The 144,179-nt window shown below is 44.2% G+C and overlaps 3 protein-coding genes across 9 annotated transcripts; all 3 read right to left on the minus strand.

The window, feature by feature from the left end:
• Nucleotides 1-3,455: 3,455 nt before the first annotated feature.
• Nucleotides 3,456-4,465, minus strand: LOC133088841 (large ribosomal subunit protein uL18-like). The gene has a single exon (XM_061186941.1). The coding sequence runs from the start codon at nt 4,264-4,266 to the stop codon at nt 3,523-3,525; it is 744 nt and encodes a 247-aa protein (XP_061042924.1). The 5' UTR covers nt 4,267-4,465; the 3' UTR covers nt 3,456-3,522.
• A 6,293-nt stretch (nt 4,466-10,758) lies between these two features.
• On the minus strand, nt 10,759-20,879 carry PIGV (phosphatidylinositol glycan anchor biosynthesis class V). 6 transcript variants are annotated; one of them, XM_061184681.1, is made up of 5 exons: nt 20,827-20,879; nt 19,725-19,814; nt 17,516-17,650; nt 13,208-14,329; nt 10,759-11,707 (listed from the first exon to the last, which is right to left on the minus strand). In XM_061184681.1, exons 3-5 carry the CDS (start codon nt 17,591-17,593, stop codon nt 11,426-11,428), a joined length of 1,482 nt encoding a protein of 493 aa, XP_061040664.1. In that variant the 5' UTR covers nt 17,594-17,650; nt 19,725-19,814; nt 20,827-20,879; the 3' UTR covers nt 10,759-11,425. The 6 variants fall into 6 exon arrangements, with proteins under 6 accessions (XP_061040664.1, XP_061040665.1, XP_061040666.1 ...); XM_061184682.1 differs by having other exon boundaries at nt 19,725-19,809; nt 20,827-20,873; XM_061184683.1 differs by lacking the exon at nt 20,827-20,879 and adding an exon at nt 20,378-20,748 and having other exon boundaries at nt 19,725-19,809.
• Nucleotides 20,880-27,617: 6,738 nt separating this feature from the next.
• ARID1A (AT-rich interaction domain 1A) lies at nt 27,618-97,452 on the minus strand. Of its 2 annotated transcripts, none has more exons than XM_061184687.1 (20): nt 96,265-97,452; nt 71,022-71,234; nt 69,274-69,726; nt 68,163-68,279; nt 45,589-45,829; nt 45,234-45,323; nt 44,519-44,686; nt 43,475-43,787; nt 41,626-41,771; nt 41,429-41,538; nt 40,036-40,245; nt 37,174-37,381; nt 35,528-35,660; nt 35,178-35,350; nt 34,712-34,862; nt 34,478-34,624; nt 34,297-34,393; nt 32,930-33,821; nt 32,434-32,564; nt 27,618-30,677 (listed from the first exon to the last, which is right to left on the minus strand). In XM_061184687.1, exons 1-20 carry the CDS (start codon nt 97,405-97,407, stop codon nt 28,947-28,949), a joined length of 6,867 nt encoding a protein of 2,288 aa, XP_061040670.1. In that variant the 5' UTR covers nt 97,408-97,452; the 3' UTR covers nt 27,618-28,946. The 2 variants fall into 2 exon arrangements, with proteins under 2 accessions (XP_061040670.1, XP_061040669.1); XM_061184686.1 differs by having other exon boundaries at nt 35,178-35,353.
• Between the last annotated feature and the right edge of the window lie 46,727 nt (nt 97,453-144,179).

A 144,179-nucleotide genomic window follows, 5' to 3' on the forward strand; every position in this document is an offset into this window, starting at 1 on the left:
CGGGCTTAGTTGCTCCACAGCATGTGGGATCTTCCCGGACCAGGGATCGAACCTCTGTCCCCTGCATTGGCAGGCGGACTCTTAACCACTGAGCCACCAGGGAAGCCCCAGCCCCAGTGTTTTTCAGGAATTCTGGGTGTATTAGTTTTCTATTGCTGTGTAACAAATCACCACAAATTTAGTGACTTAAAACAACACACGTTATATCGCGCAGGTTCCAGGTCAGGAGCACTGGGACTGCTTAGCTGAGCCCTTTGCTTAGTCTCAGAAGGCTGCAATCAAGATGTCAGCAAGGCTGCATGCTCGTCTGGGGACTCAACTGGGGAAGAAAATACCTGCAAACCCACTCAGGCTTTGTGGGCAGAACTTATTTCCTTGTGACTGTCTGACTGAGGGCCTGGCTGTCACCTAGAGGCCTCCCTGAGTTTTCAGAGGCCATCTGCAGTTCCTTGAGGTTACCACAGTTTCTTGCCACATGGGCTTCTACAACATGGCCTCTTACTTCATCAAGCCCACAAGGAGAATCTCTAGCCCCAGTCTGCTAACACAGAGTTTTACATAACGTAACATATATGTAATGGGAGTGGCAGTCCAACACCTTCACCATATTTTATAGGTTAGAAGCAAATCACAGGTCCCACTTGAACTCAAGAGGATCACACAAAAGTGTGAATACCAGGAGGCAGGAATCACTGAGGCTCACCTTAGGGTCTGTCCACCACACTGGGGTTACTGGAAAACCTAAGGAAAAGTATAGGAAAAGAGAGAGCTGGAGACTAGGATAGGAGAGAGTAAGAAAAGAAGTCAATACACGATGCAGAGGGGTAGAAAGACAGCAACAATGACCTCAAGGTTCTGTAATTTTTACACATGACAAAGGCCACAGAACCATGCCCTTGGTGCCAAAGATTCTGGATTTGATGAGCCCCACCTTGGAATGAACCATATTGTGGACCTCCTCCCCTCTCGCTCTTTGGCTGTGGAACAAATCCACAAAACTGGACATACTGGTTCAAATACAGATTCCTGCCCCACCTCAACTGGATCTTCTTGCAACCCTAATTCTTGCTCCTTGTCACTTTATAGAAACCAAAACTATCCTGCTTGACTGTTAGCTACCCTCCTCTCGACCTCATAATTTCTATTTGTATCAATCCTTTCCTCTCATCTTAAAGATGTGGGCCTCATTCTGTCCATGGCCAACCCTCCACTCATGTCCTATCTCTCTTCCTGTTCTCTGAGACTACAAATGCATCTCAATTCTCCTCTATCAATTAAAATGCAAAACTAAACTAAAAAACCAACAACAGAAACTGCTTTCTGTGTTTGGCTACCTCCTCACTCTAGCTTCAGGTTTATCTTTTTGTCTCTCATTAGCCACTCTTATTAAAAAGTAGCTACCACTTCCCTGTCACTTAGTCATTTCTTAACTTTTTACAACTTGGCCTCTGTCTACGTCACTCCCTTAAGAATTCTATCTTAAATGTCACTAGTGACCCATTTAGTGTGGCATGCACTACCCATTCTCACCAAAACCCACAGTTCCCAGCCTCTCTTACAGAGAGGTACTGAATCCTGGCTAATGGAATGTGAGTGGAAGTGACAGACTGTCCCATAAAACTCTCAAGTGCTGATCTCCGCTCTCCTTTCCATCTGCTGGTGGAATGGAGGAGACTCTGAGAACCTAGAAAAGAGTCAAACCACATGTCTCCATTCCAAGTTTTAGGGTCCCACTTCTTCTCAATCACAGGAAAGGCTTAGTTAGACTGAATTCAACTGACGAAATTCTACAACATGCACCATATTTTTGTTGTATTTGTAGCAAATAAGGCTGGTGGCTACAAGAAATAAGAGATTCTTTTATGGCTATCATGGAAGCTCTGTGACTCTCTGACCATGTCTTGAGCCGAGAGTTTAAAGACCCAAGCTTGGGACTTCCGTGGCAGCCCAGTGGTTAAGACTTCGCCTTCCAATGCAAGGGGTGTGGGTTTGATCCCTGGTTGGGGAGCTAAGATCCCACATGCCTCGCAGCCAAAAAAACCCAAAACATGAAACAGAAGCAATATTGTAACAAATTCAATAAAGACTTTAAAAAAATCGTCCACATCAAAAAAATCTAAAGACCCAAGCTTGTCATTTTCTTTCTGCAAGGACTCTGATGCACTCAGAAGAATTCCTCCCATACAAAGTCCCTGTAGTCATCATCACTGCCATAACAGTCAAGTGCAACAACCACTTGGGCCCCCAAGGCACTTGCTTTAGTCGGCACTTCATCACAAATAACCACAGGTGATAATTTAATTAATCATGTTGCCACGGCATGCCGTGGCTTAGCAGCATCACGTTTCTCATTGACAAGCAGCTTTAGCACATTCAAACCCAATGACACAACCGAACCAGTTCCCTAATCCCATCTTTTGAGGTCTGTTTCCTGGGATCCCTCCTAGCGCCAATTTCTGTGTCAGTCAGTGTCCCGCCAATGAGACAGAAACCACACCAGTCATTGGAGAAAAGTTAACATAGAGAATGGTTAGAATGGTTAACTAGGTATAAAGTTGTTAACTAGACAACTGAAAGGGTGAAAAGAAAACTGAGATACCATGGAGGCAGCAACAGCAGGAAGCATCTATAACTCCTAGGGCTAGGAGAACAAAGGAAAGAGTTTGGAATTACTAAAACTTAGAAACTTAGAAGACGGGCCCTGGACTTCCCTGGCGGTCCAGTGGTTAAGACTCTGCTTCCACTGCAGGGGGTGCAGGTTTGATCCCTGGTTGGGGAACTAAGATCCCACATGATGTGTGGCGCGGCCAAAAAAAGAAGAAGAAGAAGAAGAGGGGTCCTACAGAGCTGAAACTCAGACCTCTAAGTCTAGTGCTGGTGTCTGGTGTCTCTGAACTTAGAGGAGGGACCAACACTTCTGAGAAAAAGGTGCTATCCAGGTGGTGCTGGTGTCTCTGACTGGGACACCATGGAGCTGGGTTTGTAATTTTTGGAAAAAACTGCAAAGTGGATTCAGCTGTTGCTATAAAGGCCCTGCTGCTGCTGGGGTGAAGGAGCATTGCTAGGGTGACCTCACACGAACAGGAAGCAGAAGGAAGAAAGGAGTCCTTTCTTCCTCCTGTGACCTCACTATCTCCCTCTAGTGGCCCCTATTGGCAGAGCCAAAAGTAGAGTCAGCTGACAGCAGAAAAGTGATTTGCAGAGTCCCAGCTCCACTATCTCATAGTAGAAAGTAGAAGGGTGGATTTGGAGCTGAGACAATAACTTAATAACTAGCACAGGTGTCTTTATAAAGTATTAGAAGAAAGAGGTGAAATTAGGTGAGAATTAGCTGATTTTCAAGCAGAGGTGGAAGGGAAATGGAGAAAGTCCAAAAATGATGGGCCTTTCAGGGTCAGAAAAGATGACTGCTTCTTTTTGTTTGTTTTTTTTTGGTTTGTTTTTTGTTTGTTTTTTACTTGTTCAATAAGTTTATTACTGTCTTTATCTGAAAAATCTTCATATAAATTGTGGTTTGGTTTATTAACTCTCAGCAGCCCGTTCCTGAGCTCTAAGGAAGCTTGCCTTCTTCTGAGCTACCCGATCTTTCTTCTGGGCAAGTGACATTTTGGGACGGTTCCACCTCTTCTTTTTAACTTCTCTCTTAGACTTCTTCTCATACACTGGATTCTCTCGTATTGCAGCATGAGCTTTCTTATACATCTCCTCCATCATGTCTGGAGTTACGTTGTTCTTTATGTATTGAGAGAATTGTTTTTTGTAAGCATCTTCCTCTTCTTCAATCAGGTAACGCATATAATCTGCAACGTTCTGCCCCATGATGTGCTTTCGGTGTACCTCAGCATTAAATTCTTTGCTTTCTGAATCATAACCAGGGAACTGTTTGGTACTGTGAGGGATAGACAAGCCTCCATCGACAGCTCCCTTCAGGGCCCCCAAAACTTTATTCCCAGTAGTAGTCCTGGCAAGCCCTGCATCCAAGTAACAGGTGAAGGCACCAGGTTGACCATCAACGCTTTCCACATTGTATTCATCTCCAGTCACCTCGACTTGGCCTTCATAAATTTTGTCCATACCAAACCTATTAAGAAGCCTGCGTGCCAGCAGCAGGCCAGTACAATAAGCTGCAGCATAATTTGTCAGGTCAACCTTCACACCATACTTCGGGAGTTCGTGAGCACAAGCTGCACAAACTATCATATCTCCTTCTATACGGGCATAAGCAATCTGAAAAATGATATCTCTGTTAGTTACACGAACTATCATTCTGTATTTGGGTGTGTTGTACTTATTTTTATCTTGAATTACCAATCGTTTCCGAGCATAGTAGTCAGTTTTGCCCTCTCACCGTCTTCTAAATTTCACTTGGTATCTCTTGAAGTAGGCCTTATTCTTGACAACTTTAACAAACCCCATCCTGTAGAACAGAAGCTCTAGCCACCACTGAACTGCAGAACCAGCACGGCTCCGGGGGGGGGGGGGGATGCAGATGACTGCTTCTTGACTACAAACTGTATAAGATCGAAAAAGGTCTTGAACAACATGAGGTGAAAGATGTGATCACCTCTAAGGCAAATAGCAGGTGAAGAGTGTGGCCTTTCCACTTACTTCATATGACTTCAATGTAGCCACCATTACATTGAGAGTGAGGCAAGGGGGTGATGAGGATATAAATATATCAGCTTGAGAATTCTATCTAGGAAAGAACTTGAGTGTGGTTAGTGTCACATGGATCTGACTAGAAGCAAATAGAGCAGAAATCTGTTGTGTTAATTATGTGTGTCAACTTGGCTAGGCCACAGTACACAGATATTTGGTCAAATAATCTAGATGTTTCTGTGAAGGTTTTTCTTCAGATGAGAGTAACATGTAAAACAGTAGACTTGAGTAAAAGCAGATTATCCTCCATAAATTGAGTGGGTCTCATCCAATCAGTTGAAGGCCTTAATAGAAAAAAGACTGACTTTCCCTGAGAAAGAGGTAATTCTGCCAGTAGACTGCCTTCAGACTCAAATTATAACGTCAGCTCTTCCATTGGGTCTCCAGCTGCTGGTCTATTCGGCAGATTGTGGACTTGCCAGCCTCCATAATCATATGAGCCAATTCATTAAAATCTCTCTCTCTCTCTCTGTACGTATATAGATACATACATACATGTAGATATAGATACACACACATGTACATCCTATTGGTTATGTTTCTCTGGAGAATTCTGACTTATATACCAAAAATATATATATATTTTTAAAGCTTGTGTCTCATTACTTCTTTTTTTTTTAATTTAATGTTTATTTATTTTTTATACATTTATTTATTTATTTATTTTTGGCTGCGTTGGGTCTCTGTTGCTGCACGTGGGCTTTCTCTAGTTGCGGGCTTTCTCTAGTTGCGGCAAGCAGGGGCTACTCTTTGTTGCAGTGTGTGGGCTTCTCATTGTGGTGCCTTCTCTTCTTGCGGAGCACGGACTCTAGGTGCGTGGGCTTCAGTAGATGTGGCGCTCAGGCTCAGTAGTTGTGGCTTGCTGGCTCTAGAGAGCAGGCTCAGTAGTTGTGGTGCACGGGCTTAGTTGCTCCGTGACATGTGGGATCTTCCTGGTCCAGGGCTTGAACCCGTATCCCCTGCACTGACAGGTGGATTCTTAACCATTGCCACCAGGGAAGTCCCTACTGTTTATTTTTTACTGAAGTAAAGTTCATTTACAATGTTGTCTCTTTTTAAAAAATATTTTTATTATTTATTTATTTATTTATTTGGTTGCGCCGGGTCTTAGTTGCAGCAGGGGGGCTCCTTAGTTGTGGCATGCAAACTCTTAGTTGTGGCATGCCTGTGGGATCTAGTGCCCTGACCAGGGATCGAACCCAGGCCCTCTGCATTGGGAGTGCGGAGCCTGAACAACTGCGCCACCAGGGAAGTCCCTCCAAAAATACTTTGAGGTAATTGTATTGCCAAAGAAATTATGAGCCCAAAATAAAAAAGAAAAAAGCTTTGACTACCTAAATTTAATATGAAATCTCAAGGGACCCTGAATAGCCAAAACAGTTTTGTACAAGAAGAATAAAATTGGAGGTCTCATACCTCCTGTTTTCAAAACTTACTACAAACCTACAGTAATCAAAACAGTGTGGCATTGGCATAAAGAAAGGCATATAGATCAATGGAATAGAATAGAGAGCCTAGAAATAAACCCTTGCATATACAGTCAAAAGATTCTGACAAGACCTCCAAGACCTTTCAATGGGGAAAGGACAGTCTTTTCAATAAATGGTGCTGGGAAAACTGGATATTCACATGTATAAGAATGTTAGACCTTTACCTTACACCACATAGAAAATTTACCCCAAATGGATAAAAGACATGAACATAAGAGCTAAAACTATAAAACTCTTGGAAGAAAACATAAGGCAAAATCTTCATGATTGGATTTGGTGATGATTTCTTGCATATGACACTGAAGGCATAGGCAACAAGAGAAAAATAGATACATTGGACTTCAAAATTAAAAACTTTTGTGCATTGAAGGGCACTGTCAACAGAGTGAAAAGGCAACACATGAAATGGGAGAAAATATCTGTAAATCATATATCTGATTAATATCCAAAATATATAAAGAACTCCAACAATTCAACAACAAACAAACAACCCAATTTAAAAATGGGCAGGGACTTCCCTGGTGGCACAGTGGTTAAGAATCCACCTGCCAATGCAGGGGACACGGGTTTGATCCCTGGTCTGGGAAGATCCCACATGCCACAGAACAACTAAGCCCGTGCACCACAACTACTGAGCCCGCGCCCTAGAGCCCGTGAGCCACAACTACTGAGCCCATGAGCCACAACTACTGACCCCGCATGCCACAACTACTGAAGCCCAAGCGCCTAGAGCCCACGCTCCGCAACAAGAGAAGCCACCGCAATGAGAAGCCTGCACACCGCAATGAAGAGTAGCCCCTGCTTACCACAACTAGAGAAAGCCTGCATGCAGCAGTGAAGACCCAAAGCAGCCAAAAAAACAAAGGGCAAAGGGGGACTTCCCTGGCAGTCCAGTGGTTAAGATTCTGCACTTCCACTGCAGGGGGCGCAGGTTCATCCCAGCCAGGGAACTAAGATCCTGCATGCCACGTGGTGCGGCCAAAAAAAATAAATAAATAAAGGGCAAAGGATCTGAATAGACATTTCTCCAAAGGTATACAAATGGCCAATAAGCACATAAAAAGATGCTCAACATCACTAATCATTAGGGAAATGCAAATCAAAACCACAGTGAGATACAACTTCACACCCACTAGGATGGCTAGTATTTAAAAAAAAGAGAAGAAGAAGGAAAAAAAAGGAAAATAAGTGTTGGTGAGGATGTGGAGAAATTTGGATCCTTGTGCATTGCTACTGGGAATACAAAATGATGCAAATGCTGTGGAAAACAATATAGCAGTTCCTAAAAAACAACAACAACATAGAATTAACATATCATCCAGCAATATATACTTCTGGGTATATACCCCAAAGAATTGAAAACAGGGACTTGAACAGGTATTTGTACACCAATGTTCATAGCAGCATTATTCGCAATAGCCAAAAGGTGGAGCTATCCAAGTATATCCCTCAACAGATGAATGGATAAACAAAATGTGGTGTATACATACAATGGAATATTATTCAGCCTTAAAAAGAAAGGCAATTAAAAATAATTTTTTTTATTGAAGTATAGTTGATTTACAATGTTGTGTACAGCAGATAATATTTGTTTCTGGTTTTTTAATGACAGTGACAATAACAATGATGATGATGATGATAAAAAATAGCTACCATTCATTAAGTTCTTACTATGTACTACGTGCTATGCTAGTGTTCTATCTAGTGCTTTATCTCATTTAATCCTCATAACTACTCTGTGTGGTAAGTGATGTCACCCCCCATTTTAGAGATGAGAAAACAGGTTTAGAGAAGTTGAGTCACTTGCCCAAGGTTTTACAGGCCCTCCTTCTCTCTCTACATTTTTTCTTTTTGACAATCCCATCCAATATCATGGCTGCTATAATTATCACGTCTGTATGGATGGCTCCCTGACCCCTCTCCTTGTCTCCTGGTCCACATTTCCTGGCATATGAATGTGCTGATGGCATTGTAAACTCAACATGTCCAAAATGCAGCTATTCTTGTGTTAGTACTGTTCTAAACATTTTTCATTTAATTCACATAACTCTGAGAGAGATAATATTATTATTCATATCTATGAGGTAGATAGTGTTATCCATGTTTTACAGATGAGTAAACAGAGGCCTAGAGATTCAGTATCTGGCTCACCTTTACACAGCTAGTACACAGTGGAGCTGGGCTTGGGGCTGATTTCAATGCTTAGACCACAATAATGACAATACCTCAGTTCCACTCAAACTGAGCTCTCCCTGTCCTGTTCTGTTTCCTGCTTCCTATATTCATTCTCTGCCCTTAACTTCAAATCCTACTGTCCTTCAAAGTCCAACTCAAAGGCCATTCCCTACAAAGTCTTTTCAAGTATTCCAAGCTGGGAGGGATCTCCATCTTGTGTGAATTTACAGAGAACTTACTCTGTACCACACTTACCTTTTCCCAAGCATACAAGTAAAATTTTAATTCATCCTCACCATAAAAAGTTCAAGTAGAGAATATTGAGCAAGAAGTTTAAGTATCTCTGCATTCCCCAGAATTTATTAGTTTTTTCCTTGACTAACGTTCCTGTGTTTCTGCTAGAAACTCTTATCAGGCAGCTATTTGAGGACAGGAGGCAGGGCGAGTCTTCTTTAGTCCCCTAAAACAGGCCTTACTAAACAATTGCTGAAAGAATCAATCAGTTGCAAATCCCATGAGCCTGCACACACCACATTTTTTGGATGAGGGTGAGAGGGTCTGTTTAAGAAAAGTGATTTTTTTTTCAGGGGGACTGGTAAAGCCATGTCAAACGCTCCCTCTCCTCCCACCTCCATTAAAGAACAAAAAAGCATCTACTTCTAGGTACATAAAGCGTCTGGTTTCTGTTTTAGCTGGGTCTCAGAAGGAAATGACTTTTCTCTGAAATTGTAGACGCCCAACCCAGCTGCAGCATTGTTAGACCTCAGGGTAAACAGGAAGCTTCCTGCCTTGGGCCCTTCATATCCCTCTCACAGGCTATTAAAGACTGTTAATAGGATAGTAAAAGGACAGCTGCTGGCCATAAAATCAGCCCATTCCTTAGATCCTTAGAGAACTAGATCCCTCCAAGGTCAGAGAGAAAACTGTGTCCATCTCCAGGTCACACCAGGTATGTCCACCTAGCTGGGGTCCTCACTTAACTCCTCTATGATCAGCTGTAACTGATCTTTGCAAAATACCAGAGTGATTTAGTTCCTTGGTATTAGTTAAGAAATGAGAGGTTCGCATTTATAGGGTTTCCGGTCCTTGAAATCATTCGTTTCTGGGGGTGACGAGGTCTAGTGTGAACGTTAAGCTGAGACTGCCAAAGCAGTGAAATCACCCCCTACCCTGCGGAGTTTGAGTCACCTCTTCCAGTAGGGAAACAATCAGTCCTGATTATCCCCCCAGAAGAGGCAAAGAGGTCAATCCATGAGAGCAAACAATCTAGTACTCCTACCTCTGCAATAAAGAGCTGAATCAGGCCCTCAACTCTTCCTGCACACAGGGTGGAAGTCCCCAGATTTGCAGCTGTGGGTGAGGAGGGAGGGAACAGTTTCTGCCAACTGGAGGGACACTAGGGCAGGGGTGATCATCTTTTGCCAAGAAGGGCACTCGGGTGTCTTGGCAGAAGGCAGAGGGCTGTCCCGATCTGTGTGTACATTTTCAGAAGCATTTGACTCTGGACCAAATTCTCTCAGCTGTGCTAAAGCTGGGGCGATGGATGGGAAATGCTTATTGGCCAGGCTGACTAGGAGCTCCAATAGAGGGTGCTGGGGCTCAGCCAGGAGCTTCCCTTCAGCTGGCAAGTTTAGCTTTCAGTCATGGTCAGAGGGAGCGTGTCAATCCATCTATTTTGAAGTTTCTGCTTGTTGGAATTTTTGGCTCAAACTGGGAAAGAGTGGTGATGATGCAGAGCCTCTTACCTGGCTCAAAGAATGAGAAAAAATAGCTCAGCAGGGGTCAAGATTTTACTACAATTATAGAGACAAGCCCATTACCAAATGGGGGCCAGGAAGATACCGTTTCATTCAACCCTGGACTTACCTACAATTTATCAATTCCTGCTGCTGTGTTGGCTCATCTGACCCTTACCTACCAATCAAGAAAGCACAGGCACTCGGGCAGGGCAGGAAAACCAGTCACTGCTCACACATTGAACATTTAGTTGCCCCTGGGCAGGCTTACTTACACAGGACAGGGAGCCTTATTTGCCAAGTGTCACTGCTTTCCCTCATTCAAAGGAAACATCACTGAAGTTACTCCTCGGAGTGCTGAAAAGAGGAGAACTGGACATTTTTTCCAGTAGGATAATGTAATTTTCCCCTAGTTTCAGGAGAGGTAACTAAGGCTCTGAAAACTCTCCCAAGGTCACACAGCTGGTAAGTGGGGCTTTACGGAGAGGACCAGAATCCAGGCCTCCTGCCTCCTCATGCAATGTTCTTCTTACCATGACATTTTTCCCCCAAGTAACTTGTATTAATGTTTTTTGCATCAATTGACCTTTAATATCCAAATGAAGTGTGGATGCAGAGTATGTGGCAGGGTCTCAGCCCTTAATTTGTATTATTTTTTTAAAAAGGTAATTTATGGGAATTCACTGGTGGTCCAGCTCGGTGCTTTCACTGCTGTGGACCAGGTTTAATCCCTGGTCAGGGAACTAAGCTCCCGCAAGCCGTGCAGCCAATAAAATAAAATAAAATAATTTTTAAAATAAAAAGGTAATTAATTGCAGATATAATCAAAAGTTGTTTAATTTGCATATCTTTGTAAGGTTTTTCATATAAATAAGTGAACAAATCATGAAAAAAATCATCAGAAACAATGTCCCATTTAGGAAAGATGGTCCCATCTTACTTAGGCTACACTGTCCAGGCCTCCACCATCACTGTGTGGACGATGACCAGCTTGTCACCTAGAGCCTTTGATGAAATTCACATTTAAATAATTTACATTTAAATTTACGTGTGGGTAGGTGGTTAAGTTTAAGACTACCTCTGCTATGGTTGATTGACAAGACAGATCCAGGTATGCTTTAGACCTGGAAGAATATTTCTTCATTTACAGAGAAAATAGTTACTACCCTAAAATCTGCCATAGCCAGGACCAGAAGGGGCTCTCTAGAGGCTCACACTTCTCCCATTCCTAACCAACCTTCAAGGAGAGAGAGGTTCTAACAGGGCAGAGTAAGGGTTCCAGGGCAGCACAGGCAGTCCCAGCATGTATTTGTACTTTCAGACCCTGGTTAAGTCTGCTTCAAGCCTGTCCCCTAAGTCTCCAGGTCATGTCCAAGGTAGGAAGTTGCAATGCAGGAGTAGTCCCAGGAGCCAGTAAGTCAGGAAGTAGCCTAGAATGCATCGTGTGACCAGAGAACAAGTTTTCCAGTTGTACAAGAGTCCCATGATAGAGTTTCTGGGGACCTTTTGTCCTGGTGGGGAGTCCCCTGAAAGAGGCTTCCAAGGCACAGTCTCTAGGGATCTCAGCAGCGGTTCTTGATCCTGAAGCAAGTGAGCTGAAAACCAGTACACAACAGGAGTGGAGGAGCATAAAAACCTGGTGAGAACCTGGAAATCATAAGAGGGGGAAAACCCACACAATTACTGGAATGTCACTGCCTCAAATGGGATGAGCCTGGGACTTCCCTGCTGCTGGGTGAGCTATAGCTCTAAGACTAGAAATGTATTACACTGGAAAAGATATTCATTCAGCAGAGCTTAGGATCTGCCTTATAAAGCTGTGCATGACACCAGCCAGGTGCTGCAATGTTACAAATAAACATGGCTACACACTAATTACCACAATAATGGGCCAATTGATACTAAAAATTCTATGGGGGGTGTGGTCAGGGGACTTCTCTGGTGGACCAGTGGTTAAGATTCCGCGCTTCCAACGCAGGGGGCGTGGATTCGATCCCTGGTTGGGGAACTAAGATCCCACGTGCCACGCGGCATGGCCAAAAGAAAAAAGAAAAAAAAGTCTGTGGGGTCCACTTTTAGCCCAGGGCCAGGACTCTTATCCCCTGCCCCCTGAAACAGTTCCCTCATCCCACGGGGATGGCAAAGCAGAGAGAAAGGGGGCAGGGGATCCTGTGGTTCAACACTGTCCCTCTAGGGAAGTTCAGAGCCAGGTCTCCAAATGGCCTCCCTCATCTATCCTTGAAACTCTAAGCTTCGCTGGCATTCACGCTAGTAGCTCATCCAGCTACAAACACAGAGTGCTCCTTTCTATTTCCCCTGTGCCTCTTAGTCACACAGCTCAGAGAACTTCACAAACAGCCAATGTGCGCCTCCAAGAGGCAGCAACTGCTGAGGAGTGGCCAGCATGGAGACAAAAAGACTTCCTCAGGGTTTATGGTGGACCTGGGGCCACAACCAGGAACCAAAAAAAATCGAATGTATGATCAAACCCTTCCCACCCCTCTCTATCCTCCCCACCAACCGAACATTGCACAAGATCGCTCCTCTGAAAATGGAGCACCTGCCAGAGCTCAGAGTATCTCAGAAAGTCGACATTCAAGCAGACATTCTGGGTATAGTTGTACGTTAGGGGAAGGTCCCAGAGGTACCCTCTGTGCTATTCCTATAACTCAGTCAGATCAGGTCCTTTCACAACTCTCGTTGTCTTCGCACATGCCCTTCCATTTGCCCAGAATGTTCTTCCTCTGCTTCTTAAATGGAATTCCTTCTTACTCTTCAGGACCCAGCCTAAATATGATGCCCTCCTCACCTCCTTCAGCCAGTTAGCCACTTATTTCTCTGTGCTTTCCCAATACTTTACCTCAAAAATATCTCCAATTCCATCCCACTATACTATAATTTAAGCTGTTAAATGTCTGTCTCTCCATTTTGACCACAAGACCTACTAGGGCAGCAATCTTAACTTATTTATGTTCTACCCTCAGTGATCTGACCCAGGAACTCACACTAAAAACACCCCCAAATAGTTGTTGAATGAATAAATTAGGTACAGGTCACTCAAATGGGAGAAGTTAAATGTCTTCCCTGTCCCTGGCTAAGGGGTTTGGCCTGTGTTCCCACCTTTTCCCAGCCAGGAGTCCACCTCACCTGAACATGCATGCACAGACTGCCAAACAGCAGCAGCACTGCAGCGTGGACCAGGTACACAAACACCCGAGGACTGAGGAATCCAGGATCAGGCTTCTCTGGGGTCTCTCTGTTCTTGCTCCTTTGCATCCCAAGTGTAAGGCAGAGCCAAGGATGGGTGGTCACATATGTCCAAGTTGCCCAGGCAACCAGTATAGCCATTGGTGCAGCCAGTAGAAAATTGGGCACCTGCTTGAGTTCATAGTATCTCAAAAAGCCAACATTCCAATAGATATCCTGGATGTAGCTGTATATTAGGGGAAGTTCCCAGGAGCACCAAGGCGGCTCATTTCCCTCTATGATTCGGTAGCCCTTGTCCACAGCTAATTGCAGCAAGGGCTCAGGAATGGGGTAGGCTGAGCCTGGCAGACAGAACTGGGTATAGGCGTAATATTGAAAGAGGGCAAAGGGAAGGCTAAGTGTGAGCACTGACAGGAACACAGAGCCCATCAGCTTCAGGAGCTGTCTCAGAGGATTCCGCACCACGAGAGAAGAGAAAAAGCCTCGGCACTGAGAATGCACGAGGAAGCCAACGTTGACCAGCCCGTTGGAGCGCACGCCCGTGGCAAGGGCAAAGAGGAGCCCACTAGTCCAGCTTCGGCCCCTTTCCAGCTGCCCCAGGGCGCTGAATGTCAGGAGGGCAAACAAAGCTTCTGAGTAGCCAGCCGCCAGGAAGACATTGGCGGGGCTGAGGCAGAAGAGCAGCGCTCCATAAAAAGCCTGGCGGGGACAGCGCAAAACCAGACAGCCCAGGTCATGAAGCGCAAGTGCGGCCAGCACGGAGAACAAGGAATTGAGCGATGCTACTGAGATTAGCAGGCAACTCCGTAGGCTCAGTAACCCCCACAGGGGTCTCAGCAATTCAGTCCCCACCAACAGGACCAGGGGGAAACCAGGGAAGAAGGCAAAGTTGTGCTCATACAGGTAGCCATGCTCAGCAATGAACAGGAAGTGTTCGGCATCCCAGTGAGATAGGCCGCCCAGGAGACTTTCCACAAGTTGGTCCACAGAGCCGGAGGGGGCGAGGCGAGGAGGAGAGAAGGCTTCTGCATGATGGTCTGGGATGATGGCATTGAAGAGAGCCTGTGGGATGAAGGAGAACTAGGATTTTGGTTGAGCCAGTGGAAGAATTACCATTTAATAAAATGAGAAGGAACAGACATGTTGAGGAAGAATCACAAGTTAAGTTTGAGATGGACATTCCAGTGCAGAGGTCAACGAGACAGTGAGATATATGAGTCTGAGGGTCAGGAGAGCAATCAGGGCTAGAGATATAAATTTGGGAGTCTTAAGTGTATGGATGATATTAAAAGGTGTGAGACTGAATGAGATCACCCAGGGAAGAAGTGCAGATAGAGAAAAGAAGAGATCCGAGGACTGGGCCTCAGACATGTCAACATTTAGAGGCTCGAAAGAGAGTGAGGATCTAGCAATAAAGGTAAAGAAGGAAGGTCAGTGAGGTAGGGAGGAAACCAGGAGAGCATGGTGTCATAGAACCAAGTAAAGCAAAGGAGTGTTCAGCTCTTAAATGTTGCTGATAGGTCAAGTAAGATGGGGACTGAAAACTGACCGCTGGCTTTGGCAATGGGAATGTCATTGGTGACTTTGACAAGAGCTACTTCAGTGGAGTGGAGGAGAGAGAAGACTGCCTGGACTGGGTTCAGCAGATAAGGGGAGAAGTGAGACAGCAGATACAGACAACCGTTTGGAGGAATCTTCCTGTAAAGGGAAGCAGAGAAATGGGGTAGTAGGTGAATGACATTGTGGGGTCAACAAGAGAAATCTTGTTGTTTTTTTTCCAAAGGTGGGAGGTAAGTACTTGCTTGCCAGTGGGAATATCCAGTGGAAAGGAAACCACTGAGTATGCAGGCGAGAAAGGGAAGAATTGCTGGAGCAGGCAAAAGGGGATGGAATCTGCTGTGGAGGTGGAACTGGCCTTAGAGAGGAGACAGACAGTTCATCCACCCTTCAGGAGTGAAGGCACAGAGGTGCAGATGTAGGTATGCTGATGGCTGTGGTGGAAGTATTCAGAAGGTTACTTCTTATTGCTTCTACTTTTCTGAATTTTCACTCAGGAAAACAAGCTGGGGAAAAGGTGCTAGAGACTTGAGAAAAGAGGAAAATGTGTAAAATAAGTCATCTATGACCCTAGTTCTCAAAATAGGCTGTGCACTGGAATCGCCCAAGGAGTTTCAAAAATACTGATGCCTGGGTTTCCCTCCTGCCACAACACTGATGACTTAACCAATATGGGGTACAGCCTGGGCGTTTAGATTGTTTTTAGCTCTCCCAGCTGATTCTGACGTGCAGAAAAATTTGAGAGAATGGGTGAGCAACTGGACCAGGGAAATACACTAAGATTGCCAGGTAGCGCTAAGGACTCACTTGGGTTAATGATATTGAATACAAAGAGACTAGTTAACACAGTTGTGTGCTTTTCTCTGGGCAGATGCACGCGTGGAGTAGACACAGAATTGAATTTAACCAAGGTTGGGCTTTTGTCTTGTGATTAAGATGTAGGGAGAAGGGAGCGAGTGAGTTGAACGTGTATGCATGGTGGACCATGGAATCTAAGCTGGGTAAGAACTGGAGCTGAAGCCATGAGGTAGGTGAGGGACAGTGAAACCGTGGTAGAATCAATGGATAAGTCCTGAGGGAGTGGAAGAATCGTTAGAACTGGGGTAGTGGAGGGAGTGAACTGGAAAGATAGGAGATAGTGGTTAGATGTATCAGCTTTATTAATACTGAAACCACCAAGAAATATACAGCAGTGCTGGAAAGAGCAACAGTGAATCAGGAGCTAAAACCTTCAAGGAATGAGGAGGAATGAGTTGTAGCTAACAGAGATGACAGCAACAACAAAGGGTAACTGGCGTATAACCTGATGGCATGAGCTTTAAAGCTGGAAGGGGGGGAGAGGAGGATAATGAAATAGCATTATTATTAAATGTCTTTTTTCCCCATTAGATTTGGTCAGCTACTTACGGGAAAAGAGATCGTGACTTTTTATACTCCCACCTAGCATAGTTCTTTGACCAGAGCAGGAACTTAATAAAATTTGGTGGTTGAGCAAACAGTATAGAGGAAACATATTTGTTTCCAAATCACCATCTGAATTAGAACCCAGCTGTCCTGGTACCCTATCCCAGATGCCGAGTCACAGTAATGCTCCCTTAGTTCTGTCAATCATTCAGCTGATGCTGGTTCAAAGCCATCATCAAGTCAGTTTTCCAGCCTAGCAACAGGAGTATAACCTCATTTTTAAGGCTCTTTCCTTTTTCGGTCAGTTTCTTTATCAGGCCACTTCAAACAGTGAAAACAAGTGGGAAAGGAGTGACAGTCACAGGTAACAGCCCTAGTCTCCAAGCTGAAGACACTTCTAACTAAACCTGGGACCCAGCAGAGGCTGTTATGCCTCATATAGTGGGGGAGGAGAGAAAAAAGGAGTTTTCCACAAAGGAACCACCGATGAGCCTCAGAGAGAATGTGCTTGTGATGAAAGGCACATATAATATGCTAATAGAACATCCCTAGGGTGTTGACATACATTCAACAATAACAGATACTGAAGACCTACTAAGCACTGGGCACTGTGCTAGGCACCATACATAGTTCATATATACCTGATTAAAATATGTATCAAGGGCAGCCTTGGAGGGGAAAGGGAGTTGCAAAATGCATTCTGGGGGTTGTGTGTGGGTGAGACAGCAAGGGGACACAGCTGGGGGAAGAGTAGGAGACACTGCTGACTAAACAAATATACACAGATGGTCTCAGGACAGTGCCACCTCTCTCCCACTCAACTGACTGATGCAACGCTCAGTCTCCTGGTCAGGGGACCCAGGGCAACGCTTTGAGCTGTCACACCCTAAACCAGAACACACCTGTTCTGGTTACAGAACATCATGGTCTGCTGGAAAGACCACTAGCCCAAGAGTAAGGAAACCTGGGGTCTGATTCTGGTCCTTCTCTAACTTGCCTTGTGACTTTAAGGAAGCCATTTATCCTTTCTGGGCCTCAGCTACTTCATGTGTAAAATAAGAGCTTAATAGATCAAAATAAATAAATAAATAAATATAAAATAAGAGATTAATAGGTCATATCTAAGAGTCCTGCCCACTTTTCAGCTATGTGGTCTAGGTCTCTATAGTTCTAACCACATGGTCGGGGGGGCGCATCTGGGAAAGGGAAAGAAGATGAGGCCTATTCTTAACGTCTAGCCCAGTCATGTGGCAATGGCATGTTCAGGACAAAAGATCAGAGACTGACCTGCAGCACCAGAGTCAGGACACGGCAGCTGACTGCAAACCCCAGGACCTCTTTCCGGGATGTGTCCAGGGGCCACATCCTCTCACCACCAGGAATTCAGGGGGGCTGCTGCCAGGGCTGAACTCCCTCAGGCTTCTAAACTCCAAAACCCAAGGAGGAAATGTCACACATGGGCAGAAAGTAAATTCTTGAAAGCATTTTTCATGAAAACATCACCCCTGCTTCAGGACTACTATGGCAAACTTAACCACCTTACTTTCCAGATGAGGGAAAAGCATCTTAAAGGCAGATGGAACCTCTTGGTGTCACTCTGAAGCACTGTATTCTTGCAGGGGAAGTTCCACACAGGTAGGCATGAAGCTGGAAAGCTAAGCTCACAGTAAACCTTTAAAAGCCTGTTGAGTGCCCCTATCCAGGAACTAAAGACCTGGGTTCAAGTCCTGACTTTGTCATTCATAAGTTCTCATTTTGTTCTTCTAAGCCTCAGTTCTCTGTGTATAAAATGAGATCGGGGGACTTTCCTGGTGGCACAGTGGTTAAGAATCCGCCTGCCAATGCAGGGGACACAGGTTCGAGCCCTGGTCCGGGAAGATCCCACATGCCGCGCAGCAACTAAGCCCACGCGCCCTAACTACTGAGCCTGCGCTCTAGAGCCCGTGAGCCACAGCTACTGAGCCCGCGTGCCACAACTGCTGAAGCCCGCGTGCCACAACTACAGAAGCCCACGCGTCTAGAGCCCGTGCTCTGCAACATGAGAAGCCACCACAATGAGAAGCCCTCGCACTGCAAAGAAGAGTAGCCCCCGCTCACAGCAACTAGATAAAGCCCGCGCGCAGCAACAGAGACCAATGCAGCCAAAGATAAATAAATAAATTTATAATAAATAAATTAATTAATTAAAAAAAAAATGAGATCGGACTATTTTGCCTGTCTCATGAAATTGTCACGGTGGTGAAATGGACTGAAGTGTGAAGAAGTACTACCAAATCTATATTGTGGTTGCTGTTATTTAGTGTGTGCCCTTTCTCTGTTGCCCAGAATAATAAACTAGGTCCCAAACCAGAGTCCCAAAAGTGGGGCATAGAACTGAACTGGAAGACCATAATGACTACACACTCTAGTTAAGCTCTCTGATGTGTGTTCAGCTGGTCTGTTAAATTAAGTGGAGAAGGAAAAGAAAACCACCACTCAGCAGGACTTCAGCCAGCTCACATTGCTAAAACAAACTTAGGGGGACGACAGAGTCGACTACTAGGGATGGGGAAAACTGTTATTTCCCATCTCTTTGTTGGAATGGCAGCAATGTATAAACAACTGCAAAGCCATTCTGAGGGAAGGAATGCACTTTAAGGCTTTTTTTTTTTTTTTTAACAATTCCTTGTGCTAAAAGAAGTAGCAATGGCTCCTACGGAACCAGTCGGAAATCAGAAGGAAGGGCAAGAGCATCAGAGGCAGCTCCACAACTTGGGGTGAAGAACTAACCCTAAAGGAAAAAATACTAGAACTGAGAAATTAACAGGGAGGCCTGGAAGACTTTTCTTTCTTCTCTTATCTGGCTAACACCTATCAACCCTTTAGATCACTTGTTTCTGGAATTCTCTGACTCTCACTAGACTATGTGATATGCTCTCATTACACTCTGCCTTGTCGTCTTTATTGCTATTGCTTATTTAGGTTGTTTATGAGGGCAGGGCCTAGCACTACAAACAGGCATTTTAAGCCTGTGTTCTAATTGAGTGGAAGTAGCAAGCACTGGATATGGCTTCACCAGTTCATTGGCTCTGGATATAAAAATCCCTGCTCCGGGTACTCCTCCCACCATATCTCATGTTGAGAGCGAAACGACAAAGTCACAGAAGCCACAGGAAAACACAGTTTCTTCAGAAAACTGGCCATAAGCAACAGTTCTCTTTCCTCTCAGCACAAGGGGGCGCCTGTTGCTTACTCCATCACCAGGAGGCCTGGAGGAAGGGAGGGGCCGCAAACGCCACACCGGTTTGCTCATCAAAATTCAGTTCAAAGGCAAGCTTTTGAAATCCCCCCAACACTGCCAACATCTGACTCGCCGAATCGAGAGGAATCGTAGAAACAAGCACAGCCAACCTTACACGGCCGCTGGTTCTCCATCCTAGGGTGAATTCACTTTTTCCCTTCCTTCATTTCCCACCCACATGCAGAAGAGTTGGAAAAAGAAAAGCACGGAACCCACCTCTGCCTCTTCACCAGGCTTCCATTCTTCCTTTCCTTTCTCCAGAGTCACGCTCTAGACCCAGCGATCACAGAAGACTTGTAGCCTACACTTAGTTTACAGGTAAACCATGTGAAAACAAAAATAAAGCCAGTGAGCTCTCCCTCTCAGCTAATTGCGGGCTTCACTTCCCAACAACCCGTTTACGAAATCACAGACCCTCTGAACTGGCAGGACACTTACAGAGCAACTAGTTTTACTCTATTTTCCCGTGAGATAAATATGCCCCAGAGAGGTGAGTAATAAAACTCTCCAGAGTTTTTACATCAGAGATCTCATTAGACCCTGTGTAATTACCATCGCCATTTTATGGATGTGGAAACTGAGGCTCACTGGGGTCAAGTGGGACTCCCAAGGCTATATTTAAGGAGAATGTCTTTTTTTTTTTTTTTTTTGTCTGAAACATCAATCTTTCCACCAGCCGTCACTCCTGCCAAAGGGGATGCGCTCTTTCAGAGCCAGAATTACAACCAGGGTCTCCCAACTCCCAGCCCAGGACTTGTCCAATGACAGCGCATGCTCTTGCTGGCTATGCTTAAGTCAGGGAGGGCCCTATCTGAGCAAATAGGAAAACCTGTTGAATCGGAGCCCAGGACTCTCTGGGTAAGACTAACATCCTCGGGGGCGGGCGGGCGGGCGGGGGGGTGGGTGGTGGTGTTCGGACCCAGGGTCCTCAGGACCAGAGGCCTTGTTGGCCGCCGCGAGGCAGGGGCCGCCTTCTGCCAGCCTAGCCGGGTCCGAAGCCCGTTCTAGCCCTTTCCTTTCGGACACAGTCCCAAGCGGGGATTGGGCATCTCCTCTCCCCAAAGGGGCCACGGCTCAGAGGTTACTCTCGAGGGGGCCAGCGAGGCCTGGCCCGGCCTAGGGCCGGAAGGCAGGGGAGGGCGGGAGGCTGTAACGGAAGAGGCGGCACTGGGAGGCCGCTATGGTGGAGGGGCGGGGCTCCTCGCTTCTCGGCGGCCTCCGCCTCATTTCCCTCGGCCTCCGTTTGACAACTTCCCTCCCCCCAGAACTCCGAGGCTCCCAAGCTGGCGCCGGATCCCCAGCGCCCGCCGGTCTCTACCTCCTAGGCGGGGCCCGAACCATAGTTCCTCCATCCGGGCCCCCGAGCGGCCGCGCCTGCGTACTGGCTCCGCTGATGGCGGCCCCGCCCCGCTCCTGCCGGGACTCGGAGCTGCCCCGCCCCCCGCCGCAGCGGCCATGTTGAGTCCTGGCGAGCGGGGTGTGGACGGCGTAACCTGGAGGCTCCGCACCCCTCCGCCTTGGCACTTTCCCGCTTTGGTGACACCAGGGGTTCCTCAGCCCCTTCCCCCCGCCTTCAGTTAGTCCGCCGGGGCTGCTGTCTCCGAGTCGGTGCTCTTGCCCCAGTTGCACCCCACAAACATCCACTGAGTTCCCGTGTGGGCCAAGGCCCTGGGAGTTGGAGGCTGCCCCGCGGCCTCTTAACGGAGGCAGAGCCGCACTTTCCCTGCTGTCAGGCAACAACAGCTCAGTACAGGGCCTGGCACACAGTAGCTGTTCTCTGAAGGGAATGAAAAGCCTGCTTGGGGCTTCTGTGGCCAGGAGCGGCCCCCTGCGTCCTGGGCGTGAAGAAAGTGGGGGTTCCCCCCGACTTTCCCCTCCTCCGGCTGCCCGGGACCTTCGCTCCCGCTGCAGCCCGCAGCCCCACCTCCCGTGGCTGACGAGGGCGATGAAGGGAACTTCAGAGAACGCCCCCGAGGACTCCTTTCTCCTTCCTTACTCAAGCAGTTTCTCTCTTGTAGAAAGTGGGCTCAAAAAAGCAGAAGAAAGAAAGAAGCTAACTCAACAGAACTGTCTGTTCGGGAGGAGCGGCCCGTTGGGACCCCTGTAACGGAAACTGTTAGAACAACTTTGCACCCTCCTTAAAGGAAATAGATAATAAATCCTTCTCCGTTGGTGGATTTCTCGTTTCTCAGGATTCCAAAGCCTTCTGTGGTTTCAGTTATCTGCCCTCCAAACGAAGCTAGGGTCTGGGTTAGCCTCTGGCCACAGCCCTGGCGGAGGGAGGGCTTTATCTTCCGCCACAGCTACTACTGTGGGTGGGAACAAAAGAGGTGGTTGCTCTCGCTCCAGGCGAAGACGGCGAGCCCACAGCAGTTCTCTGGGGGCCGGGGACTGTGCCTTTTGATTCTTTATAGCTCATTTCAGGCCCTGGGGCCTGAACTGCCCTCAGGTATTTGTTGTGTGTTAAGGTGGATAAATCACGTTTTAGTTGTGGTGTGTTGGAGGAGAAGGGGAAAAATGGAGTTTAGAACCCCAGGTTTTCCGGTGACACACCCTTGTTCTCAGCTCCGGAGGGATGTGAGTGAATCGGCAGAGCCGTGGGGCACACTCGTGCCTGGGGCCTAAGGTTGTGGCTTGAATCTCTAGGAGTCTGTGAGGCTCCAAGCAGTACTGTGCTTGCAGAGACAAAACTGAGAAATGAACTATCCTTCCTTTGTGAATTCACAAGGGAAAAAGACATGCATTCTTAAGGTTCCCTCTGTTCACACCAAATTCCCTCAAAAATCTGTTTGTAAAAAGGACAGGGGTCTCTTTTGACACATCAGAATGTTTTTTAAAAGCTCAACTGTCACCCTTTAGAGGTAGAACTTTGTCCAGCTCTTCAGCTCTACTTTCTTGCAATCTCTCCTTCCTTTCCTTCTCTACTACCCACCCCCCTTCTCTTCCGCTCTGTTTCCTGTTTCATTTTCTGGCTGCTGCTCCAACTGGAAAACAAGGAAGCTGAATCTTGTGCTCTCAAAGCTCTGGCTTGTCAGAATGGAAGAGGACTAGGTGGGATGGGAGGGGTTCTGGGCCTTCAAGGCTGTGAGTAAGTAGTGGAGGAGGCAGCTCTCTCCAGTCTGCTTTTAGAGTCTGCAGCTAAAATGGAGCCTGCATCTACACAGGGAGCCAGCTGAGCGGCCAGCACTGTGGGAGAGCCGGAGAGACAGGGACGTATCCCAGGGCTCCCAAAAGATTCTACACCGCCCAGCCACTTCCATAAAGAAGCAAATATGCCACACCACCAAGAAACGGTTTCATAATACAAATCCCAGACTAAATTAAACAATGTAAGCAGTGCATTGCTGTTTCTAGACTCCTAGAATGTAAGAGACTTACAGCATTTCTGTTTCTGAACTTGCCTGGCTCTGCTCTTGCTGTTTCCCCTGTTTGAAATGCTTCACTGCCGACGACTCTTTGGCCAATGCACTATATTCAGGTCTCAGCTGAAATGTCACCTCCTTGGAGAAGCTTTCTCTGTCTACCCAGCCACAACTGCCACCCTGTACTATCCCATCACCCTGTTCTGCTTTCTTCATAGCACTTATTATCACCTGGTTGTCCTGTCCATGAATTTGACTCATTTCATTGTCTGTTTTCCTCTTAGGGAATGTAAGCTCTATGAGAGCAGGGGCCTTGTTCACCAAAGTGTTACCAGCACCTAGAACAATGCCTTGCACATTGTGTGTACTCAATAAGGAACTAGTGAATAAATCCGTTTGTTTAACCTGATACCTGCATTTTATGGATGAGGGAACTAAGGCTCGGAAAGAAGTGACTGGCCTGAAGTTACACAGCTAGGGGCAGAGGTGGGATTTGAATTCAGGTCTTCAGCCTCCCTGGCTGTTTTGTTTTGTTTTTTACCACCCCACAGTATTTTAATCTGTCTCAGGTTTACCTCTTTCCCTCTCTTCCTTTTTTTTCCACACAACTAAGGGTCTTTACGGGCTATGCCGAGAATTCTACATAAGGCACACCAAGTCTTAACAGCTCCTACCTACTCTTTCCTCCATTAAATTACAGTTTTATCTTTTTGATTTATTCAACGAAATAGGAGTGCCTACTATGTGACGGGGATGAGGCTGTAACACTAAGCAAGACAGACACAGTCCTTGTCCTCATGGAGATGATAATATCATCCACCTTATGGATTTTATAGTGCTTGGCACAAAGTGCTTGATAAACATCAGCTGTTAGGGACTTCCCTGGTTGTCCAGTGGTTAAGAATCCGCCTTCCAATGCAGGGGACACGGGTTGAATCCCTGATTGGGGAACTAAGATCCCACATGCCGCGGGGCAACTAAGCCCGTGCGCCACAACTAGAGAGCCTGAGTGCCGCAACTACAGAGCCCACACGCTCTGAAGCACGCATGCCACAACAAGAGAGAAGCCTGTGCGCCGCAATGAAAGATCCGGTGTGCCACAACTAAGACCCGACGCAGCCAAAAATAAATAAATATTTTATTTTTAAAAAAGGTGGGCTGTTACAACTCCCTGAACAAAAAAGGGGAGCAAGTGATTTTCCCACTGAAGATGTGAAGGAAGTTTGGGAGTTCTCATGGAGCACTCACTTTCCCTGGAGCAACCTGACAACTCATTTTTTTCTGTAGCTGCCTTGCTCTGCTGCCACATCTGGAGATGGCCTTGGCCATCTCTCAGTAACTCAGTTTCCAGACACCAAACTTTCCGTGGTCCTAATCCTAGGGGAGTGACGGAGTAGCTGATCCTGATCTTGGCTTTGAGGCCAGGCCATTATGGGACAAAAGTGAGCACACTGGCCTCTGATTCTGTCACTGCCAGCTGTTAGCAGGCAGGGCTAATGCCTGTGATGACAGGCAGCTGTACCTTACCCAAACTTTATGCTACTTCTTTTCGTGGGCATTCGTTGGCAGTTTCCAAGGATGCTAGATGACACTTAAATCCATCCTGAAACTAGGGGTGGCACCAATCAGGTCTTGGACATTTACCAGAAGCATCCTTTTTGGCTCTGGCCATACATATCACTTGAGGATGCCCATCCACCCTGGGACAAGGACCCCACCCTTCCTCCCAATTTCAGGAGCCAAATGCTGATCATTTAAAGGCCATGGATACTAGGTGTTTTTCACCCTTTCTTCGGTGTTTGCCTTTTGGTAGTTAGAAAACCTTGACCCCACCGAGAGGCCCAGTGGGAAGGGCCTTAGCCACTTGGGGGTGGTAGTGGCCGCAAGGCAAAAGAGCCAATGAGGTGGAGAGTATTGTTTAGGCTGGACTTGGCTGCTCTCCAGCCTTGAAAGAAGGTTACGGTCACTTGCGGGGCTGGGGAGGGAGGAGCCTGGGAAAAGAACTACTTACTGGCCACACCCCTGGGTTCTCTACTGGCGAGGTTCTATTTACTTCTCAAAAGCAAATTACTCACAGCTCAGTGGCTAGCAGCTCTTTTGGCCTGCGGTAACTCCAGTCAGAAACTGGACACCAGGCTAGGCTCCTCCTGCATTGCAGGAGAGCAGATGAAAAGAACCCAGGAAACCAAACTCCTAGGCAATGCTCCACACACAGCCCAGAAATGCAGTTTCTAGACTAGAAATTGGAGTTTCAGAAGCCCAGAGCAAAAATAGCCAATAGCAGTATTACTCACCAAAATATAGATATGAAAAGCTTGCCATTTAGTTTTTTCCAGAAGAGTCCTAGGAAGGCATCTTAGTTGACAACGGTTAGCCAATTATCTTTACTTCCCCCTCTCTCAATGGAGAAGTATGAATTATTCATTCCTGTCCCTGACCCAAATATTAACCACCACACTTAGTTTGATGAACACTTGACTGAAATTCCTGGGACAATTTACCTCATGCTAAACACAGCAAAAACCCAATCTTGCCTGCTGTGCTCCACAGCTGGGTCCAGTTACTCCTGGTTGTCCTTCAACCCAGGAAGGAGGTGGAGTGTGGTGTATTAGGAAGAACACGGGCCTTGGAGTCAGGGGGACCTTTGTGTTTGAGCTCAAACAAGCTGCTTTCCTCAGCTGTAAAATGGGAGCCAGAATACTGACCTCACAGGCATGGGACTGTTGTGGAATTATTTGATGTACTATGTCTGGTACACAAGTAGGTACTTAATAGAAACCTTTTGTTTTGTTTTGCTTCTAAGTGTCCACAATAATAGCATTTTCTCTGTTACTGCTTCTGGTTTCTCCATTGTTTCCCTAAGGAAGGAGATGAATAGAGAAGCTGTATATTGCAACATTAGCCTTATAAATGTAACTGCATCTGGCCAACATCTACCATTTCATTCAACAGCTACTTAGTAAGTGGCTACTATGTGCCAGGCTGTTCTGTAGGACAGGGATATAGCAATGAACCAAACAAACCCCCTGCCCTCAGAGAACTTACATTAATTACAGTGGAAGACAGTAGGTAAGTACAATATACAGTAAGCCAGATGGTAACAAGTGCTATAAAGAAAAATCAAGCAGAGAAGGGAAATGAGGCAGGGGAACAGATTGCTATTTTATTATTTTTTCTGGCCGCACCACGCGGCATGCAGAGCTTCCCCAACCAGGGATCGGACCCATGCCCCATGCAGTGGAAGCGCAGAGGCTCAACCACTGGACCGCCAGGGAAGTCCCAGATTGCTATTTTAAATAAGGTGGCCAGGGAAAGATTCACTGAGCTGATATTTGAGCAAAGACCTGAAGGAGATGAGGACTTGAGCCATGCCGTTATCTGGTGAAAGAGTATTCTGGACAGAGGGAACAATAAGTGCAAGGTCTCAAGGTGGAAACAGCTCTGTATGGTGGAACAAGCAATGGGGAAGAGAGAAGACCAAAGAGGTAACAGTAAGATAGATAACTGAGGGCAATGTAGGTCATTACAAGGATCTGGACTTTTACTCAGAGTAAGGCTGAAGCACTGAACAATTCTGATCTTAGGTTTCAAAGGGAGCATTCTGGTTGCTATGTTGAAAATAGGTTCAAACACCAGGCAAAGCAGAAGCAGGGAGGCCAGTTTGGAGGATATTTTGAGTTCAAGAAAGATATGATGGTATCTTGAACTACACTGGTAGTAGCTGGACTGAGGATTATTTTTTGAAGAGAGCCAACAGACTGGATGTGGAAGTGAAAGGAGTCAAGGATGTTTTTGTCCAAGCAATGGAGTTGCCATTTCCTGAGAAGCAGGTTTCTAGGGGAAGACGGGGCATCTTAGGCATATTCAAATTAAAAACTTTCAAGCAGAGATGTCAAGAAGGCACCTGAGGGCTACCCTGGTGGCACAGTGGTTAGGAATCCGCCTGCCAATGCAGGGGACACGAATTCGAGCCCTGGTCCGGGAAGATCCCACATGCCATGGAGCAACTCGGCCCATACGCCACAACTACTGGGCCTGCACTCTAAAGCCCATGCGCCACAACTACTGAAGCCCGCGCGCCTACAGCCCATGCTGTGCAACAAGAGAAGCCACCGCAATGAGAAGCCCCCGCACCAAGATGAATAGTGGCCCCGGCCCCGCCGCAACTAGGCAACTAGTCCACACGCAGCAACAGACCCAACGCAGCCAAAAATAAATAAATAAATATTTTAAAGATTAAAAAAAAAAAAAAAAAAGGGCGGCTGAATGCTCTAATCTGGAATCAGGGAAGAGAGCTGGTCTGGAGAAATAAATGGTTAAGTTGGAGGCTGACTCCAGATAATTGTCTTTTTAAATATTTTTAAGAAAAACAGAGATCCTCCCTTTGCCAACTATTTCCGAAAGTTTTTTCCTAGAGTATCATCAATTTCTTTGGCTACTTAAACCCACTTTACTTCAAGAGGCTAACAAGCTTTTTATGCCTAGAACTTCTTCTTGCAGGTAAAATCATCTCTAGAGCTTTCTTAAAGTCAGACTTACACTGTGGAAGGTCAAGTGAATATGGTGCAGAAATGACAGGGTCCAGGATGCCACCATTTAGGGAGAGAGTATACCAAGGGGGACTCGCAAGAACAGGACTAGCTCCCCAACACCCCCAAAAGGGTCAAGATTTTAAACAGTTTAAAAATAAAAAGCTTCACAAACGTCTTACCAAGATTTAATGTACATTTATTCTTAACACGTGGAACATATAGTATAAAGATTTCATACTGAATAAATGATATTCATTAAGCCAAAAAAGGAAAAAAGGAGGAATTTACATCAAGTTTTAGCTACATTGTTTGAAATACAAATATGCAGATTTTATCACTGAAAAAATCTCAATTGTGTTTCTTCATCAGGAACTTCAACTGAACCTAGAACTTTTTCACACCTCGATTAGAAAGAAAACAAAACAAAACAAAAACCCAGAAAAAAATAAACTATAAGTTGATTGGCTGCTGAGACAGCAAGGACTTTTTACAGAGACCTGTACAGCATCGCACCAAGAGGGGCGATGTCTGGCAAGAGATTAAATAGCTGTGTCTCGCTTTGTGCAGGTCACCAACTTGTTAACTCGTCATACTATAAAGGGGTAGCTGGGAGGGGGACCAAACTGTGGGGATCCAAGGGTATGTGCAATGTACAACGTCATATATATACACACGTGGCAGCGCAGCCGCTGCAGCTAAAGGTTAAAACCAGTTCTAAGAGGTGATCTCAGGGTTATTCATACAATCAAGGAGGAGAGAAAGAGGTCAGGGTGTTGTAGGTTCACACATGATACTTTGGGGGAAAAGCCTTTTTTTTTTTTTCTCCTCAACGTTTAACTAAAAACATTTTTAAAAACTACAGCTTGCTGCTGACCCAGCGTTTTCTCTTGTTTCCATGTGAGACATTATTATTACAGTATGTTTACAGTATCAGGTGTACAGTACAGTACATGAAAGGGTCTACACTCTACTGCACAGGCCTCTCCAGTGAACAGGGTTTGTCCACAACTGCGAACTTCTCGGTTCCTGCAAGATTGTGAATGTACAACAATAAACCATACACAGTTCAGCAGTCACCATTTTTGTCCTTCAGGGGTTTTTTTGTTTTTTTTTTTCCTTTTTTTTTTGTTTTTTTTTTTTGTTTTTTTTAACCATTAAAAACATTATGAAATGTGGCATCCCCTTGATGCAAGGACTGGGAAAGCCATTTTTATTTTTATTTTTTTTCCCCAAACTCACTGTAAACGACAGTAACTTTGGTTAAAATAAAAAAAGTCTTCTATGTAGGCAGAGCTTTGTCTTTTCAAATAGGGCAGGGTCCTGAGGGGAGTAAAGTGAGGACGGGGAATAGAAAGATGGGGAGGAAGAAGGGGCGAGAAGGAAGAGGAAAGAGAAATAGGAGAGACTTTTTTTCCAAGGGAGAAGCTGGACAGCACAGGGTAAACTGGATTCTGAGGTGGTTTTGCATAAATAAAGGGCAACAGTCAGTTTCTAAGTTCTCCACACACGCACACGCACACAGGGAGGGAGGTGTCCCACGGCTGTCATGACTGGCCAATCAAAAACAGTACATCGCAAATGACTTGTGAAACCAATGAGTTCATCAACGGTGATACCGAGATGTCCAACAGCCGTGACTCGTACAGCGTGAACTCCGAGTGGTTCTCGTCCACCTTGGCCAGGGCCAGCAGCGCACGGGCAGCCCGTCGCATCATGTCCACACTAGTTGGCTCAAAGGGCGGGTTCTGCATGTGGAGCAGGCTGGCCTGGCTCTGCTGGAACTGTGTGGCAGCAAGGCTATCCTCCAGGAAGCCCAGGAGGTTGCCGATGCTGCCTTTCTGCACTGCAATGGCACGGGCTGCCAGGCTGTCACCCTGTGCCAGGTTGGCTAGCAGTACTACAGCCATCTCCCGGCACACCGGGTTCTTTCGGTCACTGAGGAAGCGCACCATGGTGCTATACAACTTCTCCAGGCGGCTGAAGGGGGGTGTGGCCAGGATCAGGTCCACATTGTTGTCCTGGATGCTGAGTTTGCTGAGGGTTTCCAAGACCAGTCTCTGGGGGGAGAGGACAGCGTTGGGGCCCAGGGTGGAGAAGGGGTCCTGGGCTTCAGCTGAAGGGCAGACTGCCCAGTGTAGGAGTCCATCCAGGACAGGCAGGCAAATGCTCTCGGGGTATGGGGAGAGGTCCAACTGCCCCGAAATGTTGGCGAGCGTGACCAAGGTATTTTCCCGAAGCATCTCCAAGCAGTCCCACCACCACTCCACTTTGTTGCAGCTCACCCCTTGGTCCTGCTCCTCCTCCTTCTCGTAAGTCAGTGGCGCCTGCTTCCGTTCTGGGTGCTTGTGGTGCAGAAGGATGAGCTTGCCCAGGATCAGCAGCAGCCCCGGGTGTTTGGACATCTCGAAGTCGTTGCCTGGCACAAATGACAGACTTCGGATGGTATTGGAGACACAGACGCAGCGTTTGGCAAGGGAATCCTGCCAGTCCAGAAGGGTACACAGTGGGGTCTCATCTTTACTGTGGGGTTCATCCTCTAGGATCTTGATGTTCCGATGGCTCTGTGCTGGGCTGATGCCAAATGGGAACTTGCTGCTTTCCTTGGTGGCCTCTACACTCTTAGCTCCCTCCTCGGTCAACGTGCTAGACCGGGTGGACAACATGTCATCCATAGTGGCTGTGATCCGTTTTTCTGGAGGGCCATCGGTCGGGGGGCCCTCCTGCTCTGTTGTCCCTGGTGTACCCGCTACTGCTGTGACATACTTCCGAGTGACTGGTGGGCAGGGTACATGAGGCCGGGAAGGCAGCAGCTCTGTTTTGCTCTCAAAGTGGGTCTGGATATGCTCAGTGGTGTCCCCCCCACCAATCCGCCAGTGCAGCAAGCCACTGTCAAACTCCTGCACGCGCCCAAGCTTATCTGAGCAGTCCACCACAAACGGGTCATTCTTTTGCACGATCTTTACTGGAAGCCTGTCAAACTTACTAATCAGTTTCTCCTCACTATTCTCTGAGGCGGCTTTGTCCTTGCCCGCAAAGGCCATCTCCTCATCATTTTCAATTACCTCCTCCTCTTCTTCCTCCTCTAGTTTAGGACCTAGAAGGTCTTCCTCCTCCTCCCCCTCCACAGGAGCTGGACTAGACGCTTTGCTGAATCTCCCAGGGTCCAGTAGTGTTCTCTGTCCTGGGTCACCCACCTCATACTCCTTTAAAATGCCAAAGATCTCAATCAGGCAACGTCGGAAATATTCCACAAGGAGCTCTAGCAACCCTGGGAGCTAGAAGAGAAAGAACAGGAAATAAATTAAGGGAGAAAAGTGGGCTAAGAAGAGAATCCTTGACTTGAGAGGCCTGCCAAGGTTTTCAATCTAATCTCCCCTCTTCGCTTCTAGGTCAGATGTCTGCATCACTGGGAGAGTCAGAGTTCTCCTTTCCCAAAGGCCCTCCACAAAGCAAGTCACTTGAACTCTCCTCTGCTTAGCACAAAGTTCTTCCTTCTGCCCAAACAATCTTCACACAAGCCTGCCTCAGCAGATGGATCGCTGACCAGCAACTCTGCACCTCACCTACCAGTGCCACCCACCTCTCAGCCTCACCTTTCTCAACCAATTTCTGCTTCTCTTCACCAGGCCCAGTTTCCTACCCGTTGGTCACTGCCATTGTCCCTCTTAGGACGCTCTCTACATTCCACTGCCAAGTGGAGCCCAAGGCTAGGCATGATGGGATAACACCTTCCAACACAATGCAGGGTGGACAGATGTTCATCTGCTCTCTTCCCCAAGCTCCCCAACTTTTCCAGGAGGCTGGACCTCTGTGCATCATGTAACATAATGAGTGGGATGAGGCTTATATTCTCTAAACACTGTTCCAAGCTGGTGCTAGACAGACCCAAATTTCAGCTTAGATCCTGTACAGGCCATTTACTACTCCTAGCAGAAAACATTAATCTCCAGTCAGATTAATCTCTTGGCTAAAGAGTATAGCAGAAAGGAAAAAACAGGGCTTTAGACTTAAAAAAAAGTTTCAGGTTTGAATTTTGGCTTTTCTAGGAACTATCTGTATGATTTAAACTCTCTGAGCTGTAGCTTTCCTATCTTTCCACTGAAAATGATGCACATTCCTAAAACTTTACAGGGTTGTTCTAACGTCTAAATGGAATATGTCAAGTGCCTGGCTTATGGAAATTGCTCAATCAATATTTGTTCCTTTTCCTTCTCATGGGAAGCAGGCTTTGGATTCAGAAAGACTGCTAACAGCTGTGTGAACCTGGGCAAAGATAAGACTCTGAGCCTATTTACTCATCTCTAAGAGGCCACATCTGCCTCAGAAGGCTGCAGTGAGGATGACACAAAAGAAAATATGAAGTACCTAGCACAAAGTGAGGGCACAGTAAATGGGAACTATTAATAACAATGCCCCCCTAGTCAACTCCTTAACAGATGGGCTGGTAGGTGCTGAGGATGATCAAAAGAAAGAGTAGGATATTGCAGCAGAAACTCTTCCCAGCTGAGAAAACTCCAGGTGCGTGTCTATGGAGAAAAGGTCTGGAAAACCACCTCTGCATTAACTGCCCCCCCCCAGCCCCCGCCCAGCAGCGTGCACTTCTTTACACTTCCCATTCTACACCTTAGGAAAAATGGGATCAAGAAAGACCTCTTCTATTCGGAGTGGATGAAGAAAGAAAGGGAAAATAAAGAAACTGCTCTATTCACTGACAGAGACCATAGGTTCTTCTTGGTAGTCTAGAAAATATGGTGTCCTTACTGACATCAACAGAATCTGCATTTCTTACCAACACCAACAAGTTTCTCCCCCTGAAGTCAATCCTGATTGACTAAATTACACAAATTATTATTGTTCTCAGTATTCTAGGCCCATGGCTGGTGGCAAAGTACTGGCATAGAAGGTATCAGACAGCAAGTGAGAGAAAGGAGACCATGTTGGCCAGGGTGGCTTAATTCCCTGGTCACTTAGCATCATCTACTTCAAGAAGATCTCAGGCCCTCCCAATCTTCCCCGAGCACCTGTACTCACCTGACTGAGGTTGAAAGTCATGATGCTGTTGTCATCATACAGCAGGATGTTAATGGTGTCTAATGCCCACGTGCTCTCTGCCAGCAGCCCAGACTTGAGGGACATCATTACCCGCCATGCCTCCGGGGTTCCTGAAATAAACCTCCACGTCGTCCATCCACCAAGCCCAGGTTGGCAGGAGGCGCCCCCCACCCCAGAGCTGGCTCATCAGTCAGGCTACTCTGAAGAGAACACATGGTGAGAGGCAGTTCCAATCTGGGAGATGACACACATCTGCCCCTCATGGCTTCTAGGCTCTCTTAGGACATCACTGTGTGGCAATTCCTTTAGTAAAGCCTGACATCAGCTGCTTTCTTCCTTACCCAAAGTTTTTTGGCTCTATTTTAGTCAACACTGGACCAGATTTTAATTCATCCAGAACATCAGGATGGAGAGAGAACAATGAACAAGAGGTAAAGAGGCAGATTAAGCAACCCAATCAAGGAGGTCTCCTTACCGATGTCTTTCATCGTGAGCCGCCTCCTCTGCTTCAACACAGGCTGTGTGGCTTCAACAGAGCCAGGTGGGAAGGTGATGTCCCGCCGAATCATAGGGGGCTGCACAGGGGCAGGTGCTATGTGTGAGGCAGGTACTGGGGGACCTGCCTTCTGCATCTTCATCCCAGAGTGCAGGAATGGAGACTTGCTAGGAGAGGTGCGGTTCTCCATTGGCCGGGGCAGGGGAGCAGGGCTGGATACCTGAGGAATGTGATTCTGCATGCTTGGTGGGGGCTGGTAGTTGGATGGAGGGGGCCTTGTCATGGGGGGCACGGGGGCAGAAGGACCATATGGGGGCTGGCGTGTGCCATGGGAAGGCCATGGGCCTTCATGGTTGGCTCTCTGATCCGTGTGCAGCATTTCCTCTGTTCGGTTCACGCCATGATAGGCAGCGCCTTGCGGGGCAGAGCCCGTGCTCTGCCTGTTGGCGTAATTGTAGGTCATGTCATTACGCCCCTGCCACATGGTGCCTTGCTGAGCAACCTCAGCCGATGCCTGTATGGGGCCGCCCATCATCTGCGGTGGCATGTTCTGTTGGGCACTGGAGCCAGGGGGTGCTGAGACACGGTCTCGGCCAAACTGGAATGGAAACTGGTTCTGGGGGCCGCCTGCTGGTCGGCGCTCAGTAGCAGCGGCGGCAGTGGCAGGATAGGCATTGCCATACTGGTTGTACACATCTTGCTGAGGGGAAGGCTGAGCAGCTTGTTGCTGGCTGGCAGGCTGGGGCTGGGCTGGGGGCAACTGCTGCTGCTGGGGCTGCCCCTGCCCCGTGCTGTATGGCACACTGTACATCTCCCCTTCGTGCCGCTTGGCAGGAGGGCCGTATGTGCCATCCATCGGCCGCTTGTAATTCTAAGACGGGGACAAGCAGAGGAAAGGTTAATACTCTGCACTCAGGGACACAAGACCCACCGCTGCCCAGATGCTACACCAGACACCTGCTGGGCTTACTTCTGCCCCTCTAGAAGAGAGGACACAGACTCCAAGGGAACAAAGGAATCACCTTTATGAGTTATCTTTTGAAGTTGTTTCTGAAAGCAAGAATCATTCTCTATTCCCTCTGGCTCTCCCTTGCTCTAAGTAGAAAAATGTGGAAAAGTTCAAAAATCAAAATAAGGCCTGTTTCTAACCCTTTTGGAGAACTAGAGACGGGACTAGACTCCAAACAGGGAAGAGACTGAGGGCCTGGCTCTTCAGACAGAACCGGCCGTCGGGGTGGGAGAAGAACACCAAAGAATCTCAAGTGGGCTTCACAGACTGCACAACTTAGCCTTCTAACTGGCTCTCGGGGGAACCTGTGTGTCAGCTCACCCGCTACCCTCCTCACCTGCTGCTGCTGCTGATACATTGTGGTCTGCTGGCTGGGGAAGGGGCTGCTGGAAGGGGTGCCTTGAGCGGAGAACTGATTGCCATAGGAATCATGTCTGGAGGAAGGAGAGAAACAGAGGATCAGGGTGGGAAGTGGGGAAGCCTGAGCCCCAGTGGCACTGAGACCAGGCTTTACTTACCGTTGCTGCTGCGGCTGCGGCTGCGGCTGCGGCTGCGCGGGGTAACGGCTAGGAGAATACATCCCCGAGTCTGGGTTGGAAGGCATGAGATTCGGCTGTGGGGCTGCAGTGCCCATGTTTCCCTCGGGTCCTATTCCGGGCTCCGTCCTAAACAAAATTGGAGAAGCAGGTTGAGTCCATGATAGCTGTGGGGTGCTGGTGCGGGATGGGGGGTGGGAGGTGGGGCGTGCTTACCTCACTCTGTCATAAGGACCTCCATAGGGATAGTGCTGTCGCGGTCCCATTGCCACATTTCCCAGCCCAGGGCCGGCAGCTCGACTGTAGGGGTCCCCCATCCCGCCGTTAGGGCCCTGACCTGAGGACATGAAGGGATCACTCCCTGGAGCTAAGAGCAAAAGGGAAGACGGTGAGCAAACTGGTTGGTCAGTAGGTCTAGCAGCCTATACCTTGCCTGCCCCAAAGACCCAGGCCCTCTTCAGAGCTCAGGTTTGTTCCAACTAACAGGTCTTTAACAGAGATCTAAAAAGGCCCCAACCAGCAAAGAAGACATACTTATAAAGGGATGACAAGGTGAGGCCAGGGAGAGGGAGACAAGAAGAGAGGGTGGCTTGACAAGAAACCTTAAATCACTCTCAAGATTACCCCCCCCACCCACAATTCCCCTGTCCTCAAGGACGTAAGGCCAACAGCAGTTGGTCACCTTTCCTCATGCTGCCATAAGGATCCTTATTTGGCTCGTAGGACATGCGCCCCATCATGTCAGAGGTATTCATACTGGGCTGGTACCCAGGGTTTGGAGTCATGGAATTCCGCTTTTGGAATGTGGGGTCACTTCCATCAGGAAAGGCATCCTGGATCCCGACCGAATTGCTCCTGCTCCAGAGTGAGGAAAGCCAATTAGACCCCAAATAAAGGAATTCCTCCGATAATGCAAGGCACGTGGGAGTCACTGGTTGGACAGGCAGAGCGGGGACCGCCCTGGGCTGCACAGGAGCTCATGCACTTCTGTCCAGGGCCCCCCAAACCACCTGTCGCTGCTCCAGGCCTTACCTCATGCCTGGCAAGGGGGGGATCTGGCTGTGTGGTGTGGATGCTGGAGTTGGTGGCTTCAGGTCTCCCCCTTCTGCCATGGAACTGCTGGTTGACTGAGGTGTCTGTGGCCCCTGCATTGACCCTGATCCCGCTGTGGACAGAGATGCAGGGTGAGCAGGAAAGTGTTTAACTCTCACAGCAACACACAAATGCCCTAGGATCTCTTTGAAGCAGATCGTTATAAGGCTAGAACTAGGGTTCTTTAAGACCTAAATAACCCTTCTCAAGAGAGGATCTGCAAGGCCAGTAATAATGAAGGAAATTTGAGAGCGCTATCGCTTTTTGCGGCTGTTCACATTTGGAGACCGGGAGTGGTGTGGCGATGCCATCAACATGCTGGTGATTCCTTGAGTCTGTCAGCTTCCCTGACTACTTTTCTTTACTTCCCCCAAGGACCCTACCTAACCTATTACACCTTGTAATGCTGGTACACAAGCTTCCAGTAAGAGGCCCTGGAATGCTGGGTGGGGAGGTTCCATCTTGCCCCAAACCTGCAGAACACTGTAGGAGCCCAGGAACTCCTATTCTCAAGCATCTAACCCAGTGTCACTGTGCAGTTTCAAATGTTCCCTTAAGCTGATGAGCACAGAACTACCCATAATTAATGTTTCCATTAGCTACCATTCCCAGCAGCAGATATCCCACTGCTTAGGCCTCCCCAGCTGATGAGTCATCTCAGGCACTCACTATACCCTCAGAGGTCACCACCAGGGCGCATGTGTTTACACCCACCTTCTAGGAGCCCTGGCCTTCTTCCCTCCCCATGCTTGTCCAGGCCCCATCCTCCTCTCAGAAAGGAGGGTGGGCAGAGGCACTCCCAGCAGAGAGCTCCATTCATGTTCCCTCCCCACCCCCTCCTTCCCATTCATTACCATCTCAGCTCCCTGGGGAATTCAGGGCTCTAGTCTGAGCTGCATTCTAAGGCGCTGACATCAGTGAGCCAAAGCTCCCAGATGGCCCTGCCTCGCTGCTATTTGTCAGATTTCCCGACTCCTTTGGTGTCCCTCCCACTCACTAGTTTACAAACATTTGGCAAGATGCCAGGTGCACAATGAAAATTAAAACTTAAGGGCTGCTGCAAACTATCTCCCAAGGGAGTCGCCACTGCCCGCTCTTTAGTCTGCCAACCTGTTAAGCTCTGTGCTGGACAGGGCAAAGCACACATCCCTGGTGGCAGGCACTGGTGAATAAGGAACCTGGACCCTTGAATGCTACCCTTTTATTTTTTTCATTTTTTTTTAAACATCTTTATTGGAGTATAATTGCTTTACAATGTTGTGTTAGTTGCTGCTGTATAACAAAGTGAATCAGCTATACATATACATATATGCCCATATCCCCTCCCTCTTGCATCTCCCTCCCACCCTCCCTCTCCCACCCTCCCTCTCCCACCCCTCTAGGTGGTCACAAAGCACCGAGCTGATCTCCCTGTGCTATGCGGCTGCTTCCCACTAGCTATCTGTTTTACATTTGGTAGTGTATATATGTCCATGCCACTCTCTCACTTTGTCCCAGCTTACCCTTCCCACTCCCCATGTCCTCAAGTCCATTGAATGCTACCCTTGAAGGGTGAGCCTTGGTGAGGCTGCTCACCCAATCCTTACCAGGAGAGGGAGGCTGGATCTTGGGCTGGGACTTCTTGGAATCAGCAGCTGCAAAGATGTCTGGGGGAGGGTCTTCTCCCCGTTCGATCTTGCACTCAAAGGCATAGAGACATTGGATGTACTGCTTTTTCAAGGAGCTGGCAGCACTGCTTGAGGTGCCGACATTGAGGTTGGTCGCAAGTTCCCGCCATTTTTTGTTCTTGTTGACCTGTACAACCAACCAGAAGAGTTGGGGTGCATCTTCCATCTGGTCTTCCTGCCCACATACCCCAAACCCCATCAGGCTACCAGGTACTCATCTTGTGATATCACAGTTCTCAGTTAACCACAAAAGTTAACCTTGCTTGGTGGAGCGTCCACAATAAACATTAAATCCATGGCTTCCCTCTACCCTCAGCAGGTTTTATCCACAGATCACTGCAACTGTCAGACAGTGCTTATTCAAAATAGGGCAAACTTTACATCACTATTAGAGAGAATGGAATTCAGAAGGTATGGGCTTTGCTTTACACAAGTGTACTGATGAGAAATGATGTGCAAATCACCATCAGATCCAAATCATATTTTAAATGCTCTGATAAAAACTAACATTTTATAAAATGGAGACGTGTGGCAATATCAACGACCACCCTGCTTGACTTTCACTTTGTCAAACTGGGGGTTTTCATATCTGATTCTTTTTCTCAGTGTGGGGCTCCTTGCAAATTTGATATTCTTGCGTCACTGCTCCCTGCATCTCAATGACATAACTACAAGCCCCTTTCCCTCAGCAGTCACTGTCTTGATTGTCCGGGAGATGCTTCAGGCCCTATGACTTCTTTGCCCCTTCCCAGCGGCCGGCCTACAGTTCTGCCTCCTCTCCTCAGCTTCAGCACACACTGAGCAAGGCCAGTCCCCCAGTCCCTACACTAGGTCTGCCTGCTTTAGCCAGGCAGGTCTCCTTCTTCACGTATTCTTTTTTTTTTTGGCAGCGCTACGTGACATGTGGGATCTTAGTTCCCCAACCAGGGATGGATCCCATGCTCCCTGCAATGGAAGCGCGGAGTCTTAACCACTGGACCGCCAGGGAAGTCCCCTTCATGTACTCTTATGTTTATTCATCCACCATGTGATAAGCCTGTCTCTCAAGGTTAGAAACACTGGCTTTCCAGTCCCAATCCACAAGGAGTTCAATATGTTTTGATACCTGCTGGTCTGGTACCTGTGACACCAGAGAAGAGTGATAAGGAAGCAAAGAAAGGAACAACCTAGATGAACACTTCCTAGAGCAGGCAATATCTGAGCAGAGTCTTGAAGGTTGGAGGTGGCACTGGTAGGGTATACTCCAGACTCTTTCCCATCAGCATGCCATCTGGGCCAGTCAACTGGAATGGCCCCCGCCTCTACCTAAACCCTACTAATCCTTCAGAAAAGCTCAGGACTCATCTTTTGCCTTCTTGGAGCCTTCAGAAACTAACTTGTAACAGCACTCTTTCTCCTCTGAACTCTGTCTTTAGAGTTCAATCACATCACTGCATCTAAAAGGTTGGCAACCTTCTGCAAACTGGAAGACAGACCCAGGCTTTGGGACTCCCTCTATACCTCATCTTAGGTCCAGTGAATCCACAAGCCCACACAATCAACAGTTTGCCAAACCTAACCCAATGCCCCCTTTCCCTACAGGTAGAAGAGCCCTGACTACAAGAGCTCAATACCAGGGAGAATGGCAGGAATGAACCCAGGGTCACCTCAGAAGCCTGCTGTGGTTCGGCTTCCCATGCTCGTTATGTGGTGGTGTGCACGTGTCTTGTTTTATTTTGTTTTCCTTTTGTGGGGGAGGGGAATAAAGCCTGAGGGAGAAGGAATTCATAACTGACTGTTGGTTGGCTTCATTCCAATCATTTTCTTTTCTGCTGGTGACAGCTGTTTTCTCTTCTGATTTAGAAGGTTTGGAATACACCCCTCCCCACGACGCCTCCCCCTGAGCTCAGCCACACACTCAGATCCAAGAGCAGGCTCCTGGTATGATAACTACAGAACATACATAGGAGGAAAGTTTGCAAGGCACAGTGGGCTGTCTGCCAGCGTTGCCTCACCTGTTTGACTCCTGGGTTGAGTGTAAAACAAAGATATAAGTTATTAGGGCAGGTGCAAGGCTCAAGGTGGTGCTCAGTTCAGAGGTTTCCAGTGGAGATTAACCCAATCATTTAAGTCTCCCATACAGAGTGACTAAACACAATTTCCCACCTACTTCTTCCTTCATAAACTATTTCTATTTAATAGCTCCTGAAATCCCATCTCCATTGGGAAGCTTTCTAGAATGAAAGGATCAGCAACTACTCTGGCTTCCCTTGTACCATCTTGTAGACCAATTTATGTGGCAGAAATCTTTGCTGAAAGCTTTGTTTGATTATCCCCAGCTTTCGACAGTCTTTTAACAGGATACACACTGTCCCTACATTACAAATAAGAAAAACGAGGGCTCAGAGTAGTTATACACCTTGATTAAGGTCACATATATCGTAAGTGGCTAAAAAAGAATTCAAAACCAGACCCATCTCTGAACCTTGCCCTTGTCTACTACTCCAAACTGCCTGCCATGGAATCAGAATGCCCACAGACTTGCCCGATTTTTGCAACCCAGGGGGACTCTGGACACATGGTAAGTTAATGCTAATGCTTTACACTACCCATGGAGGTCTCAGCCTCCTCCCTTTGCCTTATCTTCTGGAAGGCCCGAGCTCCCTGGTCTGTCAGTATGTGACTCAGAGAGCAGCAGGAGAGGGTGATGTGCCTGTGGGATGCATGGCACCAGTGATGCCACTGAGTACCTAGAGAGAGGCTTGTTGAAACCACAGGGGAAGCCAAGTGCCAGGCACTCACCTGAGTCAATCCACCAATTTCCTTCACAGACACATAGAGGCGGTACAGGTCCAGAGGTTTCCTACCCACAGCAGGCAGATTTGTCATGCCCATGGCCTTCTCCTCCGTGAAGGCCAGATAACGGTCCACCCACATCTTCCTCTCAGGCTCACCACCCAGCTCATACAACTTGGTGATCTTCTCATTGGTTGTAGTAGAAGAACTGGATTTCTGAAAGGGGCAGGTCAAGATTCTTAGGAACTGGTCAGATTCAAAGCCTATGCTAGGGGTCTTAGAAATCCCTTGATTAGGGCAGCGGTAAAGCTTCTCATTCTGGGGTGGTCACTAACATCTGCACTGCCTTCACAAAAACCAAAAGGGAGCTAGACGTTCCTGTAAAGAAAGAAAGCTAACACTGCCTATATATGTTATGTATTGAGCGCTGTGCTAGAGGCCTTTACACATTAGGTATTAAAAATTATCCTTCTCTTAAAAGGTAAGGTAGCAGGCACAAGGAGGCCATGCCTAAGATCTCATAGCTTTTAAGTAGCAGGACTGAGAGTCAAACCCTTGTCCACCTGACATCAATGTCACTACTCCCATACTACTACCCAGGAGCCTGGACACACTTTTACAGGCTGTTTCAGAGAACTCAAGAAACACAAAACATGACCTTGAGACAACTGACTAAACTGAAAATGAACTCTTCCTCCTCTCAAGAAAGGAAGGGTCCTGCTTGAATGGCTTTGGATAGCCTATCCAAGACATGAGGATGACTAAAAGAGTCTGGAAGCCAGAGGTGAACGTCCACAAGAGGTGGCAGCTATGCTTTTTATTTCCCCTACTTTATAAGCTGGGGAAAATGAGGTATGACAAAGGGCCGAAATATTTTAAATGACTTAAGTACTGAGCAGGTCCCCAGAATGCCACACAGCCCAACCAATCGCACACTCAGGACCAACCTAAGAGAGGCCAAGGACCCAAACCCCACCTGCCTCGTCTCCCACTTTACAGAACGTAGGGCACCAACCATTCCTGCTGTTCTGAGTAAGGTCCAGGAAGAGAAGAACTAGTGCCCCATGGCATACACCATCTATCAGTGCATAAGGACAGGGGTCACAGTTTCAGAGAGAGCAGTGCAGAGAATTCTACTCTGCAGGTCTGGCATTTCCTCCATATCAGACAGCTGTGAGAACATGTTATTTACGTTAGGACCCCTTAGGTTAATTCAAACCTAATTCAGTGAACTATTATCCTGGGACCCTTCATGGTAAGAAGAGGCGACAGCACCCTGTTCCAAGATTATCTAGTTGGTGTCATAAAAGGCTGGAATCTAATCATCCTCTCTTCTTTTTCCTTCCTATCACTGAAAGGATGGGACAGAAAGTTGAGGGGTCAAGATATAAATCATTACCTTGGATTTAGATTCCGTCTTGGGTGTCCCATCTGCTTTGTTGTTCATTTTGGTGGCTGGAGTTAACTTGACATCCCCAAGACCCATCATCTCTGGGCTGGCTGCCATCCCTATAAAAGAGAAAAAAGTCCAATAGGTTGGTGACATGAAGATCACTTTGGAAGAAATCCTTGGGGTGAACAATGACTAGGACTTACCTGCTGAATTGTTGGCCATGGTTCCACCCATGGGATATGGGGGTCCCTGAGGGTTGATCATGCCAGCCATACTATTAATCCCTTGTCCATAGGGAGGTCCAGTTCCCATTATGCCCCCTTGATTCATATTGGGGTAGCCTGGTGGCCTGAGGAAGAAGATGCAAAGTGTGAGAGAGAGACGAGAGTTAGAGACACTAAGCTTTCAGATTTGGACTTGAGCTAAATAGGGCTGTGTGAGCCAAGATCATCTAGTTAGGCTTACAAGGAAAAAGTTTATGGCTCCCGCAAACCACAAACATGCACAGAGATATTCTTATCTTCTACCACCCACAAACGGTTCTATGAGGGTTCAAGCTCCCAAAAGGAAATCATAGCTCAATTTTAAAGGATACACTCCTTGAAGAATGGAGTCTTATGGTGTCTCTTAAATACTGCCTCCTTTTAAGGCATCTCCAAAGTCAAGCTGTGTTCCATTTAAGGGCCCTCACTATGGCAAAAGGCCTAGATTAAATGCTCAATTTTATTACTCTGTCATGTCACTCCAACCAAACTCACAGTATGGCACCTGTAGGGGCTTTGCATTCTTTTTATTTTATTTTATTTTTAAAATTATACCTCAAAAAACCCTTATTTATTTATTTTTTGGCCGCGTTGCACGGCTTGCGGGATCTCAGTTCCCTGACCAGGGACTGAACCAGGGCCACGGCGGTGAAAGCCCAAAATCCTGAACACTAGGCCACCAGGGAACTCCCCTTTGTATTCTTTCTTGATGGGCCTACTGCAAACTTTGTGCTTCCCTCATTCTGAAGTACTACCAAATCCACCTCTTTATAGTCAATCACCCTATTCTACCGTGGTTCATCAACATCCCAGGAAGAGTCACTTTAAGAACTGTAGGCACCAACAGTGGGGTACACAGACGGAATCCTCAAAAACAGTAGAATCACAGTCACTGAAGTCAGTGGCCACGGAAGAAGAGATGAATCTTGAAGTCATTAAACCAAATCACATGAGCCTTCTGCACTTTTGCACCAGAGTCAAATACACAGGACCACACAGAAGAGTAGGAGAAATGGCAAACCACAACCTCACCATCCTCCATTTCTTACATCGTAGATCCAAATCATGTGAATCATTAAAAATCCTTTTGGAGGGCTTCCCTAGTGGCGCAGTGGTTAAGAATCCGCCTGCCAGTGCAGGGGGCACGGGTTCAAGCCCTGGTCCAGGAAGATCCCACATGCTGCGGAGCAACTAAGCCCGTGCACCACAACTACTGAGCCTGCACTCTAGAGCCCGCAAGCCACAACTACTGAGCCCACGTGCCACAACTACTGAAGCCCGCGCGCCTAGAGCCCATGCTCCGCAACAAGAGAAGCCACCACAATGAGAAGCCCGGGCACCGCAACGAAGAGTAGCCCCCATTCGTCGCAACTAGAGAAAGCCCGCGTGCAGCAACAAAGACCCAACGCAGCCAAAAATAAATAAACAAACAAAGAAATAAATAAAATTGCATTAAAAAAAAATCCTTTTGGAAACCAAGAAGCTAGACTGGCAGAAGAAATAAACTCTGAAGACTTATTTTACTAATCAAAATAATGTATACTTTATAAAGTTTTTTACATATGATATCTGGTCATGTGAAATTTGATACCAATCTAAGATGCTTACAAATCAGCATTTCTGCTGTATTTTTCACTGTAAAGAAACCTGGTTTTCTAAAGAGCTCTCAATAAAATGCATATTTACCAAGATAACATGATTTAGGTCCAGAAGTATCTCAACAACCTAAATGACTCTACAATGAGTTTCCTAGCACTGATACCCTCCCTCTTCACTTCCCAGGCCTTACCTGTTCTGGATAGAGTTGGCAGCAACGTGCATGGCGACAGCAGTTTCTTGAGTTTTCCGGTTCATGCCCCCTGGTGGGGGACACATCCCTGACCCAACCTGAGGTGGCATATTGGCCATGTTAGGGCCATAAGGCCGGTTGCCCATGGAGGCATGACTCATTCTCCCTGGAGGGAGTGTGCCATAAGGTGGGATGCCAGGCTGCCCATGCATCTGACCTCCAGCACCCATAGGGTTCATGCTTCCAGCCATGCCTGCACTGGGGTAGTTAGCATTGGGCAAGGCATTATAGTTTGGCTGCCTGGGGTAGCCTCCTGGGAGGGGAAGGAGAGAAGATGCAGAGACTTGGTTAGTGACTCAATAGCAACTCACTAATAACACTCAACTCTAAAACTCCAAAGATAACAAACAATGGGAATCGTTCAATATTTGGTCTGGAAAGAGACCGATTTCATGGTCTCTTTAAACAACAACAACAACAACAACAACAAAACTTCATGATCCATTTAAAAACAGAAAAAGTGGGGGTGTGGGGGTGTGGGGCCAGGAGTATTTAAAGGCAGGCCTCGGTCGTCCCCTCATCTTAAGGACAGCACAGCACAGACCAAGGCTGTCTGGCAGGCAAGGCTGGCTATGCTGCTATCCAGGCCCTTCAACTCCCAGAATTCTTTCCTTTCTACATACTCATCTTCCATGCTCTGTGTAAGAAATTCAGCTTTAGATCCATCTAGGGCTGATTTTGAGCAAAGATCTACTCCAGTAGGACTAATTTACTCAAAAAAGTTTAATAACCAATAATTACCATTTACTAAGTGTCTGTGCTCAGTCTTGGGCTAAATACCTTATCCCCATTTTACAGATGAAACAGAGGCTCAGAGATATTCAAGGACTTTCCCATGATGGCAGCCCTGCCCTACTTTAGGGCCTGGCCTTGGTGGATTTAAGGCAAAGGATAGTTCTACTCTAATAACCCAGATAGCAGCATATCAAACAAGGAACTCTTTTCTCGTCTCACCTCCAGGTACTCCTACGGTAGTATACTCACCCTGTGGGCCGTACTGACTCCCCTGGGGACCATAGCTCCCCATGGAGTTCTGCTGGTAGGAGCCCATGCCTGTGTGCATCTGTCCTCCAGAAGGCTGACGTGGAGATAAGGCCGACCCGGGCTGGGGGGAACTGTACTGGGGCATCTGGGGGTTCCTCTGCATGTAACCTATTTGTGGGTAGTGTCCATACAGTTAGTACCTCAATACAGTGGGCACAAATGCTCTCCCTTACCCTAGGACTTCACCATCTACGTTTTCTTCAGCAAATACTTGCACGGGGGCTCTTATTTGCTGTATAATTATGTGCTCTTTTAGGCACCCTCGAAAGTGACACAGCCATTAACCAGGGCATACCAACTGTTTCTACTAAATGGAGGTTTGAAAAAAACAAACAGCAATGACCCCACTCTCCCCCCAAAAAGAGGTAGGATTTAAAGGGTAAAGATTCAGTGCTGAGTATTTAGTATTTGCTGACCAAATTAGGCACAATGTAGGGGGGAAATCCATCAAAACACATGACCAACAAAGAATGACTGTGGGGGCACATAATTCTGGAGCCACCAAGATGGCCAAGCCCATCCTAACTTCACAACCTGCTGCTGAGATTGTCCTAAGCTTCATGGTTATACAGTTCTCCAAAAGCTGTTGCACAGATAATCAATCAAAGGTCTGCCTCGGCACTGCTCCCCCCTCCCTTGAAGCCCAGCCTCTCACCTCGATCTTGGGCAATGCTTGATTGGTTCATAGAAGGATGCATGATGCTGTCCGACTGGCCACTGGGTGGCCGAGGTGGCATCTGGTTGCCTGCTCCAGACAGAGAAAGAAGTAAGCCAATTATGGCTAAGCCTGGAAATTCTAGCCAGAAGGTCAAGTTAGAACTGGAAATGGCTTCTGAGAAGGCCAAGAACCTCCCAGCATCCCATTCACAAAAGGATCCAGCAAAGGGGCTCCCACCTCCCTTCTTCAAATGCTGAAGGGAAACTCTCTGCCAGTGGAAGGCTGGGGCTCCCTAATACTGCTGGGGGCCAGTCCTCTTTCCCTCTCCCCGAAGGTCAGCACCCAAGGGTACCTGGCACTGCAGCAGGCGAGAGTGGTCCTGAGCGAGACTGAGCAACACTGGCAGGAGAGCCGACTGGGGACGGGGAGGGGCCTCGGATGCCAGGCAGGTGAGGGGAGGTATGGGGAGAAAAAGGAGACTGAGCTGGATTACTCTGCTCCCCTTGGCTGCTTGAAATCCCTGATGTGCTCACTCCAGGGCTCAGAGCTCCTTCTGTCCCCATGGGGAGATCGTCTATTGAACCAGACAGATCCTGGAACATACAGACAAGGACATGGATTAGCAGTATTAGGCAGAAAGATTCTTTTTTCAACAATCCTACTACATGATCAACATTTTTCTTAAACAACCCAAAGTAAATATACTGCACACATTTATGCAGTCGTGATACTATAGCTTACATACAGCAAACTCTCTATTAAGGGCCAGAGAGAAAATACTTTAGACTCTAAAGGCCACACAGTCTTTGTCACAACTATTCGACTCTGCCACCAGAGTGCAGAAGCAGTCACAGACAACACATAAACAAATGGATGTGACTGTGTTCTAACAAAACATTATTTATAAAAACAAGTAACTAGGGACTTGCCTGGTGGCGCAGTGGTTAAGAATCCACCCGCCAATGCAAGGGACACGGGTTCGAGCCCTGGTCCGGGAAGATCCCACATGCTGCGAAGCAACTGAGCCCACGTGCCACAACTACTGAGCCCACGTGCCACAACTACTGAAGCCCGCATGCCTAGAGCCCGTGCTCCGCAACGAGAAGCCACCGCAATGAGAAGCCTGCGCACCGCAACGAAGAGTAGCCCCCACTCACCGCAACTAGAGAAAGCCCACGCGCAGCAACGAAGACCCACGCAGCCATTAATCAATTAATTAATTAATTTTAAAAAGTAACTAGCCCACAAGCTATCGTTTGCTGACCCCTGGTCTATCTACCAGAAGCACATCTAGTACTTTCATGTTCTTTCCCAGCCCCAACTTCTACAGTCATAAGAGAGCAGCTCTTTCAGTGAGCCTTTAGTTCTTTCCCAACGGGGAAACTTAACAAAACACTGCCAGGACAGCATCAGGAGCTATAAGAAAATGTTAACAAGTTTGGGCAACGTTCACAGATCCCCTCTCCATCAAATTATTATAACCTACATTTACCAAGAACTCACTCCAAGTTACCATACTTTAAAACATAAGGGGTAGGAGGTAAGAAAGGGATATATTGCACAGACAATTCTTTAACTGCCAAGAGGGTCTGGAACTACATTCCTAACACCTGGCCAACAACAGGGATGAACAAATGTTTGCCAACTGAACAAACCCAGTTTTTTTTCCTAGTTTTAAGTTTTTCAATGAGAATTTGGTATTTATTTGGAGGTTGTGCTTGTCTTGAATTAATCGGTAAAGAGTTCACTCTAGGTCAGTAAACCCCAAGATTAGCAATCAGGAGCTCAATATGAAAAATACTTTAAAAAAGAAAAAGGGACTTCCCTGGCAGTCCAGTGGTTAAGATTCTGCACTTCCACTGCAGGGGGCGCGGGTTCGATCCCTGGTCAGGGAACTAAGATCCCCTGTGCCGCGTGGCACAGCAAAAAAATAAAAAGAAAAAAAGAAGAGTATTCACCCCAGGAAATGCACCCCCAACCCACCCCCAGCCCCAAGTTCACTCTCTAGCAATACCATGGGCTCAACATCACGCATTAACTTCAGGCTAGGAACTAACTGTACCTTGAAGAAAGAATGAAAGCTTTGGGTACGGGCTCAGGTCTGTGAAAACCCTAATACTCAAATAGTTAAGAAAAGAGTTCTCTTAAAGAGACACATCTGAAGAGGAAGGAAATCCAAAATGGCCTGATTTGAGTCTATTCCTATTCCCACAACAAGCTCACCTTGGAAAGATCAGTTCGAGGTGTTTCTGACCCTGGAGTTGGACAGTAACATTGGAGATCAAAGAGCACCTCTTAGGCTCTCCCCTAAGTATCCAGGTTGGTTGGACCTTTTGCAAACCAGTTGGTTATTTCACTAGGCTGGGAGTATTTCTGCTGAGTTCTGTGGGAACAAAGCTTGCCTTGAAGGCAAGGCAGGTAGGTAGGTGTACATCTGTGTCTGTGTTCAGCTCTCAGTGTTAGCTGAGAAGTCAGAAAATGCTAGCTTTCCTACAAGAAGCAGACCCAGTACACCATAGCATGCTTTCAAACTGCAACTAGAATTAGTCCCAGCATGGAAGAGAACTCAAGAAGCCCTCCTCTAGGTAACACCAGAGGGCTTCTTTCCTCTCAAAGGACTAAAGTACCTGGAGCTATGAAGAGCCCTGAGTTCATCCCGAGAGAGGAGGATTCCTTCCCCACGTTGAGGGCTAAGCTGTACCAGGAACACCTAGCTTCTGAACCAAGGAGAGTAAACTCAAACAGGCAGCAAGATGACAAGAGGAGCCAACTGTGTAGGCCAGAAAAGGCCTTGAAAGCCACTTGTTAAGCCCTAGTTTATAACAGAAACCACAGCCCAATGCTCTGTTTTAGGGACCAGTAGCTTTCCTCAGCATTCCCTCCTGCTGTCTCCATTCCTTACCAAACCACCAGCTTCTAGTAATAAGAGCTACTTGCTTAGAGGAAAAAGAAATCAGCATATTTTGGAACAGAACAGGAATTGAAGGTCTATCCATAAGACAAGAACTCTTCAAATGGCCTTGAAAAATTAAGTGTTTTAAACATTTCTGTCTTTGATTAAACAAGTAAAACATGAACATCCTCATGGTAAAAACAGTTCAGATAGTATAGGTAAACTTAAAGTCCCCTTTGCTCTCTCTCTGCTGCCTTCAATAGAGGAACCCCTATGCCATCTGGTGTACATCCTTGGATACCTCCTGAGGAACTGAGGAGGAAAAAAAAAGAGGATGTTCAACCTCACTAACCATCAGGAAAATGCAATTCAAAACCACAATAAGCCTCACGTCTGTTAGGATGGCTATTAACAAAAAGACGAAAAGAAACAAGTATTGTCAAGGATGTGGAAAAAAGGGAACCCTCACGCACTGCTGGTGGGAATATAAATTGGTGCAGCCACTATGGAAAACAGTATGGAGGTCCCTCAAGAAAAAAAAAAAAAAAAAAAAAGGAACTACCACATGATCCAGCAATTCCACTTCTGGGTATTTATCCGAAGAAAACCAAAACACTAACTCGAAAAGATACATGCACCCCCATGTTCACTGCAGCATTATTTACGACAGCCAAGGCATGAAAGCAACCTAAATGTCCACTGACAGATGAATGGATAAACAAAATGTGGTGTACACATACACACACACACACACAGATGAATATTATTATTCAGTCATAAAAAAGAATGAAATCTTGCCATTTGTGACAGCATGGATGAACCTTGAGTGCACTATGCTAAGTGAAATAAGTCAAACAGAGAAAGATAAGTACCGTATGATCTCACTTACATGTGGAATCTAAAACAAAACAGAACAAAAATCAAGCTCACAGAGAAGATTGGTGGTGGCCAGAGGTTGGGGGGAGAAATCAGAGAAGGGGGTTAAAAGGTACAAACTTCCTGTTATAAAATAAATAAGCCATGGGGGTGTAATGTACAGTATGGTGACTAAAGTTAATAATACTGTATATCTGAAATCTTTAAAAAGTTCTCATCACAAGAAAAAAAAATTCTGTAACTATACAGGTGATGATGTTAACTAGACTCACTGTGTTACTCATTTCGCAATATATACAAATACTGAATCGTTATACTGTACACCTGAAACTAATATCATGTTGTATATCAAATATATATCAATAAAAAAAAATAAAAGGAAAAAACCCCACCAACCCCTGCTATAGGGTCAGGGCGGGGCCTACAGATGCTCCTTCAGCCACGCATCTGTTAAAAACCAGGCTCTCCACAGATACACAAGCAAACGTCCTAGCCCAGCTGAGGGATCCCAGGAGCCTGAAAAAAACACTGGCAGCCCCTGGGGTTGGGCTCTCAGGACCCTGGAGGCACCTGTGGTGGCAATGTGGTAGCTTCCTTCACAGAGGCATTCTGAGGAGAGCTGTCAGTTTTGGTAAAGTGCCCTGAGCCTCATAGAGAAAAAGTACTAAGTAAACCACTGTCAACAGCAGTCCACGTGGGCTGGGATGCCTGGGCACAGAATAACCGGAGGGGAAGAATCAGCATTAATCTTCTTATCTCTCTCATTTGGTTGGTTTGAAGCCAGTCTCTCAAACTGTCATTTTCATCAGATGGCAACTGGTCAGCATGGGGGGAGGTGATTTAAAAAAATATTAAGAACCAGAATGTTAGCATAGGAAGTAACAGATCATTTATATTAATACTAACAGTAACTATCATTTGAGCATCTACAATGTGTCAGGCATTTTATGGAGTTACTTAATTTTCTACAATTCTTGGAAGTAGGTACCACCACCACTAACATGTTGAAAAGGAGCAAGCGGATGCTGAGAGACGGGGTTACATGCCCAAGCCATCCAGCCAGTAAGTGGCAGAAATTAGACTTTGAACCCAGATCTGCTGAACCCCAAAGCCTATGTTCTTTCTCTTTCCACTATGCTGTGATACTATATAGACTGAGGAAAAAGCATCATACCCTTGAGTTAGGAGAGCAAAGCCCAGCTCTTGGTACTTATCAGTTGTGACCTCGGGCAAGCTAGCAACAAGCTGGGCTTCAGCTTTCTCACTTATACAACAAAAGGACTGGACAAATCTGAGTCTGTTGACGCCCCTGTGGCATCTGCAAGAAACTCTACCGGCACCATATAGTCAGGGCCATATGGAAAATGCAATACCAGCAGCAATACCCTGAATGAGAGATACAACTACACACAGCAGTATAAGATGTGAGACATACCCATCAATCTGAGCGGCTAATCACAGTAAATGTTTTTATTGGGAAATGAGAGGGAGTGGTAAAGGCAGAAGACTCCAAAAGAAGTCTCCCTCCTCTATCTACATGAACAGATATTGCTCTGAACTCCAGGTCCTTTTATTGCACAGGACACACCTCTGCTTTCTACCCTACAAAAAGCCAGTTTTTCAGGTCTTTTGTTCCACAAAAAGCCGGATGTCTGGTTGTTGAGTCAGACTTCAATGTGCCTAACAAGTACAGCTTTCTACAGCACACATATCACACAGACAAAGTTCAATCAATCCAAGCCCCTATTCTCTCTCCCTGGTGGGGCGACCTTTAGCATTTCAGGACTCAGGTTCTCAGTTCTCCCAAAAGAGCCCACCTAACAGGTGTCTTCTAGGAGGACTGCTGAAAGAATTGTAGCAATGCCCTGTAAGTGGAAAGATCTCTTTTCCCGGGCTTGCATTCCTCCAAGCATAATCCTGCTGAGAGATAGGAGGTGAGGATCAGCCCACTCAGTGCCCTGCCAGTTCCAAGGAAGCAGCAGGGCCAGGGAGAATTTCCTCACGTGTTTCCAACGTGTTTCATGCATTTTATTGCTCATCTACCATGCAGATCAAAAGCGCTGGAGCAGGTCCAACTATTTCACACAGAATCTCACACTCCAGGCTGGCTACAGCCCCGAAAGCCTTCGTTTCTTCACTTGAAATACTGCCCAATGTTATTTTGGGATGTGACCTGATAGAGGAAGCCCATAGGGATTCCATGACGATAACTGTTCCAGCTGTGATTGGTTGCCCAGCCCCAGCGAGTGCCAGCATGGGTCTGTCAGGCTCTGCTGACAAAGAGAACTCAGCAGCTAACACCTCTTCACACCACAACAAAATCATGCCCGAAATCACACAGTCCATACCTCACTGGGGGTGTGGGGGGGGTTGGGGGGTGTTTGCAGTGCTCTCACAGGAAGAGCTACAAATTCTAACATGAACTGGCTGCCTGATTAAGTACATTTTCAAGCAGGAAGATACCAGATCAGGGTTACAGAAGGGGGGGGGTTAAACAATCTTCTGACAGAGACTCACAAGGATGACATCAGCTCATTTTGCTGAGCAGATTAAGCAACATCAATAAGGAAGTCTAAAGAACGAGCTCATGGCAATGCTCAGATTCAGGGTTTTCTCATAAATTTGGCTGAATCCTCGAGAAATAGAGCTTTTGTTAACCCCCAGATGGAGTCCTCATATTCCTTCAGTTGTGAAGAGCTTTTGCAAAGTTGTGCTGACTACTGGCAGGGAAACCATCCACCCCAGGTAAATTCTACACACATACTTGCTTAGCCTAACAGATCCACGGTCACTGTGGGAGGCTGCTCCCAGGCTGGAGAATGGGAGGAAATCCTGAAGAACACAGAAGAGGTTGGGAAACTTAACCTTTGATGAAAGGCAGATGGTAGGAAAGGAGGCAACAGTTTTAACAAACTTCAAGGAAAAAGACAAACTTAATTACTTCAGAACTACTTAAGGCAAATAAATTTTGGGGAGAGCTGATTTTTTCATAAAGCCTTCTTTAAGCAACATATTTGTCAAGGGTCAGGGGAGGAAGAGGCTACCTCTATCAAACACTCACAAAAAATATTCAGTACAATAATTCTCTCTTTCTTCTCCTCAGTCTTTGCTAAATGGAAAGATGGGCGATCTGACCCACCCAGGCTAGAAGGGACTCCAGAGTTATAGGACTGCTGCTCTGTTGTTCTAATAAGTGGTCTTAGTCCAAGAGACTAAATGCCATCCCTCCCTTGAGAGCAGGCTAGCGGTGCTGGCGGAAATGCCAAGAACGAATCAACACACAGAAGAGGCTGCCTCTTACTTCCAAGTCAGGATTTAAGCAGGTGGTAAGGAAGGGGAAAGAAAAGACACAGAGGCTGGCAACTATCCTTGCAGCTTCGGACCAAGCGCCATCTCCTGCCTGGACTACACTCACCGTGTGGGAGAGAAGAAACTGCTCTGGGAGAGGCTCAGAGAACTCGTATTTCTTAACCCCCCACCCCAAGTCCCCCAAAACCCCTCACCAAACTCCCACTTCTCTTTTTCTACAAGCTTTTATTTTGGCGATGATGAATCATTTCTTCTTGGTACCTTCTGGCTGCCTGGTGGGAAATGCACAGTAGAGAAAGGTCAGACTCTTCTTGTCTCCAGAATGCTTTTCAGGGGCCCACTTCCAAGACGAAATCCCCTACACATACGCATCAAATTTCATAAAGAAAGCTCTGGGAGACCAAATCTCCAAATTCAAAGGATGTTGGAAAGAGGAATAAAGCAAGTCCCTTCGTGTCTCCCTCTTTAAGGGACTCAGAACTGACACGAATACGTGAGTATCATGTGTTCAACCCTAAGGTACGTGGCTGTCTCACATTTCATTCTCACCATCTTCTGAAGTAGGTATCATCCCCATTTTAACAAAGCAGCAAGAGGCTCAGGAGTTAAATGACTTACCCAAGGAGAGAAAGCTATTAAACAGAAGAACTGGGTCTAAACCCATATTTTTGATTCCAAAGCCTGCACTCTTTCCACCATAAGGTGGAAGTTTGCCACTATCAAAGGCTAGGCTCCATGCTCCAAACAAGGTGAGGCAACAGTCTGTCTCCAGACACAGCAGGTGATTAGCTACATGACTCTAAGAGGCTAACCTCACTAGGCATCACTTAGTTCTTCTGCAGAAGGAAAGAATAAAACTAGATAATCCAACTCTATAAGTCTACAATGCTATGTGTTCCTCTCTTTCCTAGCCACTCTTCCTTATAAATCACTCTTCCTTTCTAAACTTTCTTTCATGGTTATTTCAAGTCAGCCCTGTCACCTATAACTCACTTAATCTAAACCTACTTTTTCTATACTAAAGGGTAGAGTACTTTTCCTCACCTCTGGGTCCTTAGAAGGATACTTAATGTACAGGGGTGAGGAGGGAGGAGAGAGTGACTTAGAATCTAGGGAGATAAGCAGGAAGTTAAGTCCCATGAAAGTAGGTGTCTGATCTTTGCTGGTATTCCTGTGCCCTAATCCTATTACCAAGCATAAGGGTGTGGCCCAGAGAGAGAAGTCAAAACACTCCTAGCCTCTAGGCGGCCTCATCTCTGGATAATTTCACACTTTCTTCCTCACCCAGCCCTGCAGCCACCGTTGCAAACTGCAGAACAACTGGGTCTTGTTTAGGAGCCCCAACTCCCGAACTACTCCTTTCCGGGGGCATGAGCCAAGCAAGCTTCAACCCCCTGCCCACAGCCGTGCTCCAACAATGGGGTAACAGAACTCTCCTCTAACACAACAGCGTAGCCCATTTCCCAGCTATCAAAGAGAACTGGGTGGGAAGAACAGTTGCTTGAAGTTGCACTATAGGTGTAGCAACTATAGACTAAAATTGTTTTCTGCCTTGGGATCTTCAAAGATGAGAACAGCTTTGTGGGGGCAAAGCCTCCACAATCACAGTATAATTACCCTGACCCCTCACCCTTGCTCCGCAGGCAGAGCCCAGAGTCCCTTCAAGATCCTCTAGACCCAATGTTCAGGACTGATGGTACTGTGCTGAATCTGCCTTTTTCCTCATTAGCCCGAGGAGCTATATTCTCCTATGTTATTAGTGACCAGAAAAATGCTAGGCACACAAAAGACTATAAATGCTTGATAAATATTACTCAAAAGCATCCTCTTTAGACCCAATCTCTATTAGTCTCTTTCCTTTAACAGTCATTCCCCTACCCTAACCCTGCACACCTCCACTCTAGACCTCCACAATGAAGGAGAGACTCCTGGGTGTTGTCATCAGGGGAACTGACTCTCCTGCCTAAAACTGAGAAGTGCAATCCTGAAAGGGCCTCAGCCACTTGATAAGAGCTCTTGATAGAACTGCAGTGCAGGGAAGGAACGTCTGGCAAGGAGGCTGTCGGGAGGCGGGGCTCTGTGTCACTGGAGAAATTTCAATCTAATTACAAAAAACAAGAACCTGCTGTTCTAATCCACCTCAGCAAAATCTCTTGAGGTAGGTCTGACCCTTTGGGTGGAGGCTGAGGGCGCTGCTGAGGTAAAAAGCAGGGAGAAGAAAGAGTGTTGGGCTGCCGGCATTCCTGCAGTGGGCGCCCCTTCAAACAGCAGCTCGGCCACTGCAGCAGCCATTGATTTTCCAGGGGTCGATATTCTGCTCCCACAGATCTGCTCGGCTAGAGGTTTAATCACATTGAGTGCTTCTGCTCAACATCTCCCTTGCACCTCCCCCTCCCCAAGCCAATAAAACAAACACCAAAAACACAGTAAGAGTTGGCAACAGATAGATGGTGTTTCCCACAGCTGGCCCCTAAACCCAGAAAAATTGTAAGCACCAGCTCAAGGGAACCAAAGCTACATGGGCAATCCACAAGAAGCTGCAGGGGCAGACCCACAGGCCCCAGAGAACCTTTTAATCCATTGCCCAGCATCCCCATAGAGACCTTTCTAATAATTCAGATGTTTTACATAAAAAAATCCAGATTCCCAACTTGTGAAAAGAATAGATCCTAGAACTCCCAGAGGCGCTGATCGATTGAAACCTTGCTTTCTAGTTTGTCACAGACCCCACCAGGTCTGTATAATACCCATGTTACCTACCTGACCAGCCTTCTGACACATACCCTTCCCCTGCCAAGGTTTCTCACTTAGGCATTTCTCATTAGAGAATGTCTCATCTAGCCAGAAACCACCTCTTGGCCAGAAGTGTACAGAGTGTTGTTAAGGGTCACTAGCTGCTAAGACTCAAATCTGAAAAAAAATGAAATTAGGTCAGAGCTGGGCCTGAGTTAGAGCAGTCAAGATCAGTGCATATTTATGGAATAGGGCTATTCTAATCCCAGCAGGAAATGAGCACTGTAAAGCTAGAGAAGGCAAAGAAGTTAAGAACCCCCTACTTTCTCCAAGCTTGCATTCCCTGTCAGGAAGGCCAACCACACAGACCATGTTCCATCATGATCATCAGCTTGGATCCTAGAACTTGAGTAAGGAGAATAGGAAAAGGGGGAGAGGAAAGGAACACAGAAAAGACGGCAGAATTCTAGATCTGAGAAGTGTAAGGGGGAGGGGTACTGCCTTAGGCTTCACCTCATTTGGCTGCTCCTCAGAAATACAGCAACCAGAAAGCAAGGAGGACGTAATGTGCACAAGTAGGGAAGGGAAGGTTGGCACTGTGCTGAACACAGCGTAGACCAAGGTCTATGGGGCTGGATGGCCTCCTTGGTTTGATATTTAAAGCCCTAAATTTATATTTGCCAGTGGTCTTCCCTACCATGACCTACGGGTCTAGATAAAATCCAAAGATTTGGGGGGAGGGGGTGGAACAAACAAATCTGAGAGTGGGAAATGGATAGAATCCTAAACCAGAAAAGACAGCCCTGAAGGCCTTTAAAACCAAAAAAAAACAAAAAAAAAACAACAACAACTCTGTACATAGGGAAAGACATAGTCAAGTCCTAAAAGCAAAAGACGAGGAGGGAAAAAAACGAATATTCTTGATGACAGTTCCTCTGAATACAGATGCAGTGAATTTATTTGGAACTTGGTTTCTCTCCTACCTTCCCTCAAATATCAGGAAATTACCTTCACTCATCTCAGTAAACAACAGTCAATATTCCTCCCACAACACAGCTGGCCTTAAGGGACAGATTTGCTCTCAGTCTGAACCTTCAACCTCTAGTTCCCACCTTCAACAAGGCATGGCTTCTTAGCTCCCTTGGGAAAGGTCAATGGGAAGCAAGCTAACAGCTTGGAGATGAGCTCCGCCTCACGGCAATCAGAGATGATATCACAATACCAGCCAATTCCATGCTGACACCAGGTGGGGAGGAGAAATAGGTTCTGGCCACGGAAGTAGATGGAGCAAGAGATCAAGCACTGGCCCCCAAAGGGATAGCACCAGATCACATAACAGTTTCATCACAACTTTCAGGCAGAACACCAAATATCTTAGAAATATGAGAAAAAGACAACAGAGCTGATCCCATGCTTGATTTACCAAGTATGTTAACATAGTTCACACCTATGGGCCCTCCTCTCTGGACCAAGATTCTCACTCTGGTGCAGGGGGGCCCTAGGGGTTTCTGTAAGTATAGCATTTCTGGGAGGACTTTGTTCAAAAAGCCCAAGCTACCCCTCACCCACCTTCCCCGGAAAGACAAGAAACAGCTTGGCAATCCCAAATCTAGGGGCTAGCTTTTGGATTTTGGTTGGTCTTCTTGGAGAAGGACAATGGCAGAACCAGGGCATGTACTTCACCAAGGTAGTCTCCCAGACAGCTCTGCAGGTTATAAAAGCACTAACAAGAGAGAAGGAGAAGGGGAGATAGATGGAGGAAAGCTACTGTCACCTAGGCAGCTGAGTTCATCCATATGTTGACTCAGGAATTTCAAGAAATTCTAGCTTTTGAGGTTTCTTCCTTCCAGAGTAAATGCTTCCTACATCTTCCTATGGAGGAGACCCAAATCCAGAAGGTACAGTATCACTACCTTTGCCTAGAAGTCTCAACCCCACATCTCTCCATACCTCCTCCTTCCCTTTCCCCAAAGAGAAGAGAATATGGAAGACAAAGTCTGTTTTCTTTTTTTTCTTTAATTAATTAATTAAGTTATTTATTTATTTTTTGGCTGCGTTGGGTCTTCGTTGCTGTGCGCGGGCTTTCTCTAGTTGCGGTGAGCGGGGTCTACTCTTTGTTGCGGTGTGCGGGCTTCTCATTGCGGTGGCTTCTCTTTGTTGCGGAGCACAGGCTCTAGGCACGTGGGCTGCAGTAGCTGTGGCTCACGGGCTCTAGAGCACAGGGTCAGTAGTTGTGGCGCACGGGCTTAGTTGCTCCGTGGCGTGTGGGATCTTCCCGGACCAGGGCTCGAACCCGTGTCCCCTGCATTGGCAGGCGGATTCTTAACCACTGTGCCACCAGGGAAGTCCCCAAAGTCTATTTTCTGAATATGGCACTCTTCCTTCCCTTAAAGGAGCTTTTTACTCACCCTTTATAGGAGTTTGTCCTAATAGTAAAAGCAATGGGCTTTCACTATTAGGGAAGCCCACGTTCTCATTTACTGAATGACCTTGGGCAAGTCCTTTAACCTTTCTGGGTCTTGGATTCCTCATATATGTAAAGAGTGGGGTGAGGGGGGATGGTGGTGTTTGTGGTTAGTGTGGTGAATATTCTGTGGAGTAGCTCATGCTAACTTCATTCTACTCTTTTCCTAATTACAGAGGTTAAAAAGCTAAAAACTACATTTCCCAGAATCCCTGGAGATGGGTTTTGGCTATAATTCAGGTTCTGCTAATTAGAATCAGACTCAAGATTAGATCAAAGTATGGCAGTGATCATACTTCTGTCTCCTTCACTTGTTTCTACAGGAGCATTTTGGTTTCATCTTCCAGTTAACTGGGTGCTGGTTCTGGTAGCAGCAGCTACTGCTTCTTGATTCCAGCTTACTGACCCCTAGATAGCAGATTTAGAGCACTCAATCTGATAGTGACTCACAAGCAGGAGTTCCCTTGGTGGGTCAAATCTAGGTCTAGATCCCGATTCCTGGAGGACGAGCCTAGAGCATACTCCCTCAATCCTCCTAACAATTTTTAAGTCCAATTCCCTATATTAAATCCTTCTCTATTAAACATACCTAGGGTTTAGCATGGCCTAGGTTCGGTGTAGAAACCACTCTATCTGACACAGTACTGTCAGATGATCCCAAGAGAGTAGTTGTGAAGGAGAAAGAAGAGAATTATTCACAAAGCATATTCCCTGAGTCAGAGTCTTCTGGGGAAAAATGGGCAAGATGGGGAAGCCTAGAACTTTAAAATACATTTGCCCAAGACAACCTCCTTCACTTCTTCCCCTTTTACAACCTTCCTGTACTTTCTCCCTCCCACTCTAAGCTCTGAGGGGTGTTGAACTGCTCACATAAGTTGGAAGGTTGAGTCAGCACATGCTTTCCTTTCCACCCCTATATTCTCTGTAAGCTTTTACTCTGCTGAGGATAGCATTACCTGCCCAAGCCCAAATAAGTATTCTCTGGGCTTGGGCTAGAAAGGGTACCAACTGTCTTCCTCAGCAGCAGGAAATATGTTTACATACTCCAGGTGGTAAAGAACCAGGGCACAACAGTCCTGACAGCCCTGCACTGCTAATGAGTGAAGACACATTTGGCCTACAAGATCCCAGTTTATCTTCTTATACCAATTTCTGGTTGAAGTAATGAACCACCAGCTTCCTGTAGCAGGACTGGGGACAAACTGAAAAACAAGGTCAAATCCAAGTTACATGCTTGGTGGGAATGGGGTACTTCCCACCAGTCCTCAGTAACGTTAACTGAGCCCAGGAGCCATCACACTAGACGTAAGGCTCAGTTAGTTTTCAGAATGAAGTTGTTCCGAAGAAAACAAAAGGTTCCAGCGAGAGGAATCTGTGTGAGACACACAGGCAGGAAGCAGAGCTGAGCCACCAGCAACTAGAATAGAAACAGGAAACGGGCCCAGGAACAAGCATACAGTAATCTGCTGCAAGCAGCACAGGCTCCAGCAGGCGCCAGGCAGTATCAGGGCCAATGCAGCGTGACTAAGATGGAGAAGCAGATTGGCTAGTCCTGCCAGAGAACCGGCGTTCTAGAGAAGGGACAGCTACTTGCACAGGGTACAAGCTGCTCTGAGCAGTCTGGGCAGATACGTGAGAGGGGGTGGGGATTTCCTTTCTGAGACTTTCTAAGAGCACCTGGATAACAGTTCAAGGGGAGCAAGCATAGATACACAGTCAGATATAAAGAAAACAGGTCACCAACCTCAGAATGGCCCAGCTTCTCTGGGTACCAAAATTGCTAGTGACATTTTCTGTTATCCCTTTAAAAATAAGCCATCGAAAACCTAGGCAAAAACCGTTGGTCCTGCCTCCTTTTACCATGAAATGTGACGAAAGGAAACACTAACAGTGTAAAATTAAAATCCTTCAAACATTCCAGTTTTTTAAGCCTTTAGAGAATTTGTCACCTCCCCCACCCCTCACCAATAAACCCAGACAACAAAAAGCTGGTGCCCAAGATCAGGTAGGTAGCAAGAACCTAGGGGCTAGTCAACAAAGGTTTACTAAGTATTTGCCTAACACAGGTGTTAGACACAGGCCTGAGTGCTCAAGCAGAAGTACCAGCATAATGCTACGCCAACATGAAGAAAATGGGAAGAAGTCCCAGAGAAGGTATTTCACAGCTAGGTTTTGAAGCCAAAGTAGGAGTTTGCTGGGCATTTAAAAAGAAAAAAAAAGGTGGGGCGGGGGGGTGGGAAGCAGAGATCACACACACACCTTAAGCAAAAGGACAATGGCGGAAGGACCACGGCTTGTGAGGAGCTTAAGGCACACCCGAGTGGCCAGAGATGAGGTTGCAGAGGTATGCTGGGAGCTGTAGATGGCCCCATAATAAGGTCTGGACTGTAGGCACAGGGAGTCAGGGCCCCAGAGCACCCACAAAACAACTGGTTTACTAGACACGGTAAAATTTATTGTATTCCAAAGTCTCTGGCATGATATTTTATTTGAAAATATTACTCTCAGCTTTCAGGGTCTAACTCCTCCTTGCTTCAGAACCATAAGACACATGAATCACCTGGAGATCCTGTTAACAGTGTTGGATTCAATAAAGCCAGTGTGGGGCCCAAGAATCTGCAGTTCTTGCAAGCTCCCAGGTGATATCTGTGCTGCTAGATAATGGACCACATTTTCCCCAGTACCAAGGATCTAACTGATTAAAGTTTTAGCATTAATCAGGACACTGTTTTTAAAAAAAGGCACAGGGACTTCCCTGGTGGCGCAGTGGTTAAGAATCCACCTGCCAATGCAGGGGACACGGGTTCTATCCCTGTTCCAGGAAGATCCCACATGCCGAGGAGCAACTAAGCCCGTGAACCACAACTACTGAGCCTGCGCTCTAGAGCCCGTGAACCACAACTACTGAGCCTGCGTGCCTCAACTACTGAAGCCCGCGTGCCTCAACTACTGAAGCCCACGTGCCTAGAGCCCGTGCTCCGCAACAAGAGGAGCCACCGCAATGAGAAGCCCACGCACCACAACGAAGAGTAGCCCCCGCTGGCCGCAACTAGAGAAAGCCCGTGCATAGCAACGAAGACCCAATGCAGCCAAAAAAATAAATAAATAAATATTTTTAAAAAATAGATTAAAAAAAAATTTTTAAAGGCACAGAACAGGCTCCCATACAACACAAGGAAACCAAAGAACCACTTTTGTCAACTTTTCACTGTTTGAGGTGATTCCCTAGTTGGTTAGTTCCTCCAGCAGGCCTGACCTATAGATTTGGCCATCTTCCCTCCCCCACTCCTCCCTGTGCCTTCAGTTCACAACTCATCTACGCCTCCATCACAGGCAGGTCTGGGCAAAAAAGGGAAATGGAAATCCATTTATACTCTTCTTTTAGGACAAATCTAGTAAATGTTAAATGACAAAGGGTTGAGGCTTTTGGCTAAACATTAAGAGAGAATCAGATTGTCCATGCCTTTCCTCTGCTGGGTGGGATGCTAAAGGAAATATTTCATCTAAAATATCAGAGAAAGCTGGATTCAAATCCCAATTCCGAGCCTTAGTTTCTTCTTATGTAAAATAGAAGTGATTATTCAACTTAATACATTTCAATTCCTGCCCTTCCAGGAAGATTCGTTTTGGCTGTAGATCCTTTCCTGGCTTCACTCCTGCCCTCTAAGATTCAGATTCTACAAGAGTTCCCTCCCATTTCCTCTTTCCAGATCACTATAACCCAAGCTCTCAAGATTTGAGAACATCACAGTAGTAAAGCATGAGTGCTAATAGCTACTTTGTTGTTAAGTAGAAATCTAAAGAAGGGCTTGGAAATCCAAGCGATACAACAATATCTTTAGATAATTTAACAGACGTTAAAAATCCTACTCCTGTTCACCTCACTCCTGGCATCAACAACTTCCACTCCTATCTAACCAGAGCAAACAAATATGGTTGAGATCTTCAATGGCAGCCTCCGAGACTTTTTCAGTCAAGGATATAGTGTCCCTTTTAAGCTAACCCAGTGTCCCTGATTCCCTTCTCTCGCAACTCCTGGAAGATGTGCCTGTTTATACCTTCCTCATGTTCTGCCAGCAACTTCACCATTCTATACCTATCTGCTTTATACACATGTGGGTCTTGAGATGAAGCTGAGGAATTCAGGCCGATTCAGCTGCCTCCTCCTTCCATGCCTTTCAAGAGTGCTCGTTACCCTTACACCTTTCCCTTGCTCATTTCCTTCCCTCCAGCCCTCAGAAATTAGGTCTTCTCCCTACCTCAGAAGGATCCCAATAACCTGCTTCATGACAAATCTAACTTTATATTCCTTGAAAATACTTTAGATGCACACCATCTTTGTCCCTTCCTTGGCTTCCAGAAATATGGAAATATGACACAATCCTGGTCCCCCTCCAATCTCTCCAGCTACGTGTCGGGCGCTTCTACTCAGTGACCGCAGGCATTGTCCAGGGCTCCATCTGGCTCCTCTCTCCATGCTGCATGGTCTGGGAGGTTTAACTATTCCATGGTTTAACTTCATTCCATGGTTTAACTATTAACCACTATGCAGACAACTCTCAAGTTCTATCCAGACTCAGCTCTTACCCAAGTTTCAGTCTCCTATCTCCAACTAGTAACTAAGCATTTGTTTTTCGATATCTCACTATATGGAACTTAACTTCTCCTCAAAAATGAGTTTTCCTATTAACCTTTCTATTTCTGTCAATGAGATCCCGCCACCCCCGCCCCAACCCAGTATACCAACACTGTTAAATTTTCCAGCCAGTAGAATGCACTTATTCTCAGTTCTATAGATTCTTTCCCGTGCATCTCACAACTAAGACTAGGTGGTTATGTAAATGAGACAGAGGGGTAGAACTCCACTGAACACCAGAACTATTTCAACGGTTTAACTTACCCCCTTGCTTGCAGACTATCCCCTTTTCAAACTATGCTACACACCAATGGATCAATTTTGTAAAACATTAATTTCATCATGTTATTGCCCTAATTACATATCTGCAGGCCTATGAGATCAGATCCAAATGGCTCACTTATCCTACCAGGGCTCCAGCCCCTGTGATCTAGCTTTCCATCCTGTTTGTTACTCCCCACCCCAGGAAGCCTGATCCTGACCAGCCCCCCTAAGTGTTATCCACACTGCATCCCACCCCCACCTAGCCTCTGCTCAGGCTGTACTTTCCTTTCCAACCACCCCAATACATCCATACCTAGTTCATTCTAACTGAACTTCTGCCATGATGTCTTCCCTCTACTATTTAGACATAAATGGATCACTGAGTTCACCAAGCCCTGATAGCACTCATTGTAACATTCAGGCACACATTCTTCCATCTATTTTACTAATGAAACAGAGGAGGATCCTTGAGGGTTGCAACCATGTCATATTCAGAATCACCAACTTAAGAGTTCAGGTTACCTCAGAAGTCATCAAAGTTCAACCCTTGTCTAATGCTTATTCTGCCTCCTCTATGACAACCACAGCAAACAGGGTGCCAGGTTTTACAGGTAAGACAGGGAACTTACCTACTTTTTTCTTTTTAAAATATCCTCAATCCTCCAGATCACAAAGGAACTTGTATGTCACACTTGGGCTTAAACCTATAGGCAACAAGTACCCAGAGGTTTTAAAACAATAGTGTAACTTGCCAAGTTTGATTTTTTAAGATGATCACTCTGGTGATTATGTTGAGGACAGACTTGAAAGGAAAAGAAACAGGTCAGGACTCTAGCAAAACACCTGGTGAGAGATAATGGGGGCCTGAAAGAAAGGCAACGAGGAAGGACAAGGGATTTAAAAGCCATTTCTGAGGTACACTAGGATTTGGTGAACAACTTATACAAGGGATCCAGCAATGAGTGCCACAGAGCTGAGAGCTCCCAGGGTGTGCTGGCAACGCAAGGGCTGCCCTAACCTCGGAATAAACTGCAGGGGGCACAGCTGCAGGCAGTCTGTCTCTCCCAAGTCTCTCTTCCTTCATTTTCAACCCACAGTCTTCCCTCCAGATCATCAAGAGTCAAACGACAGTGTAAGTCACCACTATTATTCAAGTTGCCACTGTGGCTTCCTAGTCTAGCCATTTTTTTCTTCTCTTTTCAAAGGACTACCAAAGCTCATTGTTATTCAAGTATGGTCTTTAGAACTACAGCACCACCTGAGAGCTTCTTAGAAATGCAAATTCTTGGGTCCTACCCTACAACTACTGAATCAGAATTTCTCTGGGTAGAGGTCAGTAATCTTGTTCTAATTGATCTCCAGATGATTCCTAATGCATGCTGAAGTTTGAGAAGCAGTGATATAGCTAACCTCTACCACATCAAGGCTTTTAATCCTATATCCATTTTGCACCACTGAATGGAAACTCTATCCCAGGTACACTTTCAAGACTAACATGTAAATTTACAAATGCGCTGCAGTAAGAAAAATTTGGGAAGCAGTCATTACTCCAAGGGAACCACATACACTTGAATGAATCACTTAAATAGAAGCTTTTCAAGATGCAACTCCAAGTCATTCTCAAAAATGACTATAATCAAAAGTCAGAAACCAATTTACAGATGACTCCCTTACAGATTTTGACCCAAAATAAAGAAAACTGAAGACTTAATGAAACACCTAGAGATTTGCTCACCCACCCCTTACAAGAACCTTCTTTCTTTCTTTCTTTCTTTTTTTTTGGCTGCACCGTGTGGCATGCAGGATCTTACTTCCCCTGACCAGGGATTGAACCGTGCCCCCTGCAATGGAAACACAGAGTCTTGACCACTGGACCGCCAGCAGGGAAGTCCCAAGAACCTTCTTAACATAAGGTGAAGTGGTAGCTATAAGATAATGAGAAACCCCAACCCCACTTCTTCCTAAGGCCACTGTCAGGAAGCACAAATAAATTAATCTATCCTCTAAAATGAAGTTTGGGCATTCCCATAACAGTCTGTGATAACCGCCTTGCACTAGCAGTGAAAACAACAATCTGGCAATATGGTCACGCTGTCCCCTGTCGGCCATACACTTTTTGGATGATCAATGAATCTGCTCAGGTTTATTTGTTCAATGAGTTGGAACCTACTATATGCCAGGCACTATGATGGCACTGAGCAAGACAAAGCAAGTCTACCCTCACTAAGCTTGGAATAAGTAATTGAAATTACCCTTGAGATAAGCACTGACAAGAAGCATGGGCACTAAGATGTCTATTACAGTAAAGGAACCTGACATAGTTTGGACTAGTGGATCTCTACAGGGGCTGTAAATCAGAATCACCCAGGACAGCTTCTAAGCATACCAAAGCCCAAGCCTCACCCCATATCAAACAAATCAGAACTCTGTGAACCCTTGCCATTGGTTTTAAAGATCATTTGCTTCCCAGGTAATTCTAACATGCAGCCAAGGTAGAGAACCACTGGTTTTGGGTATAATGCGATAGGTGTTATGGGCACAGAGGTCAATAATACAATGCCTACCTTACAGGAGCTTTCTGTCTAGTGGAAAAGACCCAACAACGTAGAATTATCAGCAAAATATTCTAGCAAGATGGAGCAAAAAACGCTCAGATACAGGATAGTGCTTCTCGGGGCACAAGGGTGGGGAAGTGATCCCATTGGGCTATATAAGGTGCTTTTACCTGTGTCAGCAAGGTTTGGTTTCTAAAGATGGGTACTCAGGCAACTAATTATTTTTTATACCTTTTCATATATCTTAAATATTGCAGGCTTTTAAAAAAATAAAATAAAAACTGCCTTTAGGGACTTCGCTGGTGGCACAGTGGTTAAGACTCCGTGCTCCCATTGCAGGGGGCCCAGATTCGATCCCCGGTCAGGGAACTAGATCTCACATGCATGCTGCAACTAAGAGTTCACATGCCACAACGAAGGAGCCTGCCTGCTGCAACTAAGATCCAGCACAACCAAATTAATTAATTAATTAATTTTTAAAAAACTGTCTTTAGTCAGTGAAGGCATCATAGAAGTTATTTAAGCTGAGTTTTGAAGCTTGATTAGGAAGGAGTTTTCTGAGGAAATTATCTTGAAGATGTAGTCTGAAATATGAACGGGAAAAGTTAGGAGGAAAAGTGTATTAGGCAAAGGGAAGATTGTGTGCAAGGGGCTGGAAGCAGAAAAGGCATGGGGGCTTACAGAAACTGAGAGAGGGCAGACAGCAAAAAAGGATGAAGCAGAGGTTCTCAAAGTGCCATCCTTGGTCTAGCAGCATCAAGAATTTGTTAGAAATGCAAATTCTGAGACCTCACTCCAGACCTACTAAACCAGAAAGGGGGGGCGGGGAGGGGGGTGGAGAATAGCCTTCATAATAATAAGGATTTTGGATTTTATTCTAAGATTAATGAAAAATAATTGAGAGGTTTTAATAGAGGGATAACATAATCAGGATAATAGTAGCTAAATGGTTTGGCATTAATAGCTGAGCAAAAACTCCTCAAAATCTAATTTTTGTAATAATCAGGATCAGAAACCATACTGAGCCTTTAAGTCAAGGGTCACAATCGTAATGCCTTTAGGGCTAAGCCGGAAAGGCGAATGAGTGAAAAGAGGGATGTGGAACACTGATGGGGCTGCCCTCCAGTCAGCATAGCATCTGCTCTGGAGTCAAACACACACGTGCTGAGTGGAGGGATTCACTGGCAAACTTAGGGCTCCCTTAACACACTTGCTTAAGAAAGGAGTGGGCCCCTTGCAGGGAATCCAGCCTTCTCCCTTCTTCAGATGTGACTATTTCCCCAGCCTGGTTAGGCAAATCTGGCATCAAACCAAAATTTCGAAGAGTAAACCACCTTTTGTTTCTTTGTCCAAGTAGCAGAGGGATAAAAAGGAGTTCAACAAACAAGATGCCAATAACCCAGCCAGCTTACCTCTCACACGGAGCTTCTACTACAAAGCAAATGAACCATTTGTATGAATCTACAGTAGAAGCCTGAACTTGGGAATGCTCCTTGTGATAGGCTAACCCAGGAACAACCCTCTCCTGGGCCCAAGAGGCTACCAGTGTCTTCACTTCGGAAGGTCAAATCAAGTTCTTGGATTCAACAGTATAAGGCTCTCAACCCTTAAAAGACACACTACATGTTTGTATGCTAGGTTTCTCAGGACTAAAAACTATCAAATACAGTTCAATCAAAAGGTCACTAGAAACCAGCAGAAACTTTTTGATGAGGAGCAACTTACAGCACTGGTAGAAATCCACCGATTTGGATTCTTGCCACAATAGTACCTCACCCAGATTCAGCCACAGACCATAGATGATGAGGGAGTGGTTACACAGTTCTGACTGAATCAGGTTAAAAAGCACATTCCAGTGAAGTTCAGGATGCAGAAAAGGATTGCAACAGACATTAATGAGAAGGGAACAAAGAGTGATTGCCTTATTCAGACACTTCCTCCCCCAATTCCTCAGCTGAGAAAGTCAACAGTCTCAGAAGTCCCATCTGACAATAGCTATTCATCCTGGCCTGGGAAGCCTGAATTACAGGTGCTGAGGGACTCCACAGACCTTGCCCTACTAAGGTTATGGCTCACAGATCTTCAGGGGAAGCCATGGAGGCTTCATGATGAAGTGAGTTCCTGCCTCCCACCTATTCCTTAAAGATCCCAAAACCATTTTCTCCAAAGTCAGAATAAATGAAGAGACAAGCTTCAAATCCAAGTAGAATCAAAATTTCAAAAGAATCTTATTTGCACCTGTGGCTGAATTTCCATTTCCTAAACTGAAGCCAGATTTGTAATGAAGAGCTTGCTACCTGCAGTCTTACTAGATTTCAGAACATCCCATTTTATTCCTGTGCCCAGCCTAAGTGACTTGGCCCACGTGTAGTGGCAGAGCTAAGACCAAAGGTAAATGTTCCCAGAACCAGCCTACTATTAAATAGTTGGTGTTAACTGCCTTTGAGTATCAAGTATAGTCCCTCTAAGATGATGATGATAACAGCTGACATTTATGGAGCACCTACAAGCACCAGTACTCTCTTTATATTAACTTATTTAACATTAACCTCTCCATGAAGTGGGTACTTAAGAGTTTCATTTTACAGATGCAAAAACTAAGGCATGGAGAGGTTAACTGACTTGCTCAAGGATCCAGAGTTAGCGGCAGAGTCAAAATGCAGACCCAGGAACTCTGACTCTAGAGCCCAAGCTCTTAATCAGCAGACCACACTGTCTTTCTCAGGATACTGTCAGTCCATTCTATAAACACTAATCAAGCATCTGGGCACCAAAAACTCTACTAGACAAAAGCACCTATTCACACAAAACAACTAGAAAATTTGCTTTTACTCCGCCACGCTCAATGTGACAATCCATGCTGAATGCACCCCAGATCCTACCTCCTAGCTTACCGCTCAGACAAACACCTAAAAATTAAGCCCTCAAAAGTAAGATGAACAAACAAAAAAAACTTTAAAACAGTGTTTAGATCTCTAAACAGAGATCACACACATATTCTTCCCTGGGCAGGCAACCAAAACAGACATTCTATAAGGTCAGTCCATAAATTCCTATTCAGAATTTTGAGCCTGAATTCAAGGAATAGCTCGTCATTCATTTAGCTCAATACCACCAAAACATCCAATCAGAAACTGGTTTTCTTTGCTTTTCTCTCTGCCCCCATCATCTTTTAGAGGGTGGCAGAAATACTCACAGGCAAGCTTGAAGGTCTTGACTGAAGACTCAGGTTCATATCTTCTTGCCCTCCCTTACTGGAGGTCATTGAGGGGGCTGAGGATGCCTGAGACCCAAATGAATCTTGAGATAACTCCTAAAACAAGAAAAACAAAAGCCGTGAGAGCCTGGTATTGATAAACCAGGCAAGCTTGCTTCATGATGAAAGGCCTATGGGACTCTCTCAAACAGGGGAAGCTAGGTGTGAGAGACTGCCCAATCACACACAATATTATCCAAAGGCAGAAAAAAACAAGTTGTGGCTCTTAAGAATGTCAACAGTGGACATAAGACTCTCTGATGGCACTCTTGACCATTTATCACCACCCACAGAAAGCTGTTACTTGGGGATAAATGCTAAAGTCTAGCTAACTACAAGTTATATCTAACAAGGAATGAGACCACCTGATTCAAAAACACCAACAAAACACTCACACTACGACCTCTGCATTAAAATGAGTACTGCTTCCTTTAAAGATATTTATTCCAACAATGCCACCAATGCACAAAATCTTTAATGGACCTGTCATCACTCATTCTCCTCTTTTTGCTCCTTAAAGAATAAAGCCCAAATAGTTATTTTTAGACTTTATCACCTACCTTGTTCATAGACATGGCTACAAATGAATTTTAGCTATTTCCCAAAATCAAATCCACTCTCAAAAAAATAAAAGGATTTGCTACCACTGAGAATATTCTAAAGAATGTGATGTCAGCTCTGGCAGCAATTTCAAATGAAAGGCTCCAAAATATTTTGAGCAATAGCAGAATGGAACGGCAGTTGGATGAATGTACAGTACAGCCTCCCAAAGCGACTGTTTTAAAAAAGACCAAACTAACTTGGATGCTCAAGTTCTGAATTCTGAGTTGAAAAAAAAAAAAAAAATCAGTCCCGTTATCTTTATTTCTTTTCTGCCTATGCAACTTTCCATTGCCCTATTTCATGAGTATGGAGAGCTACAGGTTTTTCTGCAGTTCTATCTTTATTAGTTCAATTAGAGAACCAATTCTGTATGGCAAAGTTCCCATGACACCAACCCCCAAAGTCTGTGGTCACACGTAGGGAAGGGCATGAGGAAGAGGCATCTTACCTGTGGTGGAGGGAAGCGCTGCTGAGAATAGGCAGTTTGCTGTGACTGCTGAGACTGGGGCTGAGGGTACGCAGCCTGCTGGGAAAGCGTCGAGGATGCTGGCTGCTGAGGTGGCGGCTGCTGGTAAGGAGACTGTGCCTGCGGCTGTGAGTAGGGGGGCTGGCTCTGGGGGTGCTGCTGGGTGGTGGACTGCTGGGTGGGGTACGGGGTTGGGGACTGCTGATGGGGGGGCTGGGATGGCTGCTGGGAATACGGAGGCTGAGAGGACTGGAGCTGCGGTGGCTGAGACTGAGGCTGCTGCTGATATGAAGGCTGGGCGTGAGGGGTCTGGGATGGTGGCTGCTGGGAGTAGGGCTGCTGCTGCTGCTGGGGGTGAGGGCTTTGCTGGTTGTAATACGGAGCCTGGCCCTGCTGACCATACCCGCTGGGGCCTGGCTGTCCATAAGGTGGAATCTGTAAAAGGAAAGGATACTTTTAGCACTGACCCTTCTGGATGAAGAAAGGTGATTATGTCAGAAGCCATGCCCTGAAGGTGGGTATACAAAGCCAGCAAGCCAAGCCTCACAGTTAGAAGGCCCAGGGTTTTTCTACCAACCCTGTTAAACTGAGCCAGGAAGGACAGCCAGGCTGGGTTCCTAGTTGGTTTGTTCTGACGTGGACTACATTCATTCGCAGAAAATTTACACTATTTAATAAAAATCTGGTCAACTTACAAGAGTTCAAGAACAGCTGTTTTCACCAATGAGTCTACTCTTTTTATCATGGCCTAGACTGTTTTTATAAGTGCTAGGAATCTGTATCCTAGCCCCAACGAAGAGTCAAGAGCAGCCTGGCTCAGCCGACTGAAAACCTAGGGTTTAGAATCCAGATGGTATGCCAATCACTAAACTACCCTGGTGCTCTTTTTCATTTAGTCTTCATTCAAAAAGTATCTGACAGCCTACTTGCTTACTTGTACCAGGCACTACTCTAGGCACCAGGGATACATCTGGCAAGGAGGGGGGAAAAAAAAGACCAATAATATCCTTCCCAACTCTCCTCCATTTTCTCATTGAAAAAAAAAGTGATTTTATATAAAGGCGTACTTTGCTTTCAAGTATTAGAAGTAAAGTTACGTCTTATATTCTATCCCTCACCATTTTCAGTATGAATATCACTCACATATAAATGGTAGAAAATGCTGTCAAAACAAAAAATGGCAATAAAAAGATGATGGTGCGGATGGTCAGATAAAAGGAGATGAGTAAAATCTTAACATCTGCAATAGCACTGTTAGCATCTTTACTGTTCAATCTTCCCTTTTCCTGCTACTCCCAGTCCCTTCTAAACATTCACTTTAAACCAGACAGCTGTATGTTGAAGGCCTTGAGAACATGAAGGGCCTCTTCTCTCCCCAGGGCACATGGTATGAGTAGTTTTTCTTGGTAGCAGTGGATTGGTGCTCAGCCACTGCCTTTTTCTTTCTTCCCACTTCCTTCAGAGATCACCATTCAGTGGGTACAAGCAGGCCAGCCAGGTCAAAGAAGACAGATACGTATAGCAGGTGGCCAGGGAGCAGTTTTCCTTCAAGCATACATGCGATGGTGACCACAACCTTGGCCTTGTACGTAGCACAGTGAAACTAACTGAGTCAGTTGGCCTATGTTCCTTTCAAGAGGTTTGGAAACCAAAGACACATTCTGATTCTATAGCTGAAGACCACATCTTGGACAGCAACAAGGATTAAGGTAATTGGAGTCAACATCTACCTGCTGTGCATAAGAGAGGCCGCCCATGGTACTCTGCGCTCGGCCCTGCATGGTCATCGGGTACCGCTGCGGGGTCTGGGACCCATATGGCTGCCCTGGGTACCCATGTCCTTGCTGCGGTCCTGATGGAGGTCCCTGTTGTTGCGAGTATGGGTTAGTCCCGCCGTATGGCTGAGGTCTCATCTTGCCCATCTGATCCATTGGACTGGATGGCTACAAAATAAAGAGCATTTCATTAACCTGAAGCTTTGATGTCCTCTAGCCAATATGAACACAAATCTTGGCATACAGGTCTGTATGCCATAAAGGAAAACAGTTACTATGAAATAAAGTAATGGTACAGACCCAGTAACCCTTGAGCAAGTCATTTAACCTTCCTCAGAACCTTGATTTTGTCATATGTAAAATGGAAACACCACCAGTTTGTGAAAGCATCTTCTAAGCTATAAACTACTTTATAAGTGTGGTACTACTTGAGATCCAAGGAACGGGCCAGGTGTGGAGCAATGAATACACGTACTCTATGGTACAGAAAAATGAGAACAAAGGCCCTTCAGTTGGGAGGGGATGGTGCTGCTATACTCTGCCATGATCCTGTTCAATAACACCAAAACTGATGCTTTAATACTGTGGTAGGGAATTCAAATACACAAGCATCTAGATGTTTTTATTCTTTAAATAGTGGAAACTTATTTCCTTGCACATCCAGAGCCCAGTTGTGCTATGGCACAAGGACTTAAATTTATGCTTTCTTCCAATTGGGAATCATAGCTAAGTTACAGTTGTTGAGGGAATTGTGACCTTGAATTTATTTAGAGCCTTGTACAACTCAACTGAAAAGTTCACCTCCTTTAATATTCAAGAACTTGAGGGTGTAAGGCGGGTAGAGATTATGTCTCTCTAAAAGACAAGATACAGAGGTACCAATAATGGAACCTCAAAGCTCATAGGTATTTGGCTACAAACATAACTTCCAGCTCTTTGTGGTGCAACAGGATCAGTCAACTCATTCACATTCTGACATAATTTTATCTTATTGGAGCTACGTAGAACAGAGGCCCAGCACACTTTCCCCTCCCAGAGATGCCTACCTATATCTATTGGTGGTAAGAAGGGAAGGAGGGAGTATCTCTAAGCACTTAAATAGATACACCCAAGTTGCCGAGTAGGCCTGGACCTCACGTTAAAACTTGAAAACTGAATCTTAAATTGGGGATGGGGAGTAGATATTAAGGAAGTCAGTGGTTCTCAAACTTCAGAATACATCAGAATCAGCCGGAGGGCTTGTTAAAACGCACACTGCTGGGACCCATCCCCAGAGTATGCCTCTGTAGGTTGAGGGGGGGGCCTAAGATATGCGTTTACAGCAGTTCCCAGGTGATGTTGATGCTGCTGGTCCAGGGACCACCATACTTTAAGAACCACTGGCCTCGATTACACCTAGGGTCCCTTCTGGTTCTATTATTCTATAATTAATAAATTATTCTAACCTTAAAAAAACAACAACACAAACCCCTCCAAAATAAGGGGAGGGGGACACTCAAACAATTGGTTCTCTGTATGTGTGTGTGTATATATATATACACACACACATATATATATATACACACACACACACTTTTATAATAATGAGGAAGTCGAGCTGTCATGAGGAAAATGGATAAGATAAAAAGCCACAGAGACTATTCTTCTAAATACTAACAGAAAAAAAGCAGAAACGAAGTTCTCTCTTAGGCTGCAGCTGAAATCTCACCTTAAAAGGTTAACACTGAAACCTCCAAGTTTCTGAACTACGAGAATCATAGTAAAACCGTGTCCCAAATCACTACTACATGTCAATATTATTAAAGTGCTATTTCCAACAATCATAACTAAACAATTTTTGCCCAGACCTGCCTCTGTATCAGAAGCTCCAATAACATTCCCGATCATAACTTTGGAGTCACGTGGATTCTTTTGGGCCTGTTTAGGAAGTTCAAATTCAACAACCGAACTAGTGAGTAATAAATAGCATGTGGTCTTCCCCAGATACACCTGGCAATGGAGCCAAAACATCACCATTCTCTCCTACAAAAAGCTCAGGGGCTTACACGGCCACATCATGCCGCAAATAACAAGGAGATTCTCATTTTGTCCTAGACTGCAGCTGCTGTCCATGTGGCCCCCAGGTGAAGAGACTACATTTGCTGAACAGAGACCAGCCCACTCTGGGTATCTCTGTCAGTCTAGATCTCCTCAACACACAAGGGGCAGTCATTACCATGGTTACTACGGAGCTTCTAGAGCAGCAGCTATTAACCACGGCTACAGATCAGATGTGAGAAGCTTCACAAATGCCCAGGCCTCTCCCTAGAGATTCCAATTTAGTGGGTCTAGAAAGGCTTGGGCTCCCTCCCCTTAAACCCCTTAAAATCCTTGGATGATTCGTTTGTGTGTGTGTGTGTGGCAATGCATGGCTTGCAGGATCTTAGTTCCCCAACCACGGATTGAACCCAGGCCACGGCAGTGAAAGCGCCGAGTCCTAACCACTGGACTGCCAGGAAATTCCCTAGTTCTAATGTATATTACTAGCTGAGAACCAGTGATCTAGAGAAACACTGCCCAATAAAATTTTCTGTGTTGTGTGACTATTAAGTACTTGAAATATGGCTAGTGTGACTGAGGAACTGAATTCTTTTTATTTACTTTTAATTAAATTCATATAACCACATGTAGCTGGTGGTTATATTGGATTGCACAGTTCTAGAGCAATACTCACAAATCATTTTCACCTCTCCCTGCTCAACAACAGCCCCAAACTTCGTACCGACTACATCATGTACAGTATCAAATAGAAAGAGCAAAGAAAGTAATAAATCGATAGACTTGGGTTCAAATCCTAACTGTCTGACCTTGAGCACATCAATTCTTTAACTAAAATGCACATAACTGGGGCTTCCCAGGTGATGCAGTGGTTAAGAATCCACCTGCCAATGCAGGGGACACGGGTTCGAGCCCTGGTCCAGGAAGATCCCACATGCTGCGGAGCAACTAAGCCCGTGCGCCACAACTACTGAGCCTGTGCTCTAGAGCCCGTGTGCCACAACTACTGAAGCCCGCGCGCCTAGAGCACGTGCTCGGCAACAAGAGAAGCCACCACAATGAGAAGCCCACGCACCGCGACGAAGAGTAACCCCCGCTCACCACAACTAGCGAAAGCCCACGCACACCATCAAAGACCCAACGCAGCCAAAAAACAAAAACAAAAAAAACATAAAACGCACATAACACACTTCACACAGTGCCTGGTACTTAAACGCCCAATGAATAGTAGCTATTATCAATAATGATAAATAGTGCTTCTGCCTGGCTCTAAAGTCTGCCACAGTGCTCCGGTTCTACGCATTTTTCAGCCTCATGCCAGACTTCCCACATGTCCAGCTCTACGCAATAGTACCCTGCCCTGCCCTCCTGTCCACGATGGCTTCCACCAGCAGAAACCCAACCCTTCAACATGAAGCCACTTCCCACTTCTTTAGCACATTCTGTTCTTTCACACTTCTAAATGTCCTATTGTAAAATCAGTCAGAATCATAGGTTTAGCACTTAGTTGTCCAGCTAACTGACTGCATCTCTCGAGACTAAGTTCTCGGAAATCGGAGATCAGGTATTTTATCTTCAAAGTGCCCCCAAAGACCCCAAGTGCAGAACTAGGGCTCAGGAACTTCACTGTGCCAGGCTGCCCTACTTTAAGAAGTGGGTAGGGGATACTATGGGAAGAAAGCCTAGATTAAACCACCTAGCCAAAGGGCCAGGGACACCCCTAAACCAGGTTATGACTTTGAGGGCAGAAAAAAATGGGGACTGAACTGAAAAAGCAAAGGGGAGGGTAGAACAAACAGTCAAGGAAGAATGAGCACACCTCTGAGGAGAATCTTAAGTGCCATCCGTAAGTGCCTCTCTCCTATAACCAGAGAGGTCGTCAAACCACACAGGCATCCACAAACACACTGTTTAAAAACAAAGGCTAAAGGCAAGTTACTCCCCCCTACCAGCCACCCCCGCCCCATCTCTCACATCAGGGTGCCTGCACTCCCAATTGAGGACAGCTACTAAAGGGTTCAAGGATTCTTCCATTAACTTTAGAAATTCCTTGCAGACTAAAAATAAACGCAAGTTAAAAAAATTCTTATTCTAAAAAATGAAATTAAGACATTTCCCTTTCCTGGACATCAGATTTCTGACCCCTTCCCTTCACTAAAGGGTTATAATAAATGGAATACACAGCTTAGCAACTAAAATATATTCAGTTCAACCAGATTACTCTGGTCTCATGTCAAAGTTAAACATCTGCTCATATCAGAAGGGGAGGTAGGCAGGGACTGAACTCACACTTCTGACACTTAAAACCACTGTGAAAGATTTGTGATTTGCAGTTATAGATGAAATGTCATCTTCCAATCTTTCATAACAGAGAAGGGGCCTTAAATCTTCACTAATCAGTTTTTTTGGAAAGTAGCAATTTCAGACCAGAAAAATCCCTACTACATACAAGACAGAAAAACCAGTATCAGCAGTCTGCAGGCACCAAGGAAGAGGCAGAGGATGGGAAACACCAAAGAGCCAGAGATTCCACTCTGGGAAAGACAGAGAGGAAATCCCTTCAATGGGAAACCACAGGAGTAGATTACTGTGATTACACTTCAAAAGCAAAGGCTCTGCCACAAAGACACATAATTGAGAGGAAAATGCTGCCCCCTTGATCAGGGAAGTCGGGCCCCCTGCTATATACTCTCCTGCATTCATAAAAAATAAAAATAAAAAAGAGGAAAAGAGCCATAAGAAAACCCCCATCTCTATTCACCACTTATCTCTTTCCAGATCACTGGACGTGTTACAAACTGCCTGCCAAATGAAATGCATCAAAAGTTGCAGTTTCCCTAGGCATCAAAGGCAAGGATGCCTAGCAGGCTGGTCCCTTTGAATATATTCAGAACAAACAGCTTACAGACTAACCACTTGCACAGAGTTTCCCTGCTCTAAGCAAATGGAATTAAAAGCCCCTCCAGATCAGAGGGCTAATGGAATCCCTTACAACTTCTTATTGCACCAAGGAAAGCCATAACGACCTAAGGGGTTGCTGAGATATAACACACTGGACTTCAAATTCTCCAACGTCTGATCACAACTGATTGAGAAGAGAGCAGAGAAGGCGGGGCCAGGGACTCCAACCTCAAAATGAGAGATACTGTTCACCAAAACGCACCACACCACATGCAGTGGCACCAGGAAAGAGAAACTTCTTAATTTTCTTGAAATAAAAGTCCAACTGAGGAAAGTTCCAGGCTTCAGTCCCAATCCAAAGATGCAGAAAGGAAGTGACCGTGTAGCAAACCAAAGGAGCCAGATTTGGTACCCAAGGACCAGCAAGAACATGACTGGAGAGAGATGGACCGGGCTGCCAAAAATGTGTCCATCAGAAAGCAGAAGTCTTGACTACCACTTGTCCTGTCACCCTAAATGCCAACTAGTTGAGGCCAGTAGAAACCTAGAATATTATTTCTTACTCATTGCGCTTTCAATTTATTCCTGGCCAGATTTGTTGTATGACTTTTAATAATAACAATAAAAAAAGCAACCCTGGCTCTTTAACCAAAAGAACCACCTAATTGATTCCCACAGTAATTAACCTGCATTTTACCTCAGAGAGCGGTAGTTAAGGAAGTCGGCACTGCTATTTATAACTCATCTCAAATTGAGGGCAGACTGCCTAAAATCTAACACATCCCAGCTGTACTCCTGTTTGAACTGGGGCCAAGGGAATTTTTTAAAGCAATCTTGGCACCGAATGAATGACACCAACAGTATGAGAGCTCGAGCGGTTGTGTTGTGGTGACGTAGCACTGGAGGTGGAATGGGAGGGGGCCAGTGTACTGTGATCCCTCTCGTGCACGCCTGCTGCTTGCTGAGTCCCAGTACAGTAAACTGGGAACCGCCCACTGAGAGCCAAACACAGGAAAAGGCTTTTCCTGTGGAACGCCTTGAAGTGAGAAACACATGGCTAATCTGCATAAACGCGAAGCCACACCACCCCTGCCAGGAAGGTTAGTGCTCGTAATCTCTGGCCATGAAGCTGGCTGCCTGGGAGGACTTGGACTGGCGCCTGATAACCCAGAAAGAGCCGAAAGAACAGATGGGTAAGGACCCCGGCAGAAAACAGCCCCAGGTCACGTGACTCGCCACATGGCCCCGCCAGCACAAACTATTGTCTGGCTGTGGAGCTCCCATACAAAGGCACCCGGCCTTGGCTTCCTGTGATTACAGGGACAGGCGGCAGCTGTTGATCCAGTTCCCCTATGGGACGCTCCCCTATTGAGGAGCATTCCAGGGAGGGATAAATACAAAAGTTAAGGCCTCTCCCAACCAACGTGCTCTCAGCTTCCCGCAAGCTCCACGTGGCCCCACACTCAGTCTGAGGAAGGACAGAGTAGATTCCATAGAGAGAACCACCCTTTGCACCCCGATACACGTGAGCTGACCAGCATAAATCATTCTCATAGTGCCCCCCTCCCCAGCCACACAGACATCTGTATCCTCATCCTGTTTTTTCTCACTCCTCCAGTACACTTCATGGCTTTGAAGACTGGTCTAGGGGCCCAACCCCAATCAAGGAAAAACTGCCCAGAAACCTGCGTTTAGTTCTATCCCCAGACCCTGCCTCCTAAAATAAGGAGATTCCTTCCCTTCATTTTGTTTTCCATTTAAACAGTCATGTGCCCACTGTTTATGTGACCCAGGATAATAAGAGATTCTTCACTTCCTATTTGGCCTCACCAGAGACATCACTAACGATCTCCTGAAGCTATACTGATAAGAAAATAAAAATCTCTCATCAGATATACCAACACCTGACCCAGGAGATCAACCCACTCAGCCTATGTTTCTTATCATTCATAACCTGAGAATAACACCCCATTTTTCTACTTCACAAGAGACTGAAAACAATTCTTTCATTTTAGTTCTAGTTCATTCCAGTTCTCAACAAACTGGTCATATGCCTATGGTGAGAGAGGAATTACCAACAACTAGTTTACAACTACCACCCGAAAGAGTTTTTTAAAAAATTCTTTCAACGTTCCGTAAGTGTCCAAGTTGAATATAAATAAAAAATCCAAAGTCAATTAAAAGTTCTATCTACCCCATTCTGTTTACAGAAATGATTCTTGAAGATCAGGGCACATTCCCCTTTGCAGCCTTAAGTAAGAGCCCATTTCAAAGACATTACCTGAAGCATCAAGCTGACCGAACTCCTAGGAGGGGCTGCAACCTGACAACAGACTCAGGACCTTCCAACCCACACTGTCTCTAAAGTGATAGAGAACAAGACAAGATGCCTGGCTCTCTCCCTGGCTCAGAGATATTTAGGCTACTGTGCTCCATCCTTCCAGACCAGAAAGTCAGAAAAAAACTCACTAAGGGTAGAAAAAAGAGACCAAAGGGGGAAAAGTCACTGAATCGTCCACAAAACTCAAACAAATGATGAGAGCCAACCGTAATAACCACCTCGCAGCTGTCCGCCCAGAAGAGGCGTGACAGAAAAACCACAACCAGGTGGCTGGCATTTCTTTATTTCTTCGCTGGGTCCTGAAAGAGCTCTTCAAATAAAGCAAGTAGAGCATTAAAGTAATAAATTCCCCAACAAATGATAAAGTTCTTCTCATCCAGAGCACTTTCATTAGCCACCTTTCAAAGAGAAAGTGCTCTTCCAAAAATGATGATCACTTTTTTGGAAGACCAAACTTAGCTAACCAATTTTTCCCAATTTCCAATGAATTACAAAAGCCTCTAAAAAAGACACATACCTTCTTGAGAAAGAATTCTTCAGGTACTACTTAAAACCCAGGGATATAATATATAAAACAGTAAGGCCCCAAGACAATGATTAAACAAGAATGAAATGCCACTTGATAAAATTAAACATCCCCTTGTTTACAGCTTTTTAATCTCAAGAGTAAGGCAGCATTACAACACGGTGAAAAGAGTACACTAGACTGAGAGAATGCCTGGGTTTCAATCCCAGTTCTCTGACCAGCTGGGGAGAGAGGGGTAGGCACTAACCAGGTTGTACCTTAACCTCCTCAGCTACACACTTGAATCCCGCCCTCTAGATTCTGAATCAGCAGCTCTGGGATGGGGCCAGGAATCTCCTCAGGCAATTCTCATGTCCAGTCTGGGAGCATTTGGGCTGCATGGCCTCCCTCCAAATCTCCTCCCATCTCCAGCACAGAATGACTCTAGAACTCAGATGCACGTTCAGCTTCCTTAGCCAAACGATGGTCTGAAGAGGGCAGTGCCTGGCCAATAGAGAAAAACCAGGAATGGACCTCAGATTCCCAAATAAGCAGCATTCTCAAAGACAAGATTTCCCAAATTCTTATACTTAATCCCCGACTGTCTTGTTCACCTGACCACCTATTACTAACAATACTATATGCTTTACTTATTTACCTTGTTCACTGTCTGTATCCTAGACTAGAACATAAACTCCGGGAAGGTAGACATCCGTGTGTAAAACAAACTTTCCTACTTTAAAAGAGGAAAAGAAAGGGGACTGTGAAAGAGAAAGTGGAATTCTAGAGGTCTTGGCAATTCCTAACCTCTTTCATGCTGAGAGGAAATGCTTTGGTTCAACACAGTAAGTCCTAAGAGCTCTGCCTCCACAATGCCTTCAAATTCTCTGTCCCTCAGTTTCTACATCAACAGAATAGAGACGGCAGTAGTAGCACCCTCAGGGTTGAATGAAGCAAGTTAATACATTAAAACGAAACAAAACATTGTTCTTCAAACCAGCTGGACATGCTCCAGCCTCAGAGTCTTTGTATTCACTGATCTCTCCACCTGGAATACTCTTTCTTCTCTCAGGTATTAGTATAGCTCTCTCACATCAAATATCACTTCAATTTGGCCTCCCCTGGTGTACCCATTTAAGATTTCAATCCTGCACACTTCTTATAGTTGATCCCTGATTAACTTTGCTCCTGAGCACATATCACTAAGCATACTATATGCTAAAGTTTACTTATTTATCTTATTTAATGTCTATATCCTAGACTAGAATATATAAGCTGCAAGGCTAGAATACAAGGTATGTGTCTGTGTTTGATTGCTATATCCTCCAGCACCCAAAATGTTAGCTATTATCATCCTACACAAGTCCCAAATTTCTAAGCAATAAAGCTTAGAAACCAGACCAAGGTCTGGTCCCACACACTCAAGACCAGAAACCCAAAGTGGTCAACTAGAAGTTAACTAACAAATAAATTACTTCCCCCTCTCCATACTCAATAGGAGAAAAAGCAGAATGGAGCTGAAAGAAGTTTCAAAATACCCACTTAAAAAACAAGAATACAGGACTTCCCTGGTGGCGCAGTGGTTAAGAATCCGCCTGCCAATGCAGGGGACATGGGTTCGAGCCCTGGTCCAGGAAGATCCCACATGCCGCGGAGCAACTAAGCCTGTGTGCCACAACTACTGAGCCCGTGAGCCACAACTACTGAGCCCGTGTGCCTAGAGCCTGTGCTCTGCAACAAAGAGAAGCCACCGCAATGAGAAGACCGTGCACTGCAACGAAGAGTAGCCCCCATGTGCAGCAACGAAGACGCAACGCAGCCAAAAATAAATAAATATTTTTTAAAAATAAAGAAAACTTAAACACAAACACACTCACACACACACACACACACACAAGTTAGACACCAAAAGGGTTGACCAGTCCAGTTCTCAAGCTCTACCTACTTTCAGTCTGTTCTCCCAAAGGAATTTGTTCAATAGCTCCTTCCAAGAATCCTGGCAGTAAAGCCCAATGGTTTTCAACCAGGGCAATACTAGCCCTGAAAAGTGTTTGGAAACAAAGTACGAAAGTGCCTTTTTGGTTATCACAGCGATTCTGTGGTATTACTGGCATTTATTACCTGGGGAGCAGGATGCCAAATGTCCTGCAATGCATCTCCACACAAAGAAGAGCCTCACTGAGAAACAATGGACTCTAGCCCATTACAAGTCCAATCTGAGATGGAGAATTTCCTGTAACACTTGACCCTGGAGCAGTGATGGGAAAGGGAATCAGAACTGACTGGTACCTATCCCAAGAGCCCAACAGTACAAAGTCACCCACTAGCCAAGGTAACCATAAATAAAAATTTACTTTATAAAATAGTTGGAAAATAATTTACTGAAGGCAGTACTTCCCCAGTGCATTAATTACAATTATAATTATATAGTTATTTGTAATTATTTATTTATATCTTTCCCTACTAGAAAGTACTCCATGGCATTATGAATCCTGTTGCCTAATACATTGTAGAAGCTCATTAAGTAGCTGTTACATTACTGTAAGCAACTGCCAAATGGTAGGTAGGTACTCACATGTTTTTCAAAAAAAGTTTTGCCACAAGACTTCTTACACTGGCAAGTCCCAACTATTGTATGCTTTAAATTAGACAATATTTCAGTAACAGGACTGGACAATTAAGTGAGCTAAAAAAAAGTTCTTATCCTGAAAATTCTTGAGAAATGGGGCATATGATCAAAGTCCAAGAAAACCTGATGGTATACAAGGAAAATAGGTTGGTATACTGCCTTCCAGTATATGCTTAATAATTAAAAACTTAACAATATACAGACCTTACTACCCACACGAGGTGTTATGGGTTGATATCAGAAAAAAGTATTTCCTCCCACAAACCATCCTTTGGTGCTTCTACCAGGGAAAGGACCTTATTGTGGATGGACCACAGCCCAACTGAGTAGGTTAAGAATGAAGCTCTAAGTAGGTTTAGACATTTTCTTCCCTACCTATTTGTCATTAATCAGGAATTGATACGGTACACTTAAGGGATACATGGAGAGGCAAGGGTCACATAGCCTTTCAAACAGAGCTTTACCCAGGAGAGTATATATCAACTTTTCAGTAAAGACAACACTTCTAAATCACACCTAGTTCTTTTGACCTAGTTTCTAAAATACTACTCCCTCTTCCATATGTTAAATTGCTTTACAGATAACTGCTCAAAAATAGACAAAAAAGGCAAAGGCAAAAACTGCTTCTAGCCAAAAAACTTTAAGGCCTCCTTGCCTTCTCCTTTAAAAAGCTCTCTTTTCCCCCATTCCTTTTACTTTATCTATAATTCCAAACTTGGTCTGGCATGGGTCATATAAAAAGGTTCTAAATTTCTCTAAGTGCACAGTTCTACATTCTGCCAAAGTTTTTCCTTCTATACTAAAAAAGGTATCTGTGACACATCACTTAGCTGTAGGAACTTGATTTACATGCAGTAGGGGAATCTGTTTGCCATCATGCTTTGATTGTAATCAATCCAATCAAGTACTATATTTTGATAAAGACACTGAGAAGCAGCAGCCATGGCACTTTCATTAATTCCTAGGTCTGCCCTGGACCACTTTCCAAAAATGCCAGCCTTTCCCTTGGTCCCCCTATGTCCACTATAACAGGCACAATAAAATAAGTTAAAGAATGGCCAAGGGCACAGCCAACCTTATTAAGATTATAGATGCTTCCAAATCCTCAGGCTTTTTTAAAGTCAGCAATTCCCTGAATGAAAAGCCATAGAGTACTATAGATTCTCCTATTCTTTTCAGAGCTCCAAAAGTACATTGGTACCAACCTCCTCTACACCACTGTCCACACAAATGTGTACAGAAGAGCCTGGCTTCATCGTTTATACCAGAAATGCATGACACTAGACCAAAGTTACCAGCTGTCTTTCCTGCTATCTCTGGCCAGTATAATCAAATTGGGATGAATACTTGGCACGCTAAGCTACGGAAATCTAGCTAATATTTATCCGTACCCCCCCACCAAGTCTGTTTTGGCTCATACACTCTTCTGAGATTGCTGTGTTCACTCACCCAGACACATTTACCAAAGGGAAATTCTGTGTGCCTTGAATAAGGCAATCTCAATCTCATTTTATTTTAACCCAAAATACCATAATGAGACCACATATTGGTCACTTGAGGTTTTATGTAGGGGTTTTAAAGAAGCCAATTCAAAGCTGCACTGGGAAAGCAGAAGATTCAAATCACAGACTAGAAAGAAAAACAAGAATGTTACAAATCTGTCTTAGACCAACAGAACCCCCAAAACAGATTAAGGAGGGCTAAGAAAGTCTCCAGACCAAAGGCAATAAGGTGAGAAAAGAGAAGAGGGAGAGATCATCTAGGAAACTTCTGTTTCTTAGTTTATTAGATAAAGACATGTCCTGCCTCTAGTTAGCCAGGCCATTCCGACAGAGGTAAGCAGATACCAGGAATCTTCACCGAAACGATGTTGATCTGAAAGTGGTATAAATTGCCTCTCCGGTTCTCTTAAGACATTTTATCAGCTCTGGTGTGTTAAAGTTACTGAAGTCTCCATGTGCTTTGCATTCTACTAACAGAGTTAGAAACCAAAGGAAAGAATGAAAAAGGAAAAAAACAAGAACAGAGAGAAAATAAAGCTGAATGGCAGAGGGATGATAAAGTGAGTCTAGAACACAAAAACACACACACGGAACATATGACTACCAGAGTATTGTCTGTACATACAAATATCAAATCACAGATCAAACTGTCAGCATACTGCCTCCTGGAAGCCTCTGCCTTCATCGCAGCCAGGTCACAGTGATCACAGCTTCCCTTCTCAGGCAGGAGGGAAAAGAGGTCTGGTACAGGAAACATGTTTTCAATGGGAAGGATTCAGAAACCACATCAGGTTTTCAGAAAGCCCCCATGAACTACAACTCTGGTTCTCCACTTGGTCTTTGCATTATTAATGTTTATTATCTGACCATTTCTGTAACTTCCATTTCTGTGCCAAGCACAATCCTTATTAAGTCATACAACTAGGGACAGGTTTTGGCTCAAATGTCCATTCCTGGGCCTCCCTGGTGGCGCAGTGGTTGAGAATCTGCCTGCCAATGCAGGGGACATGGGTTCGAGCCCTGGTCTGGGAAGATCCCACATGCCACGGAGCAACTGGGCCCGTGAGCCACAATTACTGAGCCTGCGCGTCTGGAGCCTGTGCTCCGCAACAAGAGAGGCCGCGACAGTGAGAGGCCCGCGCACCGCGATGAAGAGTGGCCCCCGCTTGCCACAACTAGAGAAAGCCCTCGCACAGAAACGAAGACCCAACACAGCCATAAATAAATAAAAAAAAAAGATTAAAAAAAAAAAAAAATGTCCATTCCTCAAAGAGACCTCATCCACTTGAGAGATGGGGTAACTTGTCAGGAGTCTTCTTAGAGGGTTTATTTACTAGGACTTCACAACAAGGGACACAAGGAAAGGAATCACAGCAAAACTCAAGGTGGGCACTGAGGGGTGGGGGATGAGAGATAGAGGGAAGTCATTAAGAATGGTCTACTCAGAGACCACCAGATTCTCAGATCAGCTGGCCATCAACGAGCAGAAAGGATATCATGGCATTTAATTAAGGTTTCCAATACTAGCCTCTGAGCAGCATTTTCAAGAATGACTTTTTGGGCAGTTTTCTCAACTGGTCATACTTGGAGGCCACCATAGGCCATCATCCTAAAATGAGCTTTTCCACCTTCATCAAACCAGAACCATCCTCATGCTATGCCACCAAAGAGCTAAAAGAAAGAGAAACAGAGGGCAAGGAGTCCCCAGGTCCTATAAACAAACAGAGTTTGTCATTACTGTATAGAAGATCCATCTCAAAAGTATTTTCTTTCTTCTCCCCCAACCCCTAGCACTTTTAACCTTTTCTCCAACCAATAACACACTTTCAACATCATGGGAAGGGCAGATACATCTGAAACATTAGCCTTTGGTATAATTTGGAAGAAACCCCTCAGGTATTTCAGATATATTCTGTAGCCTAGTTGAGCATAAATCCAGTAGTTCTCAAACTTGAGTGTGCATTATAGAGGCCTGGAGGTCTTGTTAAAACATACTGCCAGAGTTTTGGATTCAGTAGGTCTGGATGAGTATTTGCATTTCTAAACACGGCCCAGGTAAAAATGCTATGGGCCCAGGTAAAAACTATGGGATAGCGCTTCCCTGGTGTCGCAGTGGTTGAGAATCTGCCTGCCAATGCAGGGGACATGGGTTCGAGCCCTGGTCTGGGAAGATCCCACATGCCGCGGAGCAACTAAGCCCGTGAGCCACAACTACTGAGCCTGCGCGTCTGGAGCCTGTGCTCCGCAATGGCAGAGGCCGCGACAGTGAGAGGCCCGCGCACCGCGATGAAGAGTGGCCCCCGCTCGCCGCAACTGGAGAAAGCCCTCGCACAGAAACGAAGACCCAACACAACAACCAAAAATAAATAAATAAATAAATAAATTTATTTTAAAAAACAAAGAAAACAAAACTATGGGATAGCTTTTAATTCAGCACAGACTAATGTTGTCTGTCTTTAACCACTCAATTCTATCCCCCTCTCAAGCAGGGGCCTCTACCAACTAGGAGCTGTGTTCGAATTTTATTGGATAACAAGTAATACTTTCATGTATGTTATTTAACGTTTACTACAGCTGCAAGTAGATATTTTTCCTTATTATACAGTTGAGGATACAGATTCAGAGAAGTGACTTGCCTGAAGTCACACAGCCTAAGGGAACTTTAAACCTCGCTTTTAGAGCTGACTCTGACATGAAACTGTGTGAGGCACTTAACCTTTACGTGTTCACTTCCCAGAAGTGGAAAATTAAGACAATAATCCTCATCTCTCCAGTGAGTGCTCCAAGTTCTAGAAAGTAAAATCACTCTGCAAATATTTTCATAATGCAAGTTACTCTCATTTAGGCCACAGTGAAGGGCTCTATCTTTGAGCCTGAATCCTACCTCTATCCCCATTCTCAAAGAGAAAAGGGCCTAAGGACCAAATCCTGCCAATTCTTACCATCGGGATCATACAGACATTCATCAAAAACCTAAATAAAATTCTAAATGGAAGAGATGGATGGGACAGAAATCTAGGCATAATGTCAAACTGTAACTAAAGGCTTTTCAGTCTTTCACCCCATTTAAGAGTTCTAGGGACTTCCTTCGTGGTCCAGTGGCTAAGAATCTGAGCTCCCAATGCAGGGGGCCCGGGTTCCATCCCTGGTCGGGGAACTAGATCCCACATGCACGCTGCAGCTAAAGATCTCGCATGCCGCAACGAAGACCCGACACAGCCTAAATAAATAAATACATAGTTTTTAAAAAAAAGAGTTCTAGACTATTGCAAAAAATAATGTCCCAACGAGGTCTAGTGCTTGAATAATTTATTTTGGAGAAGCAAACTTAGTATTGTATAATGTTTCACAGCTCTGGAGAATCAGACAAACCTTGATTCAAATCTGAACTCTACCTTTTACTAGTTTTTTGTCCTAGGGCGAATTTCTCATTCTTACTCTACTTCCTCATCTGTAAAGTGGGAGGAATAATTCTAGAACCCACCTCTCATGATTGTGAAGATTAAATAAAGAAATTCCTGGAGAGACCCAAGCTTAGTGCTTGGCCCATAGCAAGTACTCAACTACATGGTAATTATCATTAATATTCACCCCCAACACACCATCACTTGAAAACAGGGAACTCAGTGAGGTCCTTGGCCTACCCCTGGCCCAGGACAAAGTCGTGGACAAACTACCTACAGAATTGATCCCCAAATCCTTATTAATATCTTTGGCAGCCCAAATTCCTAAACAGGTAAAAAGTTAGAAGTCTGGAAACGAAAGGCAGGTTATCCAAATCTGAATCAAGAGTTTCACACTCCTAAACTAATGCCATGAAACTCCATCACCTTCCGACCAGAACAGAATCTTGTCCAAAAGGCAAGAGAGAAAGCCATCTGTATTCACCAGAAAAGATGTAGTAACAAAGAGCAACCAATTCCCAGCATTCTGCTCAGGTGATTTGTTCTCTAAGAACAACAGAAAGCTGTAATAAGGTCTACCCCAGAGAGAGGGGAAATCACTGGGCAAGAAGAGCCCAAAGACATATCTGTTTCCTCTAAAAGGAAGCACCCAGCACGATGTAGCCTTTAATCCTCTACCACGTGGCTGAACTCACACTCTTCTTAAAGTCAAAGTACACCAGGCACCAGTCAGTTGAGAATAAACAGCTGGACCCAGATGCACTCATGCAAGTTGTGACCTCAAGGAAAACAGGAGGCAAAATAAAAACACTAAGCACACAGCAAATGGGTTTTCAAATATCACACCAATCCCTAAACTCCCCTGCTGCCGTCATGCTGGTGCTAGATCTTGAGGGGGGAGTTCCTTTTAACAGAGATGTCTATAAACAAGCAAGCTGAAAGCTAACAAGTTTAAGAGGGAAAAGCATACAAAAATCTTGGCTGCTGGTGATGAGCCACAAAAAAATCATGAATGTGCCAGTGCCAAGGGAGGAGGAAGTCTAATACCTAACACTGCAGACTTAGGAACCCAGAAGCAGTGAAGCCATAAGGAAGCCCAAATGCAAAAGAGAAAAAAAAAGCACATAGCACATTTCCTCTTCATATTCAAGCAGCACTCTGGGCCTGCAGAGCACACAGCCCAGTGCCCAAAGCCCCTTCGTATTTCATACCAACATTAACTTCCTGAAGGACGACAAAAATCTGTCCTGGATTACTGAGTGATTTCTAATATGTACCATAACCAACACTAAGTCAACATTTTAGGGATCAAATTTCCTACTCTGCAGCATGTTGGAATGCATTCTTGGCATTAGACTTCTTCCCACTGCAGTCCACCCTTAGAAAATGCAGAAGCCACTGGGAAATACAGACTCAACCTGTCCCAAGACCATCTTCTAGTATGCACAAATGACTAACAAAAATAAAAGTTCACTCAGATGTCCCTTCAAATTCAATAAATACTAATGCCATCCATTTAAATAGGGGGAAGAGCAAGTTCAGGGAAGAATACTCAAGGCAGTTAAGTCAACATTCACCCCAACTTGGATTCTTAAAACCTGGACTGACTAAGTTCATCTCAAGCCCCTACACACTTGCTGGTGAACCACTGTGCCCAATTCTGAGTTACTGGAAACTCACTTTTGCAAAATGCCAGAATGGCAAGGTAAAGATGGTGGAAGAGACATTTCCAAACTAGAATCTGTATTCAAGACTCCATATGTTTATACTGTAACAGTGTAACCCACCCTTCTCTTCCAGGTGGAAGCACTGTAGTAGCCTGGTACTGGACACTCCATGCATCTTCAGCTGTTAAGCATCCACTTACCATTTGAAAAGGGCCAGAAACCACATGTGATCCAATCACACATGGACTAGCAGGTAAAGAGAAACCAAAATCACTACATTTCAGAGGCTCCCATAAGGAATAAGCATGTGTTTGCAGCATTTATGAGCTTCTTGGCCACAGGCAACCTAATCAAAAACAATATTAAAGGCCATTTCTGTGAACAGATGGGCAAACTGCATATGTACAGGCTTTCCCACCCAACAACCCTCAATATAAGGTCTGATCCAAGCAACTCAGCTTGAGTACAGCTCCCAAACCTTCAGAAACAGCAGCAGCCTGAGTCCAGACAGGTACCTCATGGCTCCTGTTTTAAGAAAGGTCAATTAACTTTGCCGGAAAAGAAAAAACTCAGGCTCTCTAACCAAAGTTGAACGACTGTCACTGTAGAGTTGTCCAGGGCACACAACTCTGAAGGTGACACAACCTTCCAAACCCAAAATTACTACAAAAGAGCCTCTGAACTAGCCAAGAACTTGGCAGGTTGTACTAAAGGCCCCACATAACCACAGGAACCACTAAGACCCTGAAACCACTCTCTTTCATGGAACTGGTTACAGTCCAAATTCTCAACGTCACCAGAATGAGACAACTACAGGTCTGGGGGTGGATGTGTAATTTGAATTCTGTAAAGCCCATGAAACTCAGAGTAGCATTATGAAAAAGCAAATTAATATTTTAACTTTCCCCTTCTTGGACATTTAACTTCACAAATCACTGCCTCTGAAAAGCTGTCCCAGGTTTACTCTGCCCAAATGTGACTGCTCCTTATTCTCAGATTCCTTCAGCCCATACACTTAGTTTGGTCTGTATCCATTTGTAAAACCCTGCTTTGCAAGTTTTCCAAATGTGTACACATAAGCATGCTTCCCAAGAAAACTAAATTCCTCTGAAGCAGATATTGCCTCTATCTTTTAAGTCCCTCCCTAGTATCTAGTAGGTATGTTCACAAAGAGCTACTTCCCACCCCCATTTGAATCTCCAGATCCCCCTGAGCTAGAAATCATGCTCTCAGCAACAAGCCTGAAATTCTAATACCCTCCCTACCACCATACTGGGGAAAGGCCTGGGCAATCAATGTCAGTGTCAACCCAAGTTTTTGTACCTTGTTTTAAAACAAGCTGATAGCCTTTGGTAAGTTAGCTGAAACTAACTAAAAATTATGGTCAGGGCCATAAATACATTCATACTCCCTACTACTATGCTGAGTCAAAAAGGCACTTCCAGGACTCTGGTCTAAAAAACATTTCTTGTGAAGAACACTGGTGTCAGAGTCAGTGGATTACGTTTAAAAAGAGACTTTGAGAAAGTAAATCTGGTCATCTCACAAGGCTACCAAGGGAGAGTACGATAGGCAGACAGATAAAACACTTCTAAAATACCTCCTCCTCCATAAAAAGAATGTTTCACCAGAAGAACCAGAAACGTTTTTAATCCTAAAATGGCAATTTTAAAAACAAAGATTGAATCTACCCACATAACCCTTCAGGCAGGACTTAGCGAGTCCGCAAACACTGTACTGACCCAGGAACCTGGGGCATTAATTTTAATATAAAATTAAGTGATGCACAGGAGTCCAGTAAAAGCTATATAAATTAAACCCAGCCCGGGCTTCCCTGGTGGCACAGTGGTTAAAAATCGCCTGCCAATGAAGGAAGGGACACGGGTTCGAGCCCCGGTCCAGGAAGATCCCACATGCCGCGGAGCAACTAAGCCCATGTGCCACAACTACTAAAGCCCGCGTGCCTAGAGCCCATGCTCCCCAACAAGAGAAGCCGGCGCACCACAACGAAGAGTAGCCCCCTCTCACCACAAGTAGAGAAAGCCCGCATGCAGCAACGGAGACCCAACGCAGCCAAAAATAAATAAATTAATTAATTTTTTAAAAAAATTAAACCTGGCCCTTGGAGGAGTGGGCTTATAATCCTGAGAGCCAAAGCAGAACAGAGGCTGAGGACAGCACTGAAGTTGTAGTATCTTTTTTTTCCTTTTTGGTATTCCAAAAATGCAAACCCAACCCTAAAAACATCTCACCAAACTACAGAAACGTTCTGAAAGAACAATGCTTTAAATTTAAAACTCACAGTCTCATAAACCAAGCTTTAGGAGCACACTTACTTCACTAACTGAAACTTAGGACCTTCTTTCCAAACTTCTGTTTATTTTCACTCTGCAACTGCAACCGATTTTAAACAGGGCTCCACGTGCCCTGAACTCAGCATGGAGCCAGAACCAGGGAGGTTTCTCTTCCAGGGCATCATCTTTTCACTTCAAACCTCTTTTAGATCATCTCTTCTCATCTGCATGCTCTCCACCCCCACCTCTACCCCCCAGCGTTACCCTCTCTTCCCTACCCCCAAGTCTTTTTCTCCAATGTTATTTTATTCCACCACGTGAGAAGAAACGAGCATTATCTTTGCTTGAAAACTGTTTATTAATTTGCCTGTCAAACATTCTATAGAGCCGTTTACATCTTACTATAGAAACCTCCTGGGTACATATTGACAGCTCAGCAAGTATTTACACAAAGCTCTGAAACACTTGGTTCCTTCAGAGAGAAGAAGCTGCTGTGTCAAGCAGAGAATTATCAAACACCTTTCCCTCTACCTTTTTCCCTCTTTCATAAAGGGAAGCTTCCTTCTAACACACCTCTAAGAGATGCCTAAATTACACTTTTTAACTACTAAACCAGGAGGAGAAAAATTGGAAATTCTGGTATACTGGAGAACAGCTGAAAGAACAGCATTTCCAGGACCAACTGCAAACCACACAACATAGTTTAAAAAAAACAACAGGCGTATGAGAAATGGCCATACACCTATGAAGTTGACCCTGAGACGCTTAGCTTTTCCTGTTCCTGTTCCTGTTCCAGTCTCAGGAACTTTTGCTCCTCTCTCAGCAAAACTTACAGGGCAAGTTCAGGCACTCAGGTTACAACCAACTGCCCAAACCAGACCTAGACCTGCCCAAACACCAGAAGACTCTGGAGAGCTTAATACTACCTCTCCCCACCTTCCTATTCACCCCCCACCAAAGAAACAGTGTTAATGTTGAATTTATGAATATCCACTCCTCACCCCATCCCTAATCTATCCAAAATCCCCTCATGGAGATTCTGAAGGAACTATTTTTCAAGTCTTGCTCTAATGAAGTCTAATTTTTCAATTACTGTTTAGTGTATTAATACCACCAGCCAGGTGAAATGACTAATGACAAACAGATTAACAGTCTCAAAGAAAAACAATCTGGTAGGGCTTTTTCTGTGAAGGACCACAGACCACAGTGGCACCCAACTATTTAGAGCTTGTTCCTGTAAATCCTCAAGAGAAAACAGCCTTGAGTTCCTTGAGCCCAGGGAAAGAAAGATGGTCTCAGGATCCCTATCGAAAAAGGTACAGGAAGAAAACTGCCCTCCTAACAAGCCAGATATGGAAGCACAGACAGATGCGTAGCATCAGAGAAGATTATGCAGTTCACCAGCTTCACTTTACCAACGAAGAGAAAATGAAACAGAGGAGGCAAATGCCCTGCCCAAAGTCACACAGCTTAATCCAGAGCTGCACGTGGAACCAAAGCTCCTCCTTCCTTCTGAGTCCTGTGCTCTTTAGTGCTCACTACTATACCACACACAACTCGATGCACATCAGTAATGATAATGACCAATCTAAACAGGGAAAAAACCAGAAATGAAAGCCAAGGGAATCAGGACTCCATTTCAGAGACCAAGGTATCATCCCATCTCACTGGCAGGAAAGAACTATTCAGTGCCAATTTATTTTGAATACCATATTTTAGCCATATTTGCATGCTTCAGTTGCTTCTAGAATTTTGGGATTTGAAGCCAATCAATACAAACTTTTAGGGGATGGGAATGGGAAAAGACCCTGACCATTACTTTGTTAGCTTATTTCCACGTTTTAAAAAAGGTTCACTGGGACTTCCCTGGGGCGCAGTGGTTAAGAATCCGCCTGCCAATGCAGGAGACATGGCTTCAATCCCTGGTCCAGGAAGATCCCACATGCCATGGGGCAACTAAGCCTGTGAGCCACAACTACCGAGCCTGCGCTCTAGAGCCCGCGTGCCACAACTACTGAAGCCCGAGCACCTAGAGCGTGTGCTCCACAGCAAGAGATGCCACCGAAATGAGAAGCCCACACACCACAAGGAAGTGTAGCCCCTGCTTGCCACAACTAGAGAAAGACCGCACGCAGACCAACGCAGCCATAAATAAATACATACATACATACATACATACAATAAGGTTCGCTAACTTTGCAAAAGGGTGACTGTAGACTTCACACCCTACAGGAGTCAATCTAACATATGAATATTTAATGCAATCCAAATCATCTTGTTACAGCAGGTGCCACTTGTCATGGTTACTCTGTGTCACACACAAGGGAAGGAACCTTAAAAAGTCCCCACAGGGCCCAATACAAAGAAGCCAGCCTTGGTCCTGACTGCTTTCTCTCTTCTCTCACCATCATCCCAACCTTCATCACAGCAGTTCTCTCATGGAAAGCAGAGAAACATGAAGCTCTCACAACTAAGTGCCATCTCAGTGTGGTTTTCCTGATCCCTCCTACTTGAGAGAGCTCCAAGAGTCCTGTGTTTCAGTCAGCCCAGAATTTCTGCCAGTAGGCATTCCCATAAGCCCAGGATTCCTGTATTTGTTTCCCAGGAGTCGGAAATATCATTTGATATTTCCATAGCAGGAACTAACAGCCAAGCTTCTACAATCAAATCCACCTTGATCCTGAACTACATATTCTATTGGATTTTTTACTTTGATGAGCGTAGTCTACCAGCTCAAGGTACTACAGCTAAAAAAAAAAAGCTTTACACGAGGTTCAAGAACATAGGTGACTGAAAAGTATTTCATCAGTAGCAGGATTCAACACCTTGAGATACAATACTACTTATGCAAAGGCATAAAGAAAAAGTTTGTTTGATGGGATCCAACCAGCTCCTGTGAAAAAGACAGAGCCACAATACACACACATACCTAATCTTTATTCCATAAAGATTCAGAGTCAAGTGAACATTACCACCTTAGCTGTGTTAATCAAGTCCCTGCAAAAAACTTTTTTTTTAACATCTTTATTAGAGTATAATTGCTTTACAATGGTGTGTTAGTTTCTGCTTTATAACAAAGTGAATCACTTGCAAAAAACTCTCAATTCAAGACTGAGTTAGGGAAAGAAGAGGACAAAGCAAGATCTTATTATTTAAGAATGCTTAAGAATAGGGCATCATGGTCTGACAAGTAGTTTATCCTTAAGTAACAAAAAGGAATTCAGAACGAAATTTACCCACCTACAATACAACCTTCATCTAGATGACACACCTGAAGCAACCCACAAAACTGGAAGTTGCACTGTCTCTTCTACAAGTGAATGCTCACCAGCCCATGCTCTGGGTCTCAGGAGAACAGGCAACTGAACTGAAATCCGACAAGAATCTATGTTGTGTGAAGTGCTAGGCCTGTTAACGTTAAAAGGGAATAAGAAAATTCGCACAAAGGCAGCACAGACAAGCTTCCAAACAGGGACTGTATCTACTTTCCCACCATTTATCCAGCACAGAACATAGTGCCTAGTACATAGAAAGTGCTCAAATATTTGTTTAATGACTGAAAAACAGAAATTACTATACGGCAAAAATTGGTTTTACCAAAAAAAAAAAAAAGAATTTGCTTGAATATCCCCAAGCTGAAAGAATTCAAAATAATTTTTGTTTTTAAATGAGCCTTGACTTACCCCAAATTATTTCCTCTAATGGTTTAAGAAAAGTAAATTTCTTAGCCTCCTTTCCCCCTCACCCCCAAAAGGGAAAAAATGAGGGGAAAGAGAGAAACTATAGAATGACCCAGAAAGAAGACGTTCTAAGACAAAATTTCTCCTCCAGACACTAGGAATCTAATTTAAAATTCCCCTATTTCTTGCCCAGATGTAGAACATCATGGAAGACATGGAGTCAAGGCACAGACCTCTAAACCTGCTACCTGACATAAATATTTTCAAAATTCCCAGCTCAATGTAAGAGTAGAAAAGCAGTTCTAAGATGGGGAGGGAATACATCTAATTAGGCCGCCGAAGTGAACAAAATGTGAACAAAATCTCATAGGACAAAGGTACAACTGGGTACTGCTGGGAGAGGGGCAGACATGAAGGAAGACTTTTTCCTGCTTTGAAAAGATAGATGATTCCAAAGAATACCCAATATTCCTGACCAAAGCACTGAACACAGAACATGATGAAGAGGAAGAGCAAAATAAAACAGAATGCATAAAAACACACCTAAAAGTTGTAATTTCTAAGCAAGTCTTAAGTATCATTGTAGGTCATATCTTTGTTATCCTGGAAGATAGAAATAAATGTAACTTAAAATGCAAAGAAAAAAACTGGTTGACCTCTATTTCAAAGCTGTAAAATGAATGACGACAAAATAGAAAACTAGGCTTTTTGATATTTCCAGGAACAAATGATAAATTTCACCAAGCCAAGCCTTTACGAAACAGCCCCTCTCAAGATCAAGAAAGATGTCCTTCCCTTTAAATTGAGCTGCTCTCCCAAAGTTCAATTAACAAAAGAAAGTGTTAACATGTAAACAAAGAATGAGGCCAGCCTTCCTTAAAACAGAACACCTAAATATGAAATTCTCTTTCAGAAAGCTTCCAGTTCTCAGAAAGTTTTTTCCTACCCCCTCTGATAAAGATCCCACATTTGCCACTCAATAAAAAGGTCAGTAAGATAATTTCAATTCTGCAAAGCGAACAGGGTCAAAATTACTCAAGACAAACGCATCTTCAGAGCCATCAAAGAAGTCATTTATACCATCAGGAAAGTCACAAAACCAAAACAAACAGCAAACCCATTGTAGAGAAAAACTCAGCTACTGTTCTGACAACACAGAATCTATTTCAGTCTGCATAAAACATAACAAGCAAAATAAATCCAAGGTACAAGCAAAATGCCACTGCCTCCTCTTTTGTTTCGGACACAATGTAACAAGGGCAGCCTGTCTTGGGCTCTGCTCCTGCTGATACAGTATTGCTGCTTAAACCTCCCTCCTCAAGGTCACAGCCAATTTCAGCTCTGGAATAAAAGGCAGATAGTGGCAGCGATGGTTTGGGTTATCACTGGCAGAAAAGCAGAGTGTAAAAGTTTATGAGCTCATCAGGATTGTTGTACCATTACATCAGAGGCAATTATAAATGGCCAAGAGCAGGAGATGGGGAGCCAATCAGATCACAGATAGGATGTCAACCTAAGACCAACTGTCTCCTGGCTTTGACAGAAGGATTTTACCTCCATAATTCAAATCCCAAACCAAAGCAATCTGCACTTACTACTCCAATCACTCAGCTGTTTACCAGCACTTCCAGGGAGAAGCCCAGGCCACTGGGCCGACGGAGACTAAGACAGGAGACGGCCCGGGCTGCCCTGGGTGGACCGCAGCCGGCCTCTAGCTGCTCCCAAGCAGGCCCCGGCCCTCCCTCGAGGTCCCCCCGAGCCTGAGGGGCCCCTCCTTGAAAACACAGATGGGGACCGGCCTAGAATAAGGTGGGCGGGGGGGGGGGGTGGAGCAGAGAGGAGCGGCAGGTGAGCAAAGAACTGTTCACTCAACTCCAGACCTCCTAGCACTGCCTATACCCCTAACCTGACCCCCCAGCACCCCGTCACCCCGGGCCGGGCCCTTTCCCGCACACTCTGCTCCGCACCCCCTGGAAGACTCCCAGGGCTGGAAGGGACCAGGGTAAAGGGAGAAGGGGAGCAGACACCTCAGGGAAAGCCCCACACAAAGGCTGAAGGAGGGAAAGAGAGGAAGGCAGGCAGGCAGCCATTTTAAGAGGGAAGAGCGAGACAATGGCAGCTCCCCAGCACTGGGGGCCCCGGACTGGGGGTAGCCCACGGCTGTGGCCTGCTCCCCGCCGCCGCCCCCCACTCCCAGGACCCCGCTCGTCCCAGCCCCCTCCCCACTCAGCCGTGTACCTGCGGGGTCCGGGCGAGCGGCTGACCCCCGCCGCCGCTGCTCCCGGGGCTCATGGGCGCGTGGTGGCTCCTTTGTTGGGCTCCTCCCGAGGCGGCCGCCGCCGCCGCCGCCGCCGCAGCAGCAGCAGCCCCCCAGCACTGCGATGCCATGTCCGCCGGGCCCTTGCCAGCGCCCCCGTCCTGGGGCCCGCCGCCGTAGTCGCCCCCGGGGTAGCCCTGGTAGCCCCGGGCCGAGCTGGGCGACGTGAGCAGTTGGTTGAGGGTGGGGGTGGCGGTGGGCTGGGGGGTTCCCCCTCCGGCCGCTGTGGGGCCGCCTCCCCCCATGGCCCCGAAGCGCTGCTGAGCGAAGGACGAAGACGACGAGGAGGCGGAGGAGCTGGAGGAGGGAGGCGGCTTGGAGCCGGCGGCCGCCGCCGCGCCGGACCCCGGAGTGCCACCTCTCGGGGAGCTCAGCGCGTAGGCCTGGGGGGGCGGGGGGTAGGCGCTGCGGTTGGGGTAGTAGGAGTTGTACTGGTGGTTGGGGAAGCCGTGGTCGTGCGAGTTCTGCTGGGGCCCCGCGTAGGGCTCCAGGCCCCCGCCGCCGCCGCCGCTCTGCAGCGCTGCCAGGCCAGGGCTTTGTTGTCCGCCATGTTGTTGGTGGAAGACGGCGGCCGCCGCGGCGGCGACGGCAGACGGGCTCCGGCCGTAGGGTTGCCCAAAGCCGTAGGCTGGGGGCGGCAAGGCGGCCGCGGCTGAGTGAGGAGGCGCCCCCACCCCGTCGCTGCTGCCGCCACCACCGCCGCCGGGCGGCTCCGTGAGGTTATTGTTCAGGGCGGGCCTAGGGCCCGCGTTCCCGTTCGAGTTCTTCAGGTCCGGCTCCGCGCCGGGCCCGCCACCGCCGCCGGCTCCGCCGCCGCCGCCGCCACCCCCATTGCTCTCAGCCCCGTCCTGCAGCTCCTTTCCCAGTGGCTGCGGCGGCCCCACGGCGGGGCCCTCGCTTTCCTGCCCGGCGGCTGCCTTCATTTCCCCGCGCTCGGCCGCTACCGCCGCCGCCTCGCCCCCCGCCTCCTCCCGCTGCTGCTGCTCCGCTTTCTTCAGCTCCGAGGGCGGCGGCGGCGGGTTGCCCAGGCTGCTGGCGGCGGCGGGGGCGACCTGCGCGGCCATGATCCCCGCTGTCTCGTCCGCGGAGAGACCCGGCCCTGTCTTCGTCTTCTTCCCCCCTCCCACCCCGCCCCGGGGCCGAATCCCCCGGGCTGCCCTCCCCACTCGCCCGGGCGGGCCTCGCGGGGCTCCGCTGCTGCGCTGCGCTCGCTCGCTCCTCTCCCCCCCGCCCCGCCGGCTCAGGCTCCGGGCTGGCGGCGGCGGAGGAGGAGGAGGCGGCGGCGGCCGAGGCGCCGGCGGCTCAGCTGCTCCCGGCTCTGTAGGCTCGGGACCCGGCTCTCCCGGCTCATTCCCCCCAAGCCCTTGCCTGGGAATGAGGGGGGCGGTGGAGGCTCCGCTCCCCAGGGCCTGGCCCCGCTGTGACTCTCCGCTTTCTGCTGCCGGAGAAAGGAGGAGGGAGGGAGGGAGGGAGGCAGGCGAGGGGGAGGGGGCGGGGAGGGAGGGAGGGAGGGAGCGGGGGGAGGGGGACCCGGGACGGGCGGGCTGGAGGGCGCGCGGCAGCAGCCCAGGCGCCGGGAGGTAGAGTCGGAGCGTAGGCCGGGCCGGGCGCCCTGCCTCCCTTCCCCGGCCGCGGCGCGGGCTGAGGTTGCTGCGCGGCAGCGGGCGGGCGAGCGGGCGGGCGGCCGGACTGAGCGGCTAGAGCGCCCCACTCTCCTCCGAGTCCCCCTCACTCCGACACGAGGCTCAGCACTGCCATTTTACCCAGCGCCGTCGCGGCCGCCTGGCAAACCCGGAGCGGAGTGCGGAGCGGGCGCAGGCCGTGGAACGGACTCCCGTCCCTTCACAAAGGAGGAGGGGAGAGAACCAGCCGCGGCGGCGGCAGGCCCTCTGCCGCTTTCGCTCGGCAGCGCCGCCGCCGAAGGCTTCGAGGAAAACCCGGCCCGGAGCTCGCGCCTCTCCGGAGCCTGCGCCGCCTCCCTCCTGGCGTTCCTACCCAGGTCGGTCCCCTCCAGGCCGCGCGTAGGGGAGCCGGCAACCGTGAAGTTTACTTGGGGCTGCAAAATTGGCCTGAGCCCGAGACCGCGGCCGCCTCGGCCCAGGCCTGACCCCCTGGCAGCGGGCCTGGTCTCTTGGCTGCTACTTAGCACCTCTACAGGACTTTTCTTCTTCAAAACCTTTTACAAACCCGCTCCAAAGAACCAGCTGAGCCTTACAGTTTATCCCTTTGCAAGCTGCAAGGAATGACAGATCATTGTTTTAGACTTTCCGTTTTCCCACCCTTCTGCCCTCATTAGCCAGTCCTCACAAGGCCCTGGGGGCATGAGGTCTATTATCTCTATTTTACAGAATCAAGACAGAGTGTTAGGGGACTGCCCTGTCATTTAAAGTCAGAGCAGAGGAGGGTGGCTTTGAAAAGCAGCAGAGTCCCCACAGCTGCCCCTAACTACTTAGCATTAAAAACAAACAAAAAACAGTGGTCAAGGGCTTCCCTGGTGGCACAGTGGTTAAGAATCCGCCTGCCAATACAGGGGACACAGGTTTGAGCCCTGGCCCGGGAAGATCCCACATGCCGCGGAGCAACTACACGGCAACTACGCTCATGAGCCACAACTACTGAAGCCCGCGTGCTTAGAACTCGTGCTCCACAACAGGAGAAGCCACAGCAATGAGAAGCCCGCGCACCGCAACAAAGAGTAGCTCCCACTCACGGCAACTAGAGAAAGCCCGCGCACAGCAACGAAGACCCAATGCAGACAAAAATTTAAAAATTAATTAATTTAAAAAAAACAGTGGTCAAGTTGTGCCATATTCAACAATGTGATCAGAACATCAGAATGGGTTTGAGATCAAAGCTGGTCATCTCAACACTGACTTAAAATAGTCACCACTGAAGCTACTTTGAGGGCATATGACAGCCTTCTAGCGGGAGAACACAAGCCCCACCTTTGCCCACAATGACCAAGAGCCCCAGTCTCCAAAGACAGTACCTGTAAGACTGTAAACAGATCACAGAAGAGGCTTCAGGGACTGGAGGAACCTAAGTGTTCAAAGAAACCACTGCAGAAGAGGGATGACCAAATGGAGGAAACTGTTTTCTCCTTAAAGAGAGAAAAGGTGCAGTCTAACAGGTCACTTAGAAAATAGATGCAACCCAAATTTGTTTTCTGTCGTACACTGTAAAGAATCATCAAAGTTTACCATTACATTCTAAGAGATGCTGATTGAGCTGGAGGCATACATAGAAAATTCTAGATCCACAGGCCCCACCAAATCCCAGCAGCAGCCTTTTCCTCCTCTGGCTGACTTGGAATGCTCTGACATGACAGGCTTCAAAAGCCAGAGAGGATCCCAGCTCCTCACCAAGCCCAAGGCTGCCTTGGGTGAGGCCAAGCCAGCTAGTCACTAGACACCAGGGCCTTTTTCCCCCTTAGATTCTGTAAATGGAGACTTCATGGCCACAGAACCATTACCTTAGAACTTCCAGATTCTGCAGGCCCCTGGAGTTTTGGCCATGCCACTGGTCACTGTGAATAATTCCAAAAACCTGAACTCATTCTTACCCCCAAGAAAACCTAAGAGCATCTTACACTAAAAAAGCAAAAACTTCCTACTGGTGTTTTCTTTCCCCCCAAGCCAAGAACCAAACCGGCCTACCAGGATCTGACTGACTGGAATGGACCAGTGCCCTCCTTTCACTCACAGTCCTCAGGGGCAACAACTCGCCCGGTGCATTAGGTCCTAGAAACCAGATTATAGGCTGCCTCTTAACTGGAGCTTGGCTATTTAATCAACTGCCTCTGAGCTGGCAAACAGTCTTGAGTCCTGCGCACAAATGAGGAATTTTTTACATGCAATTACCCTGCCATTTCCCTCAGAGGTGGAGTATGAGAAACCTGGAGCCCAGTGAAAATCTGGAAGCCAGAATGAATTTGTCTCCAGAGGAAGCCCTCATCCCCTTTCTTCAATGGCTGTGAAATTTGGAAAGTGCCAAAATCCCTGTCCGACACGTGGGCAGGCTGTTTTGAAAACAGCCACCATTTTTGTCTAGCAATAAAGTGCACAAAAAATCTCTCCACCTGGGGTGAAGGAGGTAGTAATGTCGTATTTCTCCTTTCCCACTTTTTTTTTTTTTTTTTTTAAATCTCAAATCCTTTAGGGTCCTCTTCCACCCCTACCCTTAGAGCCCCACATCACTATCCCGAGTTGACGGGAACTTTCTTAGAAACTGGCCCATCAGCTTTCCCTAGGGGTAATGGCTGCGGGAAAGGGGGGGAGGGGAGGAACTGGGCACGTGGCTGGCCCGAGCTCCGAGACCCGGGTTTGGGGCTGTGGGTCCTCCCGTTGGTGGAGTTTTCTCCCCCACGGCCCCTGCCTTTTAACCCCACACCTAGGCAGCTCAGGAATCCCGGCGCCGATTGGAGAACTAGGACTAGGACAGCGCTACCCGCACGAAAGCTCCTTTGCCACCAACAGCCTGATGGCAAATATGGACTGAATCGTTGACATGGAAACCGGACTAAAGTCTCGCTCGCTCCGTCACAAGAGAGTTCTTATCGCCGTCCCCGACCGCACGGCACTTGGCAAACGTGGACTGGATCCCCGGCCCAGAGGATCAGGCGGAGTTTTCTGCGCGCAGCATTAACTCCCGCGGCTGCCGCAGCCAAGGAAGGGGGCAGGGCTGCCAGGACAAACCGACTGAAAATGGCAGAGAATGTGCTCTCATTTTATCTGGCTACACAGTGTGCATGGATTGGGCCCGAGAGTAAGGGAACAGCCTATTAAAATCCACGCAGTCAACTGCAAACTGTGGAACCGAGGCCTGGAGGGTTTGCTAAGAGAGGGAAACGTTTGCAGGGAGGACAGCCCTTCCTCTCTGGCAATTTGCTTCCCCTAAGTGTCCGAAATACAAAATTCAACAAACAAACAAAAGATCGGGCCCGGCTCCTTCCTTTCCCACTCTTTTTGAAGGAAGACGTTTAAGCCCAGGGACCCAAGTGAAGGTTTGCCTCGGTTCTGAACTAAGGCGCGGCGAAATAGGTGGAGCGCCGGCTTGTAGCCTCACACGCGTCCCCGCCGCGCCGAAGCAAGCAGATACCCAGTGGAGCTCTCCCGAGTGCGAACTGGAGCTGCGAGTTTGAGCAAAAGGGCAACTATGTCAGTTGACGGAAGCCAGAAGCAGAGCTCAAAGCCTGGCGTGGATTTCCGTCTGGAGCTGTCTGTTTCTTAAAGTTTGTAACTCCGTGTTCTGAAACAGCCCCAGCGGAGGCTTTGGGAGCAGTGTGAAAGTCTAGCAGTACCATTTGACAGCGAGCTGCAAAACTTTGGACTGTATATTAAGCGAGGGAAGTGGATTGAAGCAAGAGTCAAGGCAATTCATTACATTACCGGCTTCCAGGCGGGAGCTGTAAGATACGAACTGGATCGCCACGGAGAAAACTGGAATGGAGTCCGAATGGTGCTCAACAGCCCTGGTAAAATTGCGCTTGCCCAGCACCTAGAATTCCAAAGGAGCAACCCCAGAGGTATCAAGCATGGTGGGCGCTCAACAACTGCTTGTCTAGGTCCTTCTTGCATTCATCTCAGAGTTTTAAAATAAACAATTTGAAGGAATTTACATTTCAGAATAATAAGGAACACATTTTGAGAAATGTTAATTTCGGAATGAGGCTTTTTTTTTTTCTTCACCAGAAGAGTAGCTCTGCAAAAAAACCCTTAGGTATAAGTCAACTTGCTTTTTTTGTATCAATATAAAATAAGAATTACCCTCACCATCACCTACCCCAAAACTGAAATCTAAAATAAAATTAAATAAATAAAGGTCCAGGCTAGTTTGGTTTGTGGTGGGTTTCAAACAAAGCAAGCACCCAGAGTCAATCTAACATGAGGGAAAAGGCACAAACTCTCTCACACTAATATATACATTTTCCTTATCCACTTATCTCATTGGTGAGCTTGTTGACGATTCTTTTGTAGAAGATAGAGTAAAACTATTAATAATATTTTAAAGACAAACAAACCAACCCAGACTGGAGTTTTATAAAACCACTGGGCAGATCAGGAATTTGGGCATTTCTGCTGAGCCTCACTGAAGGTTTGTGTTCACCAACTGACACAAAAATAGTGCAGATATGAAAAACCTACTTACAAAGAAGTTTGAAAGCCACTTTACAGTCCATCAGAAGAGACACGACAATTTTGTGTTTGGTACTTATTACACAAAGCTGTTTTTAGATTTGGAGAGCTAAACACTAACAACACTACCAAGGAAAGACAAGGTCACCAATCTTAATACTGAAGGTATTGCTCAGGAACAGTAAAAGTCTGTTTCCTTTGACTTCCCATATTAAACCAATACAGGCTGCTTTTGTTCTGCTTTATTCTTTAAAACCAATCTAGAAAATTTCACACATGTAAAATGATTGTAGGGGAAATTTTTGAAAGTTGAGAGTAGAGAAGAAAATCAGAAGGAAAATCAAATATTCTAGGTGGGTATTTCTTTCAGCCCTGATTGCATAGAGCTTTCTTACACTGCCATTTTACTGAGATAGGAAAAAAAGTCAGAGAGTGGGGAAGTTTCTCATAGTAACTCTGGAATGGATCTGGAATGGAGTCTTTTGCTCCAACACAAGTCTGTAGAAGAGAGGTGGAAAGAGAAGGAAAAACCCAGTGAGCACTGACAAAATGGAGGGAGGTAGGCATGCAGTCCTGTGAAACAGGATAGGAGCCTAAAACAGCAAGTGTGCAACACAGCCGCCTCAAGAGAATACTCCAGCATGATCATCCCAGGCTTTTTATGTAAGCATCAAGGAAAATCCAAAGGAACTTATTAAGCATAAGGCAGGAAGTGAATGACCCTTAAGGGAAAGCATTCTGACTAGCTTTAATAGAGTGTAAATCCGTCTATCCCTACTGAAAAAACGGCTTCTTCCAAAGATGAAAGTGGACCAAATGAAAAAGTCTGCTGAGGGGTACTGTACTAGTAGTGGTGCGGTACTCCAGTGAAATGCAGAACTTACCAATGACACCAAGGGAAAGCTGCCAGGAAAAATTACAGTGGGTTTTGGTATTTTTCCAAATTATCACTTTCTGCCCTGAAATTTAACAACACTGAAACTGGATTCAGAAGCTACCAGAGTGGCTGGGGGTGGGGACCAGCAGGTTGGTTCTAATTGGCCTACCCTTCCAAAGAGACTACTGGAGGCCTGGGTATAAGTGTGTTGTTCTTCCAGTCTTACTGTGGAGGGAGAGAACAGGAGACAAAGGTGAAATAACCTAACACATTTCATCAAGCCTACCCTACAGGCCATTTAAAAACAGCACTGAAACACACACACACACACACACACACACACATTCCTCTCCACCACAGTGTGTTTTCATTAATAGAGTCCATCTACAAACTATGTTCAAACAAAAGAATACACAATATCACACAACATTAGGTACTATTTTTGCCCCAAACACCAAGATCAAGATATAGAATACACATTTTTTAATGCGGTCCCTTTTGACCTCAGAACAAAGTCCAAGAGCCCATTTAAGTATTTTTTTTTCCCATAGTCAATCACGGTTACTTAAAAATATGGCACTCTGTCCAGAAAAACCTGGAGTTCATGGCTGATGTTGTTCCACTTTAGCCCAGCTAAAGTTGGAAGTCCGAAGTATCTAGAAAAGAAGGATTCTAGTTGACTCCGCATGTACTCTCTGGTTTTTTATGAACTAGCAGCCAGTGTTTCCAAGATGCAATCATAGGAGAATTGAGATACTACATAGCCTTCATAAGATATTCTCTAGGAAGATGCTTAGAAGTAAGGAGGTCGCAACCTGATTGGCTACTGAGGATTTTTAGTAATCCATTATTAGCACAATTGGTAACTATTAACAGAGAGTTTAGGAAGAAACTGTTTTATAAACTTAACCAATGGCGCACAGTCTCCACGTTGAATATTCACCTTTCATGATGAAGCAACTTTATGCACCTGCCCTTCTTCAGCAATCCTTGAGTTGCATGTGCTGTTCTAACCCAATTTCCACCAAAATGAGTCTTCTACTTAGGCTCAGTACTCCTGTGAGCATGTTATTCTTTCAACTAGAAATTAATAGTATGACTATTGCCAATAAGATCAGTCCAAAGCCATATTTATAAACTTAATTAAGTAACTTGTTCCTTGCTCTATCAACTGGAATACTTATTAATGCTATCCTTGGCAGTAGACATTTCTAAAGTCCCACAGTAAAATTCATAGGAGAGCCCTGCAGTAGCAATAGTGCTAGGAGTAAATACAGTAGCAAACAGAAGCAGTTATGCTGAGCCATAACCATTCACTGACATCACCTTTTGACTGCCAGTGAGTGATTGATATCCTCAGTGATCTGCTAATTGAAGATTAATTAAATTTAGTAAATTCTTCACCACTGCACACATTGTACTATCTAACCTAGTCTTTCCCTCACCTCTACCTGCTCCCCCCCACACACACACCTCTGACATCATGTTTTGGTGTGTGATGCCAAAATATGAGAAATGCTTAACAGGAACAATACAAGAAACATTTTCTTTTTTTCTTTTTAATTTATTTATTTATCTATTTTTGGCTGCGTTGGGTCTTCGTTGCCGTGCGCGGGCTTTCTCTGGTTGCGGCGAGTGGGGACTACTATTCGTTGCGGTGCGCGGGCTTCTCATTGCAGTGGCTTCTCTTGTTGCTGAGCATGGGCTCTAGGCGTGTGGGCTTCAGTAGTTGTGGCTCACGGGCTCTAGAGAGCAGGCTCAGTAGTTGTGGTGCACGGGCTTAGTTGCTCCACAGCATGTGGGATCTTCCTGGACCAGGGATCGAACCCGTGTCCCCTGAATTGTCAGGCCATTCTTAACCACTGTGCCACCAGGGAAGCCCTCTATTTTATTTAAAGTTTTTACTTCTAGGGAATTCCCTGGTTGTCCAGTGGTTAGGACTCTGTGCTTCCACTGCAGGGGGCAAAGGTTTGGTCCCTGGTCGGGGAGCTAAGATCCTGCATGCTGCACGGTGTGGCCTAAATAAATAAATAAATAAATAAATAAAGTTTTTAGTTCTATACTTTCAACCGCAGAACACACACACACACACCCGTGTGTGTATATATATATATATATATACATATTTATATATATATATTTATTTATATATTTATATATATATATATATTTTTTTTTTTTTAAAGGGATGAAAATTGCTGGCCAGGACTAGGGTTATACCAAACATATCCTACACTGTCATTTTCCAAACTACATGAAACAGAACAAAAACATGGAGAAGAAGGAATTTACAGGAATGAAGTACTACAAAGACATTGAAAACTCTGTTAGAGATGTTCTTCTTGGGAGTGATTGGGGGTGGAAGATGAAGAAACGGAAGACAAGAGTTAAAGGAGGATAACCTACCTAATATTCAAGGCAAAGAGCCTACAATTTGATAGTCTCTCAACCTTTGAGACAAAGGTCCAGGCTTTCATTCTAAGTCAGACTTCCAAATGGCTATATCCATTTATAGACTGTAATGATCAAGATTTCAGATTTACAAAATCTAATCATATGGACTATGTATGCTCTGAAGCATCAGAGCAGAGGTTCTCCATGAGTCAAATGACTGTCCTTTCACTGTGATGCTTTGAAACCAGTCTAGAAGTTTCCACTTTTTGATTTTGGATGTCAATCCTCTCATTCAGTTTACTGTAAATGGAAGGTTCTCTGACAATTACCCTGCTGTGATGTACAACATTGTAATATACACTACTTTTGTACCTCCTATAAAGTACAGTGTAGGATGATGTCTAACTAACAGGAAAGATAGGCCTTTTTCCTTCAAGATTGATAAGTTCCTAACTCTCAGGGCAAGATCCCTCATTTTCTAAGAAAGTTGATGAATAAAGAGGAAAGAGGAACAGGGAAAAACTTAAGACATGGCAATTCCCATTCTATGGGACCTTAAAGAAATTTTGGTGAGTACAAAGAAAATAATGGATGTTAAAAGTACTTTGAGATCACTGGCCTAATTATCAAAGATATTATTATTAATATTACTAATGCTCTTACACTCAGGTTATATTTTAGTCATTTTCCCCCCTTGGGGAGAATAGAATTAAGATAACTTCTCTCCTCCTGTTCATCTTCTCCTACTCTCTTTCTGTTTGTGTCACATAGGCTCTCACGATGGGTAATTGTACTTGGACTAAATGGCACAAAAATGTCCACAAGGCACAATCTATGCCACACTGGCTGCTCTCAAAGCTCAGGCTCCTGTACATAACAGTGCTCATGCCAGGGATTCCTGCATAGACTAGAACCCAGTCCTCCTAAGGCAGCTATGTGGAATTATGAGATATTTGTTTTACCTATTTGGCTGACTCTGGGTTTAGAATGGTCTTTGGTCTTTATAACAAGAGAAACAACTGTCCACCAAAATGAATGGCTAAGATGCACCAAATGAAATAATGTCCTTAATTGGTCGGATAAGAAAGGAAAGAACAAGCCGACTTAAGAGTCCACTTCATTGCAACTCTTCACCAGAATCCTGGTGCTAGATGAGGAGACAGGATACAGCCTTCCAACCTTTTGATCCTTGCTGTTGAAGAGAAGAATTTGATCTTTAAGATCAGTGTTTAGGGGTTTTTTCAAAATTAGTGACCTGGGAAGTCCCCAGCCAGCAGCTAGCACTTCCTCACTCCATGAACACGTGACTGTCCCTTTCAGGGGGCTGGTGTTTCCAGTCCAGCCTTTCTGAGGCCCTCATGAAGCAGTGACACAAAACAGAACAGTTAACAGAAGAAATCCTAAATATTCAAAGCTGCATTGAAGACATAGAACCTCTTGTTTCCTTCTTCAAATTTCAAAATATGTCTTCAACACAATTCTCCCTAAAACAAAATTTTTGATTTATTTTTGCATCCCCAAAACCAGTTTTCTATTACAGTGTTTACAAAAGTTAGAGTGATGTTTACCTTAAATTCTAAACATTTACCAGCTGACAGCATTAGAGTCTTCTATAATTTGAAAAACAAATAGAGAAGAAAACAAGTTCTTAAGTCTCCATACTGCTTAGGCCTTCATATAGCTAATGCTGAGTACACAGTGATAGAAAGGTGCTGGCAAGGGGTTAAATTTACAAAAGTGTTAAAAAAAAAATTTTAAAAAAACACAAGAATGATTTAACAAGAAGGAAGAAATGAATTTCACTAATGCTGTATGCCAGGAACTTGCCAATAACAATTAGTATTTGCTACATATTCTTCCAGAAACTAGGAAAATCAAGGAGATAAAGTCAGCCTAAAAGTCGAAAGAATATAGAAACAAAAGGAAGCAAATACATTGAGCAGCCCCTTGCAAGTCTACAACATTCAGACTGTAGCCCAAGTATAACATGGAGGAACAAGGCACCTGGGTGCTTGCCTAACACTGTAGTCCATGGACCTCCCAGGTCAGAGCACCACAAGAAGGAAGAAGCAGCAGTCCTCACTCTAATCCAAGCTGTGTGCCTGTGATGTCTTGTCATTTGTGGCAGGAATCCCTCTTCCATGGGGAGCTATTGAGGAGCAGCCTTGTTCCAAAACAGGGTTTTCCGAATTGCCTCTCTCTGTAGGCTTCCCTGAGGGCCAGGCATTAGAAGAACTTGCCTGCTGTACCTGTAAAGGAAAAGGAAAATAGCAGAGGCCCTAAAGTGAAATTGAGTAACTCAATTTGAAAAATTTTTTTCAACAAAAATAAGTCATTGATGTTGAATTATTCCAGCTTAACACTAGAGAATCAGGGAGACCAAAATTCCTTATTAAATATCCTGAACTTTTTCTTTGAATCTCTTAATAAAAGAACAAATCCTCCCACAAAAAAGAAAGCACACATCTACGTATTAAAAATTATATTCCGTATGGATTTTACTAGAGCTCCAAACAACGCCTTCTTTAGGCAGATAAAGAAAAATAATCTTAGAGAAGCATCTCCCAAACAACCAAAATTTCAAGATTTAGGAGATTTTAGAGAAAATATGGAGTGATGCAGATGCGAGAAGGAAAGTGCGGTAGCTCTCCCACCTCACACAAATATGATGACAATAATAGTAGTTATCTCAAGAGTGAGTATAATGTGTGTGCCATAGTCTCCAGCACTCACAAAAATCCGCTGAGATAGGTATTAGTATCTCCATTCTATACACAAAGAAACTGAAACTCAGATAGTCCAAGGCCATGACATTGGTTAATGATAGAGCCAGGATTCAAACCCAGTTCTCTTACAATTCCAAATCCTGAACTTTTCAATAAAAATGGATAATAAATCCCATAATGTTAGTAATGTACTTTTTCAAGATACCTGTATTAACTGTTGTTAATAGAAGTTGTTGTTAATAGAACTGTTGTATATAGAAGCATCATATATATGTTAAGCCACTAGCAAGTCAAAACAAAAACATCTACTTGGCATTTTAACTTCAGTACAGAGCTGACATAATACTAATCCCAATCAAAGAATAAATATAATTTCAATGAGTCTCTTAGAGTCTCTCTATTCAAAGTGTAATTCTAGGACCAGCAGCTTCAAGATCACCTAGGAGCTTCTTAGAAATGCACAGTCTGGGCTTCCCTGGTGGAGCAGGGGTTGAGAATCCGCTTGCCAATGCAGGGGACACGGGTTCGAGCCCTGGTCTGGGAAGATCCCACATGCCGCGGAGCAACTAGGCCCGTGAGCCACAACTACTGAGCCTGCGCGTCTGGAGCCTGTGCTCCGCAACAAGAGAGGCCGCGATAGTGAGAAGCCTGCGCATCGCGATGAAGAGTGGTCCCCACTTGCCGCGACTAGAGAAAGCCCTCGCACAGAAACAAAGACCCAACACAACCAAAAATAAATAATAAATAAATAATAATAATTTTTAAAAAAAGAAATGCACAGTCTTAGGCTCCCCTTCAGACCTTCTGAAACAGATTCTGCATTTTGACAAGATCCACAGGTGATCTGCATGCAAATTAAAGTTTAAGAGGCACTGGCTTAGAGATGGGTGATTCCAGGAAAAGGCATGCCTCTCATCCTTATGGAAACCATCGGTATTCAAAGGACCAGGGAGGGAGAGAAGGGTTAAGAATGCACTCACGTTATAACCTTTCCTCTCTGGTTTTAACTAAATATTCATTTTTTAAAAAGTAACAGCTTTATTGAGGTTTCATTACAATTCCTCCATTAAAGTGCAAAATTCAATAGTTTTTAGCTTATTCAGAGTTGTGCAACCATCACCACAATCAATTTTAGAACATTTCATCAACCTAAAGAGAAACCCCATACCCTTTAGCAGTCACCCCCTCTTTGTCCCCAGTCTCAAGCCCTAGGCAACCACTCACCTACGTTCTGTCTCTATAGATTTGCCTGTGCTGGACATTTCACGTAAGCAGAATTGTACAGTACACGTCTTTTGTGATTGGCTTCTTTCACTTACCATGTTTTCAAGATTCATCCATGTTGTTCATCTGTCCGTCTTAATCCTTCCTCATAAGTGGCAGTTATTCCTTTAACAGACCTATGGGTGCCAGGCAATGTGACCTCATCACCCATTCCTCCCAGTGGAGCTCCTGGTGCCACTGCTCCCCCAGGAGAAGCCTTTTTCCTTCCATCACCAACTACCCTAATAAGGAGGTCTTTAACAGAGTTCCCCTTTTCCGTCTTTTCCCTGGGACTTAGCAGCTCAAGTACAGCTGGCCCTTGGCCAAGTTTCTCTCCACAACACCTGCAGGCACTACCAGTGCTGCCACCTTATGCCCATTTCTTGAAGTAGTGGACACTGGGTCAGGCACTGTCTTCCTCCCCGAGAGCCCAGCTCTTTGCTGTTTCCACAGCACTCAAGGTTGTGACTCATGACAGAGTGTGACCAGGAGAGGTCGAGGGTGTGCCATGTGGCAACACATGCCTGGCACCTCCAAACAACCAAAAGGCAGAGAAAGAGGCAAATGCAAATGCACTTGGGGCTAAAGGGGGCATGTTTTGCAATCTCTCTTCCTGATTCTTGGCTGTTTCTTCAGCTCCCATTTCTCTTCCTCTCCTCAGTTCACTTTCATTTCCCTACGTTACTCTTCACAGAACAGGGAACCTAAACATCTTTTCCTGTTCATTTCTACCTGGATTGTTTTCTCTTGCCACCTCCAGCAGCATAACAGTTGTGTACTTAGACATTTGGGTATGCTAAGTTAATTCTATAAAAAAGAGAGTCGGTCTAAACATTCTGCCCTACTGAACAGCAAAACAAGGAAAACGGTTTTCTGTTCTGCAAAATCATGATGTTCTTCTTTAATAAATGAAGCTGCCCAAAGCCAAATTTCTGTTATGAAACATAAATTATCAGTTCCAAAGAAAAACTAGCATGGTAACAAAAACATTTTCCCTAGATGCCTGTGCCTGGATTTGGGACCTTGTCTGAGTTCATTTGGGGGCATATAGTTCCATTACAGATTGTTGTACACTGCGTTGTACTCCTTGAGTAGCTTATATATCCCCAGGTCATGCCCTTATGCCTGGGAAATGCTTTCCAAATTAAGGCTCCAGTTACCTCAAGTTCTCATTGCCACTCTATCATGTTCATTTAGGAAATGCTTGGATACTACTACATGCCAGCCCTGTGCTGTACGCTGTACGTAAGACAGACAAGGTTCAGCTCTCGTGGGGTTTTGCCCTGGAGGGGATGGGAGGGAAGATATATAATGGTAGACTGCAGCCCTAACCAACCTGTCATGTGCTTGGCTGATTCTCTCAGTGTGTCTTGAAGAGTCCTGCTCTTCCTGAGTGAATCAGGCAAGAAAGACCCTGCTGTCTTGGACAGTAAGGAAGAAAAGCAGATAGATTCATGTGTTCCCGGCTGGTAGTCTTGCAGAACCTTCTGCTTTCAACTTACTTTGACCCTTGAATAACAAATAACCCCCTAAGAGCCACAGAGGTATCTCAAAAGGTGAGAACAATAGCATTAATGGACTTCAAGATATTATTGAATTCTTAAACAATAGCTTATATGTATTAGGAATTGCTTAGAAATTGTTCTTATATATAATTTTTGTTCATTTATATAGTTTCATATTATTCAACAGTATAAATAATTTACATTGTGGGTTTGTTCATATGATCATCCTTTAATCCTTGGGAACTCAGAACAAGGTGTTACATACCTTTCCTATTTTCTACTCTTTTTCTCTTCCACAGGGCTGGACATACCAATGGGAACTTGTTACACTTTTACCGTTAGTCAGCTTGTAGAGGAATGCATTATTTATTCTCTCTTGCTTGGGGGGATCAAAGCAACCAACCAGATCTAAAGACACATTTAGAAGACTTGTCAACATAAACAGGTGTGTATTTATTCTGACTTTGCTATTACAATTTAGAAAATCTTCATTTATCTAACACCTTTGAAGAACGTGAAAATTCTGAATTAGTTTTCTAATTAATTTAAACGAATCCCCTTAAGTATAAGATGTTTAAAAATCTGCCTTTAATGAAATATTATTTTAGGGACTTCCCTAGTGGTCCAATGGTTAAGACTCCACACTTCCAATGCAGGGAACATGGGTTTGATCCCTGGTCAGGGAAATAGGATTCCACATGCCGCTCAGTGCGGTACACCCCCCAAAAAATTATTTTAAATAAAATAGATCCCTGCCTTCTTGAAACATATGGCAAATATACTTTAAGCTCTTCTTATTTTCTTGGTCATTGTTAGCATTAAGAAATAGAGTGCAAAGTAATGCATTTTGGGAAATATCAAAATATACTAAGGGTTTGCCTGGTGGAGCAGTGGTTGAGAATCTGCCTGCCAATGCAGGGGACAGGAGTTCGAGCCCTGGTCCAGGAAGATCCCACATGCCGGGGAGCAACTAAGCCCGTGCACCACAACTACTGAGCCTGCGCTCTAGAGCCTGCGAGCCACAACTACTGAAGCCTGCATGCCTAGAGCCCGTGCTCTGCAACAAGAGAAGCCACCGCAATGAGAAGCCCGCGCACCACAACGAAGAGTAGCCCACACTCAATGCAGCTAGAGAAAGCCCGCGTGCAGCAACGAAGACCCAATGCAGCCAAAAATAAATTAAAAAAAAAAGTTTTAAATTAAAAAATAAATAAATAAATAAAAATAAAATTGAGTGTCCACTATATGCCAGGTGTACATATTTTCTTTCCTATACCTTGAACAGTGCTGTGAAATATATAACAATCTTACTTTACACCTATGGAAAACTGAAGTTAATAGATATTAAAGGAACTTAACTGGGTCACAGGAGTGTTAAGTTTAAGAGCTGATATTCAAATCCAACCCTTAATCAAGAGTCTGTATTCTGACTAATAAGAACCTCCTGTATAAAAAAATAAATAAAATAAAATTTAAAAATTCAAAAAACAAAGGAGTCTGTACTCTTTTTTTCTTTTTTAAAATGAGAAAACAGAAGTTTATTTCTCAAATAACAGTCTGGAAGATGCTGAGCAGCAGGTAGCTCTGCTGCACCTGGTCAATCAGAGACTTGGGTTCCTTTCATATTGTTGCTTTGACCTCTCTTAGGATTTCACCTCAATTGCATGGTCAAAACTCAGTCACATGCACATCTGGTCCAGCTTGCTCTGGAATGGCGGAGGTCAGACTGGAGTGGGTAAGGGACCCTTCAAGTCCTGTGTATTGAGGGAAAGGAGAGATAGGGAATCTGGGTGCCCCTGGGTAACTAAGGAGGGTTAAGGACTAGGGGTGCCCATCTCTCCACCTCCACTCACCTCCCTCTCTCTGGTTCCCAGATCTAGAAAGGTACTCTCAAATTCTGCATCCTTTCTATTAAGTCAGGTTGTCTTCCTTATACTGTTGCTAAGAGGTAATAATAGAGTATTCAGCATGTATTCAGCAGGGTAATTGAGGCCAACTTGACCATGGACCTACTGGTAATAAATGTAACCAACCAGCTGTGTTTGTAATCATCAGTTATCATTAGAAGATAAAGTGGAAGTGGTTCTTCCCAGTTGCTAGAATCTCCCTCTGAGGGAGGCGTCAGGAGACCTGGACTAGCCCAGCTGGGACCAAAGGCCAACTTGTTTAAAGGCCAAGGTTGGGTTCCATAAGAGCAGATCTAAAGCCACCTGATGGGGGACTTCCCTGGTGGTCCACTGGGTAAGACTCTGGGCTCCCAATGCAGGGGGGCCGGGTTTGAACCCTAGTCGGGGAACTAGATCCTGCATGCATGCCACGCAACTAAGAGTCGGAGAGCCGCAACTGAGATCCCTGGTGCTGCAAATATGACCTGGCGCTGCAGCCTAAATAAGTAAATAAATAAATAAATTTTAAAAAGCCACCTGATAAAAACCAAATGGCCAAATATTAGGCAGTTAGGGATATGAACACCCCATCCAGAGTGCAAAGGCAAATGTTGAACTGATATAGTACAGCGTTGAGACTTTGGTGAGAACAAGTACAAGCGTAGTTCAATAAGAGGAAATCTTAGGCAATTTCCTAAAACAACTGTTATTGAAAGATATGTAGAGGGGTCAACCTTGCTTAAAGGGGACAAAATCTTCTGTGATGATACTAAGAGATGATTTGAATCGTAGGAGCCATTTACAAGCTTTGTCAGTCGGTCAGTGGCATAGTCCATAATGAATGAATGACAATGAGAACTGTGCTTTTCTGAGTTCTTATTTAATATTTACAGCAACTTTTAAAGTCTTTAATTCTTTAGTTTTTCTTCCTTTTTTCCCTTTAATTGTGACAAACACCCATTCTAGTGTGCCTCAATTAATTCATGGTCTTTCTTCCATTTTCTGTTTCTGCTTTAGGTTAGTTTTATGCTATAATTATTAGTTATCTATCAATATATATCTATGTCTACTGTATTAGAGTTTCTGCCCAAACTGCTTCTACCCAGTTGGCTATGCCATTCCATGATTCTCTGGCCAACTCCATCCTTGGGTGGGTTTTTTTACTACATTGGGTTCTTCTGAAAAGTCTGATTTCAGCAAGCTTGCATTTGAAGATTCATACATGTGGTAGTCAGCCTCCAAGATGGCCTTCAATAGTCCTTAGCTCCTGGTATTCGTGCCCCCCTCATGCTGATAGGGATGACCTCTGGAACCAGTAGGGTAGTGTGGAAATAAAGATATACGAGTTCTTTTTTTATAAATATTAATTAATTTATTTACTTATTTGGCTGCACCGGGTCTTAGTTGTGGTGTGGGAGATCTTCGTTGCCACGTGTGGGATCTTCGTTGCGCATGAGGAATCTTTAGTTGCAGCTTGTGAACTCTTAGTTGCAGCATGTGGGATCTAGTTCCCTGACCAGGGATCAAACCCTGGCCCCCTGCATTGGGAGTGCAGAGTCTTAACCATTGGACCACCAGGGAAGTCCCAGGTATACGATTTCTGAGGCAAGTCATAAAAGACTTGTGGCTTCTGCATTACTCTCTCGGATCACTCTCTTTAGAGGAAACTAGTGGCTATGCCTTGAAGACAAGCAACCCTATAAAGTAGTCCATGAGACAAAGAACTGAGGCCTCCTGCCAACAGCCAGGTGAATAAGCCATCTTGGAATTGGCTCTTTCTGCCTCAGTTAGGTCTCAGATGACTGCAGTCCCGACCGACACTTTGACTACAAAACTCATGAAAGTCTCAGAACCACAACACTTAGACATTCCTGAACTCCTGACCCGTAGAAACTATATGGAATAATAAATGTTTATTGTTGTCTGAAGTTTCTAATTTTGGAAATTATTTGTTATATAGCAATAGATAACATACAATATGCTTGGTGGCTTTCCTTCTTTTTTAAAAAAATATTTATTTATTTATTTATTTGGCTGTGCCAGGTCTTAGTTGCAGCATGCGGGATCTTTAGTTTCGGCGTGTGGGATCTAGTTCCCTAACCAGGTACCAAACCTGGGCCCCCTGCGTTGCGAGCACTAAGTCTTAGCCACTGGACCACCAGGGAAGTCCCGTTAGTGGCTTTCCTTCTATCTAAATTCCTTGTAGTTTTGCAGGACACCTTGAACTTCTCTTCTTAGCTTTGAAAATATCGAATTCTACATTTTAAAATGTCTATCTCTTTCATTGGGGCAGAGACCACATGTAATTTTTCATCAAGCACAACTCCCAGCATACAGAAGGCATTAAAATATGTTTTAGTAAATATCTAATAACAAACAAAATAAGGAATCCTAAACCCAAGAATGATTTGTTCCCAACATTTTGTATCCCTAAAATATATGATAGTGGTCTTTCCCAAAATCATTTTTCACATAATATTAAAACATTTATGTGCCTCTATTGTAGCATTATCATACATAGTAATAGTTGGCAGTCTGTGAGCTCCATGAGGGTAAGGACCTTAGCTTACTGCCTTTGTATTTCCAGCACTTGCAAGTGCCCGCCACAAGGGTGTTCAATAAATGCTACTGAGTGATAAATTAAGAGAAGCGAACGGGGACTTCCCTGGTGGCGCAGTGGTTAAGACTTCGCCTGCCAATGCTGGGGACACGGGTTCGAGCCCTGGTCCGGGAAGATCCCACATGTCGTGGAGCAACTAAGCCCGTACGCCACAACTACTGAGCCTGCGCTCTAGAGCCAGCAAGCCACAACTACTGAGCCCATGCGCTACAACTACTGAAGCCCGCGCACCTGGAGCCCGTGCTTCACAATGAGAGAAGCCACCGCAATGAGAAGCCTGTGCATCACAATGAAGATTAGTCCCCGCTCGCCGCAACTAGAGAAAGCCCACACGCAGCAATGAAAACCCAACACTGCCAAAAATAAATAAATAATAAAACAAATATATTTTTTAAAAATTTTTTTAAAAAAAGAGAAGGGATCAATCTGTGGAATGACTAAAGATGGACTTCCCATGATACTATTCAAGATTTGAAGGTATGCCATCTCACTCAATATTGCAGTTTTGGGGATTCTTTGCTTTGTTGTGGAATCATCAGTTATACTGAATTTTTTCAAAAGCCTTATTAAAAAAAAAAAAAGTCTTCTAATAATGCCCCTTGACCAAACCAAATTTAAGTAAGAGGTTCTATTCAGAGAGACAGTAAATCAGAGGAAGGATAGTAACATCTTCTGGTCCAAATGCTGCTCCAATTTGGCAGATGGCGAACACAGGAAATACACATTCCATAAGACATGTGGATCCATAGACTAATCAATTCATGTTCATGCTGAACCAGCAAATCCAAGGATACTAGGCACAGATTCTGCAATTAGAAGGGCTCCCTCGAGAGAGATTGCCATTCAAAATACTAGAAAGTCCAAGCGATAACCGGGGAGTTGGATGATTCATGATACATGGAATAGTAAAGCCCAGAGCAAAATGCCTTGAAACTGTATAGTATTTACAGTAGTACTCATAAACAGCTATGGGTGCAAATACCATTATTACGGTGTCGACAAGTCAGCAGACACTTTTTAAACTAATTTTTATTTTATGTTGCTGTGGAAATTTACAGTAGAACTGTTAAAGTCATTCTCAGTGGGAAAAGTACATGTAGGGCTTCCCTGGTGGCGCAGTGGTCAAGAATCCGCCTGCCACTGCAGGGGACACGGGTTCGAGCCCTGGTCCGGGAAGATCCCACATGCTGCGGAGGAACTAAGCCCGTGCGCCACAACTATTGAGCCTGCGCTCTAGAGCCCGCGAGCCCCAACTACTGAGCCCGCATGCCACAACTACTGAAGCCCGTGCGCCTAGAGCCCGTGCTCCGCAACAAGAGAAGCCACGGCAATGAGAAGCCCGGGCACCACAACCAAGAGCAGCCCCTGCTCGCCACAACTAGAGAAAGCCCACGCACAGCAACGAAGACCCAATGCAGCCAAATAAATAAATAAAATAAATTAGTTAATTTAAAAAAAAAAGAAAGCCATTAAGAAAAGTTAAAAAAAAAAATGTACATCTAACATATCATGTTAGGGACTTCCCTGGTGGTCCAGTAGCTAAGACTTCGTGCTCCCAACACAGGGGGCCTAGGTTCGATCTCTGGTCAGGGAACTAGATCCCACATGCCACAACTAAGAGTTCGCAAGCCGCAACTAAAGATTCCACATGCCGCAACAAAGATCCCGCACACCACAACTAAGACCCAGCGCAGCCAAATAAATATTAAGAAAGAAAGAAAGAAAAATAAAGTATCATGTTATACTAGAACATATCAAACATGATCTGTCCTGACTGCAACCAAAGCTGCTTATACAAATTATATAATAAGTGTACTCACTAATTAAAACTAGCAAGAGTATCAGTTGATTTAGGGATGACTGAGAGTTGAAACAGTTAATTTTCTTCTGTTACTTACAGTTCCTATTGCAATGACTACTAATATAACTTATTCATACTAATGTATCCATGTAGAGTTCTCATCAAAATAATGAGGTCATGTTTTTCACTAGTGGTCTTTCTTACTATTGATGACCTTCTCATCCCATGTACAAAGAATTGCCATAAAGCAATAACAAAAACAAATCTATCTTATATTGCCAAAGTATAATGACCAGCATGAAACACAGATCTTGGTTAAAAAAAAAAAAAAAAAAAAGCAAAGATAACATTTAAGCTGGTACTCCCATATTCAAACATTTTCGTTTAGATCATATTGTATTTAGCCAAAAAGAAGAGGCCATAGTAATGCCAGCAACGGATCACACAACTTTGAAGAGGATCTCTCAGCAAAGTCAGAGGAGCCACCAATGTACACATGGTGTTTAATGAAACATAAAAGCACAATGTTCTAGCACTGGGCTATGTTTACACGGTGTTGATATAAAGACCATCTCAGCTCCAATTATGGCTTGCTCACCAAGAGTCTTTCATTGCAATGGTCATGAGGGAAGGAATTTTGTTAGCTGGTAAAGCTGACAAAGCTGTTAATTAACAGTTCCTAAGAGGTAGGAACCATGAAGGCCTAAATTCTAACTTTCACAGAAGTAGCCAAGTTGACAATATCCCAATTTAATATATCTAATTTCATTATATATTCTCAAACTACAATGGCAATCGTTCATTCATATATTTTTAAAAAGCCTATGATTTGCCTGGCAGTATTTTACGTATTAGGGAAACAGAGGTGAACAAAGTGGACAAAAGTCTCTACCCTTAAAAACTTACATTTTAGTGATGGGAGCTAGACAGTAAAAAATAATTAAAATATAGGTATAATGGGCCAGATGATTTACTGGAGAAAAATAAAGCAGGAAAGGGGGAAAGAGAATGCCAGGGTTAGGCAGGATTGCAACGTTAAATAGGATAGAGAGGGAATACCTCAGTGAGAAGGGAACATCTGAGCAAAAACCTGAATGTGGAGTGTGTTAGTCAATTCCGGCTGCCTAACAAAATCCCATAGGCTGGGTGGCTGAAACAATAGACATTCATTTTCTCAGAGTTCTGGAGGCTGGAAATCAGAGATCAGGTAGTCAGCATGGTCCGGTTCTGAGGAGAGCTCTTCCCGGCTTCCAGAGGTAGCCTTCTTGTTCTGTGTGCACATGGAGACAAAGAAGGAGAGAGAGAAGGAGGTGGGTAGAGGGAGGGAGAGAGCTCTCAGGTATCTCTTCTCACATAGACATTAATCCTGTTAGATCAGGTCCTACCTTCATGACCTCATTCAACCTTAATTACCTTCAATAAGGCCCTACCTCCAAATAATTATATTGGGGGTTAGAGCTTCAACGTATAAATGGGGGGGGGGGCGTGGGAACAAAACAATTCAGTCCATAGCAGGTCATTAGTAATATATATATCTGGGGGAAGAATGTTTTAGGCAGAGAGTTTGGGCCAGAGATACAACCTAGGGAGTTGTCAGCATATAGATGATATTTGAAGCCCTCAGGCTGGATGAAATCACCACTAGAGTAAAAGTAGAGAAGGAAAACAAAGCCAAGGGCTGAATCCTAGACTGAAAGGAGCAACCAGTGAGTGAGTTAGGAGAAAACTAAGAGAGTGTAGTGTCCTGGAAGCCTAGTGGATAAAGCATAGTATTTCAAGAAGGAGGAGGTAAGAGCTCTGTCAAATAAGAATGAAGGCTGAGTCCTGACTGTTGGATTAACAACATGGAGGTCACAGGTGACCACACCAAGAGCAATTTTGGTGGAGTGGTAAGGGCAAAAGCCCGGCTGGAGTAGGTTCAAGAGAGACTGAGAGAGGGACTGCCCTGTTTGGCCCAGTTGTTAAGACTCCACGCTCCCAATGCAGGGGGCACATGTTCGATCCCTGGTCAGGGAACTAAGATCCCACATGTTGCATGGCACGGCCAAAAAAAAAAGAGAGAGACTGAGAGGAGAGGAATTCAAAACATTGAGTAGACAAGCAACAAAAGAAAAAAATAGATAAATTGGACTATATCACAATTAAAAATCTTTTGCTATGAATGATACCATCAAGAAAATGAAAAGACAACCTACCATATGGGAGAAAAATGTTTACAAATCTGATAAGAGACTTGTATCCAGAATATATATTTTTAAAATTTTGTAACTCAACAATATAAAACCAAATGACCCATTTTTTTCAAATGGGCAAAGGACTTGAATAAACATTTCTCCCAGGAAGATATGTAAATGGTCAATAAGGACATGAAAAGGAGTTCAGTATCATTAGCCATTAGAGAATTGCAAATCAAAACCACAATGAGGTACCACTTCATACCCACTAAGATGCCTATAATAAAAAAGACAGATAATGTTGGGGAGGTTGCAGAGAAATTGGAACTCTCATGTATTGCAGGTAGGAATATAAAATGGTCCAGCATTTTGGAAAACAGTTTGGCAGTTCCTCAAAAAGTTAAACATAGGATTACTCTATGACCTAGCAATTCCACTTCCAGATATATATCCAAGAGAAATAAAAATATATGTCCACACAAAAACTCGTATGCAAAAAGATGTACATGAATGTTCACAGCAGCATTATTCATAATAGCCAAAAAGTGGAAACAATCCAAATGTTCATCAACTGATGAGATCAATGAAAGTGGTATATTCAAACAATGGAATTATTATTGAGCGATCAAAAGGACTCAAGCACTGATACATGCTACAACTTGGATGAACTTCAAAACATTGTGCTAAATGCGAGGATCCAGTTAAAAAAAATCGTGTAGTATAATTCCTTTATATGAAAAGTCCAGAATAGGCAAATCCATAAAGACAAAAAGATTAGTGTTTGTGTAGGGTTTTATAGGATAGGAGTGATTAATGGATGGGGGGTTCTTTTTGAAATTATGAAGATATTCCAAAATTGATTGTTGTTGCACAACTCTGTGAATATGTTAAAATCATTAAATTGTACACTTTAAATGAGCAAATTTTACGGTATGTGAATTACATCCCCATGAAGATGTGGTGTTTTTTTTTTTTTTTTTTAATTGCATAGTGATGACTTCAGGAACAGAGAAATAAAACTCTAGTAGATACTTAGCATCACCATTTGGGATCCAATTCTAAGTGTATCTGACTCCAAAGACGGTGTGTTCTTAAGCACTCTGCTATACTGCAGATAACCTAAGGGTTATTTCCTTAGGTTAGATTCCCAGAAGCAGAATTAATTACTGAGACAAAGGATCTGAACAATTTATTGTTAAGGGCTGAAGGAGTCCATGCAGCCATCTGGGCTTGCCAGGTACATGGACCCCTTCTAGGCAAAGTGATCCAAACTGTTCTTTCCTGCTCAGTTGTATGACTCAAACAACCTGTTTTGAGTGAAATAAACCCAGCTATCACAGCTGATTAACCAGTGGCTAAGACACAAGCCAAAGGCAACTACATACAGGCTAGTCAACTGCCACTGAGGCAGTAGCAGTAGCTTAGAAGCTTAGTAGCTTAGTTCAAAAGCAGCACTTGGGACTTCCCTGGTGGTCCAGTGGTTAAGAATCTGCCTTCCAATGCAGGGGGCGCGGGCTCGATCCCTGGTAGGGGAACTAAGATCCCACATGCCTCAGGGCAATTAAGCCCCCAAGCCACAACTACAGAGCCCGCTTGCCACAACTAGAGAGAAGCCCAGACGCCACAACGAAAGATCCCGCATGCTGCAACTAAGACCCAATGCAGCCAAATAAATAAATAAATATTAAAAACAAACAAACAAAAGCAGCACTCAATACTGAGTAATGGCAAATCAACCCAATCAAATTACCTCTTTAGGGATGTGCCAGGTGAACAAAGAGAAAGCAAATAACTCAAGCCCAAGGTGTTAAGCTTTTAGCAGCTGTGTGCTAAGTATAGAAAATGAATTGTGGAGAGTTTTCAGTTGTTGTCCAAAGAGTGAGCCCAAACACCTCTTGAAGAGAATCTTACCCCACTAGGAACCCATGCAAAGCACACTGATACCAAGTTAATTTTACTAATATAAAGTTTTCAAAGGGAAACAAAGTCATTCCATCAGATTGAATCATTATATCAATAAGAATTTTAAATAATAAATAAATTATCTTTTGTTCCAAGGTGGGGAAAATGAACATAAGCTAGAACATCTAATCCAACAAGGCCTCTAAACCTATATCTTCATCTGTCCTCAAACCTTAACACCCCTTTCTGCCCTGCACTCAGCTAATAAGTTTGCCTTTATGCCACTGGGAAAATATAGGCAACCAGATAAGACTTTCTCACCCTCTCACCACAAATCCACCAACCTATTTGCATCAGCACATATATTCTCTGTTTTCTCTCCCACGACAAAGGGAGGAGTGTCCCAGTTCTTATTAAAGGCCAATTATCCCATTTAGGCTTTGTATCCCATTCCCTCTAGCCTAGTCATAGACTTTGCTCCTAAAATTTTCCTTAATAGCGCCTGCATCATCAATTCCTCCCTTTCTATTGAAAACATGCAAACATGCTCTAGTATCTCCTACCCCATACTTTAAAAACTCTCCTGGGAAATTAAAAAAAAAAACTTTTGGAGTGGGGACGGTTTTCAAAGTATGACACAAAACTCAGAAAAATTCAACTATGTAAAAATTTAAAAATTTCTGCAGAGAAAAATCAACATAAAGTGAAAAGACATATTTGCAATTCATATCACAAAGTGAAGCCTAATGTGCCTGATATATTAAAAGCTCCTACAAATCAATAAGAAAAAGACCAATAACCCATTAGAAAGAGGAACAAAAGGTAAGAAGAGACAATTCAAAGAAAAAGAAATACAAATAGCTTTTAAACTTTTGGGAATATATTCAACCTCACTGGAAGTAAAAGAAATAAATGCAAATTTAAAATACACCAAGAGGGGGACTTCCCTGGTGGCACAGTGGTTAAGAACCAGGACACGGGTTCGAGCCCTGGTCCAGGAAGATCCCACATGCCACAGAGCAACTAAGCCCGTGCGCCACAACTACTGAGCCTGCGCTCTAGAGCCCACGAGCCACAACTACTGAAGCCCGCGTGCCTAGAGCCCATGCTCCGCAACAAGAGAAGCCACCGCAATGAGAAGCCTGTTCACCTCAACGAAGAGTAGCCCCTGCTCACCGCAACTAGAGAAAGCCCGCGCGCAGCAATGAAGACCCAACACAGCCTCCAAAAAACACCAAGAAACCATTTTTCACTTACTAGATTGGCAAACATAAAAAAAAAATTAATAACATGATATGGGGAAACAGGTCTTCTCATCATTGCTGGTGGGAGAGATATTGGTACAAATTATATTGACGCATTCTGGAACCATATCTATCAAACTCACAAATGTACTTACTCTTTGACTCAACAATTAATAATTTTACCCTACAGATATGTTGCCACACATGTGAAAAGACTTATGTATAAAATTATTCATTGCAGCTTTGTTTGTAATAGCAAAAGATTGAAAACAACCTAATATTCATCAACAGGAATCACTAGGGGGTTGAATAAATAAATTATGGTATAACAACACAATGCAACCATCAATAAACTGGAAGACCTTTTTGTATACCTATACGGAACAATCTCCAAAATATGTTGATAGTAGAAAAGTAGGGGGCAGAAACAGTGTGTACAATGAGCTACCATTTGTGTATTTGTTTAAAAGGAGGGAAAGTGGAAGAATATATATATATTTGCTTGTACATACACAGAGTATTTCCAGAAGGATTCTTAAGAGACTGGAAACATTGGAATGAGGGAGGAAAACACTGTGACTGGGGGAAAGGTGTGGGAGTAAGACTTTTCACTATATACCCTTTTGTACCTTTACAATTTTGTACCATGTAATGTAATCTATTCAGAATTTGCTTCTATTAAAAAAAATTTTTTTAAGTTTTCCCTGACCTACCTCCCCTCCCAACTATCATCCTAATTCTTTACAGAACCACTCAAAGATAATAAATTTATTGTTATTGATAATAAATAATTGTTATTATTTATTGTTTATTGATAATAAAGGGTTTGTCTATATTTGCTGTCTCTACTTTCTCAACTTTATTCTCTCTTCAATCCATGCAAACCTAGGTTTTGTCCCCACCATTCTACTGAAACTGCCTTCTTCAGGGCATTATAACCTCCATCTCTACCTTCATCTTAGCCTCTCAACAGTATTCAACACTGTTGACTACTCCCTGCTTGAAGTAGTTTCTATTTATCTATTTATTTTAAAATTTATTTATTTATTTTTAATTTGGCTATGCCGGGTCTTAGTTGCAGCACGCGGGATCTTCATTACCATGTGCGGGGTCTTCCCTGTGGCATGTGGGATCTTTATTTATTTTTTATTTTTTTGCTTTTGCTGTGTATAGGTTTTTTTTTTTTGACATCTTTATTGGAGTATAATTGCTTTACAATGTTGTGTTAGTTTCTGCTGTATAACAAAGTGGATCAGCTATATGCATACATATATCCCCATATCCCCTCCCTCTTGCGTCTGCCTCTCACCCTCCCTATCCCACCCCTCTAGGTGGTCACAAAGCACCGAGTTGATCTCCCTATGCCATGCGGCTGCTTCCCACTAGCTATCTATTTTACATTTGGTAGTGTATATATGTCAGTGCTACTCTCTCACTTTGTCCCAGCTTACCCTTCCCCCTCCCTGTGTCCTCAAGTCCATTCTCTATGTCTGTGTCTTTATTCCCGTCCTGCCCCTAGGTTCGTCAGAACCATTTTTTTTTTTAGATTCCACATATATGTGTTAGCATACGGTATTTGTTTTTTTCTTTCTAACTTACTTCACTCTGTATGACAGACTCTAGGTCCATCCACCTCATTACAAAGAACTCAATTTCGTTTCTTTTTATGGCTGAGTAATATTCCATTGTATATATGTGCCACATCTTCTTTATCCATTCATCTGTCGATGGACACCTAGGTTGCTTCCATGTCCTGGCTATTGTAAATAGTGCTGCAATGAACATTGTGGTACATGCGGGATCTTTAGTTGAGGCATGCAGGATCTTTTTTAGTTGGGGCATGCGGAATCTTTAGTTGCTGAAGTAATTTCTTTTCTCGGCTTCTAGGACACTTCTTTCTCCTAGTTTTCTTCTTGCTTCCTTGGCCACCCCTCAGTCATCTTGGTGGGATCCTCCTCTTCCTCTATCTAATTTCTAAAGATTGGTTCTTTCTTTGGCTCTTTTCTTTTTTTTTGAATTTTTGAATTTTATTTATTTTTTTATACAGCAGGTTCTTATTAGTTATCCATTTTACACATATTAGTGTATACATATCAATCCCAATCTCCCAATTCATCCCACCACCCCCTCCACCCCCACCCCTGCCACTTTCCCCCCTTGGTGTCCATCCGTTCTCTTTGGCTCTTTTCTACTCCATCCACAGTCTGCCCTAAGTGATCCCATCCAGTCTAATAGCTTTAAATACTACTATTGACCACCTAATTTATAATCCAGTCTCGCCTGTCTCCCTGAGCTCCCAGGCTCATATATTAAATATACACTTGAAAATTCACTGGGATGTCTAGTAGACATCTCAAACTTAACATATGGGAATTCCCTGCTGATCCAGCGGTTAGGACTCGGCGCTTTCACTGCTGGGACCGGGTTTGATCCGATATTGCAAGTTGCATGGTGTGGCCAAAAAAAAAAAATTGGACTTTACTCCCTCAAACCTCTGTCTACTCAGTCTCCTCCAGCTCAGTAAAAGCCTCTTCTGGATATTCACAGTTACTCAGATCCAAAACCTAGAATCATCTTTGATTCCTCTTTCCCTGATACCTATATCCAATCATCAATAAGTTCTTTCAGTTTTACCTTTAAAACATAATCCAAATTCATTCACTTCTTTTGTCTACAGCTTCCTAGCCTGAGGCACCATCATCTTTCTAGTGTGTTACTCATCTCTTTGCTACTATTGGTAATTTAACATTTCTACCTCCTCAAATACAGCATGAGCCTCTCAAAAGTAGGACCCACATCTTAGTTATTTTTGTATTCTGTTATAATGCAGTGCTTGGTACATTACAGCTGCTTAATAAACGTTTGTTGAATGAATAAATAGATGACTGGAGGTACTAATGAGTGAATGGTGACAAGTAAGCCATGACTCAGGTAACTAACAACACCCACATCTAGTGCCTCCTGTCATTTCCTTGCAGTTCTTTGCTGGAAAGGCCACATCTTTATAAAATTTCATATAGTAGGCATCCATTAGGTTTTCTGTCCAGCATCATATTTTCTGTGAACTGCTTTCCCCACCTCCCACGGCACTAAATTCACCTTATAATGGTAGTGGGTCCTTGGTACCATTTTGTGAGATCTTTATACACCAAAAGACACCATAAACTAAATCAAACGGAAGAAAAACCACTGTAGACAAAAGGCTAATACTATTAGTGTAAAAAGAACTCATATAAATTAATAACAAAATGATAAACAACCCAGCCAGCAGGAAAAATACTGGGCAAAGAATAAGAACAGGCAATTTATTAAAGATGAAATACAAACATCAAAAAACAAAACAAACAAACATACAAAAAAACCCAGAAGATGTTCAACTTTACTCGTAGTCAGGGAAATACAAAATAGATTTATTTTATTTGTTTTATTTTTTTAAATTATTATTATTATTATTTTGGCCACGCTGAGCAGCTTGCAGGATCTTAGTTCCCCAACCAGGGATTGAACCTGGGCCAGGGCAGTGAAAGTGCCGAGTCCTAAACACTGGACCACCCGGGAGTTCCCCAAAATAGATTTATTTTAATTGTGGTAAAATATACATAACATGAAACTGATCATTTTAACCATTTTTAAGTGTACAATTCAGTGGCATTAAGTACAAGTACAATCACATTGTTGTGCAACCATCACCACTATCCATCTCCAGAACTTTTTCATCATCCCAAACGGAAACTCCCAAACACTTTAAGCAATAACTCCTAACTCCCCCTGCCCCAAACCCCTAGTAGCCACTCTTCTACCTTCTGTCTCTATGAATTTGACTATTCTAGATACCTTATATAAGTGGAATCATAAAATATTTGTTCTTTTGCGTCTGGCTTATTCACTTAGCACAACATTTCAAGGTTCATCGTGTTGTAGCATGTGTCAATACCTTATTCCTTTTTAAGGCTGAATAATATTCTATTGTATGCTTATACTACATTTGGTTTATCCATTCATTTGTCAGTGGACACTTGGGTTACTTTCCACCTTTGGCTATTGTGAATAATGCTGCTACAAACATTGGTATACAAATACTTGTTCAAGTCCTTGCTTTCAATTATTTTAGGTATAATATACCCAGAAGTGGGATTGCTGGATCATATGGTAATTCTATTTTTAATTTTTTTGAGGAACCACAAAACTGTTTTCTAAAACACTGTAACATCTTACATTCTCACCAGCAATATACGATGGTTCTAATTTCTCCACATTCTCACCAACACTTGTTATTATCTGTCTTTTTGATTGTAGCCATCCTAGTGGAAATGAAGTGATATTTCATTGTGGTTTTAATTTGCATCTCCCTATTGATCAGCGATGCTAAGCATCATTCATGTTCTTATCGGCCATCTGTATATCTTCTTTGGGGAAATATCTAATCAAGTTCTTGCCCATTTTTTAATTGGGCTGTTTGTTTTTTGTCATTGTTGAGTTGTAGGGTTTGTTTTTTTTTAACATATTCTTTTTATTAATCCCTTATCAGATATATGATTTGAAAATAGTTTCTCTCATTCCGTAAGTTACCTTTTTACTCTGTTGATAGTGTCCTTTGATGCACAAAAGTTTTAAATTTTGATGAAATTCAATTTATTTTTCTTTTGTTGCCTGTGCTTTTGGTATCATATCCAAGATATCATTGCCAAATCCAATGACATGAAGCTTTTCCTCTATTTTTTCTTCTAAGAATTTTATAGTTTTAGTTCTTACATTTAGGTCTTGTATCCATTTTGAGTTAATTTTTGTATATGGTATAAGGTAAGTCTTTTACATGAGGATATCCAGTATATGAGGATATCCCAATACTATTTGTTGAAAAGACTGTCTTTTCCCCATTGAAAGGTCTTGACATCCTTACTGAAAATCATTTGAACATCTATGCAGAGGTTTATTTCTGGACTCTATTCTATTCCATTGGTCATGTTTTTCTTTATGAAAAATAGACTTTTAATGTACCATTTTTAACTCCTCAGATTGGCAATATATCAAAACGTTGATAACATTCAGTACCGGAAAGAATATGGGGGGATGAGAACTCTCATACATTACTGGGGGAAATGATAAGTGCTATGACCATTTGGGAAAGTCATGTGGCAGTATCTTTTAAAATGTAGTATACCCTCTTTTTTTTTTTTTTTTTTTTGGCTGCACCGTGTGGCATGCGGGATATTAGTTTCCCGACCAGGGATCGAACCTGTGCCCCGTGCATTGGGAGTGCGGAGTCTTAACCACCGGACTGCCAGGAAAGTCCCTAAAATGTAACATATCCTTTTAATGCAGTATATGGGATCTTTTCTATAGAAATAAAAATACCAGTACATAAGCATACGTGTACAAAGATATTTATTGTGGCATCATTTGTAGTGGGAAAAGGCTGAATTGGAAAATAGTCAGGTAGCTTTCTCTCCATTCATCTTTCTTCCCCGGGGTCACATGCTTTCTCATCTCTCTTTCTCTCTGTATTTCTTCCTGGATTTACAGATGGACCAACAAGGTCACCAGACTTGAATCTCTGATCCTACAAATTTCAGTGCTCACCATGTCTCAGTCTAGAGTTTCTATTTTGTTCATTTACAAAGCTGCTATTTTTTTTTTAATGTCACTTTTTATAGTTTCCAGTTCTCTGCCAAATTTTTCAAGTTTAGCTTTTATCTCCTGGAACATAGTAAACAGTTATTTTATAGTCTGTGTGCAGTCATTGTAACATCAGAGTCCCTGTGGGTCTGTTTCTATTATCTGTTATTTCTCTCCTTCCTCATGGTGTCTTGCCTCCTTATGTGCCTGGTTATCTTTGTGCTGGACACTGTATTTGAAAAAAAAAAAAATTGGGAATCCCCTGGCAGTCCAGTGGTTAGGACTCCGTGCTTCCACTGCAGGGGGCATGGGCAGGGGCACAGGTTTGATCCTACGATCCCACATGCCACATGGCAAAAAAAAAAAAAAAAAAATATATATATATATATATATATATATATATATATATATATATATAAATAGTTTGATGCCAACGATGATGATATTTTCCTCCAAAGAGGATTTTTATTTGCTCTTGCCACTAGTAATTAGGGACAGTTTAATACAAGTTCAGGCTTTTAGATTTTTCTGGGCCACTTAAGAAGATATGAAGTCAGCCTGCAGTCTGTATGAGGGTTAGTTAACTTCTAGTTCTCCCTTATACCTACAGTGCAGTGTTTTAAAGTCCTGAGCCAAAGCAGAGGGTGGTATATCAGAGTTACCACATTTTATGGCTCCTAGACTCCAAATTTTGTTCCCATAAACTCTCGAGACTGCCAAAAGTACACTTTAACTTCCCAGTCACTTCTGAATCAGTAAATGTCTCCAGACAAAAGCAGCATGAGTGCCAGGCTCATCACTCCAAATTCCTTACCTATTGAGAATTTTGGCCGAGTAATTCCTCACTGTCTTGTTATTTTATGAGATGTTTCTAGAAGATGCTTTTTAGGTTTCATCCAGGTTGTTTAGCTGCCTTCAGTAGGAGGGTTGACTTGAATTATATAGTCTACCATTACTAACAGTGAAAGTCTATTCAGTTTACCTTATTCCTGCAAGAGAAAATTTCATTAGTTCCAGTCAAGGGCTGATTCCTGGTGATGTGGCCAAGGGTATAGGGTCATTCAATATATAGAGTATTCAATATATATTAGCCTTGAGAAGGGCAGATTCCTAAGAAGAGGATGTGAGCATAGGAGAAATGATTGACATCTCTAATATACCTAATTACTTGCTGTTCTCTAAATATACTCTCCGATGTCATATTCCTGTACTTTTTCATATGCTATCTCCTCAGCCAGCATTTCATCCCCTCCTGTTCACTAGGCAAACTACCATTTCTTTTCAAGTATTGATACCTCATCTCAAAAACAAGCAAACAAACAAATAAACAAAAAGGCAAAGACAGACATCCCTTCCTCTGTATGCTCTTCGTAATGTGCAAAACTTTTTCATAACGATTTTTCTATCCTTCAGGATAGGAATTATTTTTTCACCTATGTGACCTGACATTGTATCAGGCACATTCAACAAATATTTGTTTAATAAATGAATGACTGTGAGTAAAGAACTCTTTCTAAGTTCCCTCAGATCTTACGTTCCATGGTTCTATAAAATTCCAACTCCAAAAAATAACTTACTTCAGTGGTTTGTCATTCACAGGACCTTAACACTTACAAAACGCTTTTTCTCCTTTCTTCTAAGAATACAGGTATGTTTTGAGAAAAAGTAGATAATGATATCATTTTAGGGACTTCCCTGGTGTTCCAGTGGTTAAAAGTCTACCTTCCAATGCAGGGAACATGGGTTCGATCCCTGGTCGGGGAACTGGGATCCCACATGCCGAGGGGCAACTGGGCCTGTGCGCCACAACTGGAAAGCCCACACACCACAACTAGAGAGAAGCCTGCACCCCGCAACGAAGATTCCACGTGCTGCAACTAAGACCCAAAGCAGCCAAAAAATAAAAATAAAAAAGAAAAGAAAAGATATCATTTTAGAGGCAATTTCTTAACTACTTTTACCCTACTAGATTTGGTTCTCTCAGATTCTTAATCTTTTTCCTTATTTTCATGCCTGAATGACAAGGCTTCAAGCTCATTAGCTGGCTTTATGACTAATTCACACTTTACCCACCTCCCTCTCCATTCCCACAAAATCCTATTTTTTTTCCTTCCACATTTTCATCCCTTCTCCCTTCTAACATTTCATTCCTTCTTCCATACAAGGACCATTCACCATCACACTACTGGTCAAATGCAGCAAAAGAAACACACAACTTTATATCTACACAATTCTGTAACTTCTATGAAAATAAGAGAATAAGGAATCAAAGGAATTACTAACAAATTTAGAGCATTCCTCAGGGACCTGTATCAACCAGTTCTAACAATTGCACTCCAAGGGAGAAATGGCAAAATGTTTGTGAGTACTAAGAAGCCACCTTTTGAAGATTTTTTTTTTTTTTTTTGGCCATACATTGTGGCATGGAGAACTTCCCCACCCAGGGATCGAACCCGCACCCCCTGCAGTGGAAGCATGGAGTCATAACCACTTGACCACCAGGGAAGCCCCTGAAGATATTTTTGAGAAAGATAAGGAGAGCAGTGTGACCAAACAGCCCTCCCATTAGCAATCACCTTCACCAGGACAAGGAAAACAGAAAGCATCTGTTCAACCATACTCCCCAAAAAGAAGAGACTAGGAAGAAAACAGACAGAAAACTAATAGTAGCTCTTTGAGGAGGAACAAAAACAGAGGTTGACGTATGACCAATTGTACAAAGCAGGAAGGATGCAAGAAAACAATACTATTAAGAAGTTGCTTTGGGGGCTTCCCTGGTGGCGCATTGGTTAAGAATCCGCCTGCTAGTGCAGGGAACACGGGTTCAAGCCCTGGTCCGGGAGGATCCCACATGCCTTGGAGCAACTAAGCCCATGTGCCACAACTACTGAGCCTGCGCTCTAGAGCCCATGAGCCACAACTACTGAGCCCGCGTGCCACAACTACTGAAGCCTGCGCGCCTAGAGCCCGTGCTCCACAACAAGAGAAGCCACGGCAATGAGAAGCCCGCGCACCGCAAGAGTAGCCCCCACTCGTCGCAACTAGAGAAAGCCTGCGCACAGCAACGAAGACCCAAAGCAGCCAGAAATTTAAAAATAAAATAAATAATTTTTTTTTTAAAAGCCATAAAGTAAATTATGAGGACAATTGGGAAAATTTAAATACGGATCATATATTAGGTAATCTGTGTATCTGTGTTAAATTTCTTGAGGATGACAATTGTATTGTGGTTGTGTAGGTGTATTGGAAAGAACGGTAGCCCCCAGAAAGATATACCTATGTCCTAATCCCCAGAACCTTTGAATGTTATTTGGAAAAAGGGTCTTTGTAGATGTAATTAAGGCTCTTGAGATGAGGAGATCATCCTGGGTTATCTGTGTGGTCACTAAATCCAATGAGAAGGATTCCTATAAGAGATACACAGGGGAGACAGAGAAGAAAAAGGTAATGTCACCACAGAAGCAGAGACTGGAGTGATGTGGCCACAAGTCAAGGAATACCAGCAGCCACCAGAAGCTGGATGAGGCCAAGAGGATTCTCCTGTAGAGAGGGAATGTGGCTCTGCAAACACTGTGATTTTAGAATTCTGGCCTCCAGAACTGAGAAATAATATATTTCTGTTGTTTTAAGTCACCAAGTTTGTCGTAATTTGTTACGGCAGCCACAGGAAACTGAAACAGTAGAGAATGTATTTTTTCTTAAGCAATGTATGCTAAAGTATTTAGCATATTTAAGAAATGCCAGGATGTCTACAACTTGTAACTTACTTTTGAAAGGATCATAAAATAATATTTTTAAAGTATGTATGTATATATTTTTAAGATATATATACACACACATATGTAGTAAATAAGACAAAATATTAATGTTACCAATTGATAAATGGATGTTGTACTATTCTTTTTTTTTTTTTTTGGCTGTGTTGGGTCTTCATTGCTGCACATGGGCTTTCTCTAGTTGTGGCGAGCGGGGGCTACTCTTCGTTGCGGTGCAGGGGCTTCTCATTGGGATGGCTTCTGATGTTGTGGAGCATGGGCTCTAGGCGCACAGCCTTCAGTAGTTGTGGCACACGGGCTCAGTTGTTGTGGCTCATGGACTTATTTGCTCTGTGGCATGTGGGATCTTCCCGGACCAGGGCTCGAACCCACGCTCCTGCATTGGCAGGCAGATTCTTAACCACTGCACCACCAGGGAGGTCCCCTGTTGTACTATTCTTTCCATTTTTATGTAGAATTGAAATTTGTAAAAAAAAAAAAAAAATAGAAGTTTGGAAAAAATAATAAAAGAGTACTTCTCTAGCTAAGTAAGAAAAAAAAGAAATTTACTGGCCACGGGGCTGTCAGTTCTTAAAAGCAGCATCCACAGACAGAAGGACAGTTATTTCAGAAAGCTTCTTGGAAATCTCAAATCAAAACCAGCAAAATCTGCTGCCTTATACCCTCCACCCAACCCTCAAGATGGAAGGGCTATGGAAACTATCTAATGCTTCTGAATGGCAGAGCTAAGCAGGCTCCATATCTTACTTATAAACTGGGGTGACAAGGAAAAGGTAGAGTGGCCAGTTTAAGTAAAATGAGAAAGAACTTAGAAAATGAATTTTTTTCTCATCTTCCCTTTCTTCAGATTCATGATATGAAGAAATAATTCCACTTGCACATATGGGTTCCTCTACATCCTACCTTTATGGTGCTAAGTACGGAGACCATTAACTTGAATGGTGCCAATATGATTAAAGCCCTCTGAGGAGGAAACAAATCCAAGGTAATTGTTTTTTTAAATAATGTAAGTATTATAAGCAGTAATCAGACAAAACAAATTCAGAGACCCAGTTAAACTCTTTGCTCTCAAAGGTGAAAGTTAATGAGAGCAATTTTTACAAGTAAATCAGGAATATAAATACTGCGGAAATGAGGAGAACATGGACTAACCAGCTCAATTCTGTAATGGTATATGACCAAACAGCACCTGTACAAGTGACAGATCACAAAATAAACCAACAAAAGTGAAAATAATCTTTGAATATAATATACTTTTTAGTTGCAAAGATGTTGATCTGCACTCAAGCTAATTGAGTGCATTACTAATTTAAGGAGAGAACTAAGCAACTGTCTTTCTGGAGCTTAAAGAGAAAAATATTATCAATTATTTCAATTTAATTTTCCACTCATTCATTTAAATATTTTTTGAGCACCTGCTATGTGTGAGGCACTGGGGTTGGTGGCGGGTGGTTGTTGAAAATACAAAGGAGAAAATGAGTTCTTAACTTCAAGTTATATATGAATACATATTTTTTAATTGATATAATTCACAAACCATAAAATACACCATTTAAATGGAAAGTGTATAATTTGATGGTTTTGAGTATATTCACAAAGTTGTGCAAGCATCACCACTATTTAATTCCAGAACATTTTCATCATCCCTAAAGGAAACCTTGTATCTATTAGCAACCATTCTCTGTTTCCCCCTTCCCCTAGCCTCTGGTGACCACAAATCTACTTTCCGTCTCTATGGTTTTGCTTATTCTGGACATTTCATATAAATGGAATCATGCAACATGTAGCCTTTTGTGACTGGCTTCTTACACTTAGCATAATGTTTTCAGGTTTTATCCCTGTTGTAGCAAGTACCAGTACTTCATTCCTTTTTTATTTCTGAATAGTATTCCACTGTATGGATATACACATTTTGTTTATCCATTCATTACCTGACAGATACTTAGGTTGTTTCCACTTTTTGGCTATTATGAATATTGATACTATGAACATTCATGTACAAGTTTTTGTGTGAACAAAGTTAATACAGAATGATTAATTAATGTACTAATTATGTATTAATTAATACAGAAGTAATGGAATGTAGTAAGCATCATGTAGTGGATTTTTATTGGTTTTGGCTGCCCAGCATCTATTCCTCCTTCCCCTTAGAAACAGTACCCATATTCTCTTACGTATAATCATAAAAGGAAGCTTCCAAGGAAGCTGACTTCACACCCAAAACCAGGATAGACCCTATTTGCCTTAAGCAGAGTACATCCTATCTCCATGGACATTGATTAGTTCAGTGATGGACAAGTGATCTTTTTTCTTTTATAAATTTATTTATTTATTTAATTTAATATTTTTGGCTGCTTTGGGTCTTTGTTGCTGTGTTCAGGCTTTCTCTAGTTGCAGCGAGCAGGGGCTACTCTTCCTTGCGGTGCACGCGGCCTTCTCATTGCAGTGACTTCTCTTGTTGCGGAGCACGGGCTCGAGGCGCGCAGGCTTCAGTAGTTGTGGCGCATGGGCTTAGTTGCTCCCCAGTGTGTGGGATCTTCCCGTACCAGGGCTCGAAACTGTGTCCCCTGCATTGGCAGGCGGATTCTTAAACACTGCGCCACCAGGGAAGCCCCTGGACAAGTGATCTTAATTCAGGACAATGGGATATGAAAAGACCTTTGCTGGGGCTTCTGGAAAAGATGCTTCCTTGTTATTCTGAAATAGCTTCCTTGAGAGATGTTCTCTTCCCACTAGAGATGAGGGAAGCACATGCAGCCCTCCTAGAAACTGCTACAGCCATACTGAGATCATGAAGGAGGAAACTTTAGAAAATCAAATATTTTAGAAGATGAAATGGAAAGAAACCAGGTCTTTAGTAGTATCATTGAGCCTCAACACTGAGGACCAAACTTTGAGTTTTCAGTTGATAACTAGTAAATGCCCTTAATTAAGTTTGAGATGAGTTTTCTGTTGCTAACAATCACAAGATTACATCATAATATGAACAGGAACTAAATTTTTATAGCACTTATATAGTGTAACTTCAAGCTGTGTGAATTCAGTAGTGGACACACTGGCTACTGCCTGTGGGAGTCGTGAAAGGCTTCATGTGGAATGTAACATTTGAATTACAACTTGCAATTAACAAAGTATTTACTGAGTACAATGGGCTAAACAAAGTTAAGCAGATTTCTTTTACTGCAGATGTTCTCAGAGACTTTAATATTCATTCATAATTATTCATAACATGAATCATAAATATCTCCAAGAGAAGGATATAATATACAGTGTTTACTAAATTTATTTCACCCGGAACACCTAGTAATATTTCAAGGAATTGGCCGGCTTGGGAAACACTGGTATGTTTAATGTGTTAATGGATGGCTAGAAGTGAAGAACAAGAGCATCTTGGCCACCTTATTAGGAAGTTTTTATGAAGATGAGGGCATTTGAAACAAATTTTAAGAGATTGATAAGTCCTGACCAAGTAGAATGGATTTAGGTAGCTTCTTGACTAAGTCAAGTTCATCAGCAAAGCTCTTTAGTCAAGAGGAAATCTGAAAGGTTAGCCAACGGTGAGTCACTTTAAAATTTATCAGTAACACTCTTTTTTTCTGGAGTCCTGCAGCAAATTCAACAAATAAAAGATAATAACTATTACTAAAAAAAAAAAAAGCTAAAGTGAAAATTTTTTTAATGTATTGGCCACTGTATTTATAGGAAATAGTTGCAGAACACAGGCATGAGTAACAAGCAACTGATTCTTTTATATTTGATAAGGGACCTGGTAATGCGTTTGTCACATTCAGCTTCACTATATAATTGTGAATGTACCCTGAAATAAATACTACAACTTTTCAGCTCTGCTATCCAACAGGAACAATTGATAGTTGGAGAAAACTCTGCAAGTTCGTAGGGATAAAATTAGAGAATTAGGGTTGTTACTTTATTAAGACAAAATCATTAAGTTTCTAAAACTCACAATTTTTTTTTAACATCTTTACTGCAGTATAATTGCTTTACAATGGTGTGTTAGTTTCTGCTTTATAACAAAGTGAATCAGCTATACATATACATACATCCCCATATCTCCTCCCTCTTGCGTCTCCCTCCCACCCTCCCTATCCCACACCTTTAGGTGGACGCAAAGCACCGAGCTGATCTCCCTGTGCTATGCGGCTGCTTCCCACTAGCTATCTATTTTACATTTGGTAGTGTATATACGTCCATGCCACTCTCTCACTTCATCCCAGCTTACCCTTACCCCTCCCCGTGTCCTCAAGTCTATTCTCTATGTCTGCGTCTTTATTCCTGTCCTGCCCCTAGGTTCTTCAGAACCATTTTTTTTTTTTAGATTCCATACATATGTGTTAGCATACAGTATTTGTTTTTCTCTTTCTGACTTACTTCACTCTGTATGACAGACTCTAGGTTCATCCACCTCACTACAAATAACTCAATTTTGTTTCTTTTTATGGCTGAGTAATATTCCATTGTATATATATGTCACACTTCTTTATCCATTCATCTGTTGATGGACACTTAGGTTGCTTCCATGTCCTGACTATTGTAAATAGAGCTGCAATGAACATTGTGGTACATGACTCTTTTTGAATTATGGTTTTCTCAGGGTATATGCCTCTCACTTACAATTACTGATGGTAACTCCATTAACTCCAGATGAAGAGGTCTTTCTCTTCTACATTTTTCCAAATCACGTCTATGAATAGCAGGCCAATTAAAGCTTGAAAGGAAAAGAGACCATTAATATATATCCATCCTTTATTTTCCAAAGAAAATTGTACAATTTTGGGCTTCCCTGGTGGCACAGTGGTTAAGAATCTGCCTGCCAATGCAGGGGACACAGCTTTGCGCCCTGGTGTGGGAAGATCCCACATGCTGTGGAGCAACTGAGCCTGTGCACCACAACTACTGAGCCTGTGCTCTAGAGCCCACAAGCCACAACTACTGAGCCCGCAGGCCACAACTACTGAAGACTGCACGCCTAAAGCCCATGCTCTGCAACAAGAGAAGCCACTGCAATGAGAAGCCCGTGCACTGCAGCGAAGAGTAGCCCCCGCTCGCCGCAACTAGAGAAAGCCCGCACGCAGCAACGAAGACCCAACGCAACCAAAAATAAAATAAATAAAATTTTTAAAAAAGAAAATTGTACAATTTTGCCATAAATTGCTTTCAACAAAGGCTTAGTTTACACATAAAAAGATGGTAGGGAGGTGAGCACGGGGGTGGGTTGGGGGTGGGAATAAAGAGATTAACTAATAAAAGAAACCCAAAGACTATATCTAGAAAAGCTACATGGCAGAAGAAAGAAAATATAAACACTGACCTTTCTCTTTAAGAGTAAAGCTTCCACTGACTTCTTACATCCCTCAGTCAATGCTTATCCAAACTCCAGGCTGAAGTATTATCTCATATAAGGCTCACCTACCAATAGAAGACCAATTTGTCCCAAAGTAGGTAAAGCACCCAAAACCAAATTTCTGGGCTGCAAGATGCACATGCTGACTAAATAAGGTGTTTACAGGGTACTTCTTATCAATAGCTAAGTCTTTAAAGGTAGAGAAGGGACTTCCCCTGGTGGTCCAGTGGGTAAGACTCCGTGCTCCCAGTGCAGGGGGCCTGGGTTCAATCCCTGGTCCAGGAACTAGATCCCGCATGCATGCCGCAACTAAGAAGCCCACATGCTGCAACTAAAAGATCCTGCATGCCACAACGAAGATCCCACATGCTGCAACTAAGACCCGGAACAGCCTAAATAAATAAATAAATATTTTAAAAATAATAATAATAAAATAAATGTAGAGAAAACCTGAGATACTCCTCAAAGTACCAGATTCACACACCAAACATTCACTCTGAAGTTTTTCTACTTATTGGCTGAGTCTCTATCTGAGCTGTCTTAAAAATACATAAGTTATAAAAAAGCAATTGCCTCTGCTCTGCCCTTTAAAAATTGTTACAGTATTCCTAGGACCCAAAGACTTGTCCATTACCCTCAAATCTTCTGCTTCCCTCATGCTAAATAATTTTTTCTTGAAATTTTACTCTGCTCCCCTGAACATGATTCCCAAAGGTCTTTTCAAATAAACAATTCAGTATTTTAGGAATAAAGATAGGGTATATTTTCAGCAGAGTCAAAAGGTAATTCAAACACTACTTTGTGAGGTTTAACAAAACATCACTCATTCATTAAAAAAAAAAAATTCTAATTCCGATTCCTTTCCATTGTTTCCATTGGGCTATGGTAGTTTTTATTGTAAAGACAGATATTATCAATCACTATTTTTTCTTAAATTATTTTCAAAATATTCTGTAAGTATAAAATAATACACAGGCTTCCCTGGTGGTGAAGTGGTTAAGAATCCGCCTGCCAATGCAGGGGAAATGGGTTTGAGCCCTGGTCCAGGAAGATCCCACATGCCGTGGAGCAACTAAGCCCGTGCGCCACAACTACTGAGCCTGCGCTCTAGAGCCCGCGTGCCACAACTACTGAGACCACGTGCCACAACTACTGAAGCCCGTGCGCCTAGAGCCCATGCTCCGCAACAAAGAGAAGCCACCGCAATGAGAAGCCCGCACACTGCAAGGAAGAGTAGCCCCCGCTCGCCGCAACTAGAGAAAGCCTGTGCACAGCAAAGAGGACCCAACGCAGCCAAAAATAAATAAATAAATAAATTTATTTTAAAAAAATAATAAACACACAAATATACAAGGGTATCTTTCATTATCTTAAAATAAAACTATCCCAGCTACTCCCCCATGGTATCACCCCAGGAAGTAAAAATCAGGAAATACAATTATTTTTTCACCATTCATCAATGGCAAAGATGGAAAGAGAAAGAGAGAGAGTGCACAAGCTAAAGTTGCTCTTGAATGGTAAAAAGGCAAAAATGAGGAAATAAAGAAGATCCAGGTGACTGACTGACATGAACTGAGAGCTAAGAAAAAGATAAAGGGAGGAAAGAGAGAGTGAGATTGACAGATAGACCCAAGTCCATAAATTGGGCTGTAGAAAGTATAAGGTAGAACATGGTAGAACATGGATACTGAGATGGAAAGACCACTATCCTGGGAGTCAGGATATTGCATTCATGCCACATCTCTGAGATATCAGCTTTATGATATTAGCCTCTGTTTCCTCATCTGAAGTATAAGGAGACTGAACAAACTGCTTCTGATATTCCATCTCTAACTTTCTATGAATTGCTGGATGGATCCCAGGTGGCAGAAGCTAATATAAGCCAAGATGGAAATTTGGAGTAATTTGAAGCCTAGAAAGAATCTCACAGAGAGTGACAGGACAGAGGAACAGCCAGGGTAGGAAAAGAAAGTGAGAAGTTGAAGATTCAAGAGCAGATACCACATGAACTATCTCCATTTTTCTACCAATTCCGTAAGAGAAGAGAAAACACATCACTACCTAATAATATGATTACTGCTATCAGGTTGAGCCATATGAAATTGTTGACATTTAATTGTTACTTAATATTTTCCATTATCTCACTTGGAGACAAGGCATCCTAACACTGATGACAATTAGCTGATTTACACTGATTTACATGGAAAATGATAGATCTGATTTCTTAATTTTTTGATAAAGCTGATTTACTCAGTAACTAGTAAAACTAGTAAATGGCCCCCACCATCTATAATTGTGGTTAGATTAATCTCCATATTTTAAGACTATAATTCTGAAATGCTATAGTCCCTTTTTTTAGGCATATTATGTCGTAATTTTCCACCAATTAAGGAAACTGAATCATAGAACCACAGAAATGAAAACATACAATTTTATTTAGAACAGATAATATTGAAGAGACCTTGAAATGGAGTGGCCTATGGAAAGAAGTTTAAACAATAATACACCATCACTCTATGGGGGACAGGGTACAAATAATACCATATAAAAGAAGCTGACCATGTACAGAAAAAGACTGGCGATAAGAAAGATGTTAAACCTACAAGAGGAAAGAGATATCCCAACTGTACAGCTCAAAAATTTCAGATTGATCCTTGCCTAATCATGAAGGAACTGAAAGAAGCATTTAGTTATGTTAGTCTGGTTCTCTAGTAGAAGGAACTAGCTCTAAGGAACCAAGAAACTAAAAAGAGAAGTAAAAAAGGGGTGGCTCAACCTTTGCCATCCAAACAGAAACACCAAACAATTCAGTTGGTGTTGTAAAAAGACGAGTGACATCTGGAGATCTGAGTTTTGGCCCTAACTCTGTCACTAACTTGTGTGACCTTGAGCAGTCTTCACCTTCCCAAATCTCAATTTTCACCTCTTCAAAGTGAGAGGGTGGAACAAATGATCTAAAGCAATGTAATTTCAAACTTACAGAAAAATTTCAAGAGTAGCAGAAGGAACTCCCCTAAGTCCTTTATCCAAATTTTAAAATTATTTACATTTTTTCCATTTACTTTATTATTCCCTCTTTACATATAGACTTATATATATTTTTTCCTAAACCATCTGAGACTTGCAGACATCATACACTTTTTAACCCTAAATACTTCAGTGTGTTATTTATTAAGAACAAGGCCATTCTCTTATGTAACTACAGTGTGTGTGTGCGTGTGCGTGTGTGTGTGCGTGTGCGCGCACGTGTGTGTATATACAAATTAGGACATTTAACATTGATACAGTATTATTGTCTAACTTACAGTCTATATTAAATTGTGTAAATTATCCTAAAAACATTATGTAGAGATATATTTTTTCCTAGTTCAGGATAAAATCTAAGGTCACACACTGCATTTAGTTGTCATGTCTCTTTTGTCTCTTTTAATCTGGATCAATTCCTCAGGCTTTCTTTTGTTTCCTGACCTTGACATTTTTGAAGAGTACAGGCTAGTTATTTTGTAAAATGGCCCTCCATTTGGGTTTGTCTGACATTTCCTCATGATTAGATTCAGTTTGTGCATTTTTGGCAGGATTACCACTGAAGTAATGTTTGGTCCTCAGTTCTTTTTTTTTACATCTTTGCTTTTTATTTACTTGTTTATTTATTGATGCATAGAACTGATTAGCTTTTATTCATGTTACAAAGAGTTTTCTTTACAAAAATTATCTTTCTGTCTTCTCTCTTTTTTTTTAACATCTTTATTGGAGTATAATTGCTTTACAATGGTGTGTTAGTTTCTGCTTTATAACAAAGTAAATCAGCTATACATATACATTTATTCCCATATCTCTTCCCTCTTATGTCTCCCTCCCTCCCACCCTCCCTATCCCACCCCTCTAGGTGGTCACAAAGCACCAAGCTGATCTCCCTGTGCTATGCGGCTGCTTCCCACTAGCTATCGGTTTTACATTTGGTAGTGTATGTAGTCCATGCCACTCTCTCATTTTGTCCCAGCTTACCCTTCCCCCTTCCCGTGTCCTCAAGTCCATTCTCTAGCAGGTCTGCATCTTTATTCCCGTCCTGCCCCTAGGTTCTTCATGACCTTTTTTTTTTTTTTTAGATTCCATACATATGTGTTAGCATACGGTATTTGTTTTTCTCTTTCTGACTTACTTCACTCTGTATGACAGACTCTAGGTCCATCCACCTCACTACAAATAACTCAATTTCGTTTCTTTTTTATGGCTGAGTAATATTCCACTGTATATATGTGTCACAGCTTCTTTATCCATTCATCTGTCGATGGACACTTGGGTTGCTTCCATGTCCTGGCTATTGTAAATAGAGCTGCAATGAACATTGTGGTACATGACTCTTTTTGAATTATGGTTTTCTCAAGTAATATGCCCAGTAGTGGGATTGCTGGGTCATATAGTAGTTTTATTTTTAGTTTTTTAAGGAACCTCCATACTGTTCTCCATAGTGGCTGTATCAATTTACATTCCCACCAGCAGTGCAAGAGAGTTCCCTTTTCTCCACACCCTCTCCAGCATTTATTGTTTGTAGATTTTTTTAAAATTTTATTTAATTTATTTATTTATTTTTGGCTGCATTGGTCTTCGTTGCTATGCGCAGGCTTTCTCTAGTTGCGGTGAGTGGGGGCTACTCTTGTTGTGGTGCACAGGCTTCTCATTGCGGTAGCTTCTCTTGTTGCAGAGCACAGGCTCTAGGCACGCGGGCTTCAGTAGTTGTGGCTCGCAGGCTCTAGAGCGCAGGCTCAGTAGTTGTGGCACACGGGCTTAGTTGCTCCACAGCATGTGGGATCTTCCTGGACCAGGGCTCGAACCCATGTTCCCTGCATTGGCAGGCGGATTCTTAACCACTGTGCCACCAGGGAAACCCTGTTTGTAGATTTTTTGGTGATGGCCATTCTGACTGGTGGGAGATGATATCTCATTGTAGTTTTGATTTGCATTTCTCTAATGATTAGTGATGTTGAGCATCTTTTCATGTGTTTGTTGGCAATCTGTATACCTTCTTTGGAGAAATGTCTATTTAGGTCTTCTGCCCATTTTTGGATTGGGTTGTTTGTTTTTTTGATATTGAGCTGCATGAGCTGCTTGTAAATTTTGGAGATTAATCCTTTGTCAGTTGCTTCATTTGCAAATATTTTCTCTCATTCTGAGGGTTGTCTTTTTGTGTTGTTTATGGTTTCCTTTGCTGTGCAAAAGCTTTTAAGTTTCATTAGGTCTCATTTGTTTATTTTTGTTTTTATTTCCATTTCTCTAGGAGGTGGGTCAAAAAGCATCTTGCTGTGATTTATGTCATAGAGTGTGCTGCCTATGTTTTCCTCTAAGAGTTTTATAGTGTCTGGCCTTACATTTAGGTCTTTAATCCATTTGGAGTTTATTTTTGTGTATGGTGTTAGGGAGTGTTCTAATTTCATTCTTTTACATGTAGCTGTCCAGTTTTCCCAGCACCACTTATTGAAGAGGCTGTCCTTTCTCCATTGTATATTCTTGCCTCCTTTATCAAAGATAAGGTGACCATATGTGTGTGGGTTTATCTCTGGGCTTTCTATCCTGTTCCATTGATCTATATTTCTGTTTTTATGCCAGTACCATACTGTCTTGATTACTGTAGCTTTGTAGTATAGTCTGAAGTCTGGGAGCCTGATTCCTCCAGCTCCGTTTTTCTTTCTCAAGATAGCTTTGGCTATTCAGGATCTTTTGTGTTTCCATACAAATTGTGCAATTTTTTGTTCTAGTTCTGTGAAAAATGCCATTGATAGTTTGATAGGGATTGCATTGAATCTGTAGATTGCTTTGGGTAGTATAGTCGTTTTCACAATGTTGATTCTTCCAATCCAAGAACATGGTATATCTCTCCATCTGTTTGTATCATCTTTCATTTCTTTCATCAGTGTCTTATAGTTTTCTGCATACAGGTCTTTTGTCTCCTTAGGTAGGTTTATTCCTAGTTATTTTATTCTTTTTGTTGCAATGGTAAATGGGAGTGTTTCCTTAATTTCTCTTTCAGATTTTTCATCATTAGTGTAACGGAATGCAAGAGATTTCTGTGCATTAATTTTGTATCCTGCTACTTTACCAAATTCATTGATTAGCTCTAGTAGTTTTCTGGTTGCATCTTTAGGATTCCTCAGTGCCTTTTATTAAGAGGTACATGCAGTCAGTTTATCCCAGTATCAGTGATGTAGGCTTGATGACTTGGTTAAAGTGGTGTGATGAGGTTCCTCCACTATCGCTCTGTAACTATTAAATAATTTATGGAGAGATACTTTGCCATGTAAATATCCTGCTCCTCATCAAACTTTCACCCACTAGTTTTAGCGTCCATGAATGAATTTCTTACTCCATCATCTCATCTGTATTTATTGTCATCCTCCTGAAAGGAAACGCTTTCACTTTTCCTACATTTATGTAATGATTCATTTACTTATTTATAACAGTGTGGACTCAGGGATTCTTATTTTATTCAGTGGTTTATAACCCATTACTAATAGTATTTATTTTGATTAAAGCAGGGGTTCTTAATCTTTCTTTGTACCAT

Source organism: Eubalaena glacialis, chromosome 3 (genome assembly GCF_028564815.1).
Source record: "Eubalaena glacialis isolate mEubGla1 chromosome 3, mEubGla1.1.hap2.+ XY, whole genome shotgun sequence".
In the NCBI taxonomy this organism is placed as follows: domain Eukaryota; kingdom Metazoa; phylum Chordata; class Mammalia; order Artiodactyla; family Balaenidae; genus Eubalaena; species Eubalaena glacialis.

Excerpts from the sequence above, each read along its gene's own strand:
- PIGV (XM_061184681.1), bottom strand. The coding sequence starts at position 17,593 with ATGTGGCCCCTGGACACATCCCGGAAAGAGGTCCTGGGGTTTGCAGTC. Across the intron at positions 14,330-17,515 it reads TCCTGACTCTGGTGCTGCAG|GCTCTCTTCAATGCCATCAT; the intron begins GTCAGTCTCTGA and ends TTCATCCCACAG. Across the intron at positions 11,708-13,207 it reads GTCTGTGCATGCATGTTCAG|GTTCTCACCAGGTTTTTATG; the intron begins GTGAGGTGGACT and ends TATGATTTCCAG.
- LOC133088841 (XM_061186941.1), bottom strand. The coding sequence starts at position 4,266 with ATGATAGTTCGTGTAACTAACAGAGATATCATTTTTCAGATTGCTTAT.
- ARID1A (XM_061184686.1), bottom strand. The coding sequence starts at position 97,407 with ATGGCCGCGCAGGTCGCCCCCGCCGCCGCCAGCAGCCTGGGCAACCCG. Across the intron at positions 71,235-96,264 it reads CGCTCGCCCGGACCCCGCAG|CCATCCAGTCCAATGGATCA; the intron begins GTACACGGCTGA and ends TTTATTTTGTAG. Across the intron at positions 41,772-43,474 it reads GCCAACTCTATCCAGAACAG|GCCACCAGGCTACCCCAATA; the intron begins GTAAGGCCTGGG and ends CTTCTTCCTCAG.